Raw genomic sequence first — 134,759 nt, forward strand, 5'->3', positions numbered from 1 at the left:
CCTATGACACCAACCCAAGACACAGAAGGTGGCCCCACAAATCTAAGTGTAGGGGCACCAACTTAGGCTCACCACTGAAGCCAGCACCAGAATCCTTCACAAAGTCCTCAACAACCAGCGGCAGGCGGGCAAAGTCGGGTGCCCTGATGAGCTCGTACACGGAAGGCTGCAAGGGCAGGGCCTGAGTCAGACCAGCTAGTGGCTCTACCCTGCCCAGTGCCCTACTGTCCCCAAGACCAACCCTAGGGACCAGGCAGGTCAAATCAAAGCAGCAGCCTCAGCTACCACATGGGGGAGATGGGCAAAGGCAAAACTCAGTCATCTTTTGGAGACTAAGCCACCATGGCTTAGAGTGCCTGGCTCCCCCAGCATCAAGGCTTAAGTGTTTCCAAAAGGAGGCGTCCTTCCATGGGTTGCATGATGTTCATGTGAGAGGCTGAGGCTCACCCGAGAGGGTCGCAGGTACTTGCCATCTCCCAGCTAGCAAATATCACATGGACAAGGAGAGAACTGCTCTAGCAGTGTGGGGACTGGCAGGTCACAGTGCCTGTAGGAATCTCTTCCTGGTTCCCGTAGGAGTAAGGAGATAGGAAGGAACGGGACACTGGCTTGTCCATGAAATACTCACCCCTGTCAGACTGTAGCCTTGGAACACCCAGGACCTGTCTTCATTGGTAGCACAGCACAGGGCAGCAACACCATGGCCAATGGCACAAATGGGTTCTAAAAGTAGCAAGGTACTCTGAGGCCCTGGATGCTATCTTGGGGAGGGTCCCCGCCAAGTGTTCCTGCCCCCAAGGTGGATGCTTAAAGATTAGAGTGTAGAGCCCATGCTGCCTCGGCTTTAAGATGTGTAAGCACACAGAACTCCCAGTCCACGTACCAGCCACTGCTTCACACTGCAGAGAAGCCACGGTGCAGCTGGGGGTGGTACTCCCAGGGGGTCTCCTGCTCTGCAATGGGGGTACCCTGGCTCCTCCCCCAAAGGCAACTTAATGGCCAGTGCATTCCCATGGCAGAGGTAGCTGGGAACAACTGCTTCTTGTCTATGCCCAGAAGACCAGCTCTCACCAACCAAGGACACTGAATGGAGCCTGTTTGCATACTGGTCTCTGATGAGCATCCTGCCCCAGCCTACAGCTGTGCTTATCACCGATTCCCACTAGGAATCCAGACAGTATCCTGATTAACGTACCATGGAAAGGGCTAAGAGGCCATGGTCACCAGCCCTCTCTTGGCCTTCAAAGGCTCACAGTGCAGAGACTAACAGTGCACACATTATATTTGGTGAGATCACTCTGTTGTGCACATGTACACAGAGCAAACTTACCTGTGTGCAGGTCAGAACCACTGCGGCTCTCCACTCCTATCTGAGGGGCTGATGAAATCATCAGGCACACCCAGTCCTGAACCCTAAACCCCGAGCTCAATAGCCACTCCATATCTGCCTTCTAAACCTCTAGCTCCCTGCCACACCCACTGTTTTGGTCACTCCCCCCTACTCTGCCTGCCAGCCTGTTCTCCAGTTTCTTGTCACCCACTGCTCTCTGAGCGGAAGTGCTGCAGTATCCGAGCCAGGGACCCACTGCTGGCAAGGTCAGCCAGGGCTCCGGGACAACTGGGAATCAGGAGAGCATGGTACCGGGCACCTGTGGGGAAACCACAGGTCAAATAAGGTCGCGACCAGACACAGAGGCCCTCCCTCCACAGGGACCCACTAGCTAGAAGTTACTTCTTGGCCACTTTCCCAACCTACCGTCTATGGACTCAAGCTTAGCGGGGCTGGCATAAGCTTTGAGGCGGAAGTCTTGTACCCAGCGTGCATTGTTCTCGGTCACATCCACAAAGTCCATGGCCTTTCCCTATAGAAGCAGAGCCTAGGTGAAGGGTCAACACCAGTATCTTCCCCCACATTTGGATGACAGAGAACTCAGAAAGGCTAACAGATTTCAAAACAGCCCCTGGGGCACAAACACCTGCCTAGACAGTCACTTTTACTGGCTGGCTCAGGCAGGGATCCTTCAGTGGCTATAGAGAGAGAAATCAAGTACAAGGTAGGCCCAGAGAACCAAACCACCAGTGTGCAGGAGCCCAGTACAACACAATGCTGAGGTCTTACCACAGGAGATCACCACACCCTGCTCCCCCGTGGTCCCCAGTCTCCAGATTATAAAGTAGCAACAACTGTCCCACCCACCTTGTGACTTCCGAAACATGCAAATACACAATGCACATTTGCCACGACCCATTTATATCTGATGTTCCCAGGGCCACAGTGCAAGAATCAAGAATCCCTCCTATTAGGAGGATCTGTGCAGGACCCATACACTAGGACCAAGTCTTATCTTTCACTTACAGACTTGCAAAAGTGCAAGCCACAGTGAAAAAAGCTCCCTTAACACAGGTAGTCACAGCCCAGGGAATTGGGACCATGACTTAAGGATTCCACTAAGTTTGGTTGTAGATCCCCTTATCTGGAGATAGCTCCCTCCTGGCCCTCTCAACTACAGAGGGCTCTATACACTCTCCAAGCCTCAACCCAAGCAAGGAGAGGAGCTCAGGGGTTCCCTGGAGAAGGCGACCATACTCACCCCAGGGGTGGCCACCTGGAGGTTGAAAGCAGCACTGGCCAGTGTGAAGCAGTGGAAGAAGGACTGGGCGGACACACCTGCAAGAGAGGGTTTCAAAGAGACAAGGGCCTGAAGGGTCAGCCGGCCAGTCCCTATCCCCCAGAGACTGCTCCAATGCTCCTGGGGACTCTCCTGGTCCCAGAACCAGCCTCAGGAGCAGTCCATTTCACCCAGCCCAGGGTCTACACCCTGGGGGCAGGACAAGCAGCCGTTTGGGTCATCCCCTACAGACCCACCAGTATCCAAGGTCTCCATCGTCTGGGGAGAGAAAGACTGAGCATGTTATAGATTCGAATGCAGCAGGAGAGCATGGTGTTTGGGGCACTCCCCACACACTCAGGACACCTAGCGGGTCCCATCTTCCTAAGAGCCTCACCATGCTATTCTTGGTACTCTTCTGAGGCCTTCAAAAAGGAATAAAGCCTGCCTATTTCATTTGACTCCAGAAGCCAGGTGTGCACGCCTTTAATCCCAGCACCTGGGAGGCAGAGGCAGGCAGATCTCTGAGTTGGAGGCCAGTCAGGTCTACAGAATGAGTTCCAGGACATCCAAGGCTACACACACACACACACACACACGCACGCACGCACGCACGCACGCACGCACACACACACACACACACACACAAAACCTGTCTCGAAAAAACAAGACTTCCAGCCTATTTGTGGGTACAGCCTAGCCTCCCCTCAGCTAGGGAGTAAAGACTCACATCACCTTCTCAAGTGCAGTGATATCTGTGCTGATTTAATCTAAGGGCACAACCCTTCAGCTTCATCTTTCCATCTTTTCCTCTCTTTTTTTTTTCACCATTCCTGGAAGTACTGCAATACCAGGTCAATGCATGGAGTGGACAGAGCAAGCTCCTATTCCAACTCCTAGTTCCAAAATCCATTTAATATATTGTCCTTGGATAGAGGACGTATCAGATATTAAACTGATAAGAGCAGATACTACACTTGATCTTAGCCAAAAGGCCGAGAAGCAATTTTCCCTCTCTTTTTGAGATAGCATCTCATGTAGTCATTAACCTCTTTATCCTCCTGCCTCTAACTCCTACACTATGCTTTTGCTTTGTGGGTTTTGTTTTGGTTTAGTTTTTAAGTCAGAATCTCCCTATGTAGCCCTGCTGGCCTGGAACTTGCTATAGAAGTTCCAGACTGGCCTCAAACTTCCAGTGATCCATCTGGCTCTGCTTCCTGAGTGCTGGGACTAAAGACATGCACCACTAGGCCCAGCTTCTTTACTTTTATGACTTTATACATTTGCAGTGACCAAGCCCAGATTATCCCCATCAGCTCCTCAATCCCTCACTTCCCAAACTTTCAAGTAAGGCCTACCTAGGAGCAGCTGTAGATTCTCCTAACCCTGTCTTCCAGGGCGGAGCAGCACCCTCAGGCCCCTCCCATCTCCACCTGGGAAGCTTCTCTGTGGACCCCAGGGATTCATCAGTCCAAGATCCCGCGGTACCCTCGGGCTCATGCTCACTTGAGATGCTCTATACGGTTTGAGAGGGATACACCGGGCCGCAGCCCTGAGCTCCATCACCCCTCAGTGACTATCTTGGGCCAGTTAGTTCCCTAAAGACCCGTGAAGTAATCATCCGCCCAGCTTCCCAGACACACACCGGGCACCCATAGCTAGGAGCCCCCCTTCTGGGTGCGAATCCCTTCTGTGCAGCTCTTTCGAGCAACCCCTTTTAGGATCGCGTCCTGGAGGCGCGTGAAGATAGGCCCAGGATCAGGACCCAGGAGAGGCAGGTACAGTGGGCATTGTACCGAGCCCCCGCGGCTGACCTGGGGCCAGGGTCATCTCCGCAGTCGCTGGCCACCTTGCCTGCGAGCTCAGACTACACACACAGGCCTGCCCCAGGGAAACAGGTGCAGGGTCCCAGGATCCCAACTCCGCGGGCACAAACGTTGACCTGGAGTGAGAACGGCAGGCCACCGCGCCATACAGCTGCCCTGTGCGCCTCACCTTCGGAAGCGCCGCTGGCCACCAAGAGACAAGCAGGCCTGCTGGGCAGCCGCTCGGACGCCATGGCTGCAGACTTCCCTAAATAAGAGCCGTAGGGGCCGTGTGGGGCGGGGCTCGCCTGCCGCGGGAGTGGAATGCGCGTGCGTGAGGTGCGGAGGGCGGGGCTCGCCTGCAGGATGTGCCGGGGTTGGGGGCGGAACTTGCCTTCCGATGGGGACAGCACGCGCGTGCGCGGGGACTAGGGGGCGGGACGCGCAACCAGTCTCTGATTGCCGGTTACCCTATTCCTGGGGGTCGGGAAGGCTGGTGACCCTCAGGCGCACATCAGCTGAGCGCAGCGGGCTAGGCAGACGGTACTCAGGGTCCGAATCGGCCACAGGGCTACCGCGTCTTGGGCCTTTGTCCGCAAGTTGAGCACGGCTGTACTTGTCTGGGAGCGAAGAACGGTCAAGCTGACTGGGTGAGGGACACGGAGGTGGGTCTCATGTAGGCCAGTCTTCCTCTGCGTGTTTGGGAATTTCCAAAGACGCCTGGATCCCTGGAGTGTTGGATGAGCCTGGGGAGGATGGAATGTCACTTCCTGAGCTGTGGACGCCTCGACTTGGGGCTTGATGTTTGAGTTTCCTTAGGAAAGGCCAGATTGTCTGGGGAGGCCAACCTGAATCTAAAGCGATTGTTCTTATGTTGCACCACCTGAGAGTGGGGTTTCTGGTGGGGCTTAGGAAGAGGAGCCTGAAGCCCAGGGTCCCATGCTGTCTGGGTGGTGATGTCTGAGGATTCACAAGCTAGAAGTCAGACCACAAGCTGGACCTAGCCACAAGGAAAGCCTTCTAGATCTGTAGACTGCCCCATCCCTAAAAACCCATCTGTTGACATGAAGCCCAGGAAGGGGCCAGACTGAACATGGCCACAGGTCCACGTGCTCACACAGCTCCACCTCTGTGCTGCCCCCAAAGCAGTCTTAAGGCACTAGAAATGGCAGAACCTTCGATGGGCTTGAGTCTTGAGGAGGAAAGGATTTACCTCAGCTCCCAAGTTTTGGATACGTTTTGGGTGGTAAATAAAGAGACCACCATTCCAACTGAAGTGTTTGGACAAGGCAAATTTTACTCTTGACCAGGAGAGTGTGCTCAAGGAAAGAGTGAACACACCAAGCAGGAAGTGCATTTGGTTCTTCCTCTAACTCAGGTGGTGACTGTGTCTTTACCGAGTTGCCTGGGGTCTGACCTCACAATATTATTCAATTGGCTGGTCTAAAAAGAACCAACAAACAAAAAATGGAGGAAGGTGAAAGTGGTCCCTGACTGAAGGAGGGTCACTGTTCCAGGCCATCATATTCCTAGAACAGCCAGGAGCCAGGGCAGTTACGTAGAGAAAAACAAAAACAAAAACAAAACAAAACAAAAAAAAAAAATGAATTCCTCATCCTAAACACAAATTTTATAGTATTTGATAGAAAAGAATAATATTTGATATTTCTTACACAGGTTACAGTCCTGGGAAGTCAGGGCAGGAACTGAAGTAGAGACCGTGAAGGAACACTGCTTACTGGCTTTTTTAGCTACCTTTCTTATACAGCCCTGGCCCACCTGGCCAGGAAAGGCACACTGGATTAACCTTCTCTCTCCCATCAGTGAGCAATGGAGAAATGTCCACGGACTTGCTCACAGGCCAACCTGATAGAAGCAGTTCCTCAGTCGAGGTTCCCTCTTTTTACATGTGTCAAGTTGACTGCTGAAGCTAACTAGGACACTTCACTGGGGGTTATCTGCTCATCCCCCAGCTTGCCTCCCTGAGCACTGGACCTTGTTAAGCAGTTATCTGGTTCTGAGTGAGAAAGCTGGGGCTCCATCTCTGACACCAGCAGCAAGGCTGCTGTGTGTTCAGTGTGTCCAAGGGTGGTGGTGTGTACCATGCCTGACAGATGATTCAACATGGCTAGGAGGAAGCATACCTAAGTAATTCTATGACCTGTGTCCAGAGTGGCATGTTTGTTGAGTGAGCAGAACGTCTGCTTTCCAGAAGAGCCTGTGAGGAGGATTCTCAGGATCTATGTGGAGTTCAGCATTCAGGCCCAAAGAGGCAGCTGTAACAGACAAGCAGTGTTTGGCCAGGAGCCATGCTCTGGATCTATCTAATGTTCCTAACCCACCCTCCGTTTGTCTGCTGTGATCAGTGGGAAGGATTTGAGGTCCTAACACATTACCTGGGGTCGGGCCCTAATGTGGAGTTACCTGCCAAAGTGCCTGTTGCTGTGCAACAACCCAGATCCTTTGCCCCCAGGGCCTTCCTGCTACAGTGACTGGGCCCTGCCCCTCCACCTGGTAGCATCCTGCAGGGCTGACATCTGGACCTGTATACCTGGAAAAGATCAGGGCTACTGTGGGGAGTAATGGGCAGCTTTTGCCACTTGAGACAGAGCACTAGAGGCTCTAGGATGTCCTTGGGCAAGACCCATGACCCCATCTTGAGGGATGCTCAGTGCCCCATCCTGCCCTTGTAGAGCTTTCTCTCAGTCTCCTTCATGGTTATGTCAAAGGTCCTGATTATGAGGCTTACACACCTGAGCCCTGGACATGATACACTAGGACATCAGATCTATCAGCAAGTACACCTGTGGTGAAGGTGGGGGAGGGTCAAGGACGATGTATGTAGAGTCTGCTGTGTGCAGAGATCCTGAGCCATAGGAACTCTTGATATCAATGGCAAGTTGAGCATCAGGAAAAAGGATCTCCTTTAACCAGCACTCAGGAGGCAGAGGCAGGTGAATCTCTGAGTTCCAGGACATCAGAGCTACATAATGGACCCTATCTCAAGGAAAAAGCCACGCATTTCTTCTTCATATTCAGCCCCTGCTATAGTGGGTAGCTGTTCCAGCTTTGACCTTGAACCACTGCCCCTAGTGAGGCAGCAGGTAACTGCTACACCTGTCTGCCTATGACCTGCCCCTGGGGTGTGGCCTCTTTGGACCCTTAAGACCTGAGATGCAGACGTGCTCACACTCTCTTGTCTACCTCGTGATCTTGGATGCTGGATTGCAGACCGAGTCCGAGTTCTCCAGAGAACCACGTTGGACTGCACCTCACCTCTCCTGGATCCTGTAACCGATCCTTTTGTTGGTTGTAAGTTGCCCCAAAATAAACCTCTTTTGACTGTCAGATATACTAGGTGGGATAGCCTGGTGAATTGTCGCTTTACCCTGCTTCGGTTGGATTGTAAGGGTAGGTGAGAAGTCCTAGGAGACTTGCGCCCTGCTGGACTTGTGCTGCAAGTCCCCTTGCCTGCTGTCACCCTCTGCCTCTGTGACTCCCGTTGCAGAGGAGACCTAGGCCTATCCCTGGCCTCTGTGCACATCTGGGAGCTCCTTTCTATCGAACTGCCAACCATCTCAACGCCTGGGGCGCCAGCTGCAGCATCCGCTAAGTTCTGCCTTTGTGAGGACACAAGTATTGCCCTGAGTGCCCTTCCGTTAGTTCAGGTGACCATCAAGTGGACCTTGATAGAGGACTACGTGTTCCGAGGCATAAACTTCTCTTGGGTTTGGGGGGCAATCCTTATCATGTAAATACTCTTCAGGGTGGAGGGTGGGGAGCTGCCTAGAGATGAGAGGTGGTTCTCAAGCAGCCTTCAAGAGCCAGATGAAGCTGGGCAGTTGTCGTGCACGCCTTTAATCCCAGCACTTGGAAGGCAGAGGCAGGAGGATCTCTGTGAGTTTGAGGCCAGCCTGGTCTACAGAGCGAGTTTCAGGACAGACAGAGCTATACAGAGAAACTCTGCTTAAAAAACAAAACAAAACAAACAAACAAACCAAAACAAAACGGAACAAAAAGGCCCAGATGAAGCCCATTCCCCATTAGGGCTCAGGTGGGGCTCTCCTGGGCCAAGTGGACTGGGTGAAGTCTGGAGCCTCCAAGGTAAGTTGTGCAAAGCTATATACAAAGCAAGCGGCATGCTGTCAGGTATGGAGTTGTGAAAGTTCTTTCACCTAAGGTGGGTTCTCTGCAACATTGGTGAGAATCACCTAAGGTGGGTCCTCTGCATCACTGGTGAGAATCACCTAAGGTAGTTCTGCAATATTGGTAAAAATGCTAACACAGCTGGCTGGCCAGGTGTCTAACCTGTGAGTAGGTGATGGCATTGTGGCCCAAAGTAGGGTGATGTGGCTCAGAAGCAGGCACAGAGGGTCCCTGTGAGTATCAAAGAAGCAGAGGACAAGTCTAGGAGCTTTACTCAGACACTCCTAGATCCACGGGGCTTGAGCGGGCAGGGGAGACCAATACTCTCTTACTGAGTAGCCATCCATCTTGGAGACTACAGCCACCTCATCTGCCCTCTGAGGATTTGACTGTACTATGTCCTTTTTCCTTCTTGGAATTGTAAGGCAAACAAACAAAATCAGTCACTGTGAAGCAGCAAAGAAGAGGAGGGGAGGGGAGGGGAGAAGAGGGGAGGGGAGGGGAGAGAGTTTTTAAAGAGAGAGTCTCTCACTGTTGCAGGCCATGTTGGGATTATAGACATATACCACTGTGTCTGGCTAGACTCTTTTCTTTCCACTAGATTTTCACATAATTTTAATTACATTCTGTGTCTTGGCCATGAAAACCTTTAACTGAGGAATCTCTGCTCTCTGGGATTTGGAAAACTCACTTGGTTCCCCATCAGTCTCCTTGACACTCCAAGGTTCCCATGTTTTGAACATTTGTTTTCTATGTCCCTGCAGTTCACAAGGTCAGATAATAGAGAAAAAAACTGATATAAAATTAGCATTTTAATTTACGTACTTAATTATTTATCTTTTTTTTTTTTTTTCAAAACTGGGGTTCTCTGTGTAGCTCTGGCTGTCCTGGTCACTCTGTAGACCAGGCTGGCCTTGAACTCATAGAGATCCACCTGTCTCTGCCGGCTGAGTGCTGGAATGAAAGGCGTGCACCGCCATTGCCCAACACAGACATATTGATTAATGAGCTGGCAACCTGTTAAGCTGGTGTCCATGCATCTTGCTTCACAACAGCTCCTAGACCCCACCACCTTTTTTAGCACCCAAGCATTTCTGTCATGGTCCAGGATGGCAGCTGTCGGCTTCTTTTCTTGTCACTGTGACAGAGTACCTAACAGAAACAACTGAGAGGATGCATTTTTGGCTCAGGGTTCCAGTAGCTCCAGTCCACCCTGGAGGGGAGGGTGTGGAAGGGAGGGTGTGGAGGTGCCGCTGTGGTGGTGGGAGTGCAAGGCAACTGTGTCTTGTGTTTCCTGGACCAGGAAACAAAGCATGACAACGGAATGGGGCTGGACTACATCCCAGAAGTCTTGCTGTCTTTGTTTAGTTTTGGTTTTTTGAGACAGGGTTTCCTCTGTGTAGCCCTAGATGTCCTGGGACTTGCTCTGGAGACTAGGCTGGTCTTAAACTCATAGAGATCCTCCTGTCTCTGCCTCCCAAGTGCTGAGACTAAAGGTGTGTGCCACCACTGCCCAGCAATCTTGCTGTCTTCGTCAGGGTTTCTGTGCTGTGGTAAAACACCATGACCGAAAGCAGCTTGGGGAGGAGACGGTTTATTTCATTCTACAGCTTGTAGTCCATCATCCAGGGAAGTCAAGGCAAGGACTCAAGGCAGGAACCTGAAGGCAGGAGCTGACGCAGAGGCTATGGAGGAACACTGCTTACTGGCTTGCTCATAATGGCTTGCTCAGCCTGCTTTCTTATAGAACCGAGGACCACCTGTCCTGGGGTGGCACCATACACAATGGGTTGGATTCTCCCACGTTAATCACTAAATAAAATGCAGCACAGGCTTGTAACAGGCAAATCTGGTAAGAACATTTTCTCACTTGAGGTTCCCTCTTTCCAAATGACTCTCTAGCTTATATCAAGTTGACATAAAACTACCTGTGACCCCCTCCCCCAACAACTTCTTCCAGTTAAGCTTCATCCCTTAAGGTTCCATACTCTCCCCAGACATCTTGGGACTAAGTGTCCAAACACTTCACATTTCAACCATAGCAATAAATAATGCCATTGTCCCCATTTCACAGAGAAGGGAATGGAGCACAGAGAACCAGAGCTATCTGTCTACCTCAGAAATAGAGGACCCTAGAACCACCCTCTGGGCCTTACCAAAGGGAAGGGAAGGCCCTGGAGTGACACAGCACAGCCACTGTCAGCTTTGGGGACTACAGGTCACACACAAGGATTTGGGAAGAGGAAGTCCCCGAGACAGGGTCATGGCAAGGAAGTCAGGTAAGGAAAAACTTCTGAGTTTCCCAAGAACCTCAGGTTGGTCGCAGAGGCAGAATCATTTTCTGAGGGTCCTGTGTGGCTCTTGCCTGCTAGCTGGGATTTAACTGAGTCCTCTGTGGTCAACACAGCTGCAGAACCCTTTGGTAAGTCACCAGGAGATACCTTATACTTCCCTGGCCTGTGTTCTCTCGGTCCCTTACTGGGTACCATTCTCTTTCGGTTCCTCAGTAGGGTAAGGGTGTTTCTGGGAGATGTCAGGATGTCAGTGGTCCAGAAAGCATTGCTGGAGCCTCCCTGGTGGCTTGCTGGTCCTGGAGAAATGAACTCTGGTGGCTAACACTCTTCCTTAGACCCGGTCTTCCATGTGGTGTTCCCTCCCGATGGCCACGTCCACACCCTCCTGGAACACCACTGAGACTCTGATAGCTTCCATGGCCACATCTGGCTGCCAGCCCAGAGGCTTAAACAGTCTGACAGGAGCCAGATGTCACATTGTCTCCCTTTCATCCTAGAAGCTCCCAGTTCCTGACAGACTCCCTTCTTGGTTCTGTGATGCCAAGAGGCCTCAGAAGCTGCCACGACCCTGCAGGAGACCACGACTTTGCTGGGTGAACTCTATAGCTCCCTCACCCCCTCTGAGCTGCCTCATTTCATTTTCTGACTTGTTTACCAGTGAACAATGATGGGGCTCTACCCTGAGTTGGACATTGGGGGGTCCTATGATAATTAAATGGAGTAATAGAGTGCCTGCCTTCACTGATGTTTGAGGTGAGTTTAGGGGGAACCCAGATGAACAGGGAGACTATGTGCATCCGGCTAAGCATTTACTTCAATGTTTCTTAAAAATAGTGAGCCCATTAGTTTATTATCTTTAAATTGTTTAATGGTGATATGATATGACTTCCTTTAAAAATTATTTAAGCTAGGTTGGAGGTATAGGCCGTGGGTAGTGTTGTCCAGTATGTGTGAACATCTGGGTTCTATGCCAGCACTGCAAAAAGAGAGAAAAGAACAAAGTGAAAGGAGGGGCTGGCTGAAGGGAAAATGGTGACAATATCAGGTACTCTACGTGTGTGGCAAACAGAGCTCAGGCCTTGGCAAAGTCTGGAGGTTAGCAAATTCTAGTAGTGAGCAGTTTGGAGCATCATTAGAGCAGGGCTCTTCTCAGACAGGCTTCCTTTGCATGGAGAGCCAAATATCCCTGTAGGAAGATAAGGCCCATGAGGCCAAGAGATGAGCCGACCTGGAGTCTGCCTGAGGGCTTAGCAACTGGTGCTGATGGAGGTCCTGATCATGTCTAGCCAATGAGGGGCAACCATGCAATGTCACCAGCTCTGCATGCAGCCTGGGTGCTGGGAGGAGGGTCCATAAGGCTCTCCCCATTGCTGAATAAATGAGTCTGCTGTTTTCCTTTTACCCGACTCCCAGAGTCTGTGCTGTTGACTTCACACTTTCTTATCCCCTGCCCTGAGGGAGCTGTTAGGAGCCAGCAATATCTGGCACCCAAACAGGTTCTGGTCACCTCCCTCCTCTTACTATTGGTGCTGAACAGCACCCCCAAGACGGTGTGTTTTAGTGAGACCTCAGAGTGGTGTGTTTTCAGTACCTCCAGGAGTAAGTGTTGGGACCCCTTTCTTTCCTTCTCTTTTGTGCTGTCTGTCATGTTTGTCTGCCTGCCTGGTTAAGAAGGCAGTTTTTTCTGTTTTGGTTTTCCCCAGCACCTCCACATAAGGGCTGACCCCCAGGAGGAGGAACCAAGGCTTGGCTCCTGAACACTGTCCCTCATCTGGAGATACCATGCGTGCATATGGCTGTGGCCTAAAAATCCATGGAAGTCCCCCACTAAGCATAAAACATAAAGATCCAATACAATTTTACACCCCTGTTGGCTGTCATCTCTCTGACTGTTGCTCACCTGCTGTCTCCCTCAACAAAACAGGTAACCTCTCCATCACCTCCATTCCTCCCATGTCTGATCTCTGTACAGCATCCAATGCTGATGAGGCAGACAGTTCAGAGCCCCGCAAAACCTGCTGAGGAGGGCACGGCCACAGTTAAGACCATATGTGCTGCTTCCCTGTCAGCCCCATTCCTGCTGCAGAAGGCTACACCTCTGCTGAGGTGCCCTTGGAGTGGAGTGCCTCAATGTCCACCTGCCCAAGAAAGTGGAAATTCCCTCATACTGCATTATGCCCCCCAGCTGCTGTAGTGGCCCCCCTCAGCCTCAAAGGCAAGTGGAAGCCTTTCCAGTCAACCTGGGCAAAAATGCCGCCAAACTAGCCCTGGATTCGCACCCCAATAGCTGAAGCTGAACTCTCCCTCATCTGGAAGGTGTCTAGGGAGTTGGGCCTGGATTCGCCTTACTTTGAACAGGTCCTCACTCAATGGGCAATGCAACTACAGACATACTGTGGTTGGTGTAGTTTGCTCAAAGCTGTGCTGGAGCCAGCCACCTTTCTTAGCTGGAAATCGGCTTACAATGATCAAGCAGAAGCTCAAGCACAAATGAACCTCTTAATTAACGTTCTAGTAACCCTTGACATGCTCACTGGATGAGGTAACTTTTTCCATCCTGTCCATCAGGCCTTCTACCAACAGGTTTCTGACCTGGCCTTCAAAGCTCTTAAGGCATGTACCCCAAGAAACCCTTCAGCTTACTTCTGCAATCTTATTCAACAGCCAGGGGAACTTTTTACTGATTTTCTCACATGAGTTAATGAGGCAGTAGAGTATAGAGTAGACCTGGGCCCTACTAGGGAAATGTTAATCAAACAATTGGTTTGGGAAGGGCTTAATGCCCCTACCTGCAATGTGGTCACAGCAGTCCACAATGAGGACATTCATAAGTGGGTACTGGCCATAAGAAATCTTGACCCCAGTAATGGTCCCATCACTGCCTGCACAACTTCCCTGGATGTTCTCCTTGTGGACAGGCAGCATGCCAACAAACACACCCAAGGGCCCCCAAGTAGACAGTTCTTGCTGGAGACGCTGCAGACCAGGCCATCTGCCATGTGACTGCTCCTGGGCAAAACCAAGGACCTGATGCTCCAGATGAAATAAGGGATTTCGGCGGGGCAGGCGGGGCCCAAGATGGCCGCTCTCCGCTACCGTGGTTTCCTTAGGCTCTGTGAGGAATGGCCAGTGGACGAGACCAAACGGGGCTGAGACTTGGGCGCTTACCTGTGGAAGAAGGTAGCACAGGCCTTTCGGGAGGGAGAGAACACCCAGGTGGCAGAACCCGAGGCCTGTGATCAGATGTACGAAAGCTTAGCACGATTGCATTCAAACTACTATAAACACAAGTACCCTCGCCCCAGAGACACCAGCTTCAGTGGTCTGTCCGTGGAAGAATACAAGCTGATCCTGTCCACAGACACCCTGGAAGAATTTCAGGAGATGGATAAGAGCGTGTGGAAGAAACTCCAGGAGAAGTTTGCACCCACGAGGCCAGAGGAGAAGCATAAAGCCTGGGCTCGGGTCTTGTCCCGCCCACGTACCTGACCCTCATTAATAAAGCTGCCCAGTTTCTCCACTCAAAAAAAAAAAAAAAAAAAAAAAAAAAAAAAGGGCTGGAGAGATGGCTCAGAGGTTAAGAGCACCGTCTTCTCTTCCAGAGGTCCTGAGTTCAATTCCCAGCAACCACATGGTGGCTCACAACCATCTGTAATGAGATCTGGTGCCCTCTTCTGGCCTGCAGGCATACATGCAAGCAGAACACTGTATACATAATAAATAAATAAATCTTTAAAAAAAAAACAAAAAAAAAACAACCAACTTTAGGGCTGGAGAGATGGCTCAGAGGTTAAGAACACTGGTTGTTCTTCCAGAGGTCCTGAGTTCAATTCCCAGCACCCACATGGTGGCTCACAACCATCTGTAATGAGATCTGGCGCCCTCTTCTGTGTACATAATAAATAAATATTTAAAAAAGAAAAACATGTAAAAACTCAAATCAACAAAGGTGAGAGGATAGAGATGTCACATAAGCAGGGTATCGAATCCAAGCACAGGTAGAGATGTCTATCTTCTTATCCTGCTGTTGTTTTTGTCTCTTTCCTTCCTTTCTCTTTTCTTTCCTCCTTTCTTCCTGCATGCCTGCCTCCCTTCCTCTTTCTTTTCCACTGTGTAACCCAGACTGAGTACTAGGTTTGGGATTACTGGTGAGGATTTTCTACCAATGGGGTGCCCCTCTCTGATCCTCTTACAGTCTTTTCCAGCGATTGTCACGGTGCTTGTCATGTGTCATGGCATTAAAGGGCAGGGCCTTTGCTGAGTATATACAGAGTAATTAGATAGGAAGGAGCTTCAGGTGAATAGTTGGTTAATATGCCTCTATTGCAGCAGAAGCCTGGCTGGTCTGCTTTTATCTCCTGCTATTCCTGAGGGCTGAGTGGGCAGCTGGCCAACTTCCTTATGTCTAGGATGCAGAAAGCACCAACAAGCAGGTGTTTATTTGTTATTTATTTTTTCTGAGACTCACCTAGAACTTACCATATAACCTTGAACTCTTTTTTGTTGTTATTGTTGCTATTGTTTTGTTTTTGTTTTGGAGATAGGGTTTCTCTGTGTAGCTTTGGCTTTGCAGGAACTCACTCTGTTAGACCAGGCTGGCCTTGAACTCACAGAGATACACCTGCTTCAGCCTTCCAAGTGCTGGGATCAAAGGTGTGCACCACCACCTGTTCTGTTAACCTTGGACTCTTGATCCTCCTGTTTGTCAGACCACCTTGCAGGGCAGGCTGGAGCTAAAGATGGGTGAGGCCACATCTTGCCCAGGACTGCTTAGTTATGTATATCTCTTAGGTTCTAAACCTAAACCTCTTGCTGGGACTCCAGAGATAGACTTGGGGGCCACTAAACACCATTGTTTTCATCCACTTTGAATAAATCTCTGATTTTCACTGTTTATTTCTTTTTTGTTTGGTTTTGAGACAGGGTGTGTGTGTGTGTGTGTGTGTGTGTGTGTGTGTGTGTGTGTGTGTGTGTACGGTGTATGTGCAAGTGCTGAATACTCGGACTGCTTGGTCTTTTGGTTTTTTGGTTATTTTATTTATTTATTTATTTTTATTTTATGTGCATTGGTGTTTTGCCTACATATATGTCTGTGTGAGGGTGTTGGATCCCCTGGAACTGTAATTACAGACAGTTGTGAGCTGCCATGTGAGTGCAGGGAATTGAACCCAGGTACTCTTGAAGAGCAGTCAGTGCTCTTAACCACTGAGCCATCTCTCCAGCCCCCTATTTTTGTGTGTGTGTTTTTTTAAATGTGGGTTCTGGGGGGAGGGGTGGCACTCAGGGCCTCATGATTTCAAGGAAAGTGCTTGTCCACTGAGCTGCCTCCCCATCTCCTCACGTGCCCTCACTTCTTTAGCTTGTATATTGGGGTTGGGTGACCAGGCCTAGTTAGGACTGTCAAAGGCCAGACTTTGACCAAACGGCTGCTGACGCAAAATAGGACTTTCACTTCAAAGTGAATAAGAGATGTTTATTCTGAACTAAATATGAGTGATCCTGGTCCAGGAATGCCAGTCAGGTTTCCCTGAATGAGTCCTAGTGAAGAAGTGGTTATATGAACTATAGTTATCAAGCAAAAAGTCATAAATCGAGGCATTTGCCCAATATATTGGTTTGGGGGCATCAAGTAGTTAGGTAGCTGAGAAATCTCTGCTATAAATTTCAGATGCAGTCTGATGACATTCTTAGCGTTTTAGTTGGTAGAAGTTAGAGATAGTACAGTCCAAAGGTTCTTCCTGATAGAAGGATGTTAGATCATGGGCAGAGATGGACAATGAGTAACTACAAAGGGAACTAAAGATAGCCCAAAATAATTTGGCTCTGGATCTGGAACATTCCCACTCTACACAGTTAATCGTGAGGTTCTACTCATACAGTTAACCTTGTAGAATCTTTTTTTTAATGATTTTTATTTTGTGTGCATTGGTGTTTTGTCTGTGTGAGGATATTGGATCCCCTGGAACTGGAGTTAGAGACAGTTGTGAGTCACCGTGTAGGTGCTGGGAATTGAACTCTGATCCTCCAGAAGAACAGCCAGTGCTCTTAACCACTGAGCTGTCTCTCCCACCCTGCCTTGTAGAATCTTTAATGTAGGTGTGGCTTTTTTTAGGCGAGGTGGGGAGGTAGGGGGGTGGAGAGGGGATGGTGTGTATGGGGGGGAGAATCTTGAATTTGCAGGTCTAAGCAAAGTTGGCCTTTCTTTCCACCCGATTCCCTTTCCCCTGTCTACATCTAAAGGAAGGCTGAGAGGTGATCACAGTCAAACCGAGGAGGCGTTCATTCTAGGGTGTGGCTCCCTACATGAGCTGCACATGGGTACCAGAGAGTACCCACCACGAATGTCTTGCAGGAGCCCCACATGTGTCAGTGGCTCATGGACAGGAAAACTGCTTTACGTTGGCACAGAGGCTCAGAAGAGACAAATGCCAAGGCTAGAGCTCTTGGGGCTCATGAGCCTGGTGGGGACATAGCTTAGAAACAGCTTCTCAGAAAGTGCTTTCGTCGAGCCTGTGAAACAGCTGAGTGGGCAAAGCCACCAAGCCTGACACCCTGTGTTCCATTCCTAGGACTCACACGAGTGAAGAGAATGGACTCCCTTCCACAAGTTGTCCTTGACCTCCATATGTACATACACACACACAATAGAAATAAATTTTAAAAATTAAAAAATTTTAACTAAAAAGTATCCCCTACTTGGGCCTACAAAGTAATCATGATGACTAATTTTGATTGTCTTAATTGATAGGTTTCAGAATCACCATGAAAACAAGCCTCTGGGCATGTGTAAGAGAGTTCTGAGATTAGGTTAACTGACATGAGAAAATCCACACTAAATGTGGGGGACATCATTCCCTAGGCTAGGGCCTGAAAAGGGCAAAGGAAGCTGAGCACTGGCACTCATCTGCTCTGCTTCCTGACTTGGGATGCAGTGTGACCAGCTGCCTCATGCTCTTGCTTCCTGCCTCTCTCACCATGATGGACTACACCCTCTGTTTCCATCATTAGCACAGAAAGCAACTGAGCTGGCCTACTGGGGCTGCTTGAGCTGGAACTTTGGCCCTGAAACGAGAGTGACATCCTGGGGTCACCTCCAAAGCAGAGCTCCCTCTGGCCCATGGACACCTCTGTGGCAGTGACATGACCTATCAGAACATTTCTGTTCCGTGGGTCTGCGTGTGATTTAGCACACATGAGCGTGTGTTTAAAAATATACCGAATATTTTCTAGATTTGCACTTGTTTGGCTATGAAAGTTGTGAACAAAGTCATTAAACTCAGCCCCGGGACTGCTGAGAGTTGTGGAGCTTTTTTCCCTTCTGGAAGGGTCCTCACTGGACTCAAGCTGAAGGTCCGTGAAGTAGCCTGGCCTCTGGGACCTCTTCACCTGGCCAGGTGTTTGTTTTCTCTGCTGCAAACTGGATCTTAAGACTTACTCACAGTAGGCAAGGGCTCCACTGCCGGTCTACTTCCCAACCTCATTGTTTTGTTTGGGTTTTCCAGACAGGGTCTCTCTATGTAGCCCTGACTGTCCTGAACTCACTCTGTAGACCAGGCCGGCCTCGAACTCACAGAGATCCTCCTGCCTCTGCCTCCTGAGTGCTGGGATTAAGGTGTGCATCACAGCCTAGCCCAACCTTCATTTCCAGGGGGAATCTCACTGAGTTTCCCTTTTAGAGTTCAGGCCACCCTTGTATTTATTACCCTCCTGACTTGGCCTCTCCGTAGCTTGGGCCAGCAGGTCCAGCTTTTTCTGGTTTTGTCGTCGTCCTAAGATGTTCTCATGTGGTAGCCCAGGCTGTCTGAAACTCCATCCTCTGACCCTGGCGCCTGAAGGTTGAAATTACAGCTCTGTGCCTCCGTGTGCCTCTTACCCCCTAATTGTAGCGTCCCTCTGGAAGTGAAGAAAGGACCCACCGAGCTGCAGTCACAGGTGGCAGGTGCACGCTTACACAGGCTGTACTAAGAGCAAGAGGAGATGGTGTGGCAAGTTCATAACAGGGCTGTCTGCTCTCTGAGGCTGGGGCCATCTTGGCTCTGATGAAACAGAAAAACACCTTGAGAAACTTGGCTGATCACCCACTGGGAGCTTACCTGCCCAGGTGGATTAACTGAGTACATGCTGAGATAGTTGGACTAGATAATAGATAACATGGAGGGTCTCCTAATGAAGATTCCAGAGGGTAAAGGGACAGTGTGACACGACTTTTGGTAAACCTCTGTGCACCAACTGAGAAACCACTTGCAATAAACTACAGCATTAAAGGCTTAGAATGCAAAAGGAATAATAAAGTAGGGGAGTAGCTCAGTCAGGTTACCTGAGTTGGATCCCCAAAAAACCACATCAACAAAACAAACCAATGAAGAATGAAATAAACTGGGCGGTGGTGGTACAGTCTTTAATCCCAGCACTCAGGAGGCAGAGGCAGGCGGATCTCTGTGAATTTGAGGCCAGCCTGGTCTACAGAGTGGTTTCCAGAATAGCCAAGGCTTCACAAAGAAACCCTGTCTTGAAAAACAAACCAAGACCAAACCAACCAACCAAACAAACAAAAAGAAAGCCGCCACCACCACCACTACTAGACAAAGCTAGGTATGGTGAGTCAAAACAGTGCTGGGGGAGAGAAACCCCCGAGGGCTGATGAGCAGACAGTCTAGTTTAGTCCCCCACCAGAGAGAGCCTGTCTCAAACAAAACAAAGCAGATCAGGACTGGAGAGATGCCTCAGTAGTTCAGAGCACTGGTTGTTCTTCCAGAGGACCTGGGTTCGAGTTATAACCATCTGTAACTCTAGTTCCAAGGATACTAGATATATACTTTAGATACTATACCCTTTTCTGATCTCTTGCTGTCAGGCTTGCAAGTGGTGCACAGACATACATGCAGGCAAAATGCTCATACACAGAACATTTTAAAATTGAAAAACAAGGTAGATAAATTAAACAGCGCCTAAGGTTTGATACCTGAGTTGACCTCTGGTCCCCGCCCCCTACTCATAAGATTGGTTTTAGCTAGACATGGTGTTGCAAGCCTGTAGTCTCAGTGCTCACAGTACTCAGGAAGCTGAGGCAGGAGGTATAGATTTGAGATCATCCTGGGTTACATATTGAGATCCTGTATATCCTAGCAGACAGGCTAGGGAGAGGGTCAGTGGTTAAAAGCACTTGCTTCTCTTGCAGAGGACTCAGTCACCACATACACATGGCTGCTCACAGCAGTTTGTAACTACAGTTCAGGGGATCTGATGCTCTCTTTGCCCTCCACAGGTACCAGATATATGTGCAGTGCATATACATACATGCAGGGACACATTCAACTAATTTTTTGTTTGTTTATTTGTTTGTTTTGAGACAGGGTCTCTGTGTAGCCCTAACTATCCTGGAATTCACTATGTAGACCAGGCTGGTGTCACACTCACAAAGATCCACCTTCCTCTACTTCCCAAGTGCTAGGATGAAAGGTATATGCTACCATACGTGGCTTAAAAATTAACAACAGTGTTCCAGGACAGCCAGGACTGTTAACACAGAAAAACCCTGTCTCAAAAAAATAAAAACAGACTGGGTGGTGGTGGCGCACGCCTGTAATCCCAGCACTTGGGAGGCAGAGGCAGGTGGATCTCTGTGAGTTTGAGGCCAGCCTGGTCTACAGCGCTAGTCCAGGACAGGTGCAAAGCTACAGAGAAACCCTGTCTCGAAAAAAACCAAAACAATTTAATTAATTAATTAATTAAAAAAAAAAAAAAAAAAGCCGGGCGGTGGTGGCACACGCCTTTACTCCCAGCACTTGGGAGGCAGGGCCAGGCAGATCTTTGTGAATTCGAGGCCAGCCTGGTTTCCAAAGCGAGTTCCAGGAAAGGCGCAAAGCTACACAGAGAAACCCTGTCTCGAAAAAACCAAACCAAACAAAATAAAATAAAATAAAAACAAGTGAACAAAAATTAACAACAGACAAATAACATCAAATAAACTATCTCTTGGTGACAAGAAGTCCTCTTCCTAGGCTCTATCCTTGATGTCCCCACTCCCTTCCCGTACTGTGCCAGTGGACAACCATGCCTGCAGTATAACAGTGCCTATAAAGAACACTCCAGGTCCAAACTAGAGACTTTCATTTCTGCTTTGCCTGAGGTGCCAATATTTTCTTTTACTGAGATTCAAGTTTTTTTTATTTATGTGCAAGGATGTTTTTTGTTTGTTTGTTTGTTTGATTGTTTGTTTCCCGAGACAGGGTTTCTCTATGTAGCTTTGTACCTCTCCTGGGGTGCATGGGTGTTTTGTCTGCATGTGTATATACACCATGTATATGCAGCTCGATTGCCTGGGACTGCAGTTACAGGTTGTAAGCTACCATGTAACTACCATGTAAGTACTGAGAATCAAACACTGGTCCTCTGGAAGAGCAGTGAGTACTCTTTTTTTAAGACTTATTTATTTATTGTGTATACAGTACTGTGGTGTCTGCATGGCCAAAAGAGGGCATCAGATTTCATTACAGATGGTTGTGAGCCACCATGTGGTTGCTGGGAATTGAACTCAGAACCTCTGGAAGAACAGCCAGTGCTCTTAACCACTGAGCCATCTCACCAGCCTCCAATTTTTTTTTTTTTTTTTTTTTTTTTTTTTTTGAGCTGAGGATCAAATCCAGGGCCTTGCACTTGCTAGCCAAGCACTCTACCACTGAGCTAAATCCCCGACCCCTAGCCTCCAATTTTTTTAATGAATTTTACACGTGTAGGTGTTTTGCCAGTATTTATGTCTGTGTACCATGTGTGTGTGCCCATTGCCTGGAACCTCAGTTACAGGTGGTTGTTAGCCATCACATAGGGGCTGGGAATCCAACCCAGATACCCTGGAAGAGCAGGTGGCACTCTTATCTCTCCAGCCCCAGGCACCAGTATTTTAAAAACAACCTAAAGGTGCTTTAGTAGAGAATCCATAAAGGACGAACAGCATGGGAAAAACATCACTTGGAAGAGCCAGATCTCAGTGGTTCACCACAGCAGAAGCTCAGTTGCTTCTGCAGCCTCCCAGTGCAGTAAAGCGCCTGGAAGTGCTTGTGTGTTTGAAGGTGCAAGGCAAAGCCTGGGCGGATGTGGGCGCTGGATGAGGCAGCGAATGTCCAGACAGCGCAGCCTTAGCACCTGCAGTGAGTGGGTCAGATTGGCCACGTGTCCACCATGCCCACAATGGCCTGTCTCCAGGAAGCTCCGCTCAGGCAAGTGCCAGCCTGGACTTGAAAGAGGCACTTTGTACAGACAGTGGTCCAAGGGACCCCAGGAAGAGTGGTCTGAGCAAGGACAAGTGGTCCATTTGGGATGTCTTCATCCCATTGGAGTTGTCCAGAGTTGAATGGAATGTGTTATGTGGGCAGAGCTACTACTCTGAGGAGGGCGGGCACCCAGAAATCAGAAAGAAAAAAGCACCAGCTCAAAGCTTCTGGGAGAAGGGGTCAACAAGCTCCTGCCTGCTAGCCTTAGTAGCCCCCTAGCAGGGCAGAAGGGGCCCAGGATGCTAGATTCCAAAATAAGCTTTGCTCAGCCCGCTATCCTACAGCCTCCCTCACAGCTGGAACCGAGAGCAGTTCCCGTGTGCTGAACACCAGATCAGAATGGGCTCAGAGAGCCGTGGAAGAGAATTGACCAGAGGAACCCTGTTTCAGCTTCTGCATTTCATGGACAGAGGGGCCCTCCTGGCTGGCAGGCAGTTTATTTATTTTTTCTTTTGGTTTTTCAGGACAGGGTTTCTCTTTGTAGCCCTAGCTGTCCTAGAACTCGTTCTGTAGACCAGGCTGGCATCTAACTCAGAGATCAGCCTGCCTCTGCCTCCCGAGTGCTGGGATTAAAGGTGTGCGCTGCTGCCTCCTGCCTGGCAGGCAGTTCCTAACTGAGGAGCACAGCCTTCTGTTGTTCCAGTGCACTGGAGAGAGTAACCCAGGTTGGGAGGGGCGGCCACTGTGAAGTTCCTGGATGTCCATCTGGGCTCAGGCTCCCACAAAGGCCTGGGAAAGGGGAGGGTCTGGTCTGGTTGAGACTGTGGGTACACATAACCCGTAAGAATCAGGGTGTAAAGGAGGACCTAAGACTTCCTACTGTGCCCTGGAAAGCCCACATGATGAATCTGTGGCCCCCACATCCCCAAGCAGGAAGTCTCTGCCCCTCCCAGCCCCGTGCAGGTGAGGACACCAGCCCAGCCTTTATATTGTAACAGTTTATTTCAAACTCAGCCTCCGCTCAGGCCCAAGGTCCCTACAGCCACTGGCCAGGTGAGGGCAATGTTTCCTTAGAGCCCACTGCAGCCTTCTGGAAACCTGCCTACTGTCACCACACCAAGGGGCAAGCTGGGGCCAGATGCACTACGGAGGGGCTGCACAGCAGGTCTTCCTGCAGGCAGTGGGTGACGGTCACCCACTGGGCAGTCTACTCTACCTGTGTTATTGCATTTATACGCTGTTAGACTCAAGGGGGTATTGGGTGCAGGCAGGCAGGGCAGTCTGTTGGGGGTTATTGGGCTGGCACAACTGTAATGTAGATCCTCCATATTTCCTACCTCCCTGCCAGGCTTTCAGTCCCCCCACCACCACCAAAACAAAAACAAAAACAAAAACAACCCCAAACAAACAAAAAACCCAATTGCTGCTCTGGGCATGGAATAAAGTGGTCCTAGCCTCAGGAGCTCTCCTGGGGCACATATTGAAAAAGGGAAGGGGGGATCCCACCCCAAATTTAGCTGTTAAGCTTTGCATTTCCACTCAGTCAGCACGGGGACAGTGGGTGGAGGTAGCTCTGCAGATTTGAATTCCTACCTCAGGTCAGTCCCCTGCATCAGGCCCAGATAGACTGCCCCCGACTGCACAAAAGGGACGTGGTGAGTGTAAAACAGCCGTGCCCTTTAAGATGCCCACAGGGCTAGCCTGCTCCACCACCTGTCCTTCAGAGGCTACACCCAGCATCTGTTCCTAGTTGTCTAGTCCAGGCTATCCCTTCTGCCTCATGCTAGTGCTTCCTGAAAACTGCAGAGCTGGGCTCTTGCCCCAGGACTTGGAAGAGAATGTGTTGGGGTCAGTGGAGATGGGCTCACTGTCTATCTGTCTCCTGCTGTATGGATGTATGTAGCATACATATACGTGTTTGTGTGTGTGTGTGTGTGTGTGTGTGTGTGTGTGTGTGTGTGTGTGTGTGAGAGAGAGAGAGAGAGAGAGAGAGAGAGAGAGAGATATTTGTGTGTATGTATAGATAAGTATCTAGGACCTTGCATGCACTATATATTCAGGTCTGTACAGAAAGTGGTTCTGTGCCCCCACCTGGACACCAGGCATCATTTTTTCCGGGCTAGGAAGACCACACCAAGAACTAGGGCCATGGTGGCCACGGCCACACCCCCAGCCACTAGCAAAGGGGTCAAGTTCTCACAAGGCCAGGGACCTCGGCCTCCAGTGTTAGACTCTTCCTCCTCTGCCCCATCCCCAGGACCCTTTGGCTCTGAGGTTGCATCAGGACTGCTGGGAGCTGCAGGTACTGCAGGGGCTGGCTTCAGGTTGCTGTGATTGTTGAGAAGTACAGGGTCTGCCTTGGCCGGTGTCTTCTTGGTAGTAGCTGGCCCAGAGGCTGCTGGTTGCTCCTGCTTCTCTGTTTGGGCGTCCTTCTTCACAGGCTTGGTCAAGGGGGCTTTCCCATCAGCAGCTGGAGTGGCCTTAGCCTCAGCTGTGGCCTGAGGCATCTTGGTGTCTGGCTTGGGGCTGCTTGCTGATTTTCCTCGGGACTCCATGAGAATTTGTGCCGTCACGTCAGCTGGTTTGGGGTTTGTGGGACTGGCAGGTGGCTGGATCACAGTGTCTCAGGACAGCTCACCTCTGGGCATTATACGGGTCTGGAGGGAGACACAAATGAGGTAGTAACAGGGACAAGGAACCTTCTGTATAGCTCACCTGTCCCTGTCCCTGCCCCTTGGAGACACCCTTCTCAATTCCCAGGACTCTCCAGGAACTCCAGCTGAGGAGCATCCCGTGATCCCCGTCCCTCCTCTTCCAAGGCCTGGCTTCTATTTGCTTCTGACCATTCTTGGAGAAGCCCCTCCAACTACTGAGAAATTGGGAGGGGGAAGGCCCAGAGGCCTCAGTTTCCTCACTTATAATCTAGTCTTGCTTCACATTCACTGTGTCTACCCACACTGCTGTAGACATAATGGATCTAACCCTGGAAACTGAAAGAGAGAGTATGTGCTCAAGGGAGGCAGGAAGGAGTCATGGTAAGCTCTGACAGAGCTGAGTGCTGCGTGCTCTCTTGGGGGCTTATTGCTGTTTCACAGAATGGGATGCTATGGAGCCTGGTTCTCAGCCTGACCAGAGTTTGAGAAGAAGGGAAGGACAGGGAAGGAGCCCAGAGTCTAGGTTCTCAGATTCTGTCAGGGGGATCCAGGTCACCAGGACTGTCAGGACAAGACCGTGATAAAATGGAGGCAGAGAAGCCATTTGGGAATCTGCTAGCCTGTGCTTCTGGTCAGCCATCAGCCCCACCCAGCTTAGATCTAGTGCCCTTTCCTCAGCACAGGCCTCTGTTTCATCCAGCTCAAGGGCAAGCGTTCCTTGCTGCGCTCAAGGCTGTGCTGTGGGAGCAAAGAGGGTCTCTGGCAGTAGCAGAGAGTGGGACGATATAGAGTATGGCTCCAGGCTATAGAAAGGCCTCACCTTGATTTTCTAGCTGGGAAGACTGGGATCTGGCTACTGTGTCCCACAGTGACTCCTGTCTGGAAGACACAGGATCACCTGTCTGCCTCCACCTTGGGAGGGCAACTGGCCCATATTCAGGGAGGGGAGCCACTCTGAGAAGCCAGATCTCAAGCTCCAAGCCCCCTACCAAGCGAAATGAACACACTGAAGGTCATGTGAAGGTCACACCATGATGGAGATGACCAATGCAGAAACCCAGATGCTGCCCACCTCCTAGGAAACCCCAGCGTCCCCTCCACGCCACAGTTCTGGAGAGACCGTACCCACTGGGCATCAAGTTTGCACACAGCAGAGCTGCCCCTGGTTATTTTTGGCTTGCACTTATATCCCGTTCTTCCAGTTTCCTCCTCGGCCTCCCCAGGGCTGCTGAGCCCGGGAGAGTAAGGTGGTCACGCCACAACCCCGGTGACCTTCAGGACCGAAACACTAGTGCTTGGCCACCAGACCCGGTGCCCCCAACCCCACCCCATTTCCCCAGCCCGACCCGCCCTTGGAAGGGCCTTTCGTCTTACGTCTTCCTTTGGGCCTCCAGCTTCTCTCTGCGCATTCGCTTCGCGGGCTGGATGACAGCGGGCGGCGGCTGCGGATACCGAGGAGTGCTCAGGAGTTTCCCACAATGCACCACTCTGGGCGCAGGACCGGAGGACCAGCGGCAAGGGGAGGAGCGACAGCGGCTGCGTCAGTGGGGCCACGCCTGCCTGCTCCACCCTGGGAACCCGGGGGTGGGGTAGGCTGTCTCTATGCCTAGCTCCACTTCTCATTTCTAAGGAGACTGGACCAAGACACCGGGCAATGTTTCCTGCCTGCACCCTATCCAGACTGTGGTAGGAAGGAAGTGGTTCCAAAATGGGTCTGCAAGGGTGGATGAAGACCTGGGCAAGACAGGTCTGCCGAGGAGAGAGCCTGGCTAACAAATGGCCACCCTCTCCTCACTGTCCCACCCACCCATGCACAGGCTCTGAAAGCAATCATCTATTTAGAATATTTATTTATCTTATACATGACAAGACACAAAAAGTTACAACTTCTTAAACTCTTCAAAAGAAAAAATATAATTCTGTAAGCAGCAGCAGCAGCTTTCAAGGTACAGACATGGTAGGAGGGAGGCTCCCAGGAGCAACCGTGAAATAGGGACGGCCCAGACTTGAGCCCCAGGTAGTGTCACTGGGAAGGGGCCTCCATGGAGGGGGTTGGGCTTGAGGGACACAGCACCAGCACTTCAGTCAATCACCAAACACAATCACATGGCCAGGGCAGGGGAGGAGGGCTGCTTTGATTCAGAACAGAGGATCCAGGGCTGGAAGGGTGGGGCTTCCCAAATATGGGCAGAGGCCCCGAGAGCTGGGTGGCCCAGGCTCCATACTGGCCTTCATGCCTGCCCTTCCCCCACAAGCAATCTCTGTCCAGGAGTAGGGCTCTATCAGAAGAGTTACCAGGCTGGAGAACTAAATTATTGGACGGGGTCAGCAGAAGACCTGAGGCACACAGCACACGAGCACGGGGTGCCTGACTCCATAGGGAAAGGCAACTGTGCCCTTGAGGGCCAATCCCCATACAGCCTGGCCAGCTGACTGCTGGGGGGCAGGGTCGCAACCTGCCCCATCACAGGCACACAAAGAACTTAAGCAATCTGGGTCCCACATGGGGTAGGGGCCCAAAGGCTCACCAGGAAGAGTATGTGTGGGGTGCCAGGGATCGGAATTGAATGTGGCAGGGCACCCAGCCTAGGAATCCCAGCTTAACATGAGGAGAGAACATTCCAGTCCTCCTGTAAGGCTGGCTGAGGAGGCAGAGTGGGGTCCTGGTTGAGGCAGAAAGAGCAGCAGGGGCGAACAGACTGATGGACGGAGGACAGGCAGAGCCACGTGGGCACAGCAAATTCAATAAATAATTCTGTGTGGGAGGGGTCCCCTTTGTAGACCAGGAGAGCCTCGGAGACCGGAGCCAGTGGACTACAGGGTAGGGTCTGCCTGCCAAAACCAGGCCTGGGGGCCCCAGCCCAGAGACCAGCTCTGTCTCAGGGGGTGTTCAGGCCAGGTGAGACTGGGTTGGGGTACAGGGATGGGACAGGACTGGCTCGGCGGGACTGGCTTGAGGAATGTACAGATTTCTGCATTTTCTACATAAATAAGACCTTGATCCCAATGTTTTGTCCCTCAGAACCCCATGGGGGCCTATGTGTGCACCACCCATGTGGATCCTGCACCCTCCCCCTGCCTTCCTGTTTAATGGGGAGGACTGGGGAGAGACCAGTCCTCCTCAGGCTTGTGCTGGTCACCATGTTCTGGCCCCAGCCCAAAGGCTGGGGAGAAGCAGCCATGGGCTTAGGCCTGGGGTTCTTGCAGCAGCCCCAGCAGGGACTCAGCGATGCCCAGGAAGTAGACCACCTGGGCGATGCCAAACAGCGGGGCAATGACCAGCGCACGACAGTATGCGCCTTTCAGGAAGGCTGAGGGTCCCTCATGTCTCCAGATCTTCCTGTAAAGGAGTGGAAGGTCAGAACTGAGGCCCAGCCCAGCCCAGCCCAGCCCTGCCCTGCCCCAGCTCATGGGACCCACCTGGCACAGTCCAGAAACCCCGAGTAAGTGTCCTCATTGACGCCTCGCTCAAGTGACTGAAGTCGAGTCTTCACCACTGCAAGGGACATATGAGTCATTATGGGGGCCTAGCCTCCTGCCCAACCCCCACCGGGGCCCAGACTCAAGTACTGACCATCACAGGGGTTGACAGCCACGGCGGCTGCACTCCCAGCCACACAGCCTGCCAGGAAGGACACATAGAAAGGTGACTTTTCCTCAGAAGATGGGCGGCCCAGCTGGTTCAGGTTGGCAAACAGGGGGAAGTAGACAATAGAGAAGGGTACATCCCTGTGGGGAGGGAGGGAGGGAGGGAGGGAGTGAAGCTAGTGGTAGGGGCTAGCCTGCAGACCTCTTCCTCCCATGTGCCCATCTTTCTACCTGAGCAGCGTGGCCCCCAGTCCCTTGTAGAGGCCAGCAATGCCATGGTTCCGCAGCAGGTCACGGGTTAGCTGGGTGGCTGTGGGCCGAGGAGCAGCTGGAGTCTCTACTGAGGGCTGGGTACCTCCCTGGGCTGAGAGCTGAGCCTGGGCAGCCATGATCTTCCTCTGAGCAGCTGGTGAGAAAGGATCTCTGGTCTCTTCCTCCTGGCTTGGGGAAGGGGCAGGGGACAGGGTCTAGCTGTTGTCCCCACCCAGGTTCTGTCCCCTCCCTGCACCTTACCAATACGGCCTGCATCTTGCAACTGGATCTTCAGCATCTCCATGGGGGTGGTCACAATCACCTGGCAGGTGCCAGCCCCGCAGCCTGCCAACATCTCCTTAGGCAGGGTCAGCTTCTGTCTACAGGGCAGGGGCAGGGGCAGGGCTGTGATTGAGGTGATGAGAAACAGCTCCCTACGTGGGGCAGTGACTGTTTCACAGGTGTAAAGGGGGATGGGAACTGTGAAGGTCCCATAGGGGCACAGCCCTGGGCTCCAGACCCTCCCGCAATAGGCACCCAGCCCAAAGGACAGGTGATCTCCTTGCAAGGGCTCATAAAGAGAAATGGGGAATGGAAGAGGCCAACCTTGTAGCCCTACACTCCAGTGATGGGGTGGCTGTTTAGTGCCCCCAAATTCTGGCAGCAGACAGTGGCTAGGGGCCAACAGCCACTGACTCAGCAGCTGCTTTGTACCTCCTCACGTGGGCAGCAGGGAAGTGCCCGCCCTCACAAGGTCAGGGATGTTGAGCAAAGGGACTGCAGTCCAAGAGCCTCCGGGGGTCTGATACCAGCTTAGGGACTGCTGGGGCAGGGGTGAGATTAGCAACACACCCTTCCTTGGACCTGGGCCCCAGCAGCCAGGGTGGCCAAGCTTCTCACCCATCCTTAGAGAGCTGATGTCTGAAGAAGTCATTGGCTGCCAGCTTGATGGCCTTCTCGGGGGTGACCAGGGTCAGGTTTACTGCTGCTCCTGTGGGGCATATGAGGGTCAGCGGAGGCTCGGGGGACACAGGCAGGTCAGGTGGGGAGAGACTCACTGGGTAGCTTGGGTCAGGGAGGTTTTGGGATAGCACTTTACTCCACGCTGGCAAAGCCCTGCCTGGCACTCCTTGGCCGCAGCCTCCTGCCCTCTCACCCACATATGGGCTTGTTTTGTGCCAGGCAGGCGGGAACCAGGCAGGATGGGGTGGCGCTGTGTTCTCCTCCCTTCCCTTTTTGCCCTCCCCAGAATTCCACCTCCATCTGTCTCTGATTTTGGCAGAACAGGCCTCTCCTGAAAGGCAGGGAGGAGCAGGCCCCCAGAGACTTCGATGGGCCTCCTTCCTGGGGGCAGGTGCTCCCACAGACAGGAGCACAGTGCGGGTCAGGGCTCAGGGAAGGCAGTGGATGGCCGATCAGAGCTGAGAGCTCAGCATCTGGGCAAGGCCACCCTCAGGGATTGTTTTCTAAGCTGCTTTGCATAATGCCCCCTGCCCTACTCTCTAAGCACAGATGTGGTCCTGCTTGTCACATAAAGACGTGGAGGAGATTTGAGCCACTAAGACAGAGAAACAGAAACATATCTGTGCTGCTCTACCAGTAGGGGATAGGAGAGTGTTCAAACCCACCACCCTGCAGAAGAAATCCCCTCAAACATCCAATTCTCCCAGCACTAAGGGTTGGCAGATGCTCCCATCGTGCTCAGGCGCTACCAGCAACACCTAACATGTCCATACTTACAGACCAAGCCCAGGCATGCATCCCGGACCCTACTCCCAGCCAGACCCCCTGTCACCCATCCCAAGCCTCACCCCTGTACATGCCGAAGTAGCCCTCGGAGCGGATGGTCTTGATGAGGCAGTCAGACCTGTAGCCAAGGGGATGGTAATCAGCTGTGGCCAGCTGGACCCTGGCCCCGAGTCAGGCAAGGGCAGCCGGCACCTTCTCTGCCCAGTATGATCATCCCAGGCTCACAGAGAAGCCAAATACTCTGCCAGGGACAGGCTCTCTGTCAGGCCCGCCCTACCCTGTTTCCCCTTTATCAAACCCAGGGTGCAGGAGCAGAGTTCAAAGGTGGAGGCTGTGCCCTCATGCCTTCTGTGCTGTTCTCACTCACATGCTGGCATACATGCGCTGGCCATTCTGCTGGTTCTGCAGCCGTGTCTTAGCCAGGTCGATGGGGAACACGCAGGTGACCCCGATTAGCCCAGCGATGCCACCATTGATGAGCTTGGCCGGCAGGCTGTGTATGCAGGGTCAAGTGTCAGGATTAACATACTCAACCACAGGACAGGGGGATGGGGAGGTCATGCTGGGGGGACGGGGAGAAAGCCAGGTGAAGCCCAGGGGTTGAGGTCCCTCTGACCTGATCTGCTTATCAGCCATTTACACCAAGTGAAGCAGTCGGCTGACTCAGGCCAGGCGATGTAAGTGGAGGCACTGATGGGGAGGGGCTGATGAGGACAATGTGGGTGGCTGGCGGTGGTGGCTGATGGTGGGGGAGGGGATGTCCTCACCTTCAGAGCAATTTCAAGACTTCGGCCACCTGGAAGGAAGAAGGGACAGAATGAGTGACAGATGGGGACCTATCAGAGAAAGAAGCCTCCCCACCCACCGACCATCTCACAAGGGCACTAAGCCCCTCACTCCCTCGACCCCAAGCTGCAGGCTGCAGCCATCAAGGTGCCCTGGAGACACACTGGGGGCGGGGGTGTAGATGAAGAAAGGGAGGCCACCCATCCCTGGGGCCACCTGGCTTCCCTTCAATGCCCTCCCCGTGGCGTCCTCCCAGGCAGCCAGGAACTCACGCTCACACGCACATGCTCACGCACAGAAGGCAAGCTCCAGCTTTTAAAGGGCCAGGTGCCTTTTAGTGCAGTGGTACTTTGGGATCCTGGACTTGAGCTGTAGTAACCAGTTCCCATCTAGCATCTGCTGCTTTCAGCAGGATGGGGCAGTGGTGGGTTTTCCTTCTGTGGAACCCCTGGGCAGAGCAGACCCAGTTCCACAGCAGCTCACTCTGGGCCATGGAGCCCCTTCCCATAGAGAAGCAAGATTCCCACCCACACCGAGCTGGTTGCCCACCTTCCTGTCCACTTCCCAAGGAAAGTGTTTCACTCCCAAAAGACACAGGAGCCTAGGGATAAGGACTTGGGGAAGACAGGACAGGAATAAATAGTATGAGGGGAAGCACAGGGATGTCTGTCTCTTAAGGCATCTGTGGCTGGTACACCTTATTCCCTCAGGGTGGGAGAAGGGCCCCTTTTATTAGCAGCAAAGACGGGAAGCCAAGAGCCAGCCTCTTCGTCCCCCGAGGGACACAATCATAACAACTAAGCTGGGGTGGGTTCCAGGAGTCCTGGGTCCCTCCCCTGAGCCCTCGGAGGTCAGCTGTCACACACAGGCTAGTATGCTCACTGCTGCCACATGGGGTCACATGGCTGTCTCACACTAAAGAACCCCCAGAGGACTTGCAACCCTGGACCTGCTACCCCCCACTCCCCACACAAGCCGCTGGGTTCTGCTCACCCTGAGCGCACCTCACAGTGTGCACAACTGCTCCTCCACCGCTCCACAGCCAGCGCGCTCACTGAGGAGATAAAGAGGCTGGCCAGGGGGAGGAGGCGAAAGGCTGCAGGGATTGGCCACGGGGCGGGGCGGGGCGGGCCTGGGGGGAGGACTTTCTCTTTCACTTTGGGCTAGAAGAGAACCTCTGCAGTTTTGGGAAAAGGCAGAGGGGTGAGACAACTTCTGGGGGCCCAGGGATGGGCCCAGCCTGGGGTCTAAGGGAGGGACAGACTAACCATGAGACCCAGGTTGTCTACCCACAGGGACCCCAGCTCCAGGCCACCAAGTTCTCAGGCCACTCAGTAGGTTTCTATCTGCAGCCTATGGGATGGAACACAGATCTGTCTATAGCCCCGGAACCCCAGGAAATGGAACATCCTGTAGGGACCTGCCAACATGTGACCTTGAGAAATGGGTCAACATCTACTGTGCTGTGAGACCTAGGTGTACCCATCACCTACCCACCCATCCGGGAACCTCAGGTTAGAACACAAGAACGTATGTATACCCGTTCTCTGGAAAGGGCAAGGGAGGGATGCCTAACTTTCAAAGGCCACTGCCAAGCCCAGGCCCTGCTCACCTGGCAGGTCCAGAGGACATGGGGGCGGTACTCCAGGCGCCCTCTGCTCTCTGCCTTACCTCTGCACCTCAGTGGAAGAGTACCTGTCCCTCCTAAGCCTGGTATGTGGCGAAGGCCTGACCTCTGAACTCTATAGTCTGATTTCTCCCTCCCCATACCAAGCTCCAAGTGTACACTAGGTACAGCAGGTCTCTGGGGGAAGCCCCATCCTTCCCTACGCCTCTGCCCTCAGGAATAGTGGGCCTGCTGTCCTTCAGATGCTATGGACACCTGGGTGGTGTGTGTGTGTGTGTGTGTGTGTGTGTGTGTGTGTGTGTGTGTGTCAGACAGACTATGTGAAGCCAGCAGGGAAGAGATCCTATGGGCTGAGTCAGCCCTGCACCCAGAACTAAACAGAACAGGCAAACGCCACAGAGGATAGTTGCTGAGCTGGGAGTGAGGGGTTCTGCTGCCTGGAACAACAGGCAAGGGGAACCTTGGGGCTGTTCTCTCCCTCCCTGATCTCCAGGGGTTTTTCTTATTGTCCCCCACCCCCTCCAGACAAGATTTCTCTGTGTAGCCCTGGCTATCCTGGAACTCCCTCTGTAGACCAGGCTGGCCTCAAACTGAGATCTTCCTGCCTCTGCCTCCGGTGCTGGGATTCAAGGGCTTTTTGTTGTTGTTCATAACTCACATCAGTTTGAGACAGCTGTCAGGGCTCCCTCTATGTTACTATAGAAACCTGACTGTCCAGTCTAGCCCCCGAGGATCTAGAGCGTTCTGCCTAGCTGTCCCGCCAAGCTGTCCCAGCCTTGAGAAAGATCAGTTTAGCACACAGCTCCTTACAGCCTCTTCCCGCATTTCCACGAATGGAGCTGTCCATCTCCTACCTAAAAGAAAAGCATCCAGGCTATGGTGGTGCTCACCGTTAAACCCTACACTCAGGAGGCAGAGGCAGGAGGATCTCTGTGAGTTTGAGCCGGCCTGGTCTTACAGGGAGAGTTTCAGGACAGCCATCGCCACATTAAAAAAAAAGAGAGAGAAAAGAAAAGAAAAGAAGAGAAAAGACAGAAAGGAAGGAAGGAAGGAAGGAAGGAAGGAAGGAAGAGAGAAAGAAAGAGAAAGAAAGAAAAAAAGGAAAAGTGGTCTGGGCTGAGCCCCACCACCAGCGTGCCCCTCCCCCCAATCCAGTCTCCCTCACCCCTTCCTCTTAGGGAGGTTAGCTTCGCCTTGCAAGCTAGAAGGGCCACCAAGAGGTCTCCCACTGCGAGGTACCCCAGCTGACTCAGAGAGAAAACCCAGGCATGGGGGCACATCCTCTGCTCCACGTCAGATCATACCCTTTCCCCCACGGTTGGGGCTGAGCTGGCCTCGCGATCTCCAGCCAGACAACGCGGACTCTGACCATGTACGTGCCCACGCACGTCCAGCGGGTTTCCACGTGTGCGGCGCCCCGACCCCCGGCCAAAAAAAAAAAAAAAAAAGACCCAAAAGATATCCCAGCATCAGCTCTGAGGCTTGCACCGTGCTGGGACACGTGTGCGCGGGGAGCGCGCCCGGCCGCGCCGGGACCGAGCACGGCCTTCCACACCCGAGAGTCAGCCGGTGGAGGTACCCGCTGGTCCAGGCTCTGCCGGAGACGCAGTGTCTGGACGGATGTCACCTCTCCCAGTCACCAGTGCCACCCTTTTCCTCCCCGCAACCCAGCCAGACTGGGGTGGGCGCCGCAGAAACTGACGGGCTAGCACTCACCACACGGCCGCCGCCGGGATCGCCTCCCCGCCGTGCCGCGCGCGGGTCCTGCACCTAAGCTGGGAGGCGCGTCTCTCGGAGGCGCGCCCGCTCCGCCCTAAGCCCTCGCTGCTGTCGGCTCCCCCTCCCGGCCGGCGTGGCCACTGCCACCAGCCACAGCCTCAGGCCACCCTTGAGGGGGTGCTGGGCTCTCTGGCGCAACCCTAGGCCCTCTTTGTGGTCTTGCCACGGGCAAGCCCGGGTAGAGACCAAGAACAGGTGGCAGGAAACGTGCGGATGGGTGGCCCGGGGGAGGTCCGGTGCCAGAGCGTTAAGATAGATGCTCCTTAGACACCGCCCACGAGCCCCTGGTGGGCAGGGCTTCTGCAGGGTTCTGTCACAGGTGACTTTGTATCTACACTTGCTGCTGGGTTACTATGTAGAATGGCTCCTCCCCATCCCTGAGGAAGACAGCTGGAGGACCTAGAAATGGCTCACTGGGTAAAGGTGTTCGCAACCAAGCCTGGTGACCCTGAGTTCATTCCCAAGGGACCGCATGGAAGGGGAGACCAAGCTCTGCAGTTATTCTCTGACACACACATGCACAATAAATAGCTTTTATTTTATGTCTATGGATGTTTTGCCAGCATGCATGTCTGTGCACCACGTGTACCTGGTGCTGTGGAAGCCAGAGGAAGGTGTCTGATCCTCTGGAACTTGAGTTACAGACTGCAACTACATGTAGGTGCTGAGAATTGAACCTGGGTCCCCTGAAAGAGCAGCCAGTGCTGTTAAGGGCTGAGCCATCTCTCCAGGCCTTCTCTGGCCTCATCTTAACGGGAGGACTTAGCATGGTAGGAAACGTGGGCACACCTAGGGACTCGGCTTCAGATCACTTAGGCAACCCTGTCCTCTACCCTATAAGTAAATCAATCTCTGAGGTGTACTGGGAGTTGGAGGCTAGCTTGGGCTAGACAGTAAGACCTGTCTCAAAAAGTAAATAAACCAAGCTTTCAAAACCATGAGATTTTGTATGATGGGACACTTGTACCACACAGATGAGGTAGAAGGATAGGGAAGGGGCTCTGCCTCCTGGTCAAGGCAAGTCAAAGGCCAGCTTAAGTCTGAGCCTAGGCCTGGGCAGACTCTGGGGTCTGTGAAGCCGAGGTGCCAGGCAGAGTAGAGTCCTCAGGGGCCAGCCCTGTGCGCCGGATGCTGTCCTGATACTTGTGGCGGCCAAGCTCCAAGATGGCACGTACTTCTTCAGCCACATCCTGCCGGTCACTCTGTTCCAGGGCCTGTACCAAGTGTCCCACAGCCCCAGGCTGTCCAGCCTGGCGCTCAGCCCAGGAGAAGAGCATGTGGCGGATCTGCCCATCCAGATCATCCCTTGGAGAGGAAAAAAGTGATGAAGGTATTCTGCCCAGGACCACACACCACATACAGAGGCTTGCTGTTTCAAAAAGGAGTTTCTTGCTCCTTGGGCTAGTGACCAGACCCTTCTTTTCCAGGCTGGTGTTTGCTCCATCTCTACCTCCTTGAAAGCTTTCAGCTGGGGGTTGGGGTGGGGTTTGAGGGGTGGCCCTGAGGCTGGGAGTCAGAAGGTTCACCTGAATTCATGCCGGATACACTGTAGTTCACGGTAGGGCATGCCTAAGTGCAGGGCCACAGCTGGCCAGTCAGGACCTAGGCGTGAGGCCACACTCAGCAGGTTGCTTTGAGTCAGGAAACCAGTTTCCGCATCACCCAGGTTCAGAGGCATCAGGGAGAAGTCAGTCCCCTGCCCACTTCCCTGGGGCCCCCGGAGTCTCTGTCAAGAGACAAGGATACAGTAAAAGCTTGAACCCATTCTCTTGTCTTTGGTCACCCTGGGACTCTGTCTCCTCCTATCAGCTCACAGATCTCCCATCTCACCGGCAGCTTGATGGGCAAGGTGGCCATCCACAGTGCATCTGTGCCCTTCCTCTGCCGGGCAGCCTCAGCCTCTTGAGGCACCTCCGTGGGAAGTGAACCCCGATAAAAGGACACCTGGGGAAGGATCAGGTGGTTGCTGTGGATTATTCCCTTACATTGTATGAATATATGTCACTATGATTGGTTTAATAAAGAAGCTGACTGGCCAATAGCTGGACAGAAAAAGATTGGGCAGGAGAGCCAGACTAGGAGAATGCTGGGAGGAAGAAGGGCAGAGTCTGGAGTCACCAGCCAGATGCAGAGGGAGCAGGAGATGAATGTGCCATGCTAATAAAGGTACCGCCATGTGGCAGAGCGTAAATAAGGAATATGGGTTAACTTAAAATGTAAGAGCTAGTTAGTAATAAGCCTGAGCTATTGTCCAAGCATTTATAATTAATATTAAGCCTCCAAGTGATTATTAGAGAGCAGCTGTGGGACAGGAAAACTGTCTATAGGTGGTGTTCCGGTACCTTGGGGGTCCTGACCCATCAGCCCACCTGGCCTCGAACAGCCTGAGCTTCCCGGTCCAAGGTTGTGGTAATGTACACCTCCTTTACATTCTTCAGGTGTGAATAGAAAACAAAGCAGATCCTGCCATCCACACAGTCTGGACGGTCTGTGGAGGGGGGGGGCAAACTCAGTAGGAGGGGTGTCCAAGGGTCACACACCCCAGTACCCCTCGGAGAAGAGACCTACCAGCATCTACATCAATGCCCCGCTCAAAGGCTGCAAAGAACTTCTCACCCTCAAACATCTCCACAGTATCAGAGGGTTCGGGGCCGCGGTACCGATCCAGCAGCCGACAAAGGGTGGCATCCACCTGTGGAGCACCCACAGGGATTGGAGGCCAAAGCTCTGTACCCACCCTAGCCTTCAGGTCACCTCACTGCCTTCCTGCTGCCCCACCTTGTTTCGGGGCAGACACTGCAGCAGGACCTGCTCAGGGTCCCGGCGCCTTTGCAGTGCGATGAGGTTCACACGGTGCAGTCGCAGCCGTTCCCAGGCCTTCCGTGCCAGGCCCCCCACACAGCTTTTGGTGGTATACCAGAGCCAGTACCTGGAAGTGCCGGGGTTGAGGTGTGGCCATACAGATGAAGGGCAGAAGGGGTGCTGAGGAAGCTAGGGGACACTGACCAGGAGAAGTGTGTGACCTGGAAGCGTGCATACAGGTGAGTGAGTTCCAATGCCACCTGGGTGGTGATGTCATCCCAGGTGGTTGTTGAGGGTGTCCGGTACAGCAGATGTAGGTGGGAGCGGTCCAGACTGAAACCTGGACAGGAAATAGCAGAAGGTGGAAGCCTTTGAACACAGTGGCCCCTCTGCGCACCCATCTTTGGCTCTGTAGCATGCAGCCTCACCTGTAACACCGGGGGGCAAGGGTAACTGTACAGTGACAGGGTGTAGGAAGCTGGGGGGCCCGCTCTGTGAGAGGCACAGAAGAGGGCTCACCGATGCCTCTGATTCTTCCAGAAAAGCTCTCAGCTCTACACCAGCCATATGCACTACCTGGACAGAGAGCCATGTGAGGGCCTTCCTGTATGCTGAGGCACCTCCGGCGACCCTGAGCACTGCTTGACTATACCTGCATGGTGACCTGCCGAGGCTCTTCGGTGGCCCCAGCAGGAAAGGTGACTTTGACCCCAGGATGACCTGAGGAGCACAGAAGTGCTCCCTCTGGTGGCAACAGGCAAGTGTTGGCTACTGGGCGTAAAACGACAAGGAACCAGGAGAAGTGGGGCACCTGGCATCGAGCCCAGAGCCTCTGGAACACATGGGAGGATAGGGTTAGGGCAGAGACAGTGTGCGGGGGTGGGTGGTATCAGGGCAGGCTGCTCCTGTCCCCTCACTCCCAAGGGTCTAGGCATCTGTCACCTTGGGTGCCTCTTCCTCCAGGTGGGTCTCTAGGTCATTCCAGTTATTGTCACTCCGTGTCCTCACAACGACCTCACGGCAGCGACGGACTCGTGGGGGGACGAAGAGCAGCCATAAGCTCACATCCTATCAGGCAATGGTAGTGTGTGAGGGAGGGCCAGACCTAGGCCACACCTGCCCCCTACCCATCCTCAACACACCTGCTGGAAAGCCACCCCGTGGGGCCGCAGCTCCAGAACACCGCTAAGCAGGAAGTCGTGAGGCCCCAGAGAGACCAGGTGGGGCTCCGGCAGCCACAGTCGATAGTGGATGGTGATGGGTGCAGTGATGGCTCCTGCTGGGAACTGTAGGCGGGCACCACAGGCCAGGGTCACAGAGCAGCCATGGGGAGTCACAAGGAAGCTGAGTGAGGAGAGAGGTATGAGGGCAGACAGACAAGGTGCCTGCAATGTGGCCAGGGACACAGGGTAGACAGATGTCTTCCAACCGCCTTCCCACCGATACCTGTCCAAATCAGAGGTAAGGAATAGCCTGGGCATTTCTGGAATCCGGGATATGTCTGCACAAGGGACAGGCATGTAGTCAGCATGATGATACTCCTTCATCCTCTCACAGCCTGGCCATGTCCCATGACAAGCCTACCTGGGGGACTTAGAGGTGCTGGAGAGGCCTCACCCAGAGGGTTCCCCTGCAGGCGCACAAAGGGAGCGTCTAGTAGCTCAGCAGGCAGGTCCCGGAGCTGGTTGTCCCTCAGATCGAGCCGAGAGATCAGTGGCAGGTGGGCCAGGCCAGTGGGCACTGAGGTCAAGAGGTTGCTATGCAGAACAAGGAGCCGCAGGGACCGCAGGCCCGCTGCAGGCAAGTGCTGGTTTAGGGTTGGCAGAGGTCCACTCATGGTGGCCCTGGGCACCTTGACAAGACACTCACACTAAAGGCTTCAGGCTCTATCGTGTGGTGGGACAAAGATGCATGGGAACTGTGAGCAAGCAAGGAGGTAGAAGCAAAGTCAAGGGGCCACCTGGGAGCCAGAACGCTTCACAGGCCAAGCCAGTCCCAAGACTTTAGGGTTGCAGGGGCCCACGTGGGAGTGGAGGTCTGGGCAGTGGCTGAGGGACACTCTATATTAGCTGGTGAACCAAAGCTGGTACCATGGCTACTCACCAAGGGAGGCTGGGAGATTCTGCAGTCGGTTGGAGGCCAGATTGAGTTCACTGAGGCTGCTCAGGTCTCCAATCTCAGAGGGTATGGTGTCTAGAAGGTTCTCAGAGAGATCAAGACGCTGAAGGGTGGACAGGGACCCCAGTGTTTTAGGTAGCCTCTCGAGGCGGTTGTGTGTCACAGAGAGGAAGGTAAGGGTGGGCAGGGCCCCCAGGGCTTCGGGCAGCTCTGAGAGACAGTTGTGAGAAAGTAACAAGGAATCCATGCTGTGCAGTTCCAGGATGCAGGCCGGCAGCGTCTCCAGCCTGTTGAAGCTCAGGTCCAAGTGGGCCAGGCAGGCCAAGTCACTCAGGCCAGCAGGCAGAGTGGTCAGGGTACCATGGAGGCAGGCACCCAGGGCACCCCGGCTCTGGCCCCCTGGAAGTGGGGGAGACAGCTGTAGCACTCAGAGTTGGAGTCTTGGTTCAGCCCTGACGGCCAGAGAAAGCAGTAGAAGGGAAGCTTCCCTTTGAGGCCAGCCATCGGGACAGAGAAAGACAGAAGAGCAGACAGAGAAGGCCACCAGCTCATATCAGATGACAGCATTACCCAAGAACCACTGGGATCTGCAGATACCCAACTGGGCACCTTCAGCATCCCAGGCTCAGGAGACAGAGCCCAGGCAGCCTCACTTTGGGAAGGTGATAGGGCTCAGGACAGGGAACAGGGGTGGGGTAGGGGTTCACACCTGAGGTGCAGAGCGAAGAGAGGTCTGGAGCTGGGGCTGGGACAAGATGGCCTTTGTGGACCAAGAGGCAGAGGCAAAGCAGGGCTAGAGATGAGGACAGGGTCGAGAGTAAGGGTACTCACCTTTGAGGACCAGAGAGCGAAGGCGTAACAGACTCCACGGAACCTGGGCTAGGGTGTCATCTAGCAGTCGAGGGTCCTCGTGGGTACTGAGTCGCAAGAACTCCACCTGCATCAGCTGTGGGGGCTGCTGGGAACACAGGTCTTGCAGCCGATGGCAGCCCCCTGGGCGTATGTCCAAGTTCAACTGGTTTCCAGGCAGGAGAAAAGGTGCCCCAGGCCTGGAATCCACAGCCTCCACAGCGGGTCTTGCAGCATCCTCTGCAGCAGTTTCCTCCGGCTCCAGCCCCTCCAACACTGCAGCCATCACCCATGGAAGGTCCTCGGGGACCAGACATGTCCCAGCTTGCCAAGCAAGCCTGTTCAGGCAGGGCTGAAGGAAGCTGCAGAAGCAGGGGGAGGAGTGAGCTGTAGGGGACCAATTCCTTCCCCGGATCAGAGTTAACAGTAACTCAGCCTGGAAGCAGGCAGCTCTTGGAACCACGGGCCCAGGAACCCAGGGCCTGCGGGGTACAGAGTGGAGTGGTCACTGCAGCCCAAGGACCTACATCTGTGCTGTTAATGAGAACTGGATTCTCCCGCCCGGGAGGGGCACTGGGCAGGCAGGCTCGGTGAACAGCTAGCCAGGCGAATTCTGCTAGAATCAAGGGGAATCTGGCCACGTGATCCCTGACCCCACCTACAGGGCTCTTGTAATAAGGGCCGACCTTCAACTTTCACACTCCTCAGTTTGGGGAGGACCAGGGACCCCTCTTCCACTGCAGGCGTCTCTTGTGCATGAGAGGGTTAGTAAACAGTGAGAAGGGGACCCAAGAGGGCTTTGGGGTCCCAGGACAAGGATCCCACATCGCGGCCCCTAGAAGAGACTCTCGCGCCACAATTCCCAGTTCACACCTCCGTCATATGGGAAACGCATATGGGCTCCGTTGGCATGGAGTAGCTTTGGTTCCGCCTCAGCAGCAAACTTCCCGCCGCCCACTGAGTACCTGCCACGATGATCTCCGCGCCACTACAAGCGCGCTCCACGCCGGCTTCCCGCCGGCGCGCTTCCGGGCGGGCAGCGGCTCGGGCTCCGCCCTTCCCGGCTAGCCAGTAGGAGCACCCTGGGACTCTGACTCCCACCTCCTGTTCGGTTGCCCGCACTAGGGAGGCAGGCGTCGCGCATGGAAACTCACTCCTTAAGACCTTTATAACCCCAGACCTGCTGTAGTACTATCTAGTCTGCGACCAAAGTACATTCTAAAGCAGCAATTTTGGGGAGAACTTTAGGGAATTATCGCACTCCTAGTTAGAACTCTGAAAGTCCAGTGTGCAGCTAGTACCAAGGGCTTCCTGCGGGAACCCTGTATGACAGCGGTTCCCAGCTTGTGGGTTGAGACCCTTTGACAACCCTCTATCTTCAAAAATATCTGCATTATGATTCATAACACCAGTAAAATTACAGTTATGAAGTAGCAATGAAAATAATTTTATGGTTAGTGGGTCACTACAGCATGAAGAAATTAAAGGGTCTCAGCATTAGGAAGGTTGAGAACCACTACTAGTCTAGGACTTCCTTCCCAGGCTCTACAATGAACTCCAGCTTGTTGGAACTTGAATGTCCTCCTCACTGAACATCTATCTGGACTAGCTGCCTAGACAGTGAGCTTCCTGGCTTTGCCTCTTTGAATCCTGTGGATCTCACAAGAAAAAAAAAAAAACAAAACAAAACAAAACAACAACAACAACAAAAAATGTTGAGATACGAGATCTTGCCTAAGTCCTTTAATTGGTGAATATCGAAGCCAATACTCAGCATCCTCAACAGAGCTATGGACAGTCTACAGTGTATGCGATGGGCAAGCTCCCTGTTAGGCCTTACTGCTTCCAATCTTTCTAGTATCTGTCTCTTTTTCAGTTTCCATAAGGTGCTAGAAAGATCCTTATAAAAACTAGTCCCTCCGGGCGTTGGTGGCACACGCCTTTAATCCCAGCACTTGGGAGGCAGAGGCGAGCAGATCTCTGTGAGTTCGAGGCCAACCTGGGCCACAGAGTGAGTTCCAGGAAAGGCGCAAAGCTACACAGAGAAACCCTGTCTCGAAAAATAACAAACCGAGAAGAATGACAACATGCACATTTTAGCTCAAACCACTGAATCCTGTTGTGATTCAGACCAGAGCCCTACCTTGCCAGGTGGCTTCCCTACATCATCCTAGCTCTATAAGAAAATCCCTGCCAGGCGGTGGTGGCACATGCCTGTAATCCCAGCACTTGGGAGGCAGAGGCAGGTGGATCTCTGTGATTTCTAGGCCAGCCTGGTCTACAAAGTGAGTTCCAGGACAGGCTCCAAAACTACAAAGAAACCCTGTCTCGAAAAAACAAACAAAAAACAAAACCTCTGTGCCTCAAGTATGGGTAAGAACAGCAACATGTAGTATGGGCTCATTCTAGCAATGTGGGGCACTACACACAAAGTAAGGTGTACACTGTCCCAGAGGCTCCCTGCCACGCCACCCCACTGTTGGATTTTGCCAGCATAACCTATCTCCTCCAACCAATAGGCGTGGTAAGAGCAGGCTTCTCATCTCTCAGCTCCGAGTTACTGCTTGGGAAGACTTACTGATCTTGGAAGACAAAAGCCTCCTGACCGAAAACTAGGATTTTCTTTCTTTCTGTTTCTGCATTTACTTATGTATACATGCGTGTGGGTTGGAGGACAGCTTGTGGTAGTAACTAACTTCTTTCCACCCTGGGAATCCTGGAACGGAACTCAAGACTGTCATGCTTCGTCACATGTGCCTTTTACATGCTAAACTGTCTCGCTGGTCTGTCCTGGGCAGATAGGGACAAATTGAGGCTGATAACTCGGGCTTCATCATTACCCAAGGGCATGGGTTCCAGCAGCGTTGAAGCACTGCTCAGCAGGGTCAGGCTCTTCTGGCCTAGCTGCGAAGAAAGAAGGGCTCTCAGGGCTCAATGTAGACGCACATTAAAAAAAAAAAAAAAAAAGATTTATTTATTATGTACACAGCGTGTATGACCAGAAGAGGGCACCAGCTCTCATTACAGATGCTTGTGAGCCACCATGTGGTTGCTGGGAATTGAACTCAGGACCTCTGGAAGAGCAGTCAGTGCTCTTAACTTCTGAGCCATCTCTCCAGCCACGTAGATGCACATTTTTGTTGTTGTTGTCTTTCTGTTTTGTTTTGAGGCAGGGTTACTCAGTGTTACTCTGGCTCTTCTGGATCTCGCTCTGTAGACCAGGCTGCCCTGGAACTCACAGAGCTCCACCTGCCTCTGCCTCCCTAATGCTGGGATTAATGATGTGCGCCATCAGGGCCGGTGCACTCGGGAAGAGAGGCAGACGCATATCTGTGAGTTCGAGGCTAGTCTGGTTTACACAGAGATGTCCAGGATAGCCAGGGCTATATAGAAACCCTATCTCAAAAGAAAAAAAAAAAGGATGTCACCAAATATGGCCGCTGTCACTAAGCCCCAGACAGCTCGCCCACCTTTCCCAGGCCAGCTGAACATGGGAGCCATTAGCTCCAGCCAGACTTCGGACCTCTGGTGCCCAAGGCTAGGAACGACCCACAAATCCGTAGTTTGAACCTCCAGCCCCACATTTAGCCCACGTGCGACACGAGAAAGCTAAAGGGGAGCGCATTTCCGGTGTCAAGTTCCTCTCTAGCAGCGATGAATCATGGGACTTGTAGTTCGCTTTGAAAGTTACCACTCGGGCGGGGCCTCAGCACTGCATGTTGGGAGCTGTAGCGCCGCGTGGCATGCTGGGAACGGGAGGCGTTAAAGGGGTTTGAAAGCTCCTTGAGATTCTTCGCCCGTGTCCTCATGGGCTTCGGGGGGCTCTCGCCTACGTTACGTGAGCACCTGGTCCCTGAACAACCCATTGTCTTTGTAGTGGGGAACACCTGACTGGGGACAACGGCTTCCTTCCGGTCGTCCATTTCGTCAATGGGAGGCGCCCGCGTCCGGCGCCGTGCGAGTCCCGGGGGCTTCTGGGTAGCGGTTTACCCCCGCCCACTGCGTCAGCGTCTTCCTTTCGCTGCCTGACGCCGCCGAGGTCGCACGCGTGAGGCCCGTCCGCTGCAGCCGAGTGAGTGGGCTTGCCGGTCGGGCTGCGGGCAGGAGTTGGGACTGAAAGGCGGGTGGCGGCCGCGATTCGAGGGGTGCACGGCCTCCCACGGTCGGAAGTTTCGGGCCGCACGTGGCCTCACTTGTTGGCTAAAATGGAGGGGTAGGGAGAAGGCCTCTTGCGTTACGCCACCGCCGTGTCCTCTCTCTCTGTCTCATTCAGCATGCGCTACGTCGCCTCTTATTTGCTTGCCGCCCTCGGGGGCAACTCCTCTCCTAGCGCCAAAGACATTAAGAAGATACTAGACAGCGTGGGCATCGAGGCGGACGATGACCGGCTCAACAAGGTAGCTCACCGCTTCCCTGGACCTTGTGGTGCGGGTACAGATGTCGACCATTGGCGCCCTTATCAGATTAGATCTGGGTCTTACCTTAAAATGTTGATGACTTGTTAGAAAGGATGGGGGAGGAAGCCTACCCCGAACTTAGTGGTGGTTTCTTTTTAAATGCCTTTTTGAGGACCTTGTTCAGTCAAAGAAAACAGTGCAAGCCAAAAACCAGGTCGATGTGCTTTTATAGAAGTTTAATGCTACTGATTTGCGTGGTCTTATTAAATTTTGAGACAAAAGTTTCACTGTGTAGCTCTGGCTAACCTGGAACTCACTATGTACACCAGATTTTTTTTTTTTTTTTTTTAAGGGTTATTACTACTGGGTGCGCTAGGAGATAAACGTACATGAGTGTAGATGCCTCAGTAGTCAGGAGCATCTAGGACTCCCTAGATGCGGAGTTACAGTTATCTGACAGATACAAGTTCTGGGAGTCAAACCCCAGGACTTGGCAAGAGTAGCCCAAGCTACAGAGTGAGATCCTGTCTGGGGAAAAAAACAACAACCCAAAACAGTAATACATGCCTTTAGCACTGGAGCTATCTCTTTGCCCCTAAAATCCTCTAGAAAAGCATTTTAGCCCTCTTTAGGCTGTGCAGGGGTGGAACCTAAACTCTGTCCTGAGCCTTAGAATTGCTAGCATCTAAAATTTCCCATTGCCAACATCTTTGTTGGTTCTGGGCCAGCTACTGTGAATATAGCACAGGTCTTCAGAACACTCTCCTGTGTGTTGTCCACCAGTTCTGGATAGGTATGTGTTGATACTGACCATCAGGTATGGTTGTCTACTGTAGGTCATCAGTGAGCTGAATGGGAAAAACATTGAGGATGTCATCGCCCAGGGTGAGTTCATTTAGGGGAAGAGTTTTATATGTTTATGGTCCATCCTAATCCCTGCTGATCAGTCAATGATCTGCCAGGCTTCGCTTGTGGACCAGAGCATCCAGGAAGCCCTGCCAGAGTTGAGCAAGGCCTTTTAGGCTTCTGCCAGCAGCACTTCTGAACATATTCAGGAGTCGGCAGTGGGAGCACTCTTACTGCTCCTTCCAGGATGTGAAAGGCCTTTTCTGTGAGCAGGGACTGCGGCTGCTAAAAATTGGTACAGGCTCTTACCCCTCCCTTGTTAGGCTGATAGACTTCTGGTACTGCCAGACTGGGACTTAACTTGCAACTTGAGCAAGCAAAACTAGCTTAGCAAATGGCCTAGTTTGTGAGCTCAACCTCTGTTGCAAAAAAGATACTTCCTGGGGTAAACATGGTTGTTGACTAATTAATTTTTTGCGGGGGTGGGGTGAGGGTGGGTTTCCAGACAGGGTTTCTCTGTGTAGCAGTTCTGCCTGTCCTGGAACTTGCTTTGTAGACCAAGCTATCTCCTAACTCACAAGAGGTCTGCCTGCCTCTCCCTCTCCTCAGTGTTGGGATTAAGAGTATGTACTACCACTGCCCGGCCCAGTCTTTAAATTTTTTATTTTGGGGCAGGGTTTCTCTCAGCCCTGCTGTCCTGGAATTCTCTGTAGGCCAGGTTGCCCTTGAGCTCAGATTCACCTGCCTTCTGACTGCTGGGTTATAAGCATGTATCATTAACTCGATCTCTATATAAAGTTTATTGCGTTCATTGGTGTTTTGTGTGCATGTCTGTGAGGGTGTCAGATCTTCTGGAACAGGAATTACAGACAGGTGTGAATTGCCATGTGAGTGCTGGAAGTTGAACCTGGGTCCTCCAGAAGAGCAGCAGGTGCTCTTAACTACTGAGCCATCTCTCCAGCCCCCAGCTTTAGTTTGTGTGTGTGTGTGTGTGTGTGTGTGTGTGTGTGTGTGTGTGTAACGGCGCGCGTACACACACACACATTTTTTTTTTAAGTTTTTTGAGATAGGATTTCTCTGTGTAAGAGCCCTGTCTCTTTTTATTTATTTATTTTTGTGGGGCTGAGGATCGAACCCAGGGCCTTGTGCTTACCACTGTGCTAAATCCCCAACCCCCTGTCTATTTCTAAGACAAGGTTTTTCTGTGTGGCCCAGGCTGGTTTTGAACTCAGATCTTGCTGAGATTAAAGGCATACACCACACCTGGATTGTCCATCTTAAGGTCACAATGGGGCTAATTTCCAGAAACCAAGTTCTTGTCTTAGTGGGTCAGGATAGGAAAAAAGTCCTGAATAATGTTATGTTCCTCTGTATGTACAATGTTGCCTTTGATTTAGAGTGAAAGCAGGTAACAGGGCCACTGGTGTGTGACAGCTTCTCTTGGTTAGTCACTCTACCCTTGTGGAAGAGCTTCTTGGCCCCTGTTCTGGTCTCATTGTCTTTGTCTTTATGTAGGTGTTGGCAAACTTGCCAGTGTGCCTGCTGGTGGGGCTGTGGCTGTTTCTGCTGCCCCTGGCTCTGCAGCTCCTGCTGCTGGTTCTGCCCCTGCTGCAGGTAAGTAGAGGTCTGATGGGTGGGTGGCCATCAAAGGGGATTGGTACTCAAGCTGTTGAGTGGGGCTGGCAGGGCAACCTGAATGAGTTCTTGGGGCAGTGCTTACTTAATGGTGTTCCTCCACAGCAGAGGAGAAGAAAGACGAGAAGAATGAGGAGTCCGAGGAGTCAGATGATGACATGGGATTTGGCTTGTTTGATTAAATTCCTGCTCCCCTGCAAATAAAGCCTTTTTATGTATCTTGAGTGGTCATTAAGTACATTGTCAACAGGTGACACCCATACTGTGTCCTCAGCCCAGGCTCCACCCAGAGAGCTGAAGTTTGTTGGGTGAATGGTGGGGGGAGAGGACCTTTCATTTTCCTTAATTTTCTTAAAACCTTGGCTTCAGAGAACAATCAGGTCCTATGAGAGAGATTCTTGCTGCTTTCATAGAACACTCTGAAAGTATGTATGGGAAGTGTGAGGCTGAGTTGAGATGCTGTTTGAGTGGTTTCACAGGCTCTGCTGTGAGGAGAGTGGTACCTGGAGACGCTCAGTTCATAGATGAAGACTTCACTTACACTCTACCTTTAGGGTGAGGATGTCCCTAAGTTTCCCTATAAGGATCATGGTGTCAAGGTAGATGGCTTCAGTCATTAAGCTTTTCAGAGTGGTGGTCTAGCTATCTAATGGCCAGTCCTCTGCTTTGGGCATAAGTGGAAATGTGGATAGAGGGTCACATGTTGGCCTATAAACTTAATATTTCTAGGGTAGACCTGTTTTCCCTCAAAGGATGCTCTGGAATGTGAAGCCCAGGCCTTTGAATTCACTGTCACTCCTCCACAAGCTGATCAACAAGGCACTCACAAGGCCAGACTACACTCCAGTGCAGATCGTCTGCCTTTAGGGAAACAGCTGAGTGTCTTAGAGAGGGGGCTGGAGGCAGTCACTCTGCTTCCTTGGAATAAAATAGGGACAGCATGAAGAAGCCTGGTGGTGGGTCTGGAGAAGATCAAAAGCCATAGCTTCAAAGCTGTGGAGTGAGCTGCCAGGGAGCAGGTAAAGGTAGGACTGGGGACAGGAGGGTCTCAGAAGGGAGGTTCAGGGTTCTGGGCAAGACTACAGTTTCACTTGACCCTGAAAGAAGGGGCCTGTCCTCATAAGGCTGTTAATGGGAGTTAACCCCATCTCAAGATTCTGAGAAAGGCCAACCATGTTCTTGGCACCAGTATCTCCCAGAGGCCTGAAAGCATGTGTACCCAAACAGCCTGATGCTCTGTGGAAATAAGAGCAGAGGTTCTACTGAGCTGATGCAGCACTCCCTTGGGCCTGTTAACTGGGGGAAAAATTGTGTGGAAGAACTTTGTGGAAGGTCTTTGGCTTCTTCCTGTGACCACCATAAGCCTTTGACTTACTGGCTGCCTCTAAGGACTTGTTCCTACTGTACTATGCCTCTAAACAGGTCGTATTAATCAGGACATATCCTCATACTCCCACCTTGAGAGTATTTGGCCTCAAATTCACGATGTGGCTCAGGCCAGTGTGGAAACAAATTTGCCTAGCATGAAGGATTTTTAAAAGTCAAGTTCTGAGCTGGGTGGTAGTGTTGCGTGCCTTTAATCCCAGTAGGAGGAGATGGGGGTGGGGGGGGGACCTCTGAGGTCAGGACTAGCCAGGGTAGTTACACAGAAGCCCTGTCTCAAAAAATAAAGTTCTGGACCCTGAGGGAGTATAGTGGCAGAGTGCTTGCCTAACAACCCAGGACACCCTGATTGGGTGGCTCACAAATGTAACTCCAAATCCAGGGGTTCGTATGCATTTTTAAACAATCACTAGACAGATGGCTTAGTGGGTTAAAAGCACGGTTCTAACAGAACCTGCTTGTGTTCCCAGTACCCACACTGGTTTGGTGATTCACAAACCTCTATATAATTCAAGGGGAATTGACTTCTCTGGACTCTGGGCACCTGCACTCAGGTACAATACCCCTTCTACATAAACATAATTTAAAAAATAAATGTAAACTCTGTGTTGTGCACTTGGGAGGTATATCAGAATTCCAAGAAAGCCAGGACAGCCAGGGCCACAAAGACTGTCTCAAAAACAACAAACATCCTATTACATCTTCCCTGCTTACCCCTCCTTGGGCTCTAACTGATTGTTTGCCAGAGCTTAACTCAGTAGTCCCAGGGGAACCTCACTCATTTGACTCTACACTGTTGGGGCATTGTTGACCTCATCTCCTTACCCTTTGTTTTGTTTTGTTTTCGAGACCTGGTTTTTCTGTTTAGCTTTGCGCCTTTCCTGGATCACGCTCTGTAGACCAGGCTGGCCTTAAACTCAGAAAGATCCGCCTGGCTCTGCCTCCTGAGTGCTGGGATTAACCGCTGTTAACCCTGTTCTTTTAGCCATGCCTGCACTTAGTAGTTGTGCTGAGTGTGAAATGGCTCCATCACAGGATGACTCATCCTGATTTCAGAGCAGTGTCTCCTGTGTCCTTGCTCTCCATTCCAGATGCTAGGATCCCTTCTGTGGCTTCACCCTTTTCTCTCCATCCACCAGCAGCCCCACTGTGTCTCCTGGCTTCTTTCCCAATTTAGTCCTTGCCCTGGGGACCACCAGAGGGGTCTTTAAAACCAGCCCTGGCACCCATTCACTCAGCCCTCACTCTGCTTGTGTACATTTCCTTCTCTTGATGGCTGACATCCAGGGGTTTTCAACATTACTGACCAGACCACCTGCCAAAGAACTGTACTCCCTTTTCTGAGAAAACTTCACAAACAAAATGGCCAGTAAACTGAACTGCCTCAATCCTAGCCTCATGACGTGTAAAGATACTCTTGAGTGTTTTATTCCCTATACACTTCCTTCTCTAGCTGCAAGCCTGTATATGGTGTATCTTTAAAAGACTCTTAAGGTAGGCACCTCTAATCCCAGCATTTGAGAGCTGAAGGAAGGTTCAAGACTTCAAGGAGTGAAGTCAATAGATAAGAAAAAAAGTATATAAGCACATCCTTTAGTTTATGTCTAAAATTAGTTTATTTTTAGATTAAACAGCTTCACCCCCACACCACCAAGTCACATATATAGCTACTGTTCAGGCCCTTAGGCACATTACTAAGTCCTGCACTTGGCTCTTAAGTGCCCCTCATTTGTATGCTTAGTAAACCATTCCTACTGGTCTTGAAATTCTTTGTCGTGCATGTCAAGGACCTGGTCACCTGAGTAAGAGTCACTGTAAGTCAGAGATTTTGGTAACACATTTGTATTTCTGCTGTTGTGGCAGGTCTAAAGCTGGCTGGGAGTGAGAAGTTTTGGGGCACCCATCATCCCAACTCCTCGTTAGGGGTAGGGCGAGATGAGAGCTGTTCCTAAGCTAGCCTAGCCTGTCCCACAGCCGAGAGAACAATGCGGAAAAAAGGGCGGGAGGGTGACAATACCAGGAGCACACTGCTTCCTGGGACAACTAGTTGGGGCGAGACCTTAGTCTGAGACCAGGTAGACTCCATAAATTAGGAGCCAGGGTCAGATAGCTATAGACCCAGGTCAACAGCCAGGGTATTGAGGGACCCTTAGGGTGGAGCGGGACTTGGTCTGTGGCAGTGTTTGCTGGGCCAGTGTCTGTTGTTGGGCCTGTGGTTCTTGGCCGTGGAAGTCTGAATGGATCAGGTTTTCAGGTCCAAGAGGGTACTATGCATTTTCACCCAGGTGCCAGCTCTTCTGTGTCTGGGTGGGTGTCCCTGGAGAAGGGGGACGCCTGCTCACAAACCAGAGCTCTTCTTAGCCGCAGTACCCAGGTCTGTCTGAAACTCTCACCTGGAACTCGCACCTCTCCACTCACTCAGGCCCCCTAAGTCCAGTGGCTACCCACGCTGTGGGGTCGAAGGAAGGAGGCCGAAGGGCCTGGAGGCCCTCTGGATCTCTCAGAGGGCTTTGCCCAGCAGGTGTCGTGGAGGGGCGGGGCCTCGGGGGCGCGGCCGTTCTCGGCGCAATCCAATTGGGTCTCGCGTCCGAGTCCTGCCCCCTGTCGACAGGCCCCGCCCTCGTCCCGCAGTAAAACACCTCCTCCTCTGCCTCCCGGCACAGCGTCTCCGCCTCCGCCGGCGGGGACCCCGAGCTACCGCGACTGCGGGACCCACAGCCCGCAGGACACTGAGCCACGATGTTTCCGAGAGAGACCAAGTGGAACATCTCGTTCGCTGGCTGCGGCTTCCTCGGTGTCTACCACATTGGCGTGGCCTCCTGCCTCCGTGAGCACGCGCCCTTCCTGGTGGCCAACGCCACGCACATCTACGGCGCCTCGGCAGGGGCGCTCACCGCCACAGCGCTTGTCACTGGGGCCTGCCTGGGTAAGCCGGGCTGCGCGGAAGTTGGGCGGGGTGTGTGGGTACCGCGCGGGGCCGGGTGGATGCCCTAGCGTCCCACGCCCAACCCGCGTAGGGAAGCTGATCCAGCCGCTAGTGTAGGAGGCGCAGTGAAGGGGGCGTCTCTGCCTGTATCCCGGAACTACGACCAAAGGTCCAGTTCTGAGCCCAGGTCCGGGGCGGGTTCTGATTTGTTTTGTTCCAAAAGTTGTCCAGAGATTGGGGTGGGACCTGGCATGCTCCGGGCTGATGGCATTCTTTCCGGGGCACAAAAGTTGGGGACAGGCAGGTGCTGCCCGACTGTGTTATTGGAAAGAGAAAGTAAATCGTGGGCGGGACCATGAGAGAGAGGAGGGGCATACTTCACCCCAAACAGGCTGCCAGCGGGCACTGCGTCCTGAGGCTCTGCTGCTGCAAACTGCTGTGGCTCTGAGGCCTAGTACAGGGGTGTCTCTAATGGGCATCTGGACAACGTGGTGTAGCCGCTAAAGAGACCCCTGAAGGCAAAGCCTCGCTGGAGTCAGGGCTGGGCATGTGGTGCATTGACAGCCTGACTCCCCAACTGTGGCCAGCTGACCCACTTCACGGGGTGGCCACACTTCTGTGCTCTGAAGATGTACAGAGATGGGAAGGGGGGGGGGCTGGGTCTCCAGCTACTTCCATGGTACTTCCGGCTACCACGTGGGTTGTTGTTTACAGCACACAACGTTCTTCCTCCTTAAGAGTCCTGGGAACTGCTGCCCATCCCCCATCCCGTGGGTCAGCCAAGGTGACAAGGGAGCCCTACTCAACTGGAGCCTGTCTAGGGTTCCCTGCTACCTCCCTCCATCACCACTGCCCTGAGGAGGGAAGAGGCGAAGGAGCACAGCTCTAGTTCTTGGTACCTTGGGGGTTCACCCTGTGATCTTGCCCACTGGCTCTCACGTAGGCCTTCAGAGGAGTGAGTATAGTGGCCAGCTGGTGTCAGACACACATCAAGACTCCACCTGAGTTGAGAATGAGTTAGGGATAACAGTCTCACAGAACTCCTTACTACCAATACCTTTCACAGGTGATCTTGGGGAGCTAGATCCATGACAGTGTGGCAGGTGTCAGCTGTGAGCCCTTGGTCTGTATACCCCAAGCCTACCAAGGAGGGAGTCTTAGAGGAAGGTGTAGATCCTCAGGGGAAAAACCCTAGACTCTCCTCTCCCTGGCCACTCTACTCTGGGCCAGCACCCATGGGCTCCTAAGAGTGTTGGTGTGCTGCAGTGAGACAGTCATGTCTTCCCAAGAGGCGGGCTCACCACTTCAGCTTGATGCTCTCAAGGTTGTGTTTCCTGGGCTGAACTGGGCTCTGTGGATCTGCCCACTCACCTCTATCTGGCCAAGTGGGTAAAGGTTGAAGCAGGTCAGAGTTGACCCTATGTCTTCCTCACTCTCTGGGCCACGTGCCATACCATGTTAGGCACAGTGACTCATGGGGACAGGCAGTTGGGAAATACCAGGCACAGGGCAGATTCCAATCCCAGCTGGCCAGCTCCTGCTGTATGCCATCCCCAGGGTGGTGGCCTGCCTCCTTCCACTTAGGTGGCAAAGTCCCAGCTGTGAGCCAGTCTCCAGTGTGGACATGAGCGTCTTCAGGATCAAGTGTGGAGTCCTGAGTGAAGCATGGTTACTAAGCTGGGAGAGTTGTCCCTAATCCTGGCTCTGCTGTTCCAGGTGAAGCAGGTGCCAACATTATTGAGGTGTCCAAGGAGGCCCGGAAGCGGTTCCTGGGCCCTCTGCACCCCTCCTTCAACTTGGTAAAGACCATCCGTGGCTGTCTACTGAAGACCCTGCCTGCTGATTGCCATGAGCGTGCCAATGGACGCCTGGGCATCTCCTTGACTCGTGTTTCAGATGGAGAGAATGTCATCATCTCCCACTTTAACTCCAAGGATGAGCTCATCCAGGTAAGCCCTGGAGAAACTGTTGGGGGGATGGGATTAACTCAAGGAAAGGTCCTGCTATTGCCCTGTCTTACCCTTCAGGCCAATGTCTGCAGCACTTTTATCCCCGTATACTGTGGTCTCATCCCTCCTACCCTCCAAGGAGTGGTAAGTATCCCTGCTTAGCCCTGCCCTGGATGACAAGCATCATCTACTCTCTGGGCTGTAAGATAAAGGGGTAGAGGAGAAAGGCTGGCAGGGCACCTCTCTCCTCTCCAGTCCCTCACTTCCTGTGGCTGGTGCCCATCCCAAGTCCATCTGTCTGGCTATTTGCTGAGTCCCCAGTAGCCAATGCCTAGTGGGCAAAAGGCTCAAATGGAACAGCTACCAGACAGAGATACCAGAATACCCAGCAGGCCCCTAACCATGTGACTGTGAATGTGTGTTCTTGCAAAGCGCTATGTGGATGGCGGCATTTCAGACAACTTGCCACTCTATGAGCTGAAGAATACCATCACAGTGTCCCCGTTCTCAGGCGAGAGTGACATCTGCCCACAAGACAGCTCCACCAATATCCATGAGCTTCGTGTCACCAACACCAGCATCCAATTCAACCTGCGCAATCTCTACCGTCTCTCAAAGGCTCTCTTCCCACCAGAGCCCATGGTGAGCCAGCACAGCTAGCCCTGACTAAGCGCCAGGGGAGAGAGCTGGGGACTTGTGAGCACTGGGACGGCATTGGGACAGCATTGGAATTTGGATATGCTTTCCAAGGTTTACAGCACTTCAAGCCAGGACAGGGGGTTGGTGGAAGTGGCTGTTCCAGGGACTTAACTGTCACAGCAGGACTCAACTGCCCGGTCTGGGCTGATTCAGACATTCCTCTCACAGGTTCTCCGAGAGATGTGCAAGCAGGGCTACAGAGACGGACTTCGATTTCTTAGGAGGAATGGTGTGTGGGCAGTCTGGGTTGGGAGAAGCTGGCTCTGCAATGCCCCCTTGTGGCCATACACTCTGATGGCATCTCTGTCACCCCACCCCCAACCCAGGCCTACTGAACCAGCCCAACCCCTTGCTGGCGCTGCCCCCGCCTGTCCCCCAGGAAAAGGATGCTGAGGGAGCTGCTGTGACTGAGGAGAGGTCTGGAGAGGAGGGCCAACTGCAGCCCCACGGAAAAGATCGAATTCTAGAGCACCTGCCTGCCAGACTCAATGAGGGTGTGCCATGGGGAAGGAGGTCGGAGGAAGGGGCAGGGTCCCTTGGAGAAGCTTGGCCAGGAGGTCTGGAAGGCTTCCACTTCCCTAATTGGCTACCACCTTCCCACCTGCAGCCCTGCTGGAAGCCTGTGTGGAGCCTAAAGACCTGATGACCACCCTCTCCAACATGCTGCCCGTGCGCTTGGCGACTGCCATGATGGTGCCCTATACTCTGCCACTGGAGAGTGCAGTGTCCTTCACCATCCGGTGAGAGTGGGAAGGGGCATCTGGGGAGAACACATCAACATATCATACATCAGGGACAGAAGTCTAGGATCATCCCTGAGCCATGAGCTGCTGCTTGGGAGATGTGGGGAGGGTAGGTGCTCAGCATCTGACAGGTGAGCATCAGAGCCCAACTCGTTTCTGGGGTCATACTTGGTGCTCCCTTCCTAGCTTGTTGGAGTGGCTGCCTGATGTTCCTGAGGATATCCGGTGGATGAAAGAGCAGACAGGCAGCATCTGCCAGTATCTGGTGATGAGGGCCAAGAGGAAATTGGGTGATCATCTGCCCTCCAGGTGAGCTGCCATGACCGCCCACCTGGGGCCTGGGGCCTGGGGCCTGGGACCTCCGACCTCCACTGAGCCTTCTTTTCCTCCATGTCTCCCCACCTGCAGACTGTCTGAGCAGGTGGAGCTGCGTCGAGCCCAGTCTCTGCCTTCTGTGCCACTGTCTTGCGCCACCTACAGCGAGGCACTGCCCAACTGGGTCCGAAACAACCTCTCACTGGGGGACGCGCTGGCCAAGTGGGAGGAGTGCCAGCGGCAGCTTCTGCTGGGTCTCTTCTGCACCAATGTGGCCTTCCCTCCGGATGCCTTGCGGATGCGCGCGCCTGCCAGCCCTGCCTCTACAGACCCTGCCACTCCACAGCATCCACCCGGCCTCCCACCCTGCTGAGAGCCGTCATTCCCAGTTCCCTGGGCTACCAGCCAAGCTCCAAGTTGCCCTGCCCCACCAAGGGGAGCCCTGGGGCAGACCAAGTCCCTGTCCCTTGGTTCTCCCCCTCACCTGCTGTGGAATGAGGACATGGGACCCTGCACAGCTGCAAAGGGGGTTTTTGATGTAAAGCCTTTGACCAGCCACTCACTATGCTGCTCCTGGCGGGGAGGGTTAGGAGTAACCTCCCTGGAGCCCACAGAGCGCATCCCCTTCACCTGTGCCTTACTCTCCTCCCCCTGCCTGCCCACCACCTTCCCGGTGCAGGGTCAGTCCTGAGAACTCCACAGCTGCTGCTTCTCCCCGTTTTGTCAAGTTTCCTCGCAGAGTGTGTGAAGACTTATTTATTTTTGCCAAAGTAGATACAATAAAAGCCACAGCTCAGCTTCTGCCTTCCTCACTTCTGCATGTTACTCTTGCCTCTGATGGAGGTCAGCGGACAGAGCCATTTCTCAGGTGACCAGTGTCTCAATAGCTAACGGTTGGGCCTCACGGAACTGCTTTGAGACCTGGCAGCTGGGGACCCTCTCCCAGGGTCAGCCCCCTGGCAAGGACTCGTGTATGCTGCTCTGTTTGCCCTGAGGCCTGCTGGCATGTCTCTTGGGCAGAGTTTCAAGCGCCAGCTGATGTGTTTAGGACTAAGAACCTTAGTATAATAAAAACTAAAATGTTGGCTTGGAGTAGCCCAGTGGTTGAGCATTTGTCCAGCATGCACCAGGCCCGGATTCCATCTCAAGCACTAGGGGGAAAATGTTTACAAAAGGTGTCACCCACACATCCGCTCCACATGGTGACACAGTGAGGGTGTGGATCAGGGCTGACTTCAGGATCCCTGTGAGGGAAGGGCGAAGCTTCTGGAACTGAGGCCTGGGGACCAGGGAAGCTCAGTCCGTGGCGCACACTGGGTGTCTGGCTCAGAACTTTGTGTATGGCTCTTCTTTCTTGGTTGTCACGCTCCTCATTGCCAGGTGCGTGTTCGCATGTGCCTTTTCTGTCCTGTGACTACACCTGTTTCCTCCCAGAACCTGGGCAGGGGCCTGGAATACTGAGGCAAGGTAGTGAGGTCCTAACTCAAGGGAGCAGTTCACCACTGTTTCCTGAAAGTATCCTCTGCTCAAGTGTGTGTGTGTGTGTGTGTGTGTGTGTGTGTGTGTGTGTGTGTGTGTGTGTTGTACAGTACTGGAGGAAGGAGAACTGTGAGTGAGGGATGAGCTTAGCTGTCAGTCTGTAGGACTTGGCTTAGTCCTACATGCTCAGCACCCACTTGCCCCTCCCAAAAGGTGCACAGTGGCTGCGGTTGCAGCCCCTAGCCAACAATAACGGTTGGTCTGGTTATGGGACCTGGGACAGCAAGACTGGGCGAGCCGGCCAGGCAGGTCCCGGCCTAGGTGCCAGGGGCCGCCCCTCCTCTTGTCTCCAGGTTCTGTCCTATAGGACCAGCCTGTTGTGGTTCTGCTTGAGAAGCACAGGGCCCCCCAGCGCCTCTGCAGCCTGTGACACCCAGGCCAGCTTTTCAGGTCAGTTTAGGGGCTTGATGGGGGGGCATACCCTTGGAAGTGGATGGGTTTCCTCCTAAGTAAGACTTTGGCACTCCTTGAGTTCTTCTAGGCCTAGGGGAACCCTAATCAGGACTGTGCCCCAAAAGGAGTGCAGGGAGCAGACTGCTGAGGTGGTCTCAACTGTGTCCCCACACACTCACACAGGAGTGCTGCTAACTTACATGTCATTCGCTAGCATTAAAACAGAAGACTCCAAACTGGAAAAGCATAGAGAAGAAAGTCTAGTCTCCCCTGCCACGGATACAGCCACTGAAAGTATTTGGTCTATTTCCTGCTCGGCATTTTCCTACACACACTTCTTGGCACCCTAAGTCTGGATAGTCCGGGCGGGGTGGGGGCTGGTATTTGCACCTCCGAGGCCTTGATCCTACCCTGGAAGGGTCTTGGGGGTGGGGATGAGGGACACTACGTCAACATTGCTGCCCCCTGTGGCTCTCCCGGGAGAGCTAGCCACCCTGGGTCGGGCCACCAAGATAGGAGAGGCGGGACAAAGCAACAGCAGCGCTCTGGTGGATCCACCCGGACGTGCTATCCCGGGGTCTCCGGGCCTGTAAGGCCGCAAGGTCGCTGTGGGTCCGTACCCCTCGCAGGCTGTCGGGGTCCGGGCAGGGGCGGGGCTCGCCTCGCGTTTCCGGGAGGAGCGGCCGGTCTGCGGCAGGTGCGGCGGCGCGGCTCGCAGGTAGGCATTGGTTCGCAGGTCCCGCGGCTGGGGTCCCAGCGCCGCACCTGCCGGGCTTCCCTACCCCCAACCCTGGGCTCCCAGCCCCCGGTGGTCGCACCTTCGGACCTCTGTGTGGAGCGGCGACCGCACGCGTCTGTCTGGGACGGCTGTGTTCCGGAGGTGCACCGCAGCCAGCCTAGACGTGCGTGGATGAGGTTTGCCTGTAGGCCCACCCGCTGCCCTTCCTCTGGACTCCCTGGAGCCTGGCTGCAGCTCAGCTTCCGGCTGGGATGGACCTCCGGTCCTGTGGAGCCCCGGAGCGGTGGTGACCGTGTCTGGTTGCAGTGAGGGTAGCCGTCAAGGGGGCAAAGACTCCAGGTTGCCCTGACATGCTTGCTTCCTCGTGTTTGCTTATTGGATTATCGTGCCTCTCTTCCTGGAATATGGGTCGGGGGAAGATATCCCTAAGGACTGAGAAATGAGATACCCGGTCTGAGTTGGTGTCACCGGGCTGTAGCTTTGGGAAATCAGGGGTTAGTACACTGTGGGACAGACAGGGTGGCTCTGAGCAGAGGTGGAATGTTCATTCTAGGAGGTGAGAGGGAGGCCCCAGGGGAAGAGAAAAAGACCAGAGGCTGTCTTAAACCAAGATGTGGAGGTGTTTCTTACAAAAGCTGTCCAGTGCCCAGGGCTGGGGCCTTGCACCTGCACCCTTAAGGCCTTATTGGCAGATGGGAGGGGCTGATGGAGTTTACTGGCTGCTTGCCAGCTGTCAGAAGGCCAGGGTATCAGGCTCAGGCCTGAGGCTAAGGACTTGGTCAAAAGTGATTCAGTCCTCTTCCTTAGGCAGTCCCAGCTTGGGATCTCTCAAGTCCAGGATGTGGCAGGTTCTTCACCCTCTGGTCCTCTTTCACTACACAGTCTCTCTCCTGGCTGCCAAGAGTTGGCCACCTGCTTTCACAAGTCTTCTGTAGTAAGTGCACCCTCTCACTTTCTTCTTGTTTTGTTTTTAGAGACAGGGGTTCTCTGTGTAACAGTTCTGGCTGTCCTGGAACTCACTCTGTAGACCAGGCTGTCTTCGAACTCACAGAGATCTGCCCGCCTCTGGGCATGTGCTGGGACTAAAGGCATGAGCCACTATGCCTGGTCTCTCTCTCTCTCTCTCTCTCTCTCTCTCTCTCTCTCTCTCTTTCTCTCTGAGGTAGGATCTCACTATGTAGCTTTGGATGTCTTGAAACTTGCTATGTAGAGCAGCCTGGCCTTGACCTCACAGATATCTGCCTAACTTTGCCGTAAGAGTGCTAGGATTAAAAGTGTATGCCACCCCTATGCCACCTCAGGACAGCCAGGACCGTTATGCAGAGAAACCCTGTCTCCAAAACAAAAAAGGATATGTCACTACATCTGGCTCACGCTCACTTTCTAGAACTGTCTCTTTCCTGGGATTCAGGCTTTTCCCAGACTCTCAGCTTCCTGAGATAACTGGTTCTGGGTAGCAACTCTGGTGCTGAGCCTGCTTTATCCCATGCCTATAGGCCCCCTGTCCCAATGCATTGCCTTCTGTTCACTTTCCTACCTGATACAAGGAGGTCCCGAGCGCTCTTTGTCTGCACCCTCTGATACACCCTCCCATTTCTTCTGAACTGCCCTTGGCTTCACAGCACCTACTAGAGTCAAGACCTGCACCTATGGCCAGTCCTGGGCAGCCTGGGCCCGGGGAGGGCCAGGAGGACGAGGACACAAAGGGAGTCTCGGCAGGGCACCGGGCAGAGGTGCTACAGCAGGCCCAGGAGCTCTTTCTACTGTGTGACAGGGATGCCAAGGGCTTCATCACTAGGCAGGACTTGCAGGTGAGCCACAGTTCCAAGAGGCTGCTGGGCCCAAGGCCGACCTTGGCCGCTCACCTTGGTCTTTCTTGCCTGACTAGGGCCTACAGAATGATCTTCCCCTTACACCTGAGCAGCTGGAGGCTGTATTTGAAAGCCTGGATCAGGCCCACACTGGCTTCCTCACAGCCCGGGAGTTCTGCCTAGGCCTGGGTGAGCAGGTCCCAGTCACTTGGAAGACCCTATTCAGGCCCCTGTGAGACTCTACACAGCCTGTGCCTTTCACAACTACCCAAGCATTCCAGTGTCTATAAACAGTCACCCTCTGAGCTGCACCACCCCAGCTACCCTGCAGTATATGGTCTGCCCTCCCCCAATCCCTTCTCCTCCGACAACCCAGGTGGGGCAGGGGAGCTGGCTGTCATTTCCCATTCCCAGGCCAATAGAACTAGAACAAGGAAGAAAAACAGGAAACTGGGCCCTGAGAGAGGGCAGGATATGTTGTGTGTGGCCAGGGGAGTTGGGTAAGTCCGGGGTTAACCCGCAGTCCTGGTCGTCTCCCCTCCCATGTCTGCAGGAAAGTTTGTGGGGGTGGAGTCGGCCCAAGGTGGGTCCTCCTTGAGGACTCCTGAGGAAACCTTTGAGTCAAGCACAGGGGGCTCTCTGGAGGAGGACGACGATGTCGAGACATTCTGCGCTTCCTTAGAGAAGCTGGGAGTGGCCCGGGTCCTGGGCGAGTGAGTTGATCCTGGGCCCACTCCTTTTCTTCCCTCTCCTCAGCATGTTCTGCTCACCTTGCCCGCCCGCCTGTTGCCACAGAAGCCCTAGGCCGGGCCATCCTTTGTCACTTGCGGCTGTCTGGGAGAGCGGCCTGGCGTGATTTCCCTCAGGATTTGCATTTCAGGAGGCCATATCTCTGCGGGGCGGGGCCCCACCAGACACCTAGTCACCCACTGGCATAGCTCTTGGTACACAGGCCACCCTGCACTCGCAGAGGCTAAGCAGGCATGAGGGCACACCCCATAGGGATGAGCCGTGCACGGCAGACGTGCTGCCCATTCTGGGCTGCTGGGTTCTCCAGGGGTTCACCGTCTGCAAAGGGGACACAGCCCTCCCCCCGCACCTGCCAGCTCCAGTCTCCGTTCGCACCCTCTAGGCAATGGGCTGTGAGGACACTCTGGGTCAGGCTACAGCGCGAGCGACCCGAGCTGCTGGGCTCCCTGGAGGAAGTTCTGGTGCGTGCGTCGGCCTGCCTGGAGGCGGCGGCCCGGGAGCGCGACGGTTTGGAGCAGGCGCTGCGGCGGTGAGGGCGGGCCTGGCGAGGTTGGGGGGGTCTCACGAGGGGAGAGAGACGAAGCTGGCAAATGCTCAAATGCTCATGCCTGTGCTGTCCCGGTTCCTCGAAGGCGGGAGAGTGAGCACGAGAGGGAGGTGCGCGGACTTTACGAAGAGCTGGAGCAGCAGCTGGGGGAGCAGCGACGGCGCGGGCACTGCCAGGTGGGCCCACGTACGCCACGCCCAGCCTCGCTGGCTTCTCTGGCTCCGCCTTCCCCGAACTGGTCCCTCCCCAGAGGACTCTCCTCCGGGAGTCCAAGCTGCCCCAAGTCCAGGGAACTCTGCTCTGCCTCCGCAAGTGGCCCCTTCCCGCGCTCCCCACCCCTTGGCTCCCCACCCTTGCCTCTCCGCCTGCCTCCTCTGAGCCGGGAGCAAAGGCTCTAGTGCGGCTGTACATCCCAGAAACTACCCCGGGAGGAACAGAGGGGCCACCTGGAGCTGGAGCTGCAGACGCGCGAGCAGGAGCTGGAGCGCGCAGGCCTGCGGCAGCGGGAAGTAAGCCATAGTCATCAGTTCACGCCCGCATCCTCGCACACACTCAACTTCTGTGGGGGTGCCCTGAGCCTCGGGGTCCTCGGCTGGGAATCGCGAAGGGTCAGCTTGGCACTGAGGAGTGGGTGGGAGCGGGAGGGCGTGGTTCGCCAGCCAGCGTTCTACCACTCCCCAGCTGGAACTGCAGCTGCAGGCCCGGACTGAAGAACAGTTAGAGGTACAGGCCCAGCACACCCAGCTGCGTAGGGCCTATGAGGCGATACGGACACAGCTGGACCAGGCGCAAGAGCAGCTCATTCGACTGGAGGGCGAAGCCCAGAGTCGTCAGGAACAAACCCAAAGGTGTGGTGAGGTGCCTGTGGGGAGGGTAGAGGGGTCCCTTGCCCCATCCTGCATCTGGATCGCAACCTTCTACCTACAGAGATGTGGTTGCTGTCTCCAGGAACATGCAGAAAGAGAAAATCAGCCTCCTAAGGCAGCTGGAGCTGCTGAGGTGCGTCAGGCCTACCTAGACTGTGTGAAGTGGTTTCCAGTTCCCAAATATTCTTGGCTCCTACCCATCTTGCTGGAAGTCCGCATGTCTGCTCCATAAAGCCTTCATGCTACAGTCTCTGTAATCCTCTGGATTCAGGGGAGCCATCTTCCCTTCTCACTGCTTCCTCTAGATCTTAACCTCCTCAGTCTCAAACTCTTCTTCCCTAGGGAGCTGAATCTGCGCCTTCGAGATGAGAGAGATGCCTGTGAGACCAAGCTGCTGGGCAGTAGCCACAGGAAGACTCTAGCTATTGCCCACAAGCCTGGGCCCACCTACTGCTGCTGCTGCTGTGGCTGGGCTCGGCCCCCCAGACGAGGCTCTGGCCATCTTCCTAGTGCCCGATGACCAGCCCAAATGACTCATTAGGCCTTCCTTATCTAGAGGAGGTACTCCTAGAAGGTCGTGGGTGGTGGTTGCCTGCTAAGTATGTGGCTCTAGGCAGAAAGCATCACCTGCCTGAAGGAACTAACCTCTGAGTGGTCAAGGTCTTCAGTCTCCAGCCCGTTTTCATCTCTGTTTAGCGGACCAATAAAGGCCACTGAGTACTGTGCACACTCCTTGCCTTTTGTGTGTCTGGGAGGCCCAGTGCATTTTTGGTTCGTGCTTGGTGTCCGTGGCACAAGGTGACATGGAGGGATTCACAGGCGCACACTAACCTGTCATTTCTGTGGCTGTGGGTTCCTGTGTATGCTCTGTGATCCTGGTCATTTGCCAAGCCCTCCCTCACCATCCATCACAGCGGAAACTCCAAGGACTCAGGTTTCATCAAGTGTCCACTCCCATGCTAGTCCTCATGTGGAAAGGGAGTCCTGCCCCTCACTTCCATGGTCAGCTAGCTCTCTGGCTCAGGTCCTTACTTTCTCATCCTCTGGCACCGTTCCTAGACAGACCATATGCCCTCCAGACTGGGTACCTCTTGCAGGGCCCTCAAGTGTCTGTGGGTCTCCCGGCATCCTTCACACTGTACCTGGAGCTTCTCCTCTGGCATTTCCTCAGCCACTAGAACCTGCAGCCTCAGAGTGGTTTCCTGGGCTTAGACTGGAGGAGGATTTGGTCTAGGTCTCAGTTCTGGGCTTTGGCAGGCAAGGTGCCACCTTCTCCACCTCTCCACCCGGGTTCTGCCTCCCGCCTAGCTCCTCTGTCTCTGGGTGAGTGGGAGTCTTGCTGACCACCGGCGCCCTCAAGCTAACTTTCCTGCCCCACAGACGGGGCAGGACCCCAGGTCTCGCTGTGCCGCGCGGTCTTCTGTGCGCCCTAGCACCAAACCAGTTGGGACTTGCCCAGCCCAGGCCGGTCGTGGGCGGGGCTCGCTCGGGGCGGGGTCGCGCGCGGGGCGTGTCCTCGTAGGCCCCGGGCCGAGCATTCTCAGCACTCCAAGCAATCCCTCCTACAGCCGCGGCAGGGGCTGATACTCCAAAGTGTGGTTGGTGAGTGATCCGTGGAGCCAGGCCGCAGGGTGTGGGGAGCAGTGTCCCGAGTGCCTTGCGCACTAGTGTCCCCAGTCTTCACAGCTGGCCTCGGGGACGCCCAGGAGGCAGCGCCGGCAGGTTCCTTTCCGGAAGATCGACAACGGGGCGGGAAGGGAGAAGCGGAGGGGGGAGGGAGAGAGCCTCCGTGGTTCTTGGACAGACCTGGCGGCCCCTTTCATGCAGAAACCCAGAAAGTCAAAGTCTGATCACCCTATTCATTGTCCCTGGACACTGGTTCCCTCCCCTGAGATCTCAGGCTCACCCATTGGCACGGGGGCGAGGGGGAGGGGGGATCTATAAGGGGCGGTGGTGACTTCATCTCAGTGACGCGGGGATTCCTCGCCTAGCCGCCTTCAATGCCCTGTCCTCTCGGTGGGGCGGGTGCCGAGTGCCATCGAGTGCGCAGGAGAAAGAAGTCCAGGGGCTGAGTGTAGGGCGGTTGTGTCCAGGCCTCAGGAGCTATTTCTGGCTGGTCGCGGCTCCCACGCAGGCCCTTTCTCAGGAAATTAACATTCAGTCTGCTGATTGTGCCTAGGCTTAGGTTGCTGGATGTGTTCAGAAGCAGCACTCCATAGGTTCTGGGCCTTTAGAGCCTGACCCCGGGGCTTGCTTTGTGGTCCGGCCTCTGTGTCATGCCTCTCCTTCAGTGAGGCAGCGTGTATTTGGGTCCAAAAATTTCCAAGTGGAGGTCTGTAATCTCTTCCACCTCAAGGAGTGGACAGTTGATGCAGTTTGGTGGGGGAGGGATAGTGATAGATGGGTCTGGAGGGTGGGGCACCTGGAGAAGGCATTTGGGCCCTCCCTAGGTCAGGCTGGCCAGCAATGTCCTCTGCCCCACCCTGGTCCAGAAGAAAATAGTAGGCCTGACTGTTATGCCTGCTTCTAGATCTGGTGTCTCTGGAAATCATTCTGACCACTGCTTCAGCCACCATAGGAGTGGCAAGATCCTACCTGCCAGGTGAAGGGCAGACCACTGACTTTTGACCTGTACCTGCTGACTTATAGAGGTGAGTGCTGGTGTTTGGGCAGAGCCTGCAGGTGGCAGGTGAAAAGCCCTGCATGTGCACGCCCGTCTAGAAACCTGACTTGGGGTGCTCAGCTGAGGTCTGTACTGCATACTGTCCACAGTGCAGACACTGGTGTCTAGGGCAGGATGTGCCTAGAGGACCTTCGGGGCAATGGCACATCCACATCTATGGCCTCCTCCCACGGCTGATTGTGCAGGCTCCACCTACTGGCGCCTCTATTGTCCTTGCCCAGGCTGGGAGTAGAGAGGTTGCTCACAGAGCCCTCCCGGTCTACCTGAGGTCGGTCTGAACTTTCAGCTTCTCTGCAATCAGCCAGTGATGTGGGGCTCAGGGAATGCTGTGGGGGTGGTAATCCACAGGAATGCATCCTGAAGGTCTGCTGGGGCTTCCTCCTCCCCCCAGTTGCCAGCAGGAGTGAGTCAGCAAGCAGGTTGGGGGTCCTCCATGACAATTCAATATGGGTGTCTGGCTGTGAGGAGGGGTGTTAGACCTGATCTTTTATCCAGGAAGTGACTCATATATGGTTCCTGGGAAGGCTCCCCTTAAGGCCGACAGCTGGCTGAGCTCCAAACTCTGGAAGTATCTGGGAATTGCTGCATCCTGTCCTGCCCCCATTGGTTTCTAGCTTTCTTTCTAGTTGGAGGCCTGATGTTTCAGGCCATCCGACCTCCTCCACATTTCTGCAGGCCCAGCATGGGTGAATTCAATGAGAAGAAGGCGACATGTGGCACAGTCTGCCTCAAGTACCTGCTGTTCACCTACAACTGCTGCTTCTGGGTGAGAAGTGCTGCATTCTCCCTACATCCCCCATTCATCTTGGAGGCCTGGCCTAGGGGCTTGGTCCCAGCTTCCAGACCCGGGCCAGATGTAGTGACCAGCACATATTTCCTGCAGCTGGCTGGCCTGGCTGTCATGGCAGTGGGCATTTGGACACTGGCCCTCAAGAGTGACTACATTAGTCTGCTGGCTTCAAGCACTTACCTAGCCACAGCCTACATCTTAGTGGTGGCTGGTGTTGTTGTCATGGTGACCGGAGTCCTGGGCTGCTGTGCCACTTTCAAGGAGCGACGGAACCTGTTACGCTTGGTCAGCAGGGCCTGGTGGCACATGGCGGGAGTGGTGGGCCTGGGGATGCCTGGCATGGGTTTCTCAGGGGCCTCCGATAGTGGTTCTGAGGCTTGACTATAGTTTAAGTATGTTACTGCAGGCTGTCCCTGTTGAATTTACTAGGGCATCCCCCAGCTGGACCAGCTGAGAGCATAGACCAGATCCAGAGAAGTAGAAGCTAGGTAGCCCCAGTCTGTAGTGGCTAATTGGATTCCTCCTGCTTGGCCTCTTGGGTTGGTACTTGCTTTATGGTGCTCTGGCACTAGGAATTCCAACTCACTGGGTCCCTGCTTCCTAGTACTTCATCCTGCTCCTCATCATCTTCCTACTGGAGATCATTGCTGGCATCCTGGCCTATGTCTATTACCAGCAGGTAAGGGCCTGAACTGACCATGGGGTCTGTCCAGAACAGTGTGCACACAGGCAGGTAGATCCCAGGGCTGACTTGGGACTTTTGGGGAGGGAGGTATTCATAGGATTGAAAGTGTTACTCATTCCAGGCTGGCCTTGTTCTTGCCTGGTCTCTTCTAGTCCTGACAGTCCCACCAGGATGTGTGTGTGTGTGTGTGTGTGTGTGTGTGTGTGTGTGTGTGTGTGTGTGTGTGTCTGTGTGTGTTGGGGGTTGGTGGGTCCTGACTCTAGGTCTGCCCTGGGGGTGGGGTGGGCGGTTTCAGACTGTGATCCTATCCACTATCCACAGCTGAACACAGAGCTCAAGGAGAATCTGAAGGACACCATGATCAAGAGATATCACCAGTCAGGCCAGGAGGGTGTGACCAGTGCTGTAGATAAGCTACAGCAGGAGGTGGGTGTCCCCCTGTAACTCCCCACTTTCCCGCATGGTGCTACGCGCTGGCAGGCTGGGGGGCTCAGCCACATATTCCTCGTAGTTCCACTGTTGTGGCAGCAACAACTCTCAAGACTGGCGAGACAGTGAGTGGATCCGCTCTGCTGAGGCAAGCAACCGTGTGGTTCCTGACAGCTGCTGTAAGACTGTGGTACCTGGCTGCGGTCGCCGGGACCATGCCTCCAACATCTATAAAGTGGAGGTAGGTGGGTGCTCAGGGATGGGCCAGGCTGACTGGGTGGCTACACCTTAGGGTAGCCTGGTCCAACAGGGCTGGATGTGGCAACCAGCAAGGTCCACCACCACTCCCTCTCTCCCCACTAGGGTGGCTGTATCAGTAAGCTAGAGACCTTCATTCAGGAGCACCTGCAGGTCATCGGGGCCGTGGGCCTTGGCATCGCCTGTGTGCAGGTGCGGAAACATAGAGGTGACTAGGTGGGAACACTGGGGTGGCTGGTGTCCCACAGCCCCGTTTACACCAACCTGGCCCCGCACAGGTCTTCGGTATGATCTTCACCTGCTGCTTGTACAGAAGCCTCAAGCTGGAGCACTACTGACCACGGTGCCAGGCCGGGCTGCCAGCCTTGCACTTTGTCCCACCCCACTACAACGTACTACTGAGTTAGACTGCTGATTGCCAGAGAGGTAGCTGTCCTCATGCCGTCACTACGACCCCTGGCGACCCCACCTCAGGGGTAGCTTCAAGTGCCTTTCACTGCATACCAAAGTCCCAAGGCTTGAGGCAGTGTACTTGTCCCAGCGTAAGAGGGGGCCTGTTGCCAGTGTTGGGCTAGGCCTAGCTGGTAGAATAGGGTTTAGATTATTTGACAAAAGTGCCTCTTGCCCACAGGCTACTTTCCTTTGGGTAGCTGTGATTGGTAGTTAAGTGTGGGGAGAACTTGGGCATACCACCTGCATGGTGGGTAGAAGCAGATGGGAAGAGGCCGTTCTGGGTGGGCTAGGTACCTTTCATGCCCGCTGCTGGGAACCCTCAAATCTGCTTGCCCCAAACTAATGGGGCAAGCTGAGGGGAACTATAACCCCACAGTATATGCCTTGTCCTCTCCAGGCCTTTCTTGCTCCTAACAGCCTCAGCCCTGGCTTTTGCCCACTTCTGATAACATCATGCAAATGCCCCATGTTCCTGTACACTGTCTCCTTTTGGAACATCTCTGAATGGGGCATGACTGTCTTCATCCACTGCTGTATCCCAAATGCCCACATGTGCTCCTGCTATGTAACAGGTGCTCAATAAATATATTAACAGTTGAGTCAGCTTGCTGACAGAACCTTAGGGTCCAGGGTAGCCAGAGTTCTCAGAAGAGTCAAAGATGGTGAAGCCCAATGGCAGAGGCAGTTAGGCTGACCTCTGGTAGCTGGAGAGCCTCCAGCTCACTGTGGCCTGGACTTAGCTAGGCAAAGGACTGTCCACACTTAAGGGCATGTGATGAATGCACCCTAAGGGCAGATTCTCTGTCCCCAACACTCCTATGCTGTTTAGTGGCAGCTGGAGGAGCGGGGTCCAAGGGGCTCACTGGGTTTCAGCCCAAGGCAAAGCTTTTTTCCTCTTTTAAAAACTAGTGTGGTGTCAGAGGCAGTGGCGCACACCTTTAATCCCAGCACTCAGGAGGCAGAGCCAGGCGAATCTCTGTGACTTCAAGGCCAGCCTGGTCTACAGAGTGAGATCCAGGATAGGCACCAAAACTACACAGGGAAACCCTGTCTCAAAAAAAATGAAAAACCAAACTAAAACAAAACAGGAGGCAGAGGCAGGCCAATCTCTGTAATCAGACCAGCCTGGTCTACAGAGAGTTCCAGGACAGGCTCCAAAACCCTGCGTCGAAAAAACCAGCACCTGCCTCCTCCCCTGGAAACAAAACTAGTGTGTGAGTGTACACACAGGTTTAATCCCAGCACTCAAGAGAGGCAGAAATAGGCAGATTGCTGTGAGTTTCAGACCAACCAAGCCAAGTGAGACCCTATCTCAAACAAAACCCCAAACAACAAAAATCTCAAGAGAGATCAATGTGCTAAAAAGAACCCTGGGACATTTAGTGCAAATATCTAGGAGCAAGAACCTTAAATGGACCTCCTCTGGCCTTGAGTAAGTTTCTTAGGGCTGGGTACTTTCCCATTCCTGTGGGATTTGGGTTAAAGGGCAGAGATTTTAGCTGCTGGGCCTGGGAAGATTCTGGAAACAAGATCCTCAGGCGTGGGTAGCAGATGGCTCATAACGAATGTTCTTTAGGATCCAGGACTAGGTTCTTTGGATTCTGGAAGACAGGGCATGAGCCTGTGGCCTTGGGAACTCTCAGGAATTAGAAATGGCTCAGAGGTTAAGAGTACTGGCTTGCGTGGCCTTGGTGGTAGTGATGCACACCTTTAATCCCAGCACTCGGGAGTCAGAGGCAGGTAGATCTCTGTGAGTTCAAGGCCAACCTGGTCTACAAAGCAAGTGCCAGGAAAGGCGCAAAGCTACACAGAGAAATTCTGTCTCCAAAAACCAAGAGTACTGGCTGCTAATCTAGAATATCTGGGTTTGGTAGGGCGGTTGGTGGTGCACACCTTTAATCCCAACACTGAGAAGGCAGACGGATCTCTGAGTTTCAAGGCCAGCCTGGTCTACATACTGAGTTCCAGGATAACCAGGACTAGAAACCCGGTCTCAAACAACAACAAAAAGAATACATGGCAGTTCATACTGACTAAAACTTTTGGCCTCTGTGGGTATATAAGTGGCGCAAAGACATACAAGCAGAAAAAACAGCAAACACATAAGCATGGTGGGTGGTAAGACATGGGTGGGCTTCCAAGCACTCTTTAGCATTCCAAAGGAGTATTCTCCCAGGCTTGGGCCCTGCCTTGTGGATTTCGTGGCCACATCTACCCTGCCCATCCTGAACACTGGCAGGGAGAGGAGAGGCCCCTACAGCAATGAGGTGCAAGACTGCACGGTAAGGCTAGCCAGCGGATCAAACAGGTCAAGGCCCAGAGAAACAGAAGCAAGGGGCTCCCCACAAGACTGGACCCTCAAGTTAGGTGAGAGGAAGGAGACCATCCCTGGAGGAAAGACGAGCCAGGCCAGGTAACCTCAAAGACAGTACAGGCATGATATTGAGAGCCTTACAAAGCTACACCTGCTGGTGGTTCTGCAAAGGTCTTTACTGAACCATTTCTTCCAGGATGAGGGGACCTGGCCATAGCCAGGCACCCCGCCCACGCCCCCAACACCTCAGTTTGAACTCAGCGTGACAGAGTGCCCATGGCCAGCAGAGGACAGTAAGCTCCAGCAGTCACTTCTCCAGGGGAGCATAGTTGAGCAGCTTTTCAATCAGGTCCACGTGTGCCAGCAGCATGCGGCGACAGCAGTAGCGCTTCAGGCCCAGAGCGTCCAGGGCATCCCTGGGAGGAGGAGAGGAGTGAGGCTGGATGTGGTCTCTGTAGTCTGCACAGGTCTGCAGCCACCTCCAACTTGCCTCTGTGTAGCACTGTGGGTTACCAGAGTACATCTACATGTATGGGGACTGAAACCTGACAGCAGTCCACAGGGAAATGGCCTGGAGAGTTCTGAATATGCACCCAGATGCTTAGAGTGGAGGCTGGTGAGTCCTTTTCTCACCTAGATGTACACTTGACTCCCTAGGGTATACCTATCCCACATATAAGCCCACATGCCAATCTTTAGTGTCCTATACCCTTACCTGCCTTCTGCTCATACTTGCTTTTTAAATTTCATTTTATGTCTATGAGTGTTCTGCACATGTATGCCTAATGCCTGCCGAAGCCCAAAGGAGTTATGGACATTTGTGAGCCACCATGTGGGTTCTAGGAATCGAACCTGGGTCCTCTAGAAGAACAGCCAGAGCTCTTAACAGTTGAGCCATACTTCTAGCCCCCATCTCTGCTTCTGGCTCTTGTACCCAGGGTTGAGGTAGCTTTATGGGCTTCCAAAGTTATTTGGGGAAGCTTAGGAGACCAATATCCCCTCATCAAGGAGCTGAATTCCAGGCCCCACAGGTGGATTCTGAGAAAATGCTGTGCACTGGCTGTTGTCTCCCTCCTTGGCTCTATTCCCCCACATCCTGGAGAGAGGTTGCAAACCAACTGAGTTTAATTTCTCTGGGGTCTAGTGAGATTGAGAAGCTCCTGCCCAGGTCAAGAAGGTCCCAGAAGGCTAGCAGGTACTCACCCACAAAGCCTGAATATCAGAGTTTGTCCTGCATCTTATTTTTTATATTTATATTTATTATTATTATTATTTGGTTTCTCAAGACAGGTTTTCTTTGTGTAGCAGTTCTGGCTGATCTGGAATTCGTTCTGCAGACTAGGCTGGCTTCGAACTCAGATATCCACCTGTCTCTGCCTGCCGAGTGCTGGGATTAAAGGCGTGCGCTCCCCACCCGGCTTTGTCCTGGATTTTATAAGGGTCCACAGGTTCTAAATACATAGAAGTAGGCCTGAAAGCTGACACAGGTTAGGGAGTAGGTGGGCAGGGGAGAGACTTGAGTGTTCTGTTGCGGATGAAGAGGTGCCCTGTCACCCAGGGGAAGGATGCTCAGAAGTTTCCAGAAGGTCAGCAGCTTGAAACCCACCTTCCAAACTTCAGCACGCCTTTAATCCCAACAACTCAGGAAGGAGGCAGGCGGGTGTCCATGAATTCAAGACCAACCTGTTTTACATAGAGAGTACTAGGCCAGCCAGGGCTATACAGTGAGACCCTGCCTCAAAAGCAAGCTAAAGAGAGAATCACTCTTCTGGGAATACATCACAGGGCTGGGCAGGAGGATAACCAGAGTTTGAAATTCCTAACGCGCAGCTGCCCGCTCCTCAATCGCTGCCTTGCTCCCACAGACAATTCTCCACCCAAAAGTTTCATCTGTCCCCGTCCCAGGAGACCTCAGTCTTACCCCCGGGGCCGCCGCAGAACTCTCACCCCCGCCCCTCTGCTTCCTGACCCCAGCCCGGCCTTCCCGCCCCGTCCCCCGCAGGCCCGCCGCGGCCTCACCCTTCGGTGTACTCGGCCTGCAGGAGACCCAGGTAGGCTTCCCATTTGTTGCCGACGATCTTCCCGCAGGTGAAGCAGCGAACCGGGATGATCATGGCGGCGTCTGGCGCGCAGGCTGCGGGCAGCGGTATTTCAAGGCCCGCCCAGGCGCGTCCACAGCGCGGGGCTCCTTGCGCCCAGGCTCCGCCCCGCACTTTTCTGAGCCCCGCCCCGCATCTCCCCGAACCCCGCCGCGGCCCCGCCCCCGCTCCCGCGATCACCCTGCAGCGGCGGTGTTCTCTGCTCGCGCCCACCCGGGGCTCCTAGAGCCTGCGTGCCCGCGGCAGTATCCCGGGAGGCCCCTCCCTCCGTGGTGGTACATCCCGGCGCTACGGCGTCCGAGCAAGGCCGAAAGGTCCGCGGCGCCGACGGTTCGCGTTTCTCGTGTTTGCTTGACTGACAGCTGCTCCGCGGAGCGGAGGCGCGCTCAGGTACGGCGGGTCTGCGGGCTGGGGTCCCGCCGGCCGGATCGCATCCAGATGGCAACAAGTGGTGGTGGCGGCGCGGCCTGGGCGCGGGCTGCCCAGAGTGCACGGCCAAGGCGGTCTTCCCGCCTCCTTGGCCCGGACTCCGAGGGGTCTCGGTCTGGAGCCCTTACCCGAGGTGCCCAGCCGTGGAGTTTGGAAAGCCCCTTCCGCCGCTGCAGAAGTGTAGGCCGTACGGTGCCCCTGGCCCAGACGGCATCGTCCCGCGCTCAGCAGTCCTCTCCTTCCCCAAGAAGGGGCTAGAAAAGGCTTTTCCCGCGGAGAGGTGCAGGGTGGTGGTCCGGGAAGGCATGATGTAGGAGGCACCCTATGAGCAGGCCTTTTAACTTCTTTCTGGGAAACTTGGCTTAGACGCGGGGATTGCCCGCGGGGACCGCTAGGAGCCACAGGTTTGCCTCACCTGGAGTTGACCTAAGGACTTAAGGGAATGGACGAGTCTATTCCCCCATTGGGGACTTCATCACCCTGACCGCAGCGCCTTCTTGCTGTGCCGGGGGCTACCCTTGGGAAGACGAGGCACCGTGCAGTGAGAAGATGGAAAGGTCCGTAGAGCTTGGGAAGTTTGGGGTCTGCTTAGAGTGAAGCCTCAGGTGTCCTAGACATTTGCTGGGTTCCTCTGGGTGAACAAAAGCTCTGCTCTCCGTTGCAGGGGAGGTCAAGAAGGGTCTCTTGGGTCTTGTGTGTGGCTGGTCAGAGCCACTGCCCAACTTGATGGTTATGTCCCTGCTGTCACCCTGGACAGCCTCTCTAGCAACATTTGACATCCCCCACGGAGCCACGTGCAGAGCCACGAGCTAGGCGACTTCCCGGTCCTTCCCCCTCCCCCAACATCCTGCCCTGGCCAGAGGGGCAGTGGGGGCCTGTGAGTCACTGTGGCCTGGGATCAGACTCAGGATCAGGACTGAAGACCGCTGGTGGCCAGAGGTGAGAGTGGAGGGGAGTGGGTTAGGAGATGGTCTATAGGGTGGGCCCTGAGGACCGGGTGGAGGCCAAAGGCTTCTGGGAGGAGGGGCCCAGTTCGGTCCTGCCCCTGGGAAGACTTGTTTACTTAGGGTGAGTTGGGGAGTGAAGCCCGTGCCAAGTTGACATTCCTAGAATTCCTGTGTGCGCGCCTGTGTTTGTGTGTGTGTGTGTGTCCCGAAAGCCCACTAGTTTCCAGTGCCTATTGTGGGTGGTGGCATCCTCTCCTCTCCCAGTTCCTGCTCCAGCTCCCTGGATTCCCAGAAACGGCCCAGGCTAGCGAACTCCCGGCTGTTGCTTATTCGCCCCGCCTTGGCTTATTATCCCAGAGGGTTGTGTGGGACAGTAGGGGGGATGCTGTGGTTCACTTCTCTCCAGAGCCCTGGCCAGGATCCCAGGCTCAGCTTCTGCCCCTACCTTTCCCTAACTGTTGTGGAGTTCCCATCTGGTACTGTGGTGGGAGAGATGTGGGTCCCTTGTACCTGCCAACCGGGCTAGTGTTCACCCAATACAAATGGACTGGGCTTTGGATTGGCTATAGCTTTATGAGAGCGGGTGCTCAGCCTCCTGTAGGGTAGGGGGTGGAGGGCACATTGACGGAGATGTGCTCATACGCAGTTCCTAACCCATTTGCCATAGTGCCTGCCAGAGGAAGGGTCACCTCAGGGCAGGCGACAAGGAGGAAACCCATGGTTGAAGTTTTAGCGGCCCAGCCCCTCCCACCCTGGGTGTTGCCCTGAAAACAGCCAAAAGAGGGTGCTGCGCTGTGTGGGCTGGAGCACCGGGATGGGTTTCAGCTGGCTTTACTTACCGCCTGGCCTTAGATCACAGCCTTAGTTTCCCCACTGGTAAAGCTCTGGTAGGACCAGAAGCATGCACTGGGAGGGTCTCAGTTCCGCTACTTAAGGCTGGCTGTGAATTGGGGGAAGTGGGTGAAAGTGACTTCTCCCCAGGAACTGCAGCCTGTGCCCTCTGGCTTCTTGCTCATGTTAGGGTGACAGTCTGTCACCCTTAGGGTATGGTGTGTGAACATACACTATTCCTCACTCCCAGGCCATAGCTGCGGCGGCACACTCACTAAATGTGTCCCGTGCATGCTAACTAAATTGCTCTTGGAGTCTGTGGCTGGAACTGGTGACTACCCCAAGAACCATTTGGGCTGTTGAGGCTGGGGTACTTGGGACCCACATCTGAGCCATCTCAGTGCTTGGGAGTCCCTACTTAGTATTTTGGGGCGGGTGTGCTTTGTTGATACCATAAGCATCCCCTGGGTCTCAACTAGGTCCCTTCTATTTCCACTGTCCCAGGAGCTCTAACAGAAATACCAGAGGGAGCAAGGCAGGACGTAGATGGAAGGTGTTGTTTGGGGTGGCCAGAGAGCCCAGGGAGAAAGACTGGGCCCCTTTGCTGGCTTCACCCCCCAGCCCTGGCTCTGTCCCTGAAGAAGGGGGAGGCTAGAGGTATCTTCAGTGTCCAGGAGCGCCTGTGAGGCTGTGTGTGGCCCCCAGTCCCTGCTTCTAGGTGGGAGGTGTCAGCCTACTGGACCAGGAATTTGTGGTGCTCCTGCCCAGGGTAGGGGTCTAGGGCAGGCCCAGAGGCCCTTCAGGGGCTGAAGTCACAGCAGGGAGGCAGACACCACAGCCTGTTTGGATTGGCACAACCCTCCCTGCTTCCTCAAAGAAGCCATGGAGCCTCTCAGCCTAGGGCTGGGGTGGAAGGGGTGTGTGTGTGTGTGTGTGTGTGTGTGTGTGTGTGTGTGTGTGTGTGTGTTTGTTGTTGCTCTGCTCTCCCTCCTGAGCTGCTAGCTGGACTAAGAATAAGGTTGGTTACTCAGGGTTCCAAACAAGCTTCTGAGCCAGTTCATGCTGCCACGACACTGAGAGGTCCAAAGGTGGTTTGCTTTGCTTGCTGGCAACTAACAGCCCCAGGCAGCCATGGTCAAGCTTTATGTCTAGAGTTTGGGCAGGCCTCATTTTGAGTGGGAACCTGTTCTGGCTAGGTGGGTGTCCATGGTTTCCTTGGCCCACCCCCCAGGCTTCCCATCTCTACTCACCCACAACTGAGGATGGCCTTAGCTGGGAGCCCTGCTGGCAGATGGCCCCTATGTGCAGATCACTGGTTTGGCGTGAGGCTAGGGTATTGAGGAAGGCACCCCTCCTGGCTCAGATGTGGTGGCCTTGCCTTGGCCGTTCACTGTTATTGATCAGCCTGCACACCATACCCTCTGAATTCTGTACTTGGCAGCAGCAATGGGCCTGGGCCTTATGTGACTGTCTTGAAATCTGCTAGACCAGCCCCTGTTCATTGGTTTTTTGTTTGGTTTTGTTTTTTTGAGACAGGGTTTCTCTGTGTAGCTTTGTGCCTTTCCTGGATCTTGCTCTGTAGACCAGGCTGGCCTCAAACTCACAAAGATCTCCCTGCCTCTACCTCCCAAGTGCTGGGATTAAAGGTGTGTGCCACCACCGCCCGGCTTTAGTTACTTTTATTGCTTTGATGAACATGACCAAAGCAATTTTTTTTTGTTTTTTTGAGACAGGGTTTCTCTGTGCAGCTTTGAAGTCTGTCCTGGAACTCACTCTGTAAACCAGGCTGGCCTCAAATTCAAATCAATCCACTTGGCTCTGCCTCCTGAGTGCTGGGATTAAAGGTGTGCACCACCATCGCCTGGCTGACCAAAGCAAATTTTTTCAAGACAGGGTTTCTCTGTGTAGTTTTGGTTCTTGTCCTGGATCTTGCTCTGTAGACCAGGTTGGCCTCGAACTCACTGCCTCCGAGTGCTGGGATTAAAGGCGTGCACCATCATCATCATCATCATCATCATCATCACCACTACCACTACTACCACCACCACCCGACTAAAGCAATTTTTAAAAAATGATTTATTTTTTTTCTGTAAATTGTTTTGCCTGCATGTATGTCTGTGTGAGGGTATGGGTGCTGGGAATTGAACTTGGGTTTTCTGGAAGAACAGCCAGTGCTCTTTTTTTTTTTTTTTTTTTTTGGTTTTTCGAGACAGGGTTTCTCTGTGTAGTTTTGGTGCCTGTCCTGGATCTCGCTCTCAGGCTGTCCTTGAACTCACAGAGATTCGCCTGGTTCTGCCTCCCGAGTACTGGGATTAAAGGGGTGTGCCATCACACTTGGCTAGCTTGCTTTCTTATACACCCCAGGACCATCTGCTCAGGGTAGTACCACCCACAAGGGACTGGGTCCTTTCACATCCATTAATAATCAAGAAAATGCCCTACAGAAAATTTTATGTATACAGGTGTTGTGTCTGCATGCATATCTGAACACCATGTGAGTGCCTGGTGCCCACAGTGGCCAGAAGAGGGCATCAGATCCCCTGGATCTGGAGTTACAGATGATTGTAATCTGCCACTAGGATGCTGGGAATCTAACCTAGGTTCTCTAGAAGAATAGCCAGTGCTCTTTACTGTTGAGTCATCTCCAGACTTCTACAAGCAATGTATATATTTTAAATAATTTATTTAACTTTATTTTATGTGCATTGGTATGAAGGTGTTAGGTCTCCTGGAACTGAGGTTTCAGACAGTCGAGAGCTGTCATGTGGGTGCTGGCTGGGAATTGAACTCTGGTCCTCTGGAAGAGCAGCCAGTGTCCATAACCACTGAGCCATCTCTCCAGCCCCATGCTTTTCTTTTTAAAGTTTTTTTTTTCAGTCTTTTTGACAGGGTTTCTCTGTGTAGCTTTGCGCCTTTCCTGGAACTTGCTCTGGCCTTGAACTCACAGAGATCTGCTTGGCTCTGCCTCCCGAGTGCTGGGATTAAAGGTGTGCACCACCACCACCACCGCCCAGCATTTTTCAGTTTTTTTTGAGGCAGGTTTTCTCTTTGTAGCTTTGGAGCCTGTCCTGGAACTAGCCCTGTAGAGACTGCCTCTGCCTCCTGAGTGCTGAGACTAAAGGCGTGCACCACCACTGACCAGCGGCCATTTTTTATTTTAATTTTGAGATAAGGTCTTTCTATGCAGCCGTGGCTGTCCTGGAACTTGCTGTGTAGACCAGATTAGCCTTGAACTCATGGAGGTCCTCCTGCCTCTGCTTCCTGAGTGTTGGGATTAAAGGCGTGCGCCACCATACCCAGTTTAAAGGCCAATCTGATGGAGGCATTTTCTCAGTTGAGGCTCCCTCCTCTCAGATGACTTTAGCTTGTATCAAGTTGACAAAAAACTAACCAGCACAGCTACCCCAGGGGGGAAGAGAACTGGGGTTCAGGATGGCTGCTCCTGGATTCTCCTGCATATATTCCTTAGCCTGCAATGACTCCTGGTCTCCTCACAGCCCCAGCTGATGCCCCCAGAGTACATCATGGGGAAGTGCAACCCCAGCCCCATGTCTAGGGGATAAAGGTGGCTGAGTAGACAGCAGGCTTACTTATACACAGCTGAGAGCTCAGCTGTGTTTCTGACCCAGGGCTGCAGAGGAGTGGTCTGATAGCCAATCCCATTGGGGGTGATGTCAGTATGGGTGATGGTTTGGTCCGAGGTGGGGGTACAGCCTTTCTGGTTAGTTCTGGATCTTTCTTGGTCCCTGTGGCTCCTCTCTCCACTGGCACCTAGACACTTGTATATGGCCTCCTACATGCATAATACCATTATATAGGCACCCCGCCACCCCAGCCCTGAGTGGTGGATATCTGACTGAATCAAGCCAAAGGAAGAGGGCCAGGGGCCGGGGGTCACAAGGGTTTTTTAGGAGTCATCAGCTGCCTCTCTAGGCAGAGCCTGCAGGCTGTGGTCCCACCCAGCTCTCCCTTTCTTGGGGTCCAGACACATCAAAGAAAACTCAAGGGGAGTGGAAATGTAGGGAGCTGAGGTAAACCCCAGGTTGATCAGGCACTTATCCTGCACTCTGGGGGCTCCCATGTACTCACACCCCAAGAACTGGGACCCTGAGCACCCAGCCTTGTGGGCTGGGGTTGCAGTTCCCCATTGCGCCCTCTAGGGGGCAGCAGTAGGCTGGGGCGATGAGCCTAGGTTCTGGGCTGGGAACTGCAGTCCTCCATTTAGGCATCTGGGGTTTCCACTAAGATGCAGTCCCTTTAAGAGCTGCCCAATGGACAGCCTTCGTTTTTCTCTTTTCCTCATTCATCCCGCTACTTCTGCTGCCTTCAGCGAAAGGTTTCCTTGTTCTGCCTTCCCTTCTGAACTCAGGGCTGCAGATTAGATGGGGAACCTTGGCCCCATGTTTAGTACCTGGCCCACACTTTGGGGCTCTTATGATCTGCATCCTTTGGTAGGGTTGGGGCTCAGAGATTGGAGGATGGGGACCAGCAAGGGGCCATCCTCTCCCCATCTTTGATGGGCTAGTGTGTATCTGGGCACACCTGCAAGGAGCATTGGCGCCACTTACCATGTGCTTGTCTGTCTGGGATGGTGTTAATTAGTCATAGACTGATTCTCCCTGAGCTGGTCAAAGTGAAATTCCAGGTCCCTGGTTATGCAGTTATAGAATGGCGCCAGTGGGACTCTCAAAATGGCCCATGGAATCTGGCTTTGCTCCCACTACCCCTTAGAATGGACTGGACTGGAGGCTGAGCGGATTCAGTGAGCGCTCTGGGCCAGCAGGGGGCCGTCTGGGGTTCTTTAGCGTCTCTCTTCTGCTACTTTGGTTTTTGAATTCTCTTTTTAAGTTAGAAAATCTCATGGACACCACACCCTCCCGGCACCACGGGCTCCCTAAGGCGCTTGAAAGCCAGAGCCGCCCAAGTTGCCACCAACAGCAACTGGGTCACCTCTTCGTTTGCTCCGGGCTTTGCACATCCTTCGTGTGGTTGGATATCTGCTGCAAAATGGGTGGCGGGTCTGTTGCGGGTGGTCTGGGGTAGGTTTGGGGCCGAAAACTGCTGCGGTCTCATTCCCGGCCCAGCTCCCTCAAATGCTCCCCCTGTCCTTCAGCTGCTTCTTCCTCGGAGACCCCGGGAGGGTAGCGGGGAGGCGGGGGCTCGGGGCAGCTGCGATTGGCCGGTGGGGCGGGGTCCTCGAGGGGCGGGGCCGCGCTGGATTGGCCGGGCGCGTGCGGGGCACAGCGGGCCTGCCCGCAGGTGTCTGGCCGAGGGGTGGGAGCCAAGCTGCGCGCTCGCTGCTACCGCGGGCCCGGGAGGGGCGAGAGCCCGCCGGTGTGGTGCGGATGGGGCGTCCGGGGGCAGCGGGAGCGGATCGCTGACAACGGCTGCGGCCAGTGAGGCTGGCAGCGGGGTCCTAGCCTCCCCAGCGCGATGCGCCGCTCCAGCACGGACGAGTCCACATACCGGCGCAGTCCTTCTCCCGAGAGCAAGGAGCCGGGCTTCGCGCGCGGCGGCCCCTTTCGGCGCTGCAGCAGCTTGTACGGGCGCGCGGGCGCCGGGGATGCGGGCGGCGGCTTTTTCGGCCTGCACACGAACCCCGGCCCCAAGGCGGCCCAGGCGCGCTATACGACTCCCAAGGGCAACAAGTATGTGGTCTTCTACCTAGACCTCTCCTTCATCTTCCTTCTAGAGCTGAAGCGCTGCAGCATGGCGCGCGGCTGCCTCCAGGGCATCAAGTACCTCATGTTCGCCTTCAACCTGCTCTTCTGGGTGAGTGTGTGCTCTTCTGAAGGACCGGGGTTCTCTGCTCTGCCAGTGGCTGCCAGGAACCCTCTCCTCTCTTCTCTGCTGTGGAGACAGGGTGTGCACGCACGTGCTCACACACGGAGCCTTGCCTCTCCTGGGCTCCAGGAGCAGAACAGATCACCACCTCTGTGCACCCAGTCACCGGCGCCTTTCTCAGTCTCCTCCCCGCCCTCCCTCTTCAGCCTACGTCCTTGCCTCACCCCCTCCACACTCTTGTCCCTCTGGGAGATTTACCCACTAGGTCCTGGTCCCCAGCTGGACCCCCAGGATCCAGAAGATCAAGGGTATGTGTACTGCTCTATCGATTAGGGTCTGGGGAGTTATCACAGGCACTGGCCACGGACTCTCCACAGACATGGGTGGCATCTGGCTCCCTGCCACCTCAGCAGAGACTCCAACTTTTGCTGGGGTATCTGAGGTTGCTCAGACATGGGGTAAGGTTCAGTAGGGGCTTGCATGATGGTAGATCAGAAGATGGCCCCCTCTAGTCTGGATGGAGGACAGTTTGCACACCCTCACCCCCACTCCACAGTGGAGTAGGGTAAGTGTCACATCTGATTACTCTGGTGTTAGCCTTGGCTGAGCCTGGAGCCTGAGCAGAGGATGTTGGATTTGGTTAGAGGTGACCCTTTATTACCTGGGCATGGCCTGGAGCTTCCCTTACTAGCTGGAAAGCTTGGAGAATGGTGGCCAAGGTCATTCCATACTCTACCTTGGTTCCTGAGCCAACTTTCTGGGAATGGGTGTGTGTGACTGAGGATGAGGGGTGTGGTGGGGAGCCAGGGAGTCTGGGAGTGAGAGGATGCAGGGACATCCCTGGGATCCCTGCTTGCTGCTCATTTGCATGCAGTCCAGTTCAAGTCAAATGTGCGGAAACCTAGGTCCACCTTCCTGACCTCTCTTTTGTTATAGCCTAGTGCCTGGGCAGGGGCTAGGATCTTTCTGGGATCCTTGGCTGCCTGTGGGTGATAGCCCAGGGAGGCTGCTGCCCCACCTAGCCCATCTTTCCTCCACCCCCATCAAGAGTTCTCTGCCAGAGGCTCCTAAGGGATGGGCCAGGTCTGGGAGTACTCACATACCAGATGGGCATCAGCAGTAGGTGTGGGCTGAAGCTGTAACCAGCCCATGTAAGGTGAATGCTTCCGTCTGAGGGACTTCAGTGGGCACCAGTGTGTGGTCAGCACCAACCGGTTGGCATGGTCAGGGTGTGACATGTGACAGTGGGAGGATGACTGCAGGGAACACCATGACAGGTGGAAAAGGCCCAGGAACTGCAAATGACAGTATGACGGGTGGATGAGCGGGCAGTGACCGGACGTGACGGCTGTAGGTCACTGGGATGGTAGCAGGCGGTGTAGGTGGCTCAAGGAGGTTTAGGATGCAGGAGTGTGGGGGCTGGGTAGCAGCCGGGTAGTGTTTGGTTTGGGGAGGTTGAGGCTGCTCCTGCAGGTCTGGTCCCTCCATTCACTGCCTCTTCCTGATCTGGACCCAGGGAGAAGGGCCTACCTGCTTGCTCTAGAGCAGGCACATTCCACTCACCAGTGGATAACATCCTCTACCAGAGAAAGAAACAACCAGAATCCCCCGCCCCCTGGGACAAGTCCTGTGCTGAAAAACCCAGTTCCTTTTCTCTTAGCCACATGGACCTCCAGCCTTGCCAACAGGAGCGCATGCCTCAACACTACTGTAGCTTTTCCCTCCAGCTTGAGGGGTTAGAGGCCGCCATGTGAAGGGTGCTGGGAACAGCATGGCTTTGCCTAGAAGTGCCTGTGCTGGGCTTGGCAGAGTCCATCTGGGCTAGCAAGTGTGCGAGTCCAGCCATCTGGCCTGGTCAGTATGATATCAGTTCATCCACATTGTTCCTGGTTATCTGTGAACTAGATCCCCCTCCTGCTGGCGACAGGCTGTGGGTGGGAGGGCAAGAACACCCCCTATCTGAGACCCTGACTCCTTTGCCAGACTCTTGCAGGAGAGGCTTTGATTCCCATTTGCCACTTCTGATGCAAGGTCAGCAGACCCCCAGCCTCTGCCATGTGTCCTGCCTCAGTCTCCCTATTAGAGTTAACCAGGCAACCAGAGTCAGAGCTGGGCTGACCCCGTAGACCTGAGGGCCCTTCCCCTCCTTCAGCAAATAGGTTCAACTCTACTGGGCAGTTGGCCAACCTGCTTTTGAGGTGTGCATAGGGTAAGGACTAGCTGGTTGGGGCTGGGGGTGCCTCAGGGAAGTGGGCTGAGTACATGGCCCTTGAACACAGTTGAGTGGGTAGGTGGTGTTGGGTGCTGGGCCCTGGCAGTAAGGGAGTGGGGGCTGAGCAGCCCCTGGGACCCCCGTCTCAAGCCTCAGGCTGCACTGTCAGCTGGACCTCTGCCAGCAAAGCTCTTCCTGTAATGGAAGTTGAAGTCCCTTGGGACCGAGGGGAGTCAGTGAAGCCTGGTTCTTCCTGTCTCCTTTCTCCCTTCCCCTCCCTTCCCCTGCCCAGGGCTCAGGGACCCATCCACCTTCCTGGGCAGCCACTATGGTGTCAGGGCTAGTCTGAGTGGGGCTGAGCTCCTCAGTGAGGCGGGGACCGTTCATGGCTCTTCGGTGTCTAGGTGCTAGAGATGCTGCTGGCCTGGCCTTAGCTGCGTGGTTGGCTCCTCCAGTACATGCGCTGACCAGTCTGAGGCCCTTCCTTAATGTGCTTCCAGGGAGGTGTTCCTCCCCAGCCCTCAGTCTAGCACAAGGTACATGTTCCCTGCATGGTATGGTCAGTGTCTGGATGGACAAGATGGAGGTTAGAGTCATGCCTGCCACCCAGACACTGTACTGTGTGACCTGAGAAAAATCCTGTATTCTTGGCATCTCAGATTTCCCATCTTGATCACACTGAATCATGCAAGGTGATCCAAAAGTGTATGGATCAGGGTCCCTCAGGTCCCACCCAGATGGCCTGTGATGACCCTAGATGGATAACCAGCTGGGCAGAGGCTCTGAGCTGGAGGAGGCGCAGGAGTCAAGCTCCACTGGGGCCTCACCCTGGTCCTGGTCTGCCTGGGCTCTCACCATTTCAGCCTCAGTACTTGTCTTAGGCTATCCCAAAGGAAGGTCCTGCCAGGCACAGGGGTGTGCCCCCACACTGGCAGCAAGTTGCAGGGCACATGCCTTGTTAGGCCCTTGATTGTCTAGAGCCTTTGATGAGCTGAGATGGTATTTGATGGACAGTGGTCCTTGCTCTTTCAGTCTGGTAGATGAGGGGGACCAGGAAATGGCAAAGGGCTCTGTGTCCAACTCCTTGGCAGAACCAGGGCATTCAGAGACTAGGAGGCCTCTTTGCTTCCTGTAACAGCTTATATTTGTGATGGGGTAGTAGGGAACTGTCCCATACAAGAAGTCACAGTCTTGTCTGTTCTTGGGGATGTTGGTGGCTCTGGAAATGTCCTGAGTTAGAAGAAAACACATTATATTTTTAAAGTATTTTGAGACAGTCTCACCTATCCCAATCTTTCCTTACTTGTGACACTGAACTCCCAATCCTGCCACTTCCACCTTTAAAGTGCCAGAAATTCTGGTGTGCACCACCACAAGTGCTTTATGTGGTGTTGGGTGTCTAACCCAGTGCATGCTTGGCAAACACTCTACTAACTCAGCTACACCCAGGCATATGTTCAATTTTAAGTATACAAACTCACCCCACTGGGATAACCAACATCCTAGCCAAGGTGGGGAAGGTTCCTGCCAGCCTGGCAGGAGAGGGGCTTCTGGATACAGCCTTGGCTTATACAGGGGACCCAGCCCCTTCACCTCCACCAAAGATATGGCTAGCTGCCCAGCCATCTGCCATACTGAATTGTATGGCTGGAGGGATGGTGGGCAGAGACATCCTGGCACCCTCCTCTGTGGATCTGGACAGGCACATTTGGTGGGTACCTAGTACCATGTGGCACTCAGCCTGAGGCTGATCCAAGGGGCTGGAGGCTAAGGCATCAGCTGTGTACATGTTTGGGTGGTACCTGGGTAACAAACAGCTCATCATACCTCTCAGGAACTGTCATGGGCATCATAGAGTGTCTAGCAGATGGTTGAGGTAGGCTGAGCTTGGGGCCAGGCACGCTGCATGAAGATCAGCCAGAAGGTTAGGATGCAGGACCATGGTGGCAGGATGTCCTGCCCCTGGGTGATGTTCCCAGCTACTATCTCCCAGGACCCTAGCTTCTCTAGACTTCTGTGGGGAGTGGGCTTTGCCTCCCACCAGGGCTTCTCTCTAGCCTGGGGGTACAGCTGCAGAGGAGTGAGCCAGCCAGCAATGGGAGGTGGTCTGTCTTAGGAGATGGGGCTCAGGGTGCTGGGGGAACACTGTCGGTTTGGGTTGGGGAGGTGTCTTAGCTCCATCCCCATTTTGATTCAGGAGAGACCTTGTTCCAGGCCCCCAGGGCTCTGCCCTGAGTCCTGCCTTTCTCATCTTCTGAGGCTAATGGGCCCATTTTCTCTTGCGCGTTGAAGCTGTAATTTTCCTGCCAAAATGTTTTAAAAGCTGCATGCACTAAAACATTTTCAAAATTATAGGTACAGTCCTCTTTTCATGAGTGCACTCATGCATGTGGCATTGGCTCAGGCTGTGAAAGGGGTGGCCCCATAGGATGGTGGTGGCTTTTGGTGTGCTGCCCGTGTGGGACAATGCATGTGACACCACTGGGTGGCAGTGAGGAGCATCTGGACTGATGTTCGTCTTTGTCACAGTGAGGGTGACCGACCGGCTATGTGGCATTGAGTGGATGTCTTTCCTACTGTCTCTGGGTGGAGAGAAGCATGTCTCACCATGTCAGTGAAGGAGACTGGTTGTCCTCTGGGTGTGGGGTCCCCTCCTGGCCTCTTAGAATGGGGCATCTCCCCCTACCCCCAGTGGTGCCAGCTGCTTTGCACAGCAGTGTCCTCCTTATGTCCTTCTTAGTCCCATGGGGCCAGGGGCACTTCAGCAGCTCACTTTCCTGCTGACATGAGCCGTCTGCTGTCCTTGGAAGACAGAGGCGGATGGTGCAGACAGCTTGGGTCTTAGTGACATTTATCGCTTGTTGTACCAGCATCTCCCCTTCCCCTGCTCAAGGATCTGCCATCATAAGCATGAATGCTCAGCCTGGATGTGACCCTCCCAGATGTGGCTCATTTGGGGCCATGGCTCCTGGGGCAGTGTTATGCCTGAAGTCGGCCTTGTGGGTTGGTGTCTCTTGAGGCCTCTTGCTACTTTTGACTTGCAGCTCTTCTAGGGAAGGTACAGTGTGGAGTGAGGGTGGGGTGCCCTGCTCTTCTCACGTTACAGTCTTGCTAATTCCGATCCAGTCCAAGGCAGCAGGCAGGGAATTAACTTCTGCTAAGCAGTGTGGGGGCCCTGGAGGTTCCTCCATAACCTTTGAGTCATACTACGGGGTCCTGGAAGACTTCACGATGCTTAGAAACTGCTGGGGGCCATGGGAACAGCCCATGGAGACAGGAGAGGCCCCATTTGCTATGGCCCTGGAGAAGCCTCCCAGATCTAGAAGCCTTGTGTGTTTGTGGAATGATATTGTGTCTTATGGTTGGGTGATTCAGGGATCATAGCTGGCCAGATCTCCGTAAGAGGGACTTCTTCTCACAGGTTGAATGTGGGTGCCTGGTCCATCCAGCTGCTTTACTTAGTCAACACCATAGACAGCACCACCTCTTAGCCACTGGCAGCCCTGCGGAGCTCCCTCCAACCACAAAGGAAGCATTTCTGTAGACTGCCTTACAGAGCTACCTTATGGCTGAGAGGATGGATCTCTAAGTAGAAGTCACTGGGAGCATATGCACACTGAGGATCCTTCCCTAGGATCCAGAGCTTCCCATATGGCCAGCCTTTCCAGGTCCCTTTGCTTCCTGATGACTTCACAGTAGTGTCTCCAGGAGCTACCTGAACTCAGAACCTTGGGTCAGAGCCCACATCATGGGCTCCTGTGCCATGTCCTGTCCGGTTTTCTGTTGGGCTGCAGGCTTTTTCTCAGAGCCTGTCATCGGTTGGTCTGTCCCTAGCCTCCTGGAATGCATCTTCCCTCTTCTCCAAATGACACAGAGCCCGAGAGAGCCCAAGGCTTCAGGTGAGGGTAGAGCTGTAGCCGCCCCCGCCCCCTGGCAGCCCTGTACTGAGACAGGTTAGATGTCCCCGTCACCATGCCACGATGAGCCCTCTCTAGAGTCAACCACAGGTCTTTCTTCCCTGCTTTTGCTTATTTGGATTTTTATAAAAATGAGTGATGGAGCCCAGTGGGTGGCGCACACCTTTAATCCCAGCACTTGGGAGGCAGAAGCAAGTGGATCTCTGAGTTCAAGGCCAGCCTGGTCTATAAAGCAAGTTCCAGGACAGCAGGATTACACAAAGAGACCCTGTCTCAAAACAACAAAAACAAAAAAGTAAGAGATTCAGGGAGGGGGTGGGTGACTGGGCAGCAGCAGGCGCTCTGGTGAGATCCTCTGGTTGGTACCAAAGAGCTACTGTGACTTGATTATGAGCAGAAGTGTGTTGAGCCAGGGCTTTCCCTGCTCAGGGTTATGGGTAGGTAGCCCAGGACAAAGGGGCCACATGGCTGGGCGGGCCACTCAACTGCCGTGACCTCTGTAGGGTGTGGGGAAGGTTGAAGGATCAGAGGGCCAGAGGAGATTCAGTCCCTTCTGACCAGACACTGGGTTGGTGGATGCTTCCTGCAGGGCATCTGAAGGCACAGTCTCACTGGGATTGTATAAGGAAGGAGGTGTACTCCACCACAGGCCTCTGTCAGTGGGAGGAAAGGAAGGGACTTGAGGAGTGGTACCTTGCCACAGAAACTAAGCTGTCTCCAGTGGTTCCCAGGCTGACAGTGTTGGTCTAAGCTTGTGGGTGGAGCCCTGCCGGTCACCTCACCCTTTCTCTTTCTCTTTCTTTCCATTGCTGTGGTCCTAGCTGGGTGGCTGTGGTGTCCTGGGCGTTGGCATCTGGTTGGCTGCCACACAGGGAAACTTTGCCACCCTGTCATCCTCATTCCCATCCTTGTCGGCTGCCAATCTACTCATCGTCACAGGTACCTTCATCATGGCCATCGGCTTCGTGGGCTGCATTGGGGCCCTCAAGGAGAGCAAGTACCTACTGCTCACAGTGAGTGTGTTGGGCCCTCTCTGGCTCTCCATGCCGTTAGCTCCGCCTCTGGGGCCTGTCCAGCACCAGGACTCTGGAGGGTCTTCCAGGCCAGCTGGGGCTGGGGGCTGAGGCAGGATGATCATGAGGTCTGGGGTACAGACTAAGACCCTGTCTCAAAATAAAGTTTAAGGGGGTGGGCACAGGAACTAGAGCTAAAGGTCTAGAAGAATGCTTGCATGATGTACATGAGGCTCTGGGTTTGAGTCCCAGCACCACACCTACAAAAAAGCATACCACAGCTTGGAGGTTCTTCTCTTGACAAGGCACAGACCTGAGCACTTAGGCATGACCACATATGGAGTTACTGGACTGTTGGGGACTCACCCTTGTGGTGGCTCCACCCCAGCTCATTATCCCAGCCCTGCCCTGCCCCCAACCTCTGGAAATCTCACAGCACCGTTTGGCCTTGGGAATATATTTATGGGAAGGAAGCTATTTCCTTCTTCACAGTTTATAAAGTTAATCACAGGTAATTAGGAAAGGATTCCTGGAGGCTCTTACAAATTAATGTTCCTGGCAGAGGCCTCAAGCGGCATGGCAGGTGGACTGAAGCTCCATGTCAAGAAGCTCTGAATGGTTCCTCTCCCCTACCTGGGGTAGGGTTTTGCTCAGGGCCTCAATCTCTTGTAGAGACAAACTGTTCCCTCCCCAACCTCTCTAGGGGGTACTGCAGGATGTTTATATGCCTCTAAAGGTGATGTCTGGGATCTCTTTTAAATGTTCAAATTGTGGCTGAGAATGGAGGTCAGCAGTGGAGTACTTGCCTAACATATATCCTGGTATGGGGGGTGGGTAGGGGAAGTCCCAAATGGAGATGTTAGGCCAGAATTCTGGGGAATAGGTACATATACCCACATGGGGATGTTTGGATAGTATGGGGATGTTTGGATAGAATCCAGGCCAGCAGGCCACTTAGGCTCAGGGTTTGGCCTGGCTCTGAGTTCCATGGTGTGGTGGAAGCTCTGGGGCGCTCTGGGAACAGGCTGTGACTCAGGGACATCTTCTCTACAGTTCTTTGTGCTGCTGCTGCTGGTGTTCCTGCTGGAAGCCACCATTGCTGTGCTCTTCTTTGCCTACAGTGACAAGGTATGCTGGTGCGAATGGACAGCACGTGGGGTGCAGACACAACCCAGGGATCTGTGTTGTGGCTCTGGTTGCATGGTGGTACAGCGGCACTCTTAATTCCTAAGATTCTAGGCCAGGGCCCTCCAGTGAGTGCAGGAAGTTACGTGTACACTGTTCCAGCTACTCAGCCTGCACTGCTGCTTACTGTGTGTGTGTCATGTGTTGTTTCCCAGACATACCTGCTGGTCACACGATTGGATGGGTTTACTGACATCTTTTGGGATCTTGAGTTACGGCTAGTGCTATGTTCCAAGCTCCTGTGTCCCTGACTTCCCCAAAGGGCCTCCTTTCTGTAAAGTTCCTCTGACCACAGGAAGCTCCCTGTACAGGCTGGAATTGCCTTCTTCGGTGCCATAGTTCCTTTACTGGACATCTAGGAATGATGCCCATGCCCTTCCTCAGCTGTAGAGCAGACATGCCTGCTTGTACTAGCGAGCAGACTGCAGCCTTCCTCTAGCCAACAAGAGGAAGCCTATAGAGATGAGAGGCAGGGCCTTGCACCAGGGTCCTTGGAGTTCTGGGAGGACACGAGTCTGAGCCTATGTCATGGGTGTGATTGTATGGTAGGGTAGGGGATAGTCCCAGGAAGCAGGCAAGAGGTTCAGGTGAGAGAGGGCATGTGGTATTGAGGGATGGTGTCCATCTTGGACTGAAGTGGAGGGTATTCACTGGTGGCCTATTAACAGATTGACAGTTATGCCCAGCAAGACCTGAAGAAGGGCCTGCATCTGTATGGCACACAGGGCAATGTGGGCCTCACCAACGCCTGGAGCATCATCCAGACTGATGTGAGGCTTGGGCAACCTTCTTGGTATGGCGGGACAGGCTAGTGGGGATGGGTGTTGTGGCTGCCTCTCCACCAGTCCTTTGCTTTCCTCCTGCTCCTAGTTCCGTTGCTGTGGAGTCTCCAATTACACTGACTGGTTTGAGGTGTACAATGCCACTCGTGTGCCTGACTCCTGCTGTCTGGAGTTCAGTGACAGCTGTGGGTTACATGCACCTGGTACCTGGTGGAAATCGGTAAGGGCTTTTTCCTGCTCTGGTGGGTGGCTGCAGAGGTGGGGTCCCCCCATCTGATCCTGACTCTCCTACAGCCCTGTTATGAGACAGTGAAGGCCTGGCTCCAGGAGAACTTGCTAGCTGTGGGCATCTTTGGACTGTGCACGGCACTGGTGCAGGTGAGCAGGGCAGGGCCTGGGGCTCTTGACCAGGGAGCGCAATGGCAGAGGATTTACCCTCAGAGCCTGTGACCTGGGCAGGCAGGTAACAGTGTAGAATACTAAGCAGCTAGTGTCTCAGAGGAAGTCCACTAGGGGAGTTGACTTTTGGTATCTCAAGGACCAAGTGCTGCCCAGTGCTCCCTGTGCAGAGCCTGTTGTCACCTCGTGGGTCCACACAGCCAGGCAGATATATTGGTTGGCAGTGACAGGATTTCCGAATGCAGAAAGAGGGTGGCACTTGAGACCCTACTGCTTCCAGGCTCTGCTCTCTCCTCCTAGATTCATAGCCATCCATAGAAGTGCCGAGAGTTGGCAGTGTAACACTCCAGGCTAAGTGGGCTAGACCTGCAGGGCAGCCATAATTCATCTGACAAACAGTTAGGACAAGTGGGTACAGTAGTAGACGGCCTGGCTTAGACCAGGTGGGAGAGGGGTGTGACCTAAAGTACAGAACACAACTTACCCTGGGGATGAATTGCAGGAGTGGGGTAATAGCAGGCTGTCCCAGGAAGCAAAGGCCTGTGACCTCTTGTCTCCACAGATTCTGGGCCTCACCTTCGCCATGACCATGTACTGCCAGGTGGTAAAGGCAGACACCTACTGCGCATAGGTCTCACCGCCTCTGCTTCTCTGCCAAAGGACCCCGCCTGTGGGGAGATGTCCAAACCCGCTTCCCATGCAGGACTTGGTGCTCCGCTGAATGCAGGGGGAAGAGCTTGAGGCCAGAGCACCCAGGATCCACCCCTACACCTAAGGGGCCTCTGCTTGGGTGGCTGTGGAGTCACCAGATTATAGGGTTGGTGCCAAGCATGGCACCCAGGGCTAAGGGCCCAGGGAACTTGGACACTTTTTATATCCATATATCTTCCAGTATTCACACAGGATAGGGTCCCCAGCCTTGCATGGATGCCAGGTTGGGGGCAGGCCCAGTCTGCTCAAGGCCCACGATGGTCCTGGTGCTCCAGGCAGGGCCAGGTTCCATGATTCACATTCCATGACAGTGTCGTGGTACCAGGTGCATCTTAATAAAGTGTGTGAGCAGTGCCTGTGTCTAGCTGGACACACAAAAGTTGTACAGCCACAACCTTCACCTGAGGAAGTTCTTTCATTAGCCAAGGGTCAGCAGGGTTGGGAGCACTGCTGACCCATTGCAGGCTGGGGGGAGAGACGGCGTCTGTCCACTCCCGTTTCTCCTGGGATGTCTCAGATACTCTTGTATCTCTGTCCTAGGAACTCTGCCCTTGGATTAGTAGGGATAGGCTGCAAACAGCAGCACTAGGAACACAGAGCCCTTGCCACTGGCCACAGTTAAAGCGTCAAGCCACTATCAAGACTTCGAAGGCAGTGTCTTCCTAACTAGGGCTAAAGAGCTTGTCCTCAGGGAGGGCCTCTGGCTAAGGACTGGCACTCTGGGTGTAGGTAAGCTCCTCCCAGGGCCCTCCGGAGCTGTGAGGCACCGGACTCCCAGTCCCTACATGCTGTTGTCTGAGAGGCCTACTCTGCAACACACTTCTCATTAGGGGTCATCCTTGTGACTCTCACACCTGAGTGTGACACGCACTGGCGAGAATCTGACCCAACTATCTGTGGGGCTGCTGCTACACTCCTTCCCTTCTCTGGCTCTGGGCTGAGTCCTTGTGTCCCACTGTCCTCCCTCTAGTGGAAGCCATAGGACCTGAAGAACTACTATGGAGTCAGCTGCTCCAGACAAACAGCTAATTAGCCAAAAGCCCTTTTACTTGTAGGTGGCCAAGCTTGAGAGGAAGCTGCATTCAGAGTACATGGGTGCTGACTCTCCTGCTCAAAGCCTTGGCCCTTTTGAGCTTCATTCAGGTCCAAGGATGCCCTTCCCACCCCTTCTCCCACCCATTCCCAATCTAAGCAGTTCCCATATATGTCATGGTCACCAGTCCACCATAGCCACTGACAGCCCACAGTGCCTTGTCCCTTACTGACTGAATTTCTACCCATCAGTCTGTCAGTTCTTGGACAGCACCTCTATACGCCACAACTTTGCTGACCCAAACCCAGAACTGGAAGGTTACTGCTCAGTGGGGTCGCTCCTGCATGGCTCTGGGGTCAGTCTCCAGCACCAATGAGGAAAAAGAAATCAAGAAGTGAACTGGCTGCCCGCTTTTCTGTGGCCCCAGAGAACTCACCCAATCATCTACTCCCACCACTTGACACCTCCACCCCCATCCCAATTAGGACCCTTGCCTGTGGCACTCTGACCCATACTGCCTTGTCCCATACCACCTTGGTCAGTCCACCTGCTCACAGCAGGCTATTCCCAGCCCACTGCCATTACTTCTCCAGTGCTCTGCCCACAACCAGGTAAGCTCCATGTCATTCACTCGGGTGTGTGTGTGTGTGTGTGTGTGTGTGTGTGTGTGTGTGTGTTTTGTTTGTTTTTTGAGACAGGGTTCCTCTGTGATCCTGGAACTTCCTTTGTAGAACAGGCTGGCCTCAAACTCACAGAGATCTGCCTGCGTCTGCTTCCTGAGTACTGGGATTAAAGGCGTGCACCACCATGCCCGGCTGTCACTCCTTATATTCAAGAGTACTCCCACCCACTAAACCCTCAGAGTCAAGGCTGGAGAGACCCAGCCAGCATCCCAACCCCTACCACCCCTGTAACACACACAACACATGAACACACTGATGACCACCGTTCTTAGAGAACAGGAGGCCAAGATGCCTCTCTGTCCTCTCACACTGGCCTTCTTGTCCTGGCCTAGCTATGTCCCTCTCTCAGAGCCAGCGGGTTAAGGGTAGCACCTAAGGCCTCTGTAGATGGCAGACAGTTGGCAGTCTTTCTACCTCACAGTACCCTGAACCAGCACCCCAAGTTCTCAGCCCTCACTGCACTGACCTGACTGGCCAGAACCACCTCTATTCTAGCAGGATACAGTCAGTAGGAAGTCCCACTCCAAGTGGGACAGGTTGAGGCCATGTCTTTTATGAGCTGGGCCTACTGCCTTAGCATCCTCCTTCTTCCCAACCCTGGGATCCTGAGTACACATCAGAAATTCACTGGGCAGAGAGTCCTGGTCTGGACTCCTGGCCTCTGTGGCTTGGGCCCTGGCTAGTGCATTAGAAGGCTCCACCCAAGGGCCTGTAGGATCAGGAATCACTACTGTAAGATCATACCTAGCAGGGGATGAGGAGAGGGCAGGAGCCCAGACACAGTGATGGAGGAAGGAACTTGAATGAGGGTGTGGTACAGCTCCTCTTCATCTGCTGATGCCTCAGAATTCTTAGCCATTCCCCGCACTGGCTTAGCCTGTTGCTGTTCATTAGGTTGACAGACCCCTCTGGTCTCATACCTGTCCCACTCAGCCCACTGCCCTACTGCTGCCCCTTAGGCAGTCCCTGTCCCTCTGTCACCTGGTGGACATAGTCTGGGTTGTGGTCCAGGGAGTTTCACAAAATTAAGGCCAGCTTCTCTGGGGCAGTTTCCAACATGGCCTCACAACCTGGTCACATCAAGCTCAGTGGGGATAGGTGTGGAACCTGCTGCAGTTGTCAGGCACCTTGAGCATATACCTGTGTCTGTGGCAGGCAGGTGACTGGAGTGTGAAGGTGGGCCCTTTGTACTGTCCTTGTTAGGTTTTAGGGTGATGCTAGGAAAGGCTGCTTTTGCCAGACTATAAGAATCTGTGATTGTTTACATCTTCCAAACCCATAATCCAAGGAAGGCCTTACAAAGCACTCAAGAGGCTGAGCCCTGAGCCAGACTGTCCTAGAGGATGGGAACTGTGTGTGTTTTCAGTTGGCCCACAGGAAGCAGCAATGAGCAGTGAGTAGGAGGGGCCCCAATTCTTATCCCAGGCCAGGAAACACTCATGCATGTGGGCCCTGCTGAGGACCATGGCAGACGTCTCACAGAAAACAGAAGAGGCCTATATTTCACCAGTCACTCCATGGCTTAGAAAAGTCCATATTCACTCGGGCGTTGCTGTCCAGCCTACAGCAGGTCATAGAAGTAATCCAGGCCTTGGCCCAGCTCCCAGATGGAGACCCCGACGCCCAGCTCCCTGGCTAGCTCCAGCCGCACCTGCAGAGACTGTGGGCAGACAGAGGTGTAGACACCTGCTCCACCCACGTTCTCACTGCCCCCACAATGTACCCAGAATTTTCCTAAATATGGGGGTAGTGTGTGGCCTGGAACCAAGACCACAGGACAGACCTCCAATGCAGATGGTAAGTACTGGTTGTCATCTGGCCAAAACTGTCACCCCCACCACAACATTATGGTTGACAGCCAAAGCACGAGGCACATACCTTCAGAGTTGGGTAGAAGACAACATGCCTCCCGCCGCGATTCCTGCAGAAGAAATGGAACCATGTACCCTGCCTTCTGGCGAGGCCCAAGGGCTATACTCTCCCACACCAGGGTTAAGATTCACCAGTCCTTTCCATTGCTCCCTCATCAATGTCCTCCCCACAAGGCTTCCTGCCTACAAATGGTGGGCCACAAGTCACTCACTTCTTGTACTCAAAGAAGTGTTCCGCAGACTGGCTGTCCCATACCACTCGGGGCCTGTGGTCCTTCAGCGTCTGTATGTACCTGGAGAGATCAGGTTATGGGTGTGAGAGGTAGCCACATACCCTAGCCCACCCCAACCCCCAACTTCTATGTGGATGTGGCTATCAAAGAAAGAGTCAGGGATATATTGTCCCTAAAGGTTTACAGAGAGCCAGCAGCACTCAGTTTTATTTTTAGCCAATAAGCTTGGGTGGTCAAACCTCAAAGTCCTACTGCACATAAGTCCTGTACTACAAAACTGTACTTTTTGTGAGCCTCCTAGGAGAAGTCAGCACTCAGACCACCTGATGCTCTGCTCTAACCTTGCTCTGCCCAGAGCCCAGATAACAAGCTATCTGGTGTCTAGACTTCAACTGCTCCACCAGGCCGTGGGCTAAGGATTAAAGGACAGTGCTTTCTCCAGGGCAGTGGGTGGAAACATTGGCTTCTACAGGCTGTCTTTTTGTTTCCCCGGGTGGACATTGCTGCCTCATTTCCAGAGCTGCAGCATTACTGCCTTTCTCAACTGCTGGGGCCAGGAGGGCCCAGGGCACACAGTCCATCCGTGATATGCACATCTGAGACAAGAGCAGTGTCCCTACTAGCTACAGGTCATGGTCACATGCGTGTTAATAGATGGCCTAGGAGATTCTCCTCTGTCTGTAGCTCAGAGTCTGCAGGTAGAGTTCTCCCTGGTCCAGCAGGTACAATCAAGACCTGTTGTAGAAGGGTGGTCACAGTGATGCTGCTGAGGCTTGAAGTGGGAGGGTCTTCAGGGTATTAACCTGCGCTCTGAAAAAAGGCACAGCAGGCAACAGAGGCTCCAGCATGCTGCTCTGTGAGTCAGGGAAGCCTCTAGTATTGGGAGTTAGGGGGATGATGGGTAGCAGAGAAGCTGCCTTCTAGACCTGAGCTACAGTTGTCTTAGGCTTCTGACAAAGGAGGCTGCAGTGCTGGGCAGGGCAGAGCCCCAGCAGCACCAAGTTATCTTGGAGTCTGGAACAGCTGTCATCTAGTCCAGCAGTGCTCCAGAGAAGATCCCTGGAGAATGGCCTCGGCCTTATGGTGCATGGAATGGGAGCTACTCTGCAGGCATTAGAACCTCCTAGACATCAAATAAGACACAAGGAACAAGGTAGGGTGAGCAGGAAACAAATAGCTCTAACTAGACACCTCTCAGCCCAAGCTGAGCTCTCTGCACACTTGTGGTCACAGTTCTACCAGGCTTGGGAAAGCACGGTTGTATTCTTCCCTCAGACAACACCCCAACTCTGAGCTGGTCTCTCTGTGGCATGCAGAACACAGCAAATGAAGGTGGGGTAGTACTGGGAAAGGTGAGGCAGTGGCATCCACTCCTCAGAGAGCTGATACGGGACACTGAGGTGCCCCCTTCATGTCCATGGCAGTAACCTGATAACCTGAGTGGCTGTAGTCTTCCCTACAAACTGTGTCAAGAACCACCATGCACTATGGTTCTGTGGGCACTTATTTTGGGAGATAGTCTCATTATGTAGCCCAGGCTGGACTGAGGCTCACAATCCTCCTGCTGAGTGCTAAGATCACAGGCCTATGTACCACAGTGGCTTTGTGGACACATTTTGCTTAGCCTATTCTCTATGCAGCACCATGTCTTTCTGGTCTTCACCAGTCTCTTCTGAAAACGTATCAAAAGCACGTGACTATTCAGGAAGGACAGCACCCAGGAAATATTAAAGGGTTTGTGGAGATCAGCTCCCTGTAGAGGATCACCAATTACTACTTGGCTACTTGACTCAAATGCCAATGAAAGTACTAACATAGTTTTTGGCTTTTCACCCAACATCAGCTGAAATACTCTCTGGAAAAACCTGAGATGTGCAGGGCATGTGGCAGACGCCATAGGGCTGGGGCCCTTTGGGAGTGTGGCCACATTCACTGCTACTCCTGCTTTTGTGGCCACACTCACAAGCCCTGAGGCCTCCCGAGTCTCAGCCAGCATACTTTAGAGAACTGGGTCCCTCTTTCTCAGCGAGTGTATGTGTGTATGTATGTGTACATGTGCTCAATCCTATGGGAGCAGAAGGAGCCAAGGTCTCCTCCCTTCAGCATGAACCCCAGGAACTGCTCCTCTATGCAGGCTCTGAGGACAAAGAATTGAGAGACAGGTGAAGGTGTGAGGAAGAGTCAATGCAGCTGTTCTGGGAACCAAGGGTACCTGCCACCGTGTCAAGGAAGGGAGCAATAGCTGAGGGCCTCCTGTGCCCTCCTATGCCTCCTCTCTAGGCCCACCCATGATAACCTTGTTCCAGAAGTCAGTCTGCAGATGTCTGTAGCATGGGTAGAAATGCCAGGGGTGGGGTGTAGGATAGACACTCAAACATATACTCCAATGCCCGAGCACAGCAGAAACTAAGACCTGGGCTCAGAGCCCTCCAGGGCTTAGGTGACTCCTGAGGAACACCATGTGAAGGAAGCTCCCTCTGAGGGCAGGTTCCCAGGCACAACAGCAGAGATTACACACGCCTTTCTGAGATCAGGCATAAGCAAGTGGGATGACAGGAAACATGCAGTAATGGGGTAAGGAGCTTATGTGAGCGGAAGAAGAGGTACAGAAAGGTAAATAAGCCCAGAGGAAGGCATGGAGAGCTGGTCACGGGCATCACTTGATGTCTACAGAAAGGTACAGTAAATATTTAAGACATAAGAAGCTAGAATGCCTGCAGTCAGGAAGATACTTGAGTCTAGTGAATGGGGCCAGTTCAGAGACAAAACACCCACTCCAAGGAAGGAGAATTAAGGACTAGGCATTTCCCTAAGCTAAGAAAAGCCTCAACCACATAGTGAATGATTCCATTTTCATGTAACACAACAGGCAAATCTTCAGGGACATGACCTAGGGTAGAGGTCAGCAGGAACTGGGGAGTGATAAAAGGCTTCTTTGGGGTGTAATGAAATGTTTTGGAATTGGAGTTACACGATTTTGTGAATATGTTATTTACACACTTTGAAATGGGGGTGGTGGGACAGGATATGACACAAAGCCTCAGATGAAAGGGTCAGGAATGCTGATGAAACCATGTGTGAAAACCTACCTAGACACTTCCCAGAGAAGCTCAGCACACCAGGGACAGAGGATGATGTCCTCCATGTTTCCAGTGATTAAAAGGTTCTCAGGCCTTCCTGGCCCAGAGCCTAATGAGTCCACTGTGATTAATGGACAGGGCCAGAAGACAAAATTGCTCACAGTCTCAGATCAAATCTACAATGGGACCCTCAGTCTCCATGGTGGGGTCTAGAGTGGTAACTCAGACCAAGATTCCACCCCACACAACTGTTGCACTGGTCCTTTCTAGCTCATCTGTTTATGGATCTCTAACATCCCACTAAACCCAGAGTTCAGAGAAGAACTGACTACAGCTAGACACGCTGCCAGGTCAGCACAACAAAAGCTATGTTGGGGCAGGCTAGAGAGATGGCTCAGCAGTTGAGAGCACTTACTGCTCTTGCAGAGGACCCAAGGCTGGTTCCTGGCACCCACACAGTAGCTCACAACTGTCCATAATTCTAGTTCCAGGAGTTTTGCAACTCTTTTCTTACGTCTATGAGCACCAGGCATGCACATGGTGCACATGCATACATGCAGGCAGAACACTCATACACATATGGATAAATAAATAGGGGCTGGAGAGATGGCTGAGCAGTTATGAGCACTGGCTGCTCTTCCAGAGGACCAGGGTTCAATTCTTAGCACCCATATGGTGACTCACAACTGTCCGTAACTCCAGAGGATTCTCTTCTGGCCTCTGTGGGCACCATGCATGCACGTGGTGCCCAGATATACATGCAGGCAAAACACCCACACACATAAAGTAATTTAAAAAAAAAAAAAAAAAAAAAAAATAAAAAAAAAAATATATATATATATATATATATATATATATATATAAATATGTAAATCTTTTTGTTTTGTTTTTCAAGACAGGGTTTCCTTGTGTAGCTTTGGCTGTCTTGGAACTAGCTCTGCAGACTAGGCTAGCCTCAAACTGAAGAGATCCACAAGCCCACCACCTGGCTTTTTCTTATGATTTATTTTTTATTTTTTATTTTATGCTCATTGGTGTTTTGCCTGCACGTGTGTCTATGTGAGAGTGTCAGATCCCCTGGAACTGGAGTTACAGACAGTTGTAAATGGCCATGTGGGTGCTGGGAATTGAACCAGGGTCCTCTGGAAGAACAGTGAGTGCTCTTAATCCAAAAGCAAATTTTTTTAGAGCTAGGCTGGAATCACCCCTACATGACAGAAGGTCTGGCATTTCTACTACCCTGACCTGCCCAGGGACTAAGCCTGCAAGCTCTGTCCAGAGGGAGCATCATCGTTTCCCTAGGGTATCCCTCACATGACCCCTGAGCTGAGGACCAACTCCAGAAAGGCCTTGAGCGAAGCCAGTGTCATAGGCTGACACCCACTGGCAGGTGACAGAAAGCCTTTTTCTTGGATCTGCTCAAGAAGTGTCCTAAAAACCAGAGCTGTCAAACAGAAGAATGAAGTCACATTATTTGCAGGAAAATGGATGCAATCAGAGATAATTATTTTAGTGAATTAAGTCAATCTCAAAGTAGTAACATATGTTTTTTCTTATTTGTGATTCCTAAATATTATGTATCTATATAAAATCATACATACACCATCACACACAGAAAAGCAGAAGTCAAACTGTCTAGAGGGTATGAGAGACTAAAAGCAGGCAGAAGAGGTGAGGAAAAGGAGGATGAAGACAAGAAGGGGAAAATGCTCAATATATAATATACATTTAAGAAAACTTTTTAAAATTCACTTAAAAAACAAACAAACAAACAAACCAAAAAAACAAACAACAACAACAAAAAACCCAGAGGCTAGAAGCAGTGGTGATGGCACACACCTTTAATCCCAGTATTTAGGATGTAGAGGCAGGTGAATCTCTGAGTTCATGACCAGCCTGATCTACAGAGTGAGTTCCAGGGCAGCCAGGACTACACAGAGAAACCCTGTCTCAATAAACAAAAACAAACAAACAACAGGGGCTGGAATGGTGGCTCAGCAGTTAAGAATGCACAGTGTTCTGCTCTTGCAGAGGACCCAAATACAGTTCCCAATACCCAGACTGGGTGGGTCACACCCACGTGTAACTCCAGCTCCAGGGGGATCTGATATCTCTGACACGTGTATTCATATACACCCTCCCACCATGATACACATAATCAAAAGTAAAAACAAAATAAAAATTCCTTTTATTAGGTGCTGGAGAGATGGTTCAGTGGTTAAGAGCACCGACTACTACTGTTCTCAGCACCCACACAGCAGCTCACAGCTATCTATAACTCCAAGATCTGACACCCTCACATAGATATACATGTATGCAAAATACCAACGCACATAAAATAAAAATAAATTTAAAAAAATTAAGAAACAAAACAGGGCCAGTGAAATGGCTCATAGGTGAAGGTACTTGCCACCAAGCCAGATGGCCCAAGTTTGCTCTCCAGAACCCATATAGTGAAAGGAGAGAACCAATTTCTGCATGTTGTTCTCTGACCTCCACACAAGTGCCGTGGCATATGTGTGCTTTCCCATTCCAAAAATAAATTCATAACAACAAAAAGCAGGACTGTACAAGTGGGTTTCGTTACAATGTTCTAGACATGTTGATATGCACAAAGGCAGCTGGGGCTGAGCAAGGATGGACTCAGGAAAGTGGCCCAGGTTCTTTTTTGGGCCATCTAGGGTGAGAGATGCATATGCAGGATGGGTAGGAATGAGGACCATGCTGCCAGGCCTCATCTTCATCTGGTTTCTATCTTTGCCATAGTTAGGAGCTTCTCACCACAGTACACAAAGTTATCAGATATGCTGGTAATGGAACTGGCCTTGGCATCCCAGGGTAGAGATAATCATTAGCACCAAGGCTGGCTCCATTTGACAGACTGCCTAGACCATGATGGCTTCCAAATGTATCACAGGATAATTACAGCATCACCATGTTGGGAGCATCAAGAGCCCATCCATACTGGGAGGATCCCACACACTTCCTGGCCAGCTGGCCTTGAATTCATCACATCACCAAGTAAACTGTGGCTCATCACTAGGATGATTCTATGGCCAGGAGGCAGGGTGGAGCCAGGGGACACAGCCCACGTGAGTTCAGCTTTCATGGGTTAGAAGGAAGAGATACTGTCGAGTAAATGCATGAGAACTTGTGTATGTGCAGTGGCTGTGATAATCAGCTTTGTCATGCTGAGTCAGTCAAGTGAAGGGACCAGGACAGGCACCCTGAACCTCAGTTTCTGCTAATGTGAGGGGTGCCATAACTCTAAAGACAGGCAATGAGCAGGCCACCCCTAAGTTTCACTAGGGGCTCTGGTCCTGTCAAAAAGGGGCACTACTCTGCAGATCCCACCACAGGGCACAGATGGTCTGCCTGGCTGGTAGAGGCAAACATACCGCAGCCACTGGCTTGAGTGAAGTGGCCAATCACCCCATCTCAGGGCCTTGGCTCCATCTACAGATGGAGCAGATGGTTAGGTGGCTGAACCATGTCCCACTTGGAGAGGACTGGGGCTCTGTGCTGGAGGCTAAGGTAGGCTGGCAAATCATCCTGAGACCCTGCTTGGATTCTCACAAAAAGGGCAACTGAATCCTAAAGAACTGAAGAAGCTCACCTGCATCTCACACCTGGTCATTATCTGCCCTGATGGGGCCATTAGTAGAGGTACTTGAGGTGACTGACATGAAGGGGCTGCATCCTGCTAAGCTGAGGGGCAGCTGGACCCTAGCCAGTATGACCCCTAACACCTTTCCCTAGAATCTGGGGCCTAGATGCTGTCCCTGGCCTGGGTGCCTAGAGGACTGCAGCTGGGCCTTGTCAGCAGGGGACAGGTCTGTCTGTCTTACGGCTACCTCTCTTATCTGGGTTCAACTCCCCCAGAGGGGTTGGACCACAACAGGGAAGAGACTGTGACCCATGCACGGCCCCAGGACTCTCTGCCATCAACCTGAAAGAAATTCTGCTTTGGGAAAAAGTCAGTGAAAACTCTTATAGAAGCCCTGTCTATGACATGCCCCTGACCCACACTAGTCCAAGGAAATTTGGTGGTGAGCAGCAGGCAGAGTTGGGCCCTAGACAGAAGGAAGAACAAGGTTGGCAGTGTCAAATGGTTGCTGCCACTGGTGGGGTAGCTGGAAAGGGCAGGCTTGGCAGCCCCAGAAGCAAAGCTGAGATGCTCAGTGGGTACAAGCTTCAGAGTGTGAAGACTAACGCTGAGGAAAGCGCACAGGTGCAGATGACAGGAGACTTGCCTGCTTTGCTGCTACCTCTGGTTAACTGTGTCCACCTGTGGCCAGAGCCGAACCAAGGGTGGCTCTGACATGAGAGAGTGCTACAGCTGAAACCGGTGCTCCCTCATGAAGCCCATCCTTGAGACCAGGACAAGTGCAGCCTGTGGACTGAGTGCAGTCACTGAGACCCAGGCATGAAGATACCTTGCACACAGCAGACCTGGCTACTCCTACCCAGGACCAGTTCTGGGCTTAAGTTGTATATAATATAGAGGCTCTTCCTTGGAACTCCCTTGGCTTCCCACAGGGCTCCAAAGCCAGCCCCAGGCCTGCCATGGATAGGGTGCTGATGAGACCCTTCCCTTCCCAGCACCAGATCTCCTGGGAGGAGATGGCCGATGGCAGAGCCACCCCTAAACCTGCCCTGTGAGCAGCAACACCTTGAGTCAGACATGGTTTCATAGGCTTAAAGGTCTCTCACACCTCAATGCAGATCTCCACTGGCTACTCAGCAGATACACAGTCTCCTCTGGGGTTTTCTCAAGTCTGTAGTATGGTGACCCCCCATGAAGTACTGTCCATTCTATGGAGACAAAAACCACTGACTAACCTGATCTGATACGTGTCCTGGCAGAGGGGTTCATGCCTGAGGTCTAAATTTGGTCAGTGAAAGCCACTTAAAGCCAGGGTGCCCACGTCACAGCCTGGGGACCTTGAGGGGAAGGAATCCTTCACCCCAGCATGGGTTGTCAGATGACGCTTGCAGTTTGGGAGAACAAACTAAGCAGAAAGCATAAGATCTGGGAACTGGAGCTAGCTCAAAGGCTTGACACATGAGGACTGTCATGAGACTGGAGCCAGCCGGGGCTACAGAGTATGACTACCTCCAAAACAAAAGAAAACAAGAACAAGAAAAAGGAGATGAGGAGAAAACATAGTTTCTGTGAATTTTGGCAGCAGGGACAAAGAAGAGCCACAGTACTGGATTCATCCTGTCTTGCCACCTTGCCTTGCACACATCCCAGTGGGAGGAGACACATAGGACGAAAGGATGAGAGCTCTTCACTTTGGAACGATGTGGCCTGGGAGGGGACCCTATGAACAATGTCACCTGGCAGCAAACAAAGTGTGTATGGGCTGGGAGCAGCAATTTGCTCTACCTGAGACACAGGTCCATCTGCAGTTGACAGTGACATCAGTAAAACAGAAACTTGGTGCCTTGGTGCCAACAGCAGAAGGTGAGGGAAGGCTCTGAGCTGAAAGCATAGCATTTCCAGAAATAAGGGTGATTACCCCAGATTCAGGCACTGGAAGGAGAAGACCCCACAGGACACCCCCAAACAGGAAGCCCATCTCACCCTGCGCTCCTAGAAAGCTGAATTCTGAGTCAAGAGTGGGCAGCACACAGTTGAGGCATGACCATGGGGGTGTAAAGGGAAAGGATCTAAGGGGTGGGGTAAGGAATAAGCGTAGGCAGCTTGTCTGCAGAAAGGGGTCAGATGTCACTGGGGGTGAAGTGAGATCAGGAAGGGCATTTGGTGGATCTGACAGCCTGGCAACAATTGAGTAAAACTACCTGTAGGCAGCAGGGCCTGTGGGGCTCTCTTGCTCTGTCCTCCTAGGTTTCTCTCCCTGCAGAGCAGCCCCATAGACCAGAACCAAGGTGAGGGGCTTATGCTCCTTGAGAAGTACCCTTGAGGCAGGAGTCAGCCATGCAGAGTCAGTGCTGCGGCAGACTCTGCAGCCATGAGGGTGGCTGTGTGAGGAAATTTGGTTATTTATTCCAGCCTTGGGGGAAGTGGCCCTGCTGAGTGGGCATCTATACTGTAGTCCTGACAAGGTGAGGCTGGGCAGGCAGCATCTTTCTGCACAAGCAGGCTGGCAAAAGCAATCAGCTGGCCAGGCCTAGCCCAGGGAAATCACTTTCTTTGCCTAATTGTTTCCCTTTAGGCCCATGTCCTTCAACTTGTCTCACAGGAACCATTATCAAGATAAGGAATGAGAGGTAGTACCTTCCTTCCCTAGCTAGGCAAATCTGATAGGCCAGGAGGCTGAGAACAGTCTGTGTAGATATGTGTGCTCCCAAGTGGAGCAGTAGTAGTCTTCATCTGTGTGGCAATCATGTCTAGTTCTTGTCACACACATCTTCAGGCATAGGGCATAGCTGTGAGAGGTGTCTCAACATTTTACTGGAAAACAGCAGGTGATCGGCTACCAAGGCCTTGACCAGCTTCCCACCCTGTCTGCCCCATGTGCCATGTGCAGAGTCCTTCTCAGTCAGCAACCCTACCCTACCTTGTCTGCTATTAGACCTAGGCTCATGACACAAAGCAAGACCAGCACTATGGGCCAGGAGAACTCAAGTCTGTGATGAACCCCTGATGCTGGGACCAGCTGTGTGGCGACAGAAGAGTACAGATATGTAGGGAAGACAGAACTCCCATGACTTTGGAGCATGGCCCACCCTAATAATGCCCCACCATGGAGAGACCAATGGAAGAGTGGTTGGATGAGAGGTGGTCTCAGCTTTGATGAGTGACCGCCACAAAATACAAACAACCAGTTAACTAGGGTTTGCTAAAATTTAAAAACAAACAAACAAAAAAAACAACAAACAACCAGGGGCTGCTGAGAATTGTTTCAACTTTTCCACTCCCTGAAAGCTCAGCTACAGACCAACCAAGTCAGCTCTGGCTTTGTCTAGGGCTAAGATGGAGAGAAACCATCAGCATTCAGAGTACAAGGCAGGTAGCCTGGCTTCTGCTCACTTGCCCTTGGTGATGTGCACTGCATCCTCCACAGAATGTGCCTAGGGATCTTACAGAAACCCTCAGGAAAGCTATACCCAGTGGGCAGTGACAACCAAATCTCAGTTCCTGGACAGGATTCTCCATAGAAAACCACTTAGGAAGTGGTTAGATTCAATGGCTTCCCTTTGTTTGAAATAGGGTCTCAGTACATATCCCTGGCTGGCCTAGAACTTGCTATATAGACCAGGCTGTCCCAAAACTCACAGAAATCTACCTGCCTCAGCCTTCCAAGATTTAAAGATATGCACCATCATGCCTAGTTAGGGTTCTTTTTTTGTTTTTGTTTTTTGTTTTTTTTTTTTGAGACAGGGTTTCTCTGTGTAGTTTTGGTGCCTGTCCTGGATCTCACTCTGTAGACCAGGCTGGCCTTGAACTCACAGAGATCTGCCTGGCTCTGCCTCCCAAGTGCTGGCCCAGCTGAATTAGGGTTCTAACCAACTAGCTGACCCTAGAACAAAGACTGGCCAAGATTTGTAAGAATGCTAATAGTGAAATCCAGTACATCTAACACCCTCAGAGGGGGCTACACAACAGTCCCCACCCCCTCACTGAGAGAGAAGTCACCAGTGGATGCCAACCAGTACTGACCCAGAGGTCAGAATTTGCAGAGGAACCATGTGCTAAGTCACGTCAAACCCAGCCAGCCACCTCCATCCCTCTCCCCAATGGCTGGACAACTGTACCATGGAAGCAGACCTTGGCTATGACACCAATGCTGTGGGGGAGGTGCTAGCCCTCATGGGTCTGGGGTGTGTCCAACAGAGAACTGGGGCTTTCTATTCAACCCATATCTCAGACCCCACAGTCTGCAAAGCTCAAAAGGACCTACCCTTAACCTTTTCAGTCCCAACTTTTCTCCTTTTCCCAGGACTGAAACCCACACCTCTATGACTGGCCACATCTGGAATGTGACCTGGAGGGTCCTGGGCTCACCTAGCCCCAATGACAGGCTCACGGGCATCCTTGGAGGCTGCGTAATCCATGCCATAGAAATTCAGTCCCAGGAGGATCTTGCTTCTCCACTGTGACTTGGGGTCCAGGACCTGGACACAGGCTCGAATCCATGACAATGGAGCATTAGGGCCAGGCCTGCAAGTTTAATGGAGAATGGGGACACTCTTAGTACTCTTAGCAGGAAGCTCTGTGTCTGACTCCAGTCCTCTAGGTTCTCCATGTGGGCCCATTTCCTTCTGTGTCATGGCAAATGCCTCTCAAGAACTGGGAAGCCAGGTGTAGTGGCACACACATATAATCCCAGCACTCAGGAGGCAGAAGCAGGTGATCTCTGTGAGTTCAAGGCAGCCTGGTCTACATCGTGAGCTCCAGGACAGTCAGGGCTACACAGAGAAATCCTGTCTTTGAAAAAAAAAAAAAAAGAGTTGGGAAGAAGTTGGACATGGTGGCACACATCTGCTAAAAGTATAAGGCCAGCCTCGGTATAAAGTGAGTTCAAGACCAGCCTGGGATATAAAGTGAGACCCTACAGAGAAAAAAAAAATCAGGACTGGAGAGATAGCTCAGCAGTTAAGAGCTTACACTGCTCTTCCAGAGGACCTGAGTTCAGTTCCAGCACCTCATCCAGAGGCTCACAAGTGCCTGTAACTCCAGCTCCAGGGGATCCAATACCTCTTGCCTCCTTGAGAACCCCATACATGCTTATATCCCCAAACAGAGACATGCATATGTATAATTAAAAATAATAAAAAAAAAAACTTAGAAAAATGAGTCAACTGAACACATTACATTTTTTTAAAGGTACAGAACCATAAACTTATCATTGAGTACCACAGGCAAAGTGGCCTTAGCACTTTTTGATGGGACCAAAATCCCATCGCTCTGAATGCGACAGCATACTAATGTGTAACCTCCCCATCCCTAGAGAAGTAGGAACAGGTCTGAAATACTGGGCAAGGAAGGGTCAGTAGACATGCAGCTTGGGCCAAGGCCCAAGGAAAACAGAGGTAGCAGACATACTATGCTGATGTCACTGGTAACAAAGCTCCACCCAGGGAGAGACTTCCCAAAGAAACACATCTGAGAATGGGGCAGGTACAACACCATCAGCTTTCATCTGGCAGCATTCAGGTGCAGAGAAAGTGACTGTCCATCTATGCTGAGCCACAGAGCCCATAGGCAGATGTCTGCTTGAGAGACCAAGGTGCAGTCTGTCTCTTCCTGAAGACTCACTGTACCTACAGCATCTACTAGCCCATACTCACTGCTGTGATGTGGAGTAGTCATATGTCATGAGGCTGAAGCCATCTAGTACAGGGGCCAGTTGCTCGAACTCCTTGTGTGTAAACATGCCCAGCTGGTCAGTCCTGTGATAAGACAAGCATACCTACCTCGGGTTACTATGTATGGCCTTCCCCAATCAGAGTCAGATCAAGCACGCTGTCTCGGATTCCAGCCTGTACCCCTTCTCCTCCCTCTAGGAGGACCCTGAGCTACTTTCCCTCAGGAATGGGGGCATGTGCTATTTGGATGGGGTCATACATCATACTCCACATGCTAGGATGAAGGCTGAAGTCAAACAGAGATGTCCCTATTTCCTTGCCCCTAGAAGGCTCTGAGGGAAAGATGGGCAAAGGTGCCCAACGTACCTGGGACTCAGTCCTGTGCCAGAACCATTCCACAGTGGGAACATATGGGACAGGAGAGATTCATGGAGGTCCCTGTTTGTAGTGGGTAGCTATCCCAGCCTTGGCCTGGAAGTTCCAACCCCCATTGAGGCTTCGGTAATGGTCATGCCCACAAGGTGGGGCTGAGGGAGGAAGCTGAAGACCCAGGATCGAGAGGAGAGGTCTCTCTTGGTTCTGGGACCCTGGACGCTGGAGGTAGACCAAGCAGAGTTCTCCAGAGAACACCGCCGGACTGCGCCATACCTTTCCCAGACCCTGGAACCTATCCCTTCATTTGTAAGTTACCCCACAAAATAAACCTCCCTTTTAACTACGTGGAGGGGCCTTAATAATTTCACCAATGCCTGTTTGCCCAGACATGGATAAGCAATTTCCCCATGACTCCAGGCCTGGGCCTCTGCAAACATATTATCTTAGCCTTGTAGTATAACAGTTGCTTACTCCTGCTCCCAGTCAGATGGGGCTCAAACATTCAATCTAGAAACACGGTGAGGGCTCTGTAGTGGTTAGAATGAGAAGGATGCTTCATATACAGGCTCATACATTTGAATATTTAGTCACCAGTTAGTTGAACTGTTTGGGGAGGATTAGGAGGTGTGGTCTTGTTGGAGGAGGAGTGTCAATGAGAGTGGGCTTTGAGGTTTCAAAAGCCCATGCCAGGACCAGTCTCTCTGTCTGTCTGTCTGTCTGTCTCTCTCTCTCCCTGCAGTTAAGGAGGTAAAGATCTTACCTACTGTTCCAGTACCATGCCTATCTGCATCCTATCTGTCACGATGATTATAGACTAATCTTCTAAAACTATAAGCAAGTCCCCAATTAAATGCTCTCTTTTTATAAGAGTTACCTTAGCTGGGCGGAGGTGGTGCACGCCTTTAATCCCAGCACTCAGGAGGCAGAGGCAAACAGATCTCTATGAGTTCGAGGCCAGCCTGGTCTACAGAGCAAGTTCCAGGACAGGCTCTAAAGCTACACAGAGAAACGCTGTCTCGGAAAACCAAAGCGGGGAGTTGCCTTGGTCATGCTATCTTGTCAAAGCAATAGAATAGTAACTAAGACAGGCTTCAACATGGAAAAGGCTTGCCTGCTCCTACGTGGGACCCTCATCCAAGAACCCACCAATGTTTACAGGCTCCTAATATGTCAGGCCCTGCTGTTTCTAGATATGATGGCTCATTAAGAAAGGCAGAGGCTGTAGCTGGAGGCTGCCTTTCCTAGTCCTATCCTGTGTCAAGGATTCAGCAGTATGGCCAGAGGAAGGCTCAGAAAGGTGTGGCTGAAGCCTTTAGGCAAGAAGAGGCTGTTGGGCCTAGAAAGCTCCAAGCAGAGTAGCTAGATGTGGCAAAGTCCCACACAAGGATCTGTAGCCTCACTGAATGCTGGGAAAGAACACTTATCCCTGAAGTCTTACAGCAGTATCAACTAACCCCTAGACACTCACCATGAAGAAAAGCAGGTCTCTACCAATGGGAGGCTAAATGTGCATAGAATTTATAACTTGCACAGGGAGGGGACATGGATCCTATCTGAAGGTTTCCTCTTTAGAAGAACTTCTCCTGCTAAATCACACTGTTCAGGCTACAAGTGGCCAGAAGCTCAGAGGGAACTGCAGACAAGGACTAGTCAGAGTGGACAGTACCTGCCCACTGTCCGGGCTCCCGAGACACAGAATGGTATCCCTACTAGTTGTGCTTCCTGGACCAGCTGACCTACTAGTCAGAGCTCACCCAGAGGTGCAGGCCAGAGGGCACTCTGCTAGCTCAAGGTAGACTACAAAGGTCTGATCACTAGCACACAGCGTTGTTGGCTGTCATCTGACCTTTGGGTTCAGTCTCTAGGCACAGACCCCCCCGCACTTGCCCTCACTGTGTCACTGGGACACTCACAGAACAGGGCAGGAATGGCTGGGGGATAATGAGAGTGGAGAGCAGGGACATGAGGAGCCCCTGAAGAACAGGAATGGGTCAGAGGTTCTGACACCAAAGGAAAGGCAAACCCAGCTGCAAGGTGACAGACAGATAGTCAGAATACAGGGGACAGGAGTGGGTGGGAATGTTGGAAAGACCCTGTGAGGGACCCTGTGAGGACTACTTTCCTGGAACACACATTATTCCCAGAGGGCCCCTCATGTAACTTTTCACTGATACAACCCTACTCCATAGGCTGGGGCACCAAGAACCATCCACACATCAGAATGGCCATGTTCTTAAGTGGTCATGACAAGACAAAGGCAAACAGGAACCCAGCAACACTGTTGGCTGAAATGAAGCAACACCCAGGGTGGTAGCCATCAACAGGAAAGAAGGGGTGCCTCTGGGCTTCTTCCACCCTCCCTGCTCCCACTCTTCTGGCTAAGTCCTTGGGTGCTCTCTAGGAATGGACCATCCCCACTCTGCCTTTGAGGAAGACAGGCTATGCAGAAGCTGTTGCTAGCGCCATCCCTCCTCAACCTGTCCTGCTCCTGCCTCAGAACCCTGGGAAGCCTGGCCACTAAGCCGTTTCTCTTTGATCCACAGCACGAGGACAAAAGGGGGACACACATGCTTGAGAGACATAAGAACAGCTTGTCAACAAGCCACACACAGCATGACTTCCAATAAACAGAAACTACTATTCATGCTGAAAACCTCATGTTCTGACTTAATTTCTAAGAGAGGAAAACAATATAACAAAACACATCACTGTCAGTGCCTGGGTCTTGGACAGGCCCTCTATGCAGGTGACAGCAAGGAAGGAATCCAGCTCCAGCAGTGAGACACTTTTAAGTGCCCACTAAGGGCTTAAGAGGGCGTGATCCCCAGGCTACCCTTCTTTCCAGTGATGAGTGCCTCTATTCTCCAGAGAGTAGGATTGTAGTAACACTGAGCTAGACCCCTCCAGCCATGTGGCCCTTTATCCAGACACTCTGCAGCTAGGGAAAAAGCCCAAATGGTGCTGGGGCACACAGTGCAGCTGCAGCCTGCAAGTTACTCATGTTAAATTGGGTGGTGGTGCACACCTTTAATCCCAGTGCTTGGGAGGCAGAGGCAGGTAGATCTCTATGAGTTCCAGGCCAGCCTAGTCTACAGGTCTACAGGGCTAATTCTAGGACAGTCAAAGCTACACAAAGAAACCCTGTCTCAAAAAACCAAAAAAGGAAAAAAAAAGCAGTTACTCATGAACATTGTGAGAGCCAGGCATGCAGCTATGGGCCCACCAGCCTCACTCCATTACCACCTGCCACCTCAGGGGAGACAGAGGGGCTCTCAACTCTTAATCATGCCCCAGGGTCACCTTATCTCGGCAATGCAGCACCCTTTCCTACTCTGGAGAGCCCAATACACAAACCTTTGTTCCCTGTCCCTCAGCCCACAGGGTGTGTGCCTTCGTCCTTCAGTGCCCCTTTAATACCATCTATAGTTGCCAGTTCCACGTTGGAGTTACAGCCACACAGAAGGTGCACAGACTTAAGGACAACCCCTCCTGGAGCTGTCCCACAGCTTTCCTCTGAAACCTCCTGCCTTTGCCCCTGGGACCCCAGCCTCCTCTGACTCCAGCCCCTCCATACCCCTTGGTGATGAGTCAACTCCCTGTCCAAGATCTTCTAGGACAACCGAGTGGGTATTTATTGCAGGTTTACTCTACAGTAATAGTTCCTGTTGCCCATCTTGCCTGGCCTTGTTGTTCCTATGGTCTCTGTAATCAACCTAAGAGGTCCCAGTAGGTAAAGAAATGTGAAGGACAGGTTGGGGATTGACCTGACCTTTAACTTGCCACACTCCTCACCACCACTCTGGACAGTATGTTACTAGTCCCTGAGAAACCCAAGAAGCTGGCTAGAAGCAGACTTGATAGGTCCTATGTTCCAAGGATGGTGTGTTGCTGGCCCCTGCAGGTCTGGGTATTTAATTAAATTAAGTCTTCAAGGCTGCCACTCTGCCCTGGTTTCTATATTGCTAAGTGTACCCAGGTGATCTTGGAAGAAGTATTCGAGGTCAGCATGGCCAAAGAGCTGCCCAATTCTAGGGCAAGACCCCAAGAGTCTTCAGTGCTGTGGTAGCCCAGCTGGAGGCCAGCCCTAGAAGCTCTGACCTAACCTACCTTTGGTGACGAAGGATATAAGTGAATTTCCATTTGATGACTAGAGGCCATCCCCCACCCACCACACACACTAGAACTGTGTCTTCCTTCCCACAGCAGCCTTTGTGAGGTGAATTACATGACTGTGTCCTGCTGAGGATGCAGGGCACAGGTGCTGACTGGGCTCCCTTGCAGAAGTGGCTCTCTAGCAAGCGGTGGGGAAGGACAAACAAAAGAACAAAAACAAAACCAAACCAAAAAAAAAAAAAAAAACCACCCCATGCCCTGGAGCAGTACCAGCAGAGCCTCCCCAGACCCCGAGGATCTAGTACTCCACTACAATCAAGGCAGAAGAGTTCATCCCCAAACCCACAGGGCCTCAACCAGCTTAGGGCCTTGCTTCCCCTCAGATGCTACTGACTCTTGGTCCTTCTTCCAGCCACTGCAGAGGTTTCCCTCCCTCTGGGTACCTTCCAGAATCCCTCTCCCCATGGCCACATAAGGCGAACCGTATGCCTTGGTCACTGCAAAGCAAGTGGTGGAGTCGGTCTCAGCTTCCATGACCCACTTCCAGCAAAGGACTGGGAGCTTGGGTGAAGATGCTTGGGCAGAGGGGTCTTCCTTAAAATCTGGCACTCTAACCCTGACCAGAATCTGAGGGCAGTTTCCACAGCCTCATAAACTGCCCCAGACTTCCAAACTATCCACTCCAAGTTTCCAACCAGCTATAACATCCCAGTTAACATTACACCAAGAGATCCAGAAACAGAAACCTGGCAGAGGCACAGCTGAGACCACAGCTCTAGAGACCCTTCCGGGAGGCTTTGGCCTCTTCTCCTCTAGGTCAACAAGACTACTTGTTCAGCTGAGGAAGAAAATGTCCACTCTGCTACACCCTCACCAGCCCTGGGCAAGCTCAAGAATCAGGGGAGGGGGTCAGACCGTCTAAGTGCTTCATATGAAGAAGATGCAGCTTGGAGAATAACACAGGCCCCAACCCCTGGACAAACCCCTGACTTGAGTTCCTCTCACTGGCAAGGGTGGGGTCACTGAGCTACAGGTGGGGACCTGGCCTGGGATCCATCAAGACAGAGATGGATCCTCCTCACTTAGCATCTCGTGGGCAGCTCAGCAGACACAGTAAAGGGAGGTGCTAGTAGAGGGTGGTCCTCAGAGTTGAGTCCCAGGCAGGAATGAGGAGCATCACTGCACAACACCAAGCAAAAGACTTGGTGTGAGTAAAACAGAGCCCCACCACACACATAGGTTCTACACATTAAAACATAGCCTCATCTACATGGTGAGTTCCGGGCCAGCCAGGGCTACACAGTGAGATATTGTCTCAAATTTTAAAAAAGTGATGAGTTAATGCAGTATCTGTCACATGCTTGGGCAGATGACATGGACACTAGTTTCTGGAGACCTACCTCATGTCACCTAGACTAGAGCTCAGCCCTCATGCTTTCCACTTTCCAGGTTCCTACCTAGAGTACCAGAGCGCACTGCACTCTGGATCAGGACTCCTGGGATGGGCCTGAAATCAATGTGGAGAGCCTGCAGCTGTTCTCAACAGTCCTCAGCTGAGAGCTGAGGGAAGAAGTTTAGGGAGAAAAGTCAAGACAGCAGGCAGATATTCAGGCCATACAAAGGGCCTTGGCATCCTCAAGGTTGAGCTGGTGGGTCTTAAGTGTTGAACTGCATGAGTAGTATCATCTGTAGTGACAGGTGGCACTAGGTGACATTGGGTAGGTCTCTAACAACTAGTGTGTGTATCCGCTGCCCAAGCACCTTGTAGATGCTACATTAATTCAAGTCTTTTTTTTTTTTTTTTTTTTGAGACAACATCTCACTGTGAGTCCTGGTTGGCCTAGAACTTGCTGTGTAGACCAGACTGGCTTTGAACTCACAGAGATCTGTCTGCTTCTGTCTCCCAAATGCTTAGATTAAAAGGACACACCAACGTGCAAGGCACAAGCCATTTCTTTTAGAAGCGTCCATCAGCCTGCCAATGATGTACCACAGGCCCTGGAGGCATATCCAACCACATCCAGCTACTGTTATTTCAGATAGCTGAAGGCTCAAAGATGACCAGAGAGAAGGGCATTAGAAGAAGAAAGCACTCTTCTAACGTGGTACCACATCCCCAAATAGGGCTGCTCATGGAAGCTGGTGGATACCAGAAAGATTCCCAGGACTCCCACCCAATAGTTCTATCCCTTCCCCATCTCATACCTGCTTCTGCCTGCTGCGCCCCAGGTCTACCCTCAGGTGATGCTGAGTCTCCTATTGCCCAGCATTGTTATTTCTAAGCCAAACACTGGTGATTTCTATAAGGTGCTCTAGGCAAGGTGGACACGGGAATCCAACTGCCTTGGCTTCACTTGTAGTACCCAGGTCACTCACTAGACTACATCTTTCCCACAGGTTCCAAAAGAGCTGCCTCCCAGGGCTGGGAATGGTAAAGAGCCAGAGTCTGGAACAAAGGCCCAGGTCCTTTCAGTAGCCCCAGCTGGCAGCAGCTTGCCCAGTTACAGTGTAACATGCTATAGTCATAGCAAGTATTGTCAGCCCAAGCACTGAACTAGGTGCCCCGGAGCCCCAGGGACAGATAATGAGACTCTACATCTAAACACGTGGATTCTTGTGTTGATGAATTCCTCAATAGTATGCCTATATTGAGGGACAAAGCAGGTTAGAGCTGCAGGTCAGCTTCTCCTACCTCACAACCCAAGCAGAAGGTAAATAGCATTCAAAGGTTTTTGGGGGGCAGAGGGGAGCTCATGCTGATGAAAGAGGTGGGCCCTTGACTGTTTTCCATCCCTAGAGTACACTTACCCAGGGGTGACTGCAGGTGGAATGACCAGAATGGCCAGCAGCCTGGCCTGGTGTAGCGCCTCAGCCAAGTGAGTAAGCATGTGGATGAGGCCTCTGCAAGAACCAAAATTCAAGGTTAGCCCAGAGTACTGTGGGGTTCCCTGGCACCCAGTGCTTCAAGAACATAGCAGATGAAGTCCAGACTTAGGACTGTTGCAGAACTGCAAGACCCTGCACAGAGTTTCCCATACAACCCTTCAGTGAGAACCCATGAAGGGACTGAGGAAAAGGAGACTCTATACCCCAGTTGAGTCTGCCTTTCCTCATACTTGGGAATCCCCAGAGAAGGGGTGTTTTGGAGTCAATTAAGGGCCAAGAACACTGACCCAGAAGAATCCTAGTCACCTTCAGACTAAGGAACACCACAAAATACTTTGAGCAACATACCAGGTAGGTGCCCTTGGGAAGAAGGATGGGTTAGGACACCTGGAGTAAATACCAGAAGAACAGGAGGCAAGAGATGGGGGAACCAGACAAGAAGGTAGAGGAGGCAGCTGGTGGTGTACCTTAAGGACAAATGTCAGCTTCTCTCCACACATGGCCTGGGAGCCCAGTCCTTACCCCTCTAATGGACTGCCTGTGACATGTTCAACACCAGCTGCTTCCCCAAAGGTGGCCATCTTAAAGGAGGTGACACAATGCAACTCAGGGAGACTCTACTGTTGCTGTGTAAAGGAGGTCTTCCCTTCCTCTTGCACAGCTGGACCCTCAGGAACAGCTCCATTGTCAGACAGGTTGACAAGTTCTACACTTTCAGGGCCAAAGCTGAGTGCTCTACTGGCCACAAGACCTGCCCCTAGCACATCTCTGCAAATGATCTAGAGTCCTCTCAGTGGCCAACCACTGGATAACAATGGCTTCAGTCTCTCTGATGTGGCCCAAATTGATCTATAACTTTTCAACCTGAGTACCAGTGATTCTAGTGTGACAACTCTAGCTATGAAGGGCTAAGGGCACTTAAATCCCAGTTGTCTGTCCTTTGGGCTGGTATACACTTTGCAGGTTGCAGGGGGCAATACAAGTATGATACAGAGTTTTGGGGCAGCCTATTCTCACACTTCTGTGACTTGTCACCTACCTGTGCACCACCTATGCAGGTGGACCAGAAGTACCAGAAACCCAGTATTATAGAATGCCAACCCCACCAAAGAGGACTCTTCTGCCTGATTGTAGGACAAGCAGCAGAATGGTCTTTTTCAAGGACATACAAGATCTAAGGGCTAAGAGGTGCCTAAGACTGCTCTAGGAGCTTTCAAATATGAGTCTACCTCATCCCTCTCAAAGGCCCACACTACAACCACTCTGAACGTAGGGACTCCATACGAGTTCCCCACAGAGTTCTAGAGAGACTGGCAGTAGTAGTGTCCCCATATGGACTTCGTCAACAGAACCTGCAGGCAGCCTGTCTCTGAGCCTGTGCCTAGTAATGGCCAATGCATGTGATCAGAAGCCGTTGAGCCCAGCTTTAGGGCTGGTACAATGGGATGAGACCAGTTGTGTGGGGGGGGGCATAGAAAAGAGGCACTTGGTTAGCAGTCTCTCTTCCATCTTACTGAGGGACTAGCATCTTCCAGAGGCAAGGTTAACACAGAGCTGATATACCCAAAAATCTACTGCTGCCTCCAATGGCCATCACGTCCCCTGCCACTGTTGCCATCCACATTTTGGGGGAGATTACTACTATAAGACCCTCGGTGTTTACTGAGATGAGCCCTGAAAATGGAATTAAGTCCTGATTAAAGCCAGACTGCTGTCCACAGCACTACCTACTCTAGGGGCTCAAACTGGTACTTCATGGAGATTATGGGTTTGGCTCCTTCCCTGAAGAAGAACCTTTGGTGGGGAATCTAAGAAGAGCAGGAAGCTAGGCAGGGCCTGCCCTCATAGGTACCTGAAATTAGGTGGCCCTGAAGGCTGCCTGCATAGCCTCTCCTGCCATGACTAGCAGCTTCTGCCTAAGAGCAAATGACTGTGACAGATGGCAATCTGAAGAAAAGTCCCCAGAGATGAGTCACATAGTTCCTTGACACATCCACTAAGCTCTGGGAAAGCTGGGCAACAGGCTGTCTCCTGAGACAGAATCACAGGCCCTACCATCAACTTTGGATGAAGGGCAAGCACATATGTACCAACCATGCTGACTTCACTCTTCAAACTCAAGACAGACATCTATAATAGTGAGAAGTAGGAAATGGCAGTAGTCTCCTTAAAATATTCCCATTGTGTCTTACCACAGCCTGATTCATCCTGGGGCAGTGTCCAAAGGAATCACAAATCAGATGGCTTTTGCTACTCAGGAGCCTGGCCTCTACCTTGACCTCAGCCCCGTTACTGCTCTGCAAACAGCTCTCCACTGTTCCCTAAACACAAAGGCCCATGTCTGCTGCTCCTACTTCTTCCTCTCCTTCTGCAGACACTGATACTCCCACTCCTAGACCTCCCTATCTAATATTAATGACCCACTGGGAGCCCAGACACAAAATGCAGCTGTGTCTCGCTGCCTACTTAATGTGCTAAAACACAAATGAATTAAAGCAAATCTCTGATTAATAGATCTGTAGTCTACAGAATTAAAAGAAGGGATGGCTGCCAGCAGTCAGCTTTGGTGGGACCCTCTGCCCAGCAAGGACACAAAACTGGGCCTGGAGATGTCACATGGCTGAGAGTCTGGGGCACCTAACCCTCATGTCAGAACTGGGGTCCTTCAGGGACACTGCAGGCAGAAGGTTCCCCATTAACTCAGGAACACACTTCTCCCACTGTGTTGTCTCCTGGGGTCTTTCAACAAGGGCAAGGCCCAGCTTTAGGCATACCTTCCTCTGGGCTCTCAGAATGGAGGGCCTTGACATCCCTTCATCAAATGACCTTTTCTTTCCCATGCCTACAGTGCTTCATCTCAATCAGGACCTCTCCTGAGACCACAGGAGAGTTGTGTGGTGATGCTGCCTCCAAGTGGGCACAGTTGAAACCTACAGTCTCCTGTATATAGCAAAGCCTCTAAGAGAGGGAGCCCAGAATCTTGTGAGACAGCAAAGGACAAGAGAACTACTTCTGAGCTGTGGCTTAGAAAGCATAAGTGGAACCCCTTATGCAGGAAGAGGAGGTGGAGCTGACTCCTCTACTGCCCCAACACCTGGTGTGGGCTGCACAAACCTCTACTGTGAGTGGATACCTGGACAGCACCAGCCTTTTGCAGGGCAAAATGTTCTTGTGTCATCTTCTACAGGGCAGAACTCACATTTGGCAGAGCTAGAAAAGGTAGCTGTTTCAGGCGAGCCAAAGAGCCTGAGCTAAGGATCAAGGAGGGGTCATTCCTTAGTGTTGTGGTCAGCCTCAAGCTAAGTTGAAGATGTTGGCACTTTCCACGATTCCCTCCTTTCCTGGTCTCACTGGCAAAGTGTAGTAGGACCCTGTGAGTTTAAGATGTGTTGTCTGCTAGCTGGCACTATGGTAGCAAGGAGACATGAGGGCCTTCTGCAGCCTCTTCCCAGTAGACTACTCTCATGCTCTTGGCATTCTATCCCCAGTAGACACTGTGATCATCACACCCAGGTCTTGGCCACACTCATTCAGTCTCTTTTCAATGTCCCTGGGAGTCTCCTTTGTGCTCAGTGGGGAAATCTCTACTTGGGTCCAAGCTGAACATCTATAGCATAGACCTGGCCACCCTTCTCTCACTGAGTCCTCTTGGGTGAGGATTCCCCATTTCCTTTAGCCATTCAAGAGGGGCCTCCAAACTAGCACAGTAATGTAGTCAGGACAAGCTGCCTGCCACATGGCTATTCCTGGCTTCTCTGAGTAGGCCTCCACCTTTCACAGGGTCCCAACCCCAACCCAGAGCCCAGAGGCTAAGGAAGAAAGGCCCTCCCAGGCAGATTCCCTCTCCCTTAGTCCTTTTTCTGGTTCCTCCAAACATAGGGGACAGAAAGAGAACTAAGCAGCTGCCCACATTCCCACTCACACATGTTTCTGGCTCAGCAACTGGCTCCAGACCTCCACCACAAAACCGTCAAAATGCTGGTTCTGAAAGAAATGGGCAGGTGAGGAGAAATGGGAATCTAGGAGGATTAAGGGAAGACAGAAAAGATGTCACTGGCTCTGCCCACCTGGCAAAGTAGCCCAATCACTTACTCACAAGCCAAGACCTAAGTCTGCACTACGCACTCGGAAGCAGGCAGCATGGGGAGGAGGTACCCCATAGCAGTCAGAAGGGCAGAGGTGCTCAATTGCCCACACTTCTCCACCCCTGCAGTAGCCCAGGCATACCGATGGCCAGCAGGGATGGGCCCTCCCCAGGGAGAGTTATGGGGTTTTAGCCAAAGGAAGCTTTCTGGCCCTAGAGACAAAAACTACCCTACCTTTGGGACTCCCAAAGCTATGAGCAAAGGTGGTACAGCCTGCGTGGGGCTTATGCTACCCACCCTGGAAGACACAGTTGCACAAGAAGATATCCATGAAAAAGTCAGGCAAGAGGAGTTAAGTCCTGCTTCCTGTAATCTCAACCCTGGAGGTAGAGGTTGGTGGACCACAAGTTCAAGGCTAGCCTCAGCTACATAGTGAATTCAAAGGTCAGTCTGGGCTATGTGAGATACTGTCCCAAAAAATTTAAATTAAAAAAAAAGGCCACTAAAATAGTTTAGCAGGTAAGAGTGCTTTCTGCCAGGCCTGAAAACTTGAGTTTTATCCCTGGAATTCACATGTTAGGAAAGAATAACTCCAGCAAGTTGTCCTCTGCCTTCTACAAATGTGTTGTGCCATTTACCCTCTACACATGTGCACACAAAAATAAATAATTATGTTTAAAAAAAAAAAAAAAAAAAGGCTGGAGAGATGGCTCAGAGGTTAAGAGCACTGGCTGCTCTTCCAGAGGTCCTGAGTTCAATTCCCAGTAACCACATGGTAGCTCACAACCATCTGTAATGAGATCTGGTGCCCTCTTCTGGCCTGTAGACAGAACACTGTATGTATAATAAATAAATAAATAAATCTAAAAACAAACAAACAAACAAACAAACAAACAAACCAAAACTCTCTTCTAAAAAAAAAGAGGAGCCGGGCGGCGGTACAGGCCTTTAGGCCTTTAATCCCATATTCAGGAAGCAGAGGCAGGCAGATCTGTGTGAGTTTGAGGCCAGCCTGGTCTACAGAGTGAGTTCCAGGATAGCTAGGGCTGTTACACAGAGAAGATCTGTTGAAAAAAAAAAACAAAAATAAAAACCAAAAAAAAAAGGACAAAGAAAGAGGAGTTGGTGCGGGGGTAGAGTGGGGTGACCGGGGTGTATCCTCGGCCAGAGAGGGAAGCAAGACAAGTGGAGAGTTGGGAGTCGGAGGTACAGGCTGTCTGGAGAAGTGGGGCCTGGTGGCCCATGCTCCAAGCCTTATGTGAGCAGGAAGGTCCGGAGGAGCGCACAGGTCTCACCTTTGCCACCTGGACCATAGTCTTGCTGAGTTCTTCTATTTCATCCTCACTGTCTAAGACATTCCGGAAATCATCATAAGTCCAGTCTTCAAAGAGAAGCCGAGGCACTGGTAGCAGGAGAGAACACACAGAAAGACTGTGGCCAGGAAACACTGAACTACCCTCTGCTGCCTGTTGTCTGCAAACAAGTGTCCCCTTGGCTCCCAGACCAGTCAGACCAGTGACAAGCAGGGAGGCCATCCAAGGCAATCATGGATCTATCCAGTGCAGATACCCTATACCCACACAGTCTGGCAAGGAAGGAGGGGACAAAGAGATGCTAACATATCAAATACACTGAGGGCTCCACATTTCAGGAAACCGGCTGGGCCAGACCCCAGTTCATCTGGATCCTGCTGCTGCTACCCTGTCTTCCTCCATCTGACCTGCTGACTTCCACTCCTACACCACAGGAGTGGAATGAAATGACAGGTCCCCTCCTGTCATTGCTTCTGAGCCTCCAGTGGTTTCCCCTAAGCCTGAGCCCCATAGGCTTCCTCTGCTGCTCTTAGGTCCGCGCTGTTCTTTGGGAAAATTTTCCTTCTCATACAAACTGTGAGCTCCAGCGGCATAAGAAAGGTAGGAACAATGTCACCCTCAGGCAGGCCCAGCCTACAGTCTGGCTCTAGGAAACTCAGTAACACTTGCTAGACAGGAAGAAAAGAAGGAAGAGAGGGCACTATGCAGGAAAGTTATGAGCCAAGGAGGGAGGTGCTTATGTGGGTAGTCAAGCTCAGCTGACTACTCAGAGCATTTAGTGCAGAGATTGACCCTCAAGTAGCACAGCCTAGATTGGAAGGAACAAGAAAGGACCCTAGGTCTATCCTCAGGGAGGTTGTGCCATCTACATGGTATGGCTGAGGCTGCTCTCCTGACCATGCCCAGGCCTGCTGCACTCACCTACTCGAAGGCCTTTGGCATGCTTCTTGACAGCTCGCATCCACCCTGTTAGAGATAAAAGGGACAGTCAGTATACAGCATACGTCTAGTCCAAAGATCCAGACCATTACTCACTCCTCTCCTCCCAGGGGCAACCTTACAGTCACCCTATCCTCTATCTCTTCTATTCCACTCCTTCTTCCTGCTCGGAGTCCTTTCTTCCCATCATCTTTCCTGGGTCTTCATAGCATCGGGGAAAACCACCCCTGGTCTCAGAACTCCCAAACCAGCTAACCCTCTCCTGCCGGTTCTGTCAGAGGTTAAACGTGGTTCAGCTGTGTAGATCAGGCCCCTCCCAACAGTATGTGTCAGCAGTGAACTGTCCTTCTCTAGCCTATCTTCCTCTTTGGACACCAAATGCAGAGCACTAAGGAAGAGACAGAAAAGAGGCAGCCAACACTTCACCACCCAGCTGCACAAGTCACCCCAGGGCCTGCTTTCCTTACGCTCACATGCAGCCCTGACTTTCAAGAGAAGGAACAATGAACAGCTCCCAGGACTAGAGTCAGAAAGGAAAGGAGAGGGCACAAATTCCCAGTATTCCTCAATCTGTCATCTGCTGGACAGTCTCTCACCTCCCATAGCTGACCACATAGAGGACCTCACAGTGGTGACCACCTTAGGAACTATCTTTAGCTGGCAGACCATGCCTCACACTCCACATACCAGACTTCACTCTGGGCCCAGCCATGTGGTGTGAGACAGCAAACTACATGTCTGTCACACTCACACCCAGTTATATACCTAGTCACACTTGGCATCTCTCATGATCACGCTCCTATAATCACATCCAGAATCATACACAGATAGGCCTTGAACTTGTAATTCTCCTGCTTCAACCTCCTGAGTAGCAGGGATCACAGGCCTATAATAATAGTCACAATCAATATATTCACACACATTTACACTAATACTCACTGGTCATAATGCATAACCTAGCTGGGTGTGGTGGCCTTTAATCTGAGCACTTTGAAGGCAGAGGCAGGTGGATCTCTGTGATTTTAATGCCAGCCTAGAGTTCTAGGACAGCCAGAGAGACATAGTGAGACCCTGTCTCAAAAACAAAACAAAAAAGTACATAGCCAGAGTCACATACTCTCAGATACATACACCCCACACACTACACTTTTATACTCACACAGACACATGTGCACACTATCATACTCTTCTTAGCCCTCAGAGCAAGCACAGATAAAAAGGAAGTGGAAAAACCTTGGTCCACATCATGGAGGCCTGTGATTTCAAACATCTCACGACCACGTCTCTTCAGCTGCAGCCAGACTGGTGAGATCTGTGTGAACTTGCTCCCAAAGACCTTGGCAACATCATAGCCATGGCTGTTCCACTGGCAGAGGAAGGAGAGAGGAGACAGAGAACAGGTGAATACATACCTGCACTGCCATGCTGCTGTCACTTGATGCTCTGGACACGCCCAGGACAGCCATCAGTATCAGCAGTGCTGGACTTGAGCTGCCATTAGTCCCTTGCCTGGGCTCCCTTTTCCCACTCTGCAAAACTACTGGGACTGCCTGGGATCTGGGCCGATGTCCCTTCACCAGGGTTCTATAAGCCCCCACCCTGAGCTACACAGCCCTAGAGTCCCCCTCTATAGTCAGGAGGAATTGATGGGGGTCACCTGAAGCCATAAGGAACAAGCCCCAAGAAAACCCTGGTACCCTTCCCTCTGACATCTTCATGCTAGCACCTCTCCTACAGTCTCACAGCAGCAGGAACTGGGAGAAAACCACAGCCAGGAGCACAGCCCTGTTCTGCACCACAGAACCCTGACTTACTGGAGTGACATAGCCCAGGACCTCTCCAGCAAAGTTTCTCTCCCGAGCCCTTGCTGAGCAGTAGCTACGATGTTCAAGAACCACATCCTCAGCTTTGATGTCCGTCACCACCAGACCCCGATCTTGGACAGGTTTATCTGAAAACTGAGTCTGAAACAAAAGGGAGAGAAGAAAGCTGTCTGACATCTGTTCTCTGCATGGAATGTGGCATTAGAAACAGCAGTGGCAGCAGCAAGTCTGTTCTGTTCAGCCATAGACCATGTCTCTGGATTAACATGGCATTGCTCATCTGAAGACGTTATAGGTAGAGGAATAAGGCCACAGTAGATGACGTATTTCAGAAGGGCTCTAGCACTCAGTGAGCACAGTAGCATTTGCCAAGGGCTATTCAACCCTTAATTTGAGCTACAGATCTGGCAGGAGGCTACAGTGGCTCCTTCTACATATGAAGATTGACATTTAGCACTCAGACCACTGGGCATCTAGGCACCCTAGGTCTATATACTGAGGACATGACAAGCATATGCTATCCCATTGGCCAAGCCCTATCTGAGTCTCCCAATCTGGATGCCTGCCTCTCTCCCACCTCTGCTCCTAGAAGTCTTCCATCAGGTTCTCAACTTGTTAGTTCTGTCCACACTTTGGGGGTTCATCAAAGCCTTCCCTGATAGTTTTTGACTCCCTGGTCTTCCTGTGAGAGACAGTGTCTTAGGGTTTCTATTGCTGGGATGAAACATCATGAACCAAGAAACCTGGGGAGGAAAGGGTTTATTTGGCTTGCACTTCCATTTCACTGTTCATCATTGAAGGAAGTCAGAACAGGAACTCAAACAGAGCAGGAACCCAGAGGCAGGAGCTGATGCAGAAGCCATGGAGGGGTGCTGCTTACCAGCTTGCTTGTCATGGTTCAGCCAGCTTTATTATAGAACCCAGGACCACCAGCCCAGGGATGGCACCACTCACCATGGGCTGGACCCTCCCCCATCAATCACTAATTAATCAGAAAATGCCTTACAGGCTTGCTTACAACCTGATCTTATGGAGGCATTATCTTAATTGAGGCTCCCTCCTCGCAGATGACTTTAGCTTGTGTCAAGTTGACATAAAATCATCTAGCACAGATAGAGAAGCCCAGTGGTTCTCTGCCCCAAGGCACAGAGTATCTATCAGTCCAGGCCTGGGTCATAGTTATGGTCCTGTGTCAGCAGCCTGGCCAGTAGCACGGGGACTATTGGGGCTCAGGAGTGAGCTGGATGGGGGACCACCCTTGGGTTTGCAATCCCTGGGAATGTTCCAAAAGAACAGCACAAGGACCATGATGGAAACACAGTTTGGGGCTGTAAAGATGAGAGAATTCAACAACCATGGGATAGCGAAAGCAGACAGAAGATGGAATTATCACAGGATACAGAATCTGAGTGGAGAAGATAATGATACCAAAGAGTCTGTTGCCTCCAGTCCAGAGGCTGTAAACACACAGTCTTAGCAAGATTCATCCCCAGAGTCACAAAGGCCACCTATTGGCACATTACCAGCTTGTCAGAAAGCTGTTTATGCCGCCAGGAGCTAAGACTCTCCTATGTCCTGATTCACAAAGGTCCCAGCCTGGTAGGACAGGTTATCTCTTAGCCACTGTGGTCACCTCAAGTTCCCTACCTTTTCCAGCAGCGTCTTTGAGGCAGCTTTTTTAGCATCTGACTTTGACAGGGTGGTGTGAACGGAACCACAGGCTAGAGCAAGCCAGAGAACATGAAGAAGTGGCCACATGGTGGGTGTGTCACAGCAGGAACCAACCTCTAGGTCCAGGGGGCTGCAGAAAGAAAGGAGTATATGAAGGCAGATGACTAGCACAGGGATATGGCATGAACTAGACAAGTATACTTATTTTAATAGGGCTTAAGTCCTCAGGGCTCTTAGGCCAGTTCTGGTTACTGAAGTCACTAGAACATCTAGATTTCCCTGCCCAGATCACCAGGTCCCTTCAGACAACAGCTGTCCAAAGCTGTCTTCCCAACCACAAACAGCCACCCAACTAGGAAAAGTGACTTCCACATTCCCCTCAAATCTAAAGAAATCTCAGCAGCAATGGGGCTGAAGTGGAAATAATGAAGCCATAGAAGGTACTATGGACAACTACTTATGTAATCCCAGGGTAGAGCCTTTTCCAAGTATATCAATAATGAGAAAGAATACAAAAGAAAGTATCATCAGAGTTTAATATTTTAAAATGTGTAACTTTCAGAGCTGGAGAAATGTTTCAGCAGTTAAGAGCCCTGACTTCTTATCCAGAGGACCCAGGTTCAATTCCCAGCACCCAAATGGCAACTCACAATTGTCTGTAACTCTAGTTCCAGGGGATCCAACACCTTTACACAGACATAAATGCAGGCAAAACACCAATGCACATGAAATAACAATAAAGTTTTAAAAATGTTTAACTTTCAAAGCTGGGCACTGTGTTAAGTGTCCATAGTTTTAGCTACTGGGGAGGCTGACACAAAAACCTTGCTTGGGCCCAAGGAGTTCATTGCTAGCCTGGGCAACATAGCAAGCAACCTGTTTCAAAGTTTTAAAAAAGTTAAGTAAAATTTTCATTTAGAAAACAAAAAGCAGGGCTGGAGAGATGGCTCAGAGGTTAAGAACACAGGCTGTTCTTCCAGAGGTCCTGAGTTCAATTCCCAGCACCCACATGGTGGCTCACAACCATCTGTAATGAGATCTGGCTCCCTCTTCTGGCCTACAGGGATGCATGAAAACAGAATACTGTATACATAATAAATAAATAAATCTTAAAAAAAAAAAAGAAAAGAAAAAGCAAATTTAAAGACAAGTTAGTCAGAAAAACTTATTTGGGACACATTTGACAAATTTCTACCCATAACTATCCATAATATTCAAAGAAAAAACTAATTTTTTTCAGACAGGGTTTCTCTTTCTTCTCTCTCTCTCTCTCTCTCTCTCTCTCTCTCTCTCTCTCTCTCTCTCTCTCTCTCTTCAGCATAGACAGGATTTCTCTGTGTAGCCCTGGCTGGCCTGGAACTCACTCTGTAGACCAGGCTGGCTTTGAGTTAGAGATCTGCCTCTGCCTCCTGAGTGCTGGGATTAAAGGCATGCACCACCACCAGCCAAAGAAATATTATAAATAAGAAAGTTGGGCTGGAGAGATGGCTCAGAGGTTAAGAGCACTGACTGCTCTTCCAGAGGTCCTGAGTTCAATTCCCAGCAACCACATGGTGGCTCACAACCATCTGTAATGAGACCTGGCACCCTCTTCTGTATACATAATGAATAAATAAATCTTTAAAAAAAAAAAAAAAGAAAAGAAAGTCAGGTGTGGTGACACATGTCTGTAACCAAGAACTTGGAGAGGTAGAGGCAGGAGGATCAGTTCAAGGCCAGGTATGGATGTGGAAGCCAGCCTGCTACCTGAAACTCTGTCTCAAAAATAAACAAGCAAACAAATAAACCAAAAAGACATCCCAGTAAACAATACCCCACTAAAAATCCAAAACCAAGTTTCAAATATAGAATTACTTAGGACTTCAGAAATGAAAGAAACAGACACAGATGAAACAGAAGATGGATTTCCACTAGTATGTGAAGGGTTACAGAGTGCTTCCTGGGAAAACAACTGATGCTTGGGCTAAGTGGGATTTCAGCTGGGAAAGGCCTTTTGAAGGACAATGTGGCCATAAATACTACACTGTCCACCATATGCTTCCTTCCTTTTACAAGTTCCACTTCAAGGATGTCCCCCACACAGGAACCAAGCTTAGGGACCCAGCACTTCTGATACTGGAACACAAACAAGCATGGAGGTGCCTAGGACGGTGATCAATGCAAAAACACCAAGAAACTGCATTTCTGCAACATAGTCTGTTGTCATTTGCTTGAGATAGGATCTTGCTAGGAACATTCCAGCTAGTCTCCAACTCAAGATCCTCCTGCTTCAGCCTCCATAGTGGCAGGACTACAGGCATATACCATCATCCTAGCACAACAGTCTTGTTTTTATGTGCATATGCTCACATAAGAAAGTATGTAAGGAGCAAAAGTAGAAGCTGATAGGGAACTAGTGATCATTTCCTGTCACTGAATTTTCATTAGTTTTAGGTCCTAGAAAATTCTGTATAAACATGGCCCATCTGGGCTGTCAGTCCTTCATGGGACTTCAAGACAAGGTGTGCAGAAGTATATCCATCCAGTTGCATGTCTCTGGCAACACACAGCTTACTAGACCAAGTGAAAGGGAGGGTTCTGTGGAGACTGTCCCAGCCCACTGCCCAAGAGATGAGCATACAGCTTTCCCCTGTGGTCAAGAGCACGTAAGGATACCAGAACCTAGGCTGAAAGGCTCCAGAAAAGGCAGCCAGGCAAGGTATGAGCCATTAACAGTACCTTAGACAGGCCCACCCCAGTGCCTGCCTGCCCATCCCCAGGACCTCCTGGGCTGGCTGCTTATTTCCCTTCTGCTTCCCTTTGCATTCACTTTCCTGAGGAAAGCCAGGATTGTGGCAGTAAGCCTCCAAGCTTTGGCACCCCCAGGACCCCAACCAACACACCTGTGTGGAACTATGACTAACACATGGTCTTTGAGTAAGGCAAACCAGGAAGATTCCATAACTAAAAGACTGGCAGACCACTAGAAAATCTAGACCAGAGGCTCTGAGGACTTAGGGAAGAACTATAGAGTATATAAAATAATACTGGATGTTGGAGCCTCTGGTAAAGGCATTGACTGCTCTAAAAGCTGGCTGTTCAGAGGGGTAAGATCCATGCCTCCCTCCCCCTGTTTCCCACCCCACCAGTTTCTCCTCTGTGACAAAATGAGAATTAAGAGGAAATAACTTTCTGTATCTCAGTTTACCCTGCTTCACTCTGTGGCTCACAGCTCTCTGGGGAATGGGAAGTCCTGACCACAGTATAGGCTTGGGACCAGTGGCCCAGAAAAACCCACAGCTTGCTTGGCCAATTTGAGACTGTGACTACCCTAGTTCCCAGGGATGTCTTTAGCCTCTACACCTACATAAGCAAGGCTTCTCTCCCTTGGGTGAAGAACTGGGTCACAGAAGGAAAGAAATAAGAAACCAGAGGTAAGTAGTCCAGGACTGAGAGTATGTCCAGGTTCCCTGTGATCTTGAGTTGCTACTAATATCTGTTGTCTAGATTTGCAACTGGGCCATTGTTCACCTAGTCAAAAGCCCCTCTGCCTACCACCTCCTTATCTGGACCTGTGACTTTATACCTACAGGAAGGAAGGGTGTAAAGAAGCCTAGCCTGGTGGCCCAGGCCTACAGCCCCACTACTTGGGACTTGAAGTACAAGAATCTAAAGTTTAAAGCATGTCTGTAGTACAGACTTCTAAGTTAGACCACTAAACCAGCCTAGATTACTTATAAAAACCCTTTCTCAAGATAAAAAGAGGAGGAAAAAGGGGTTGGGAATGTAGTTCAGTAATCTGGCATTTTTCTAGGATGCACGAGGCCCTACAGTCAACCTCAAATACTCACTTGCCAAAAATAAGGGAGATGGGATGTGCTGAAGAGATGGCTCGGCAACTCAAAGTATGCACTGTGCTTGCAGAGGACCTGAGTTAGGGTCCCAGCATCGACAGCAAGTGCTTACAACCTCCTATAATCACAGTTACAGGGGATCTGACACTCCATTCTGACTTCTGTAAACACCTGTACTCACATACTCACACACAGACACAAACATCTATGTGTACTTAAAAAACAAAAACCTTTTTAAAAAGGTGGGGATCTATCTGGACACATGGAAGAAGAAAACAGATCCATTAGTTTGTGTCTGGCAGCAAGGCAGAACCAAAATCAACACAATACTACTACCATGTACCTAACTGCTCATAAATGTGGGTCTCCAACTTTCTAAACTACCAGGGTGTGCATGGGTGAGGCATGTGTTAGGATACGAAGGGTGCCCAGTGCTATTGCACCTTCCATGGCTCCCAATGCCCACTGCTCTGATGACCATTAGGGAAAACCCTCCATCGTGTTCTTCATATAGCAGACTCCTAGGGTCTCACAGTATTCCCACATCAAAATGTGCATTGTCCCCAAGCATTAATGATGATCTTTTGGGCAAAACACTCTGCATGTAGCATGGAATGTTTTGAATTTGGCCTACTTGAGTTTTGGCTCCTGCTTTGTATCAAGCTAACAATGGAGAACATGCTATAGGTCCTGAAACTCTGGGGCTACAAATCCCATACCACTGGAAGGACTGTCTTAGTGAGGCTGAAAAAGAGTCACAACAGAAACTTGTAAATCTTCCTTAAGCAGACTCAAAACAAGAAATGCCAGGTGCTTCCTACAAAGAAATGAATTAATGTGTGCAAATTGTGTGTACATGTCTGTTGTGCGTGTGCAGAGTTAAAGAAGCTAAGCGGAGTCAACCCTACTTTGTAATGCACTGTTGACTTCAGTTCTCTTTTAAGAACTAGTTTTCAGGGGACTGGAGAGATGGCTCAGCGGTTAAGAGCACTGACTGCTCTTCCAGAGGACCTGGGTTTGATTCCCAGCACCTACATGGCTGCTTACAGCTCCAGTCCCGGGGGGATGCAATGCCCTCTTCTGGCCTCTTTGGGCACTGCATACACATGTGCATAGACATACATGCAGGCAAAACCCACACACATATAAAAATAAAGGGGGCAGGGCTGGAGAGATGGTTCAGTGGTTAAGAACATTGGTTACTCTTCCAGAGCATCTGGGTTCAATTCCCAGCACCTACATGGCAGCTCACAACCGTTTGTAACTTCAATTTCAAGGGATCTGACATCCTCACACAGACATACATACTAGCAAAACATGAATACACATAAAATAAAAATAAATATACCATTTTTTAAAATAAAAAAAAAAGAACTAGCTTTAGACTTTTAGACTGGGCATGGTGGGTCACATCTGTGACCTGATGCCAGCATTAGGAACATAGAAACAGAAAGATTAAGAATATAAGGTCTCAAGAAACAAAAGAATACAAGGTCAGTTGTACCTATGTAGTTGAGTTTGAGGCCAGGTTGGGCTATGAGACCCTATCTCAAAACAACAACAATAACAACAAAAGATGGCCTTTGGCTCTCACACTGATCTCCTGCTTTGGTATTGAAAGGCTTGAGGGATGATGACTGATGTGCCCTGAGTATCTGTCACCACCACCACCACCACCACCACCACCACCACCACCACCACCTATTATTAGCTTTTTAGTACCAGGGATTGAACTCACAGCTCCACATATACTAAGCAAATACTGTCCCACACTTTCATCCTTCTGAGTTCTTTTAATAGATTCACTACTCTTATAGCAAGTATAATGGTCATTGTACATTTTCACTTTTGAGAACAAATTTTGGAGCAAACTATTCATATGAGAAGGAAGGTGAGTGTATGGTTGGAAATGAAGGTGACGTAAGAAGCAGGATGATCACAACCCCAGGTGACATTTATTGACCACATGTTGCATGCCAAACTTGGTGAGTTACCCACAAGTTCTCTCCACAGCTTAGGAGTCGGGCATCAGTGTTATTCCCATTCACAGATGAGGAGACCAATGCAGGGGGCAGCCCACCAAGCCTTGGGCATGTGGCTACCACACCAGGACCAACTGCACAATGCAATGTAAACACGACTGCTATAAGATGGCTCATGTTCCAGCTCTGTCAGAGCACACTGTCTCTTGGACTCCCTGGGCTCCAGTCTAGAGACCAGTGGAAAGTCCTCTGGAAATTTTCCAACACAGAGTGTTCAAGGTTTGAGGATGTGCTGAGGGTAAGGCCTATCCTCACACACCCAGCAAACCTGAAGGAACCCTCCTACCTCAGGCTTGGCCTGCCAGCTACCATTCTGCCACAACTGAGCTCATGCCTCCACTGTGGCCCCACTAGCTTGTTTGCACACTCACATCATCTTCCACTCGTGACTCCACAAGTTATGCACACTAACTCACACATCTTAAAGTCTCTGACTTCGTTACCTTACTTACTGGCTCCTGTTTACGTTCCTTTATACATCACTCACCCATGCTTCTCTATACCCAACCACACTGGCACATACACTTACAGTCATTACTGCCGATGTTGACACACACTTCCCTGCTGCTTCTCCTCCTACCACCGTCCTTTTTTAGAGACAAGGTCTCACTGTGTAGTCCTACTGTCCTGGAACTCACTATGTAGACCAGGCTGGCTTAGAACTCACAGAGATCCACCTGCCTCTGCCTCCCAAAGGATTAAAGTCACGTGCCATCACTTCCGGCTCTCTCGATTCTACACAATGACTTGTGCGCTCTCATAGTCTCATATTACTATTTGCTCTGAAGCTCCCTCACATGAACACGCTTGCCCTCACACTTCTACACAAGAACAATGTCACATTCCCTTCCATACTTGCTCTCATCCTCTTTCACCCTCGCTCACACTAACACAGTTGCTCCTACCCGCCCCCCCTCATTCTCACCCCAATAAATTCATTCATCTTCACACCTGTTCTCATCCCACACATACTCTCATCCGTACACATTCTGGCCCTCACATCAGCTCACTTTCTCACATACTCTCACACTGACACACTTATTTTCTCACTGTCACATCTACTCATTCTCACACTAGCGCACACTCACCCTCACATGTGTTTATTCTCACACTAGTTCACATTCACCCTCACATCTGCTCCTTGTCACACTAGCTCACACTCTCATATCTGTTTATCCTCACACTAGTTCATCCTCAAACATCGTTCTCACCCTCACACACTCCCTCACACACTCCCTCACACTCACACTCGCTCTCATTCACGCGTTCTCCTTCCCGCTCACACTCTGCCCCTTCTGTCCGGGAGAGCCTCGCCGCCAAGAGCTCCGGCATCATGACGCGGAAGCAGAAGCAGTCCAAGAAGAAGCTGCCGGGCTCACCTTCATGTCAGGAGACCGGCCAGACCCATCAAGCACGGCCGGAAGACGATTCATTGAGCCGGAAGTCCCGCCCACAGACCGCCGCACGCTATCGCTGCGCCACGCCAGCTTCCTATATACCCTGCGCATGGCACGCTGGGATGAGGCGGGGCCAAGATGGCTGGTGGGCGGGGTTAGAGGTGGAGCCTCGTAGATGCGGGCCAGGCAGAAAGCGCTGGGTGGGGACAGTACCCGGAGTGCGGACCGGGTCCTGCGTGGCGGTGGATCTGTTTCCGCTCGTGCAGCCTGTCTTCTGATTGCTCAAAAACACGAGATCCTGGCAGGGCTCCTGGTGGTGTTGCTGCTCCGGGCTTGCTGACTGACTAGCTTAGTGCCCGAGCTGAAGTCTACATCACGTCCTCATATGCGACCACCGAGGCGTCCAGCCTCAGGGTCTTGGGAACCCAGCCCTGCCCAAGTCTGGGTAGCGCGGGTGACTGCGCGTGTGGTCAGTTCCGTGGTCTCCCAGGTGTGTCAGGACCGACCCTATTTCATGCACTACTTGCGCCAGGCCTTCCTTTGACCTTTCCCCCGCATGACGCCTGCTGCCACATTTCTGTCACCATCCTCAGGTCTCCAGCAGGGATACTGTGTGTCAGGCGATGTCTTGTCTCCGGATGGCCTTGCACAGCGAACATTTTACCTGTCTGAACCCCAGAGCTGTATCTGTCTTCGTTTTGGTGTTGCAAATTGTAGGAGCTAAAACCCACGGAGGCAGACAACACTCTCCCCACCCCCATATCAGCCTTAGCAAGAGGAGCAGCCCAGACACTTCTTCGAGTGGGCTGAATGCACACGTGACCAGCATTTTTATTTTTTCATCAAGCTGACTGGTCCCCACCCCCATCCCTTGCTGTTCCCAGCAGTTTCCTGCAGAAAACCACATTTGGCCTGTACACACCCAGTTAAACTCTCCACCCCACTCTACTAGGGCCTGTTCCAGAATTCGCAGTGAGGATGTTTCCCTATTCCTGCTGCTGCAGAGGTTTCTCACTGAGCTGAGCTTTGTGTTCTTCCTTCCTAATCACGTTTCCTCCTTTCTCTTCCCCATATTTTCTGCCAGCTGTCCCTCAAGTCTCTGTACAGGAGTGGGGCTGGGTGTGTGTGCTAAGGCATGCTGTGCATCAACATCTGCTTTCCTGGCATGCAGTTCAGAACCCTACTGTGAAGAAATGCCCAGAGTGGTGACTCCAAGTGGGGCAAAGCTGTGGAGAGAGTTCCAATAAGCTACATTGGATGTCCTGAGAATCGTGCAGTCCTAGCAACACTAATGAGACCAACGTTCTTTTTTATTTATCTGTTTGTTGTTTGTTTTTCGAGACAGTTTCTCTGTGTAGCCCTGGCTGTCCTGGAACTCACCAGACTGACCTCAAACTCACAGAGATCTCCCCGCCTCTGCCTCCAAGTGGGATTAAAGGCTTGCATCACCACTGCTCAGCTGAGACTAATGTTTTAAGCCAGCAAAAGCATTTGGACTCCTGAGGATCCAATTGAGATCAGAGGTCTCTGAGCTAAAAACTTGCAAAGTCCACTAAGGATTTGATTCCTGATCTGTGTTGCTAAGAACAGAGCCCAAGACCATCCCCACTGCAGGGCTCCATTGAGTAGATGTTCAGGAGCCTGTAGAGATGCTAGCAGAAAAAAAAAATCTGTTCCCCTCACAATCAAGATACAAGATCCCCCCTGGTGTGTGTGTGTGGCAGGGGAGGCTTTTCTCCCTCCGTGGTGTTGGGATTGAACTCAGGGCCAAACACCCACTAGGCAACTGCTCTACCACTGAGCTACAACTCCTGCCCAAAACTTATTTCAAGTAGCTACTCACCTTTTAATCACACGAGAATTACAAAAGGATGGATAGAAAGTCTTAAGAATCAGAACCGGGGCTGGAGAGATGGCTCAGAGGTTAAGAGCACCGACTGCTCTTCCAGAGGTCCTGAGTTCAATTCCCAGCAACCACATGGTGGCCCACAACCATCTGTAATGTACACAATAAATAAGTAAATTAAAAAAAAAAAAAAAAAAAAAAGAATCAGAACTGCAGCAGCACTTTTGTATTAATGAATCCATTCCATCTTTATGTTTTTGGAATATTTAAGGTAACTTTCCTGCATCTATTTTTTTTATTTGAAAAAGATGCCATCCTTTTACATTTATTTATTTGGTGTGTGTGTGTATGTGCGTGCGTGTGTGTGTGTGTGTGTGTGTGTGTGTGTGTGTGTGCAGCATGCAACAGCAGGAGGTATGAGGACTTTCTCCTTCCCCCATGTGGTTTCTGGGGATCAAGCTCAGGTTGTCAGGTTTCCAGTCAAGTGTCTTTACTCACTAAACCAGCTCCTTGGCCCAAGGAATTGATTTTTTTTTTTTTTTAAATTCAAGTTCTTGAGATTCCTGAGATCTTGTTGCTCATTTAAAGAAAATACAAAGAAAGAAAGAAAGAAAGAAAGAAAGAGAGAGAAAGAAAGAAAGAGAGAGAGAAAAAGAAAGAAAAAAAGAAAGAAAGAAAGAAAGAAAGAAAGGAAGGAAGGAAGGAAGGAAGAAAGGAAGGAAGGAAAGGAAAAAGAATGTTTATTCTTGAAGTCTTGATCAGATGTGGTGGCACACACCTCCGGAATATCAGCACTTAAGGGCTGGTACAAGAGGATTACCCACAAGTGCAAGACAAGCCTGGGTTATTTACCAATATACACATACACATACATACATGTTCATTTTAAAATGTCGAAAATTCTTATTTATATTTAGCTGTGTTTGAAGTGGAACAGGTTGATGATGCGAAGGCATCTAAACAGTAACTAAAAAGGCAGGCACAATGGCTCATAACTGAAATCTGATATTCAATGACTTCAAAGCCAGCCTGGGCTAAAGGGGACCCTGCCTATTAATAAGAAAACAAGCTAAATTCTAATTATTAAACTTTAATGTAAATCTGAGTATGATTCCCCTGCTTTTACTCCGGCACTTTCTCAACCTTTGCTACCACAGCCATGTTGGCATGTTCTGACCAAGGTTCAAGCTCTGACTCTAAGCTGTGGGCCCCAGGCTAGTGTTCTGAGGCTATTTAGCTTGTACCACAGTCTGTCCTCAGTTGTCACTGGAAAGCAGACAAGAGCAGGGGTAGTTGCTGTTCATCCAGTGGCCTTCTGCTGCCAATGAGATCCCAGCTTTTGTTCTGGGAACACACCACCCTCATGCACATGATCAGTTAAGGATCTTTAGCTTAAGGCTATTTCATGCGGACAAGCTAAGAGGTGTCCCTGAGTTACTACAAGAAACTCAGCATGTGATTGTCCCCTCAACAGTCCCCTAGAGTCCTAGTCTTCAAGGTGGCTCTGTGCCACACTTCTCATTTGCCAAGTCAGCACCAACAAGGCCCTGCCTGACAGTGAAGACCCATGTCTCTGTTTTAACCAAAGGTTTGGCCTGGGTCATCTGGAGTTGTCTGTTTTATGCCATTCCTGGATTAGACACCCCAGTGCGAAGGGTAGAAGTCCAGAAAGATGGATGGATGCACCCAGCAGTCCCTGCTGCAGATCCCTCCCCCATTGTGGATAGAGACATCCTTTCTCAGTACTGGAATAAGCAATTCCAGGAAAGAAGGAAGAAGGAAGCTTCTGGAAAGAGCTCCAGGGCCAGCACAGCAAATTGTTTGTGTCCCACAGGCTGGCCTGGCTAACCTTGGCCATGATGGTTGCTGTGTATAAGTGTCTGGTCAGCAGCTGGGCAGCCATCTGTGATGGCATGTAGCCCTATACCTACAGAATTTGGACTTTGCAAAGAGCTGGTGCCTCAAGGTATCTGCAGGGGATTTTTTTTATGCTCCTTAATATTCTGAAATTAACCTAAAACCCAAGACTAAAGTGGTTGGGTAGGTGGCAATGATAGGCAAAGAGGCATTACTTCTTACTGGATGATTATGTGGAATGGTGCCCTCTCCTCAAAACACTGTGCAAGTCCTAACTTCTACTACTTTTCAGTGTGACCTTATTTGTCAATAAGAACCATACACATATAATTAAATTAAGAATCTTGGATTAAGGATTAGGGTAGACCCTAAATCCAGTGATGTGAGGAGAGGCTGTCCTTATAAGAGGATGAGAGGGAGATTTGAGGTAGACATAGGTAGGAAAGTCCTGTGAGGGTGAGGACAGGACACAGTAACACAGCTCCAAAGCCAGGAATGCCCAGCAGCTAGCTGCAGCTGCCTCAAGGCCTACAGAAGAACCCCACCTGGATGCTAGCTTTATGTTGGACTTGTGGCCTCCAGAACTGTGAGAAATAAACTCCTGTTGTTTATAAGCAGCCTATCTTAGTTACTTTTTATTGCTGTGATGAAACACCATGGCCAAGACAGATTA

At 52.1% G+C, this 134,759-nt stretch overlaps 11 protein-coding genes, 1 long non-coding RNA gene, 2 other non-coding genes and 1 pseudogene across 29 annotated transcripts in view; 7 read left to right on the plus strand and 8 right to left on the minus strand.

Moving 5' to 3' along the window:
• Gatd1 (glutamine amidotransferase like class 1 domain containing 1) overlaps window positions 1–4,719 on the minus strand; it is a 6,357-nt gene extending 1,638 nt beyond the window's left edge. For 3 of the 4 annotated variants that reach the window (XM_036169960.1, XM_036169976.1, XM_036169985.1), the window contains exons 1-6: window positions 4,605–4,719; window positions 2,592–2,668; window positions 1,757–1,862; window positions 1,542–1,649; window positions 629–723; window positions 73–166 (exon numbers count right to left, since the gene is read on the minus strand). In XM_036169960.1, the coding sequence (XP_036025853.1) occupies window positions 73–166; window positions 629–723; window positions 1,542–1,649; window positions 1,757–1,862; window positions 2,592–2,668; window positions 4,605–4,668 (544 nt within the window). In that variant the 5' untranslated portion in view covers window positions 4,669–4,719. Of the gene's footprint in view, window positions 1–72; window positions 167–628; window positions 724–1,541; window positions 1,650–1,756; window positions 1,863–2,591; window positions 2,669–4,423; window positions 4,578–4,604 lie in introns of those variants that run through there. The other variant, XM_036169969.1, reaches the window with a different exon arrangement.
• Window positions 3,427–3,616, minus strand: LOC118576974. The gene has a single exon (XR_004944154.1). It is a non-coding gene; the product is annotated as a U2 spliceosomal RNA (small nuclear RNA).
• Window positions 4,720–13,932: 9,213 nt separating the features above from the next.
• On the plus strand, window positions 13,933–14,357 carry LOC118574011 (annotated as a pseudogene).
• Window positions 14,358–24,038: 9,681 nt separating this feature from the next.
• On the minus strand, window positions 24,039–26,220 carry Cend1 (cell cycle exit and neuronal differentiation 1). Its single transcript, XM_036190242.1, has 2 exons — window positions 26,093–26,220; window positions 24,039–24,721 (listed from the first exon to the last, which is right to left on the minus strand). Exon 2 carries the CDS (start codon window positions 24,617–24,619, stop codon window positions 24,170–24,172), a length of 450 nt encoding a protein of 149 aa, XP_036046135.1. The 5' UTR covers window positions 24,620–24,721; window positions 26,093–26,220; the 3' UTR covers window positions 24,039–24,169.
• Window positions 26,221–26,551: 331 nt separating this feature from the next.
• On the minus strand, window positions 26,552–34,752 carry Slc25a22 (solute carrier family 25 member 22). 6 transcript variants are annotated; one of them, XM_036207388.1, is made up of 11 exons: window positions 34,437–34,716; window positions 32,087–32,147; window positions 30,924–31,103; window positions 30,675–30,800; window positions 30,370–30,425; window positions 29,459–29,549; window positions 28,820–28,938; window positions 28,538–28,712; window positions 28,293–28,447; window positions 28,139–28,214; window positions 27,460–28,058 (listed from the first exon to the last, which is right to left on the minus strand). In XM_036207388.1, exons 3-11 carry the CDS (start codon window positions 30,941–30,943, stop codon window positions 27,905–27,907), a joined length of 972 nt encoding a protein of 323 aa, XP_036063281.1. In that variant the 5' UTR covers window positions 30,944–31,103; window positions 32,087–32,147; window positions 34,437–34,716; the 3' UTR covers window positions 27,460–27,904. The 6 variants fall into 6 exon arrangements, with proteins under 6 accessions (XP_036063275.1, XP_036063299.1, XP_036063281.1 ...); XM_036207382.1 differs by lacking the exon at window positions 32,087–32,147 and having other exon boundaries at window positions 26,552–28,058; window positions 34,437–34,752; XM_036207406.1 differs by lacking the exons at window positions 32,087–32,147; window positions 34,437–34,716 and adding an exon at window positions 31,310–31,373 and having other exon boundaries at window positions 26,552–28,058.
• Window positions 34,753–35,186: 434 nt separating this feature from the next.
• Pidd1 (p53-induced death domain protein 1) lies at window positions 35,187–41,295 on the minus strand. 3 transcript variants are annotated; one of them, XM_036189895.1, is made up of 16 exons: window positions 41,234–41,295; window positions 40,251–40,630; window positions 39,405–39,818; window positions 38,886–39,095; window positions 38,748–38,802; window positions 38,444–38,645; window positions 38,244–38,369; window positions 37,954–38,133; window positions 37,730–37,877; window positions 37,506–37,641; window positions 37,278–37,428; window positions 37,068–37,191; window positions 36,869–36,987; window positions 36,330–36,443; window positions 36,026–36,225; window positions 35,187–35,804 (listed from the first exon to the last, which is right to left on the minus strand). In XM_036189895.1, the coding sequence occupies exons 2-16, from the start codon at window positions 40,552–40,554 to the stop codon at window positions 35,546–35,548; spliced, it is 2,742 nt and encodes a 913-aa protein (XP_036045788.1). In that variant the 5' UTR covers window positions 40,555–40,630; window positions 41,234–41,295; the 3' UTR covers window positions 35,187–35,545. The 3 variants fall into 3 exon arrangements, with proteins under 3 accessions (XP_036045788.1, XP_036045796.1, XP_036045779.1); XM_036189903.1 differs by having other exon boundaries at window positions 38,886–39,041; window positions 41,142–41,282; XM_036189886.1 differs by having other exon boundaries at window positions 41,142–41,282.
• Window positions 41,296–44,235: 2,940 nt separating this feature from the next.
• On the plus strand, window positions 44,236–47,370 carry Rplp2 (ribosomal protein lateral stalk subunit P2). Of its 2 annotated transcripts, none has more exons than XM_036194659.1 (5): window positions 44,236–44,340; window positions 44,542–44,665; window positions 45,502–45,550; window positions 47,027–47,125; window positions 47,255–47,370. In XM_036194659.1, exons 2-5 carry the CDS (start codon window positions 44,543–44,545, stop codon window positions 47,326–47,328), a joined length of 345 nt encoding a protein of 114 aa, XP_036050552.1. In that variant the 5' UTR covers window positions 44,236–44,340; window position 44,542; the 3' UTR covers window positions 47,329–47,370. The 2 variants fall into 2 exon arrangements, with proteins under 2 accessions (XP_036050552.1, XP_036050544.1); XM_036194651.1 differs by having other exon boundaries at window positions 44,239–44,340; window positions 47,252–47,370.
• On the plus strand, window positions 45,586–45,716 carry LOC118576937. The gene has a single exon (XR_004944127.1). It is a non-coding gene; the product is annotated as a small nucleolar RNA SNORA52 (small nucleolar RNA).
• Window positions 47,371–51,130: 3,760 nt separating the features above from the next.
• Pnpla2 (patatin like phospholipase domain containing 2) lies at window positions 51,131–55,973 on the plus strand. Its single transcript, XM_036176930.1, has 9 exons — window positions 51,131–51,455; window positions 53,172–53,404; window positions 53,483–53,548; window positions 53,837–54,046; window positions 54,272–54,332; window positions 54,430–54,597; window positions 54,711–54,843; window positions 55,033–55,155; window positions 55,255–55,973. Exons 1-9 carry the CDS (start codon window positions 51,269–51,271, stop codon window positions 55,532–55,534), a joined length of 1,461 nt encoding a protein of 486 aa, XP_036032823.1. The 5' UTR covers window positions 51,131–51,268; the 3' UTR covers window positions 55,535–55,973.
• Window positions 55,974–57,497: 1,524 nt separating this feature from the next.
• On the plus strand, window positions 57,498–62,599 carry Cracr2b (calcium release activated channel regulator 2B). Of its 2 annotated transcripts, XM_036181816.1 has the most exons (10): window positions 57,498–57,811; window positions 59,455–59,643; window positions 59,721–59,832; window positions 60,197–60,356; window positions 60,776–60,922; window positions 61,026–61,116; window positions 61,357–61,449; window positions 61,622–61,788; window positions 61,868–61,939; window positions 62,149–62,598. In XM_036181816.1, exons 2-10 carry the CDS (start codon window positions 59,482–59,484, stop codon window positions 62,324–62,326), a joined length of 1,182 nt encoding a protein of 393 aa, XP_036037709.1. In that variant the 5' UTR covers window positions 57,498–57,811; window positions 59,455–59,481; the 3' UTR covers window positions 62,327–62,598. The 2 variants fall into 2 exon arrangements, with proteins under 2 accessions (XP_036037709.1, XP_036037716.1); XM_036181823.1 differs by lacking the exon at window positions 61,868–61,939 and having other exon boundaries at window positions 62,149–62,599.
• A 707-nt stretch (window positions 62,600–63,306) lies between these two features.
• Cd151 (CD151 molecule (Raph blood group)) lies at window positions 63,307–67,707 on the plus strand. The gene is made up of 9 exons (XM_036190302.1): window positions 63,307–63,408; window positions 64,337–64,457; window positions 65,165–65,255; window positions 65,373–65,564; window positions 65,884–65,958; window positions 66,286–66,390; window positions 66,476–66,634; window positions 66,757–66,843; window positions 66,930–67,707. Exons 3-9 carry the CDS (start codon window positions 65,172–65,174, stop codon window positions 66,987–66,989), a joined length of 762 nt encoding a protein of 253 aa, XP_036046195.1. The 5' UTR covers window positions 63,307–63,408; window positions 64,337–64,457; window positions 65,165–65,171; the 3' UTR covers window positions 66,990–67,707.
• Window positions 67,708–69,523: 1,816 nt separating this feature from the next.
• Window positions 69,524–71,646, minus strand: Polr2l (RNA polymerase II, I and III subunit L). The gene is made up of 2 exons (XM_036199250.1): window positions 71,438–71,646; window positions 69,524–69,834 (listed from the first exon to the last, which is right to left on the minus strand). The coding sequence occupies exons 1-2, from the start codon at window positions 71,530–71,532 to the stop codon at window positions 69,726–69,728; spliced, it is 204 nt and encodes a 67-aa protein (XP_036055143.1). The 5' UTR covers window positions 71,533–71,646; the 3' UTR covers window positions 69,524–69,725.
• Tspan4 (tetraspanin 4) lies at window positions 71,645–90,118 on the plus strand. Of its 4 annotated transcripts, none has more exons than XM_036199223.1 (8): window positions 71,645–71,907; window positions 79,417–79,496; window positions 86,459–86,650; window positions 87,704–87,778; window positions 88,504–88,605; window positions 88,706–88,837; window positions 88,912–88,995; window positions 89,579–90,118. In XM_036199223.1, exons 2-8 carry the CDS (start codon window positions 79,434–79,436, stop codon window positions 89,645–89,647), a joined length of 717 nt encoding a protein of 238 aa, XP_036055116.1. In that variant the 5' UTR covers window positions 71,645–71,907; window positions 79,417–79,433; the 3' UTR covers window positions 89,648–90,118. The 4 variants fall into 4 exon arrangements, with proteins under 4 accessions (XP_036055116.1, XP_036055123.1, XP_036055131.1 ...); XM_036199230.1 differs by lacking the exon at window positions 71,645–71,907 and adding an exon at window positions 72,793–72,885; XM_036199238.1 differs by lacking the exon at window positions 71,645–71,907 and adding an exon at window positions 78,746–78,763.
• On the minus strand, window positions 82,720–85,806 carry LOC118591145. Its single transcript, XR_004945904.1, has 2 exons — window positions 83,548–85,806; window positions 82,720–82,950 (listed from the first exon to the last, which is right to left on the minus strand). It is a non-coding gene; the product is annotated as an uncharacterized LOC118591145 (long non-coding RNA).
• Window positions 90,119–92,841: 2,723 nt separating the features above from the next.
• Chid1 (chitinase domain containing 1) lies at window positions 92,842–130,464 on the minus strand. Its single transcript, XM_036170758.1, has 13 exons — window positions 130,366–130,464; window positions 123,088–123,241; window positions 121,432–121,581; window positions 120,851–120,983; window positions 119,600–119,644; window positions 118,661–118,767; window positions 117,203–117,264; window positions 113,203–113,295; window positions 105,889–105,990; window positions 104,603–104,758; window positions 93,527–93,607; window positions 93,322–93,364; window positions 92,842–93,103 (listed from the first exon to the last, which is right to left on the minus strand). Exons 2-13 carry the CDS (start codon window positions 123,196–123,198, stop codon window positions 93,005–93,007), a joined length of 1,182 nt encoding a protein of 393 aa, XP_036026651.1. The 5' UTR covers window positions 123,199–123,241; window positions 130,366–130,464; the 3' UTR covers window positions 92,842–93,004.
• Window positions 130,465–134,759: the final 4,295 nt, after the last annotated feature.

The sequence above is a fragment of the Onychomys torridus genome, chromosome 1 (genome assembly GCF_903995425.1).
Source record: "Onychomys torridus chromosome 1, mOncTor1.1, whole genome shotgun sequence".
Taxonomy (NCBI): Eukaryota; Metazoa; Chordata; class Mammalia; order Rodentia; family Cricetidae; genus Onychomys; species Onychomys torridus.

Excerpts from the sequence above, each read along its gene's own strand:
- Chid1 (XM_036170758.1), bottom strand. The coding sequence starts at position 123,198 with ATGTGGCCACTTCTTCATGTTCTCTGGCTTGCTCTAGCCTGTGGTTCC. Across the intron at positions 121,582-123,087 it reads CAAAGACGCTGCTGGAAAAG|ACTCAGTTTTCAGATAAACC; the intron begins GTAGGGAACTTG and ends CTTTTGTTTCAG. Across the intron at positions 120,984-121,431 it reads TCCTGGGCTATGTCACTCCA|TGGAACAGCCATGGCTATGA; the intron begins GTAAGTCAGGGT and ends TTCCTCTGCCAG.
- Cd151 (XM_036190302.1), top strand. The coding sequence starts at position 65,172 with ATGGGTGAATTCAATGAGAAGAAGGCGACATGTGGCACAGTCTGCCTC. Across the intron at positions 66,391-66,475 it reads TAGATAAGCTACAGCAGGAG|TTCCACTGTTGTGGCAGCAA; the intron begins GTGGGTGTCCCC and ends TATTCCTCGTAG. Across the intron at positions 66,635-66,756 it reads CCAACATCTATAAAGTGGAG|GGTGGCTGTATCAGTAAGCT; the intron begins GTAGGTGGGTGC and ends TCTCCCCACTAG.
- Rplp2 (XM_036194651.1), top strand. The coding sequence starts at position 44,543 with ATGCGCTACGTCGCCTCTTATTTGCTTGCCGCCCTCGGGGGCAACTCC. Across the intron at positions 44,666-45,501 it reads ACGATGACCGGCTCAACAAG|GTCATCAGTGAGCTGAATGG; the intron begins GTAGCTCACCGC and ends TGTCTACTGTAG. Across the intron at positions 47,126-47,251 it reads TGGTTCTGCCCCTGCTGCAG|CAGAGGAGAAGAAAGACGAG; the intron begins GTAAGTAGAGGT and ends GTTCCTCCACAG.
- Cracr2b (XM_036181816.1), top strand. The coding sequence starts at position 59,482 with ATGGCCAGTCCTGGGCAGCCTGGGCCCGGGGAGGGCCAGGAGGACGAG. Across the intron at positions 60,923-61,025 it reads TTGGAGCAGGCGCTGCGGCG|GCGGGAGAGTGAGCACGAGA; the intron begins GTGAGGGCGGGC and ends GGTTCCTCGAAG. Across the intron at positions 61,789-61,867 it reads CGTCAGGAACAAACCCAAAG|AGATGTGGTTGCTGTCTCCA; the intron begins GTGTGGTGAGGT and ends TTCTACCTACAG.
- Pidd1 (XM_036189895.1), bottom strand. The coding sequence starts at position 40,554 with ATGGCTGCAGTGTTGGAGGGGCTGGAGCCGGAGGAAACTGCTGCAGAG. Across the intron at positions 38,370-38,443 it reads ACGGGGTGGCTTTCCAGCAG|GATGTGAGCTTATGGCTGCT; the intron begins GTGTGTTGAGGA and ends ATTGCCTGATAG. Across the intron at positions 36,444-36,868 it reads CTCAGGCTGTTCGAGGCCAG|GTGTCCTTTTATCGGGGTTC; the intron begins GTGGGCTGATGG and ends ATCCTTCCCCAG.
- Tspan4 (XM_036199213.1), top strand. The coding sequence starts at position 79,158 with ATGCGCCGCTCCAGCACGGACGAGTCCACATACCGGCGCAGTCCTTCT. Across the intron at positions 87,779-88,503 it reads TCTTTGCCTACAGTGACAAG|ATTGACAGTTATGCCCAGCA; the intron begins GTATGCTGGTGC and ends GCCTATTAACAG. Across the intron at positions 88,606-88,705 it reads GGAGCATCATCCAGACTGAT|TTCCGTTGCTGTGGAGTCTC; the intron begins GTGAGGCTTGGG and ends TCCTGCTCCTAG.
- Pnpla2 (XM_036176930.1), top strand. The coding sequence starts at position 51,269 with ATGTTTCCGAGAGAGACCAAGTGGAACATCTCGTTCGCTGGCTGCGGC. Across the intron at positions 53,405-53,482 it reads CCAAGGATGAGCTCATCCAG|GCCAATGTCTGCAGCACTTT; the intron begins GTAAGCCCTGGA and ends CTTACCCTTCAG. Across the intron at positions 54,047-54,271 it reads TCTTCCCACCAGAGCCCATG|GTTCTCCGAGAGATGTGCAA; the intron begins GTGAGCCAGCAC and ends TTCCTCTCACAG.
- Slc25a22 (XM_036207382.1), bottom strand. The coding sequence starts at position 30,943 with ATGGCTGATAAGCAGATCAG. Across the intron at positions 30,426-30,674 it reads CAGCGCATGTATGCCAGCAT|GTCTGACTGCCTCATCAAGA; the intron begins GTGAGTGAGAAC and ends CCTTGGCTACAG. Across the intron at positions 28,713-28,819 it reads GCAAGATGCAGGCCGTATTG|CTGCTCAGAGGAAGATCATG; the intron begins GTAAGGTGCAGG and ends CTTTCTCACCAG.
- Cend1 (XM_036190242.1), bottom strand. The coding sequence starts at position 24,619 with ATGGAGTCCCGAGGAAAATCAGCAAGCAGCCCCAAGCCAGACACCAAG.
- Polr2l (XM_036199250.1), bottom strand. The coding sequence starts at position 71,532 with ATGATCATCCCGGTTCGCTGCTTCACCTGCGGGAAGATCGTCGGCAAC. Across the intron at positions 69,835-71,437 it reads CAGGCCGAGTACACCGAAGG|GGATGCCCTGGACGCTCTGG; the intron begins GTGAGGCCGCGG and ends TCCTCCTCCCAG.